The 144,179-nt window shown below is 39.9% G+C and overlaps 5 protein-coding genes across 5 annotated transcripts; 3 read left to right on the top strand and 2 right to left on the bottom strand.

Moving 5' to 3' along the window:
- Nucleotides 1-31,809: 31,809 nt before the first annotated feature.
- anapc1 (anaphase promoting complex subunit 1) lies at nucleotides 31,810-82,551 on the bottom strand. The gene is made up of 53 exons (XM_070840936.1): nucleotides 82,397-82,551; nucleotides 81,346-81,585; nucleotides 80,817-80,981; nucleotides 80,403-80,445; nucleotides 80,194-80,291; nucleotides 79,471-79,553; nucleotides 79,041-79,114; nucleotides 78,756-78,901; nucleotides 78,513-78,670; nucleotides 77,566-77,697; nucleotides 77,006-77,224; nucleotides 76,376-76,468; nucleotides 75,990-76,080; nucleotides 75,416-75,481; nucleotides 75,122-75,259; nucleotides 74,570-74,713; nucleotides 72,099-72,159; nucleotides 70,003-70,058; nucleotides 69,586-69,717; nucleotides 69,378-69,452; nucleotides 68,033-68,155; nucleotides 67,334-67,503; nucleotides 65,496-65,587; nucleotides 64,959-65,107; nucleotides 63,103-63,181; nucleotides 62,263-62,299; nucleotides 61,502-61,575; nucleotides 60,854-61,032; nucleotides 60,550-60,636; nucleotides 60,257-60,396; nucleotides 59,953-60,071; nucleotides 59,069-59,199; nucleotides 58,560-58,700; nucleotides 54,206-54,358; nucleotides 53,881-53,962; nucleotides 53,163-53,254; nucleotides 52,131-52,265; nucleotides 51,846-51,928; nucleotides 51,284-51,362; nucleotides 51,092-51,166; nucleotides 50,105-50,157; nucleotides 49,756-49,903; nucleotides 49,375-49,571; nucleotides 45,695-45,781; nucleotides 44,557-44,674; nucleotides 42,766-42,843; nucleotides 42,448-42,515; nucleotides 42,095-42,233; nucleotides 40,069-40,155; nucleotides 36,195-36,290; nucleotides 34,993-35,182; nucleotides 33,717-33,848; nucleotides 31,810-32,526 (listed from the first exon to the last, which is right to left on the bottom strand). Exons 2-53 carry the CDS (start codon nucleotides 81,559-81,561, stop codon nucleotides 32,378-32,380), a joined length of 5,952 nt encoding a protein of 1,983 aa, XP_070697037.1. The 5' UTR covers nucleotides 81,562-81,585; nucleotides 82,397-82,551; the 3' UTR covers nucleotides 31,810-32,377.
- Nucleotides 82,552-94,527: 11,976 nt separating this feature from the next.
- Nucleotides 94,528-99,323, top strand: vip (vasoactive intestinal peptide). Its single transcript, XM_070841133.1, has 6 exons — nucleotides 94,528-94,635; nucleotides 95,501-95,605; nucleotides 96,298-96,402; nucleotides 97,474-97,599; nucleotides 98,321-98,426; nucleotides 98,610-99,323. Coding segments are annotated over exons 1-6 (453 nt in total). The 5' UTR covers nucleotides 94,528-94,633; the 3' UTR covers nucleotides 98,619-99,323.
- A 12,738-nt stretch (nucleotides 99,324-112,061) lies between these two features.
- Nucleotides 112,062-116,316, bottom strand: fbxo5 (F-box protein 5). Its single transcript, XM_070841256.1, has 6 exons — nucleotides 116,275-116,316; nucleotides 114,922-115,550; nucleotides 114,272-114,442; nucleotides 113,727-113,817; nucleotides 112,917-113,135; nucleotides 112,062-112,727 (listed from the first exon to the last, which is right to left on the bottom strand). Exons 2-6 carry the CDS (start codon nucleotides 115,524-115,526, stop codon nucleotides 112,467-112,469), a joined length of 1,347 nt encoding a protein of 448 aa, XP_070697357.1. The 5' UTR covers nucleotides 115,527-115,550; nucleotides 116,275-116,316; the 3' UTR covers nucleotides 112,062-112,466.
- Nucleotides 116,317-118,690: 2,374 nt separating this feature from the next.
- On the top strand, nucleotides 118,691-124,502 carry mtrf1l (mitochondrial translational release factor 1-like). The gene is made up of 8 exons (XM_070841092.1): nucleotides 118,691-119,738; nucleotides 120,250-120,329; nucleotides 120,496-120,600; nucleotides 120,839-120,917; nucleotides 121,573-121,736; nucleotides 122,061-122,178; nucleotides 122,719-122,855; nucleotides 123,224-124,502. Exons 1-8 carry the CDS (start codon nucleotides 119,309-119,311, stop codon nucleotides 123,434-123,436), a joined length of 1,326 nt encoding a protein of 441 aa, XP_070697193.1. The 5' UTR covers nucleotides 118,691-119,308; the 3' UTR covers nucleotides 123,437-124,502.
- Nucleotides 124,503-124,853: 351 nt separating this feature from the next.
- On the top strand, nucleotides 124,854-142,932 carry desi2 (desumoylating isopeptidase 2). Its single transcript, XM_070840893.1, has 5 exons — nucleotides 124,854-125,379; nucleotides 137,187-137,259; nucleotides 137,373-137,466; nucleotides 139,184-139,325; nucleotides 142,657-142,932. Exons 1-5 carry the CDS (start codon nucleotides 125,332-125,334, stop codon nucleotides 142,930-142,932), a joined length of 633 nt encoding a protein of 210 aa, XP_070696994.1. The 5' UTR covers nucleotides 124,854-125,331.
- The last annotated feature ends 1,247 nt before the right edge of the window (nucleotides 142,933-144,179 follow it).

Below are 144,179 nucleotides of genomic sequence, written 5' to 3'. Positions count from 1 at the left end.
GGAATGTGTCATGCAAATATTCTCCACGTACAGTTTAGATAAATGTTCATCCAAGGCCGGGGCATGAATAACAGTTCAATCAGATACTGTATTTTTTTTTTCAAATGTATGGGGGTGGGAGGTTGTTTGGTGCTTCTCTACCCGGCAACAGAGTGCTGAGTCATCTCTGTCGCTGCCCTCCCACGCCTACCCACGCTGCACTGCTCTCGGTCTCTCTCAGTGGTGGAGATGCATGGCTACGGACATGATACCAAAACTAACTGCATCACTTCATCTAGGCCCACAGATCACAAAAACACACATTTACTGTAAACGGTGGGGAGCTTTGATGGAACAGGACTGGCATAAGTGGGTTGTGATTGTGTTTAGCATCTATGTGCGTGTGTGTTTGTAAAAGTGTGTGTGTGTGTGTGTGTGTGTGTGTGTGTGTGAACCCTCATTTGACAATATATGGAAACTGATACCACTTACATAACATTATGAGGAGTGTGTGGACTGAAATTAGTGAGAAAAAAAGCAAATAGCGAAAAAAGATATCACCGATACAATTAACACAATGATGACCAACTCTCCAGGCCGCAGACATTTATGACGGTCAAGGTCTAAATTTATCATGACAGTCCAGTGTCAAATGTCCAATGGTCCAATGGCCAAAAGTGTCCAATGGCTCCGCTACAAAATACTCCAGACATCTGATAACAAACAAGTCCAATATAATGTACACGAAATTTCGAATAGTTCAGTGTTTGTGGATGGACAGCACAGTAGAGACAGAGCAGGTCATAACTAGAGTTGAGACGTCAAGCATGTTTTTTGCATGTCGAATTTTCAGTTTTTAAATATATATATATACATATATAAATATAGCATACAAATTTTAGATTTCGATTGAGAAAAGCAATGTTCTTTTTCCTCATATTGAAGCTGAACCAGGAGACATATGCAAGGCATCAACGGGATCAAATATAACCGCAACCACGGCCCCCCTCCCACCCCGCTGAGTCTCCTGACCATTTGTTTCAGATTGAAAGAACAATTCCTTTGAAACTGAGCTCAAGAAATGGTGCAGAGAAGAATGACTACGTTTGTTACTTTTTCAGCTGTGCAGCTGGGAGCTTAAATTATACTGTCCACATCAGCATAGCCACGAGGATCTGAGTGGCACAAAATTCGTCATCTAGATGTCCCAGACGTTCTGGACGTGTGCAGAGCATAACATTCGCAGACCGTATGATCCAACAAAACAAGTGTGCTGACTAGACATGCCTGGAATACATCTGTGTGTGAATAAAACTCACTGTAGGAAACACAGACCTGCATATGCATCCAGTGTTTGCACGGCCATCTGTGCTGTCTGTTTAAAGGTATACTCAGGGCTCTAACTGCTTACTTTCTCTTCTTAGACTCTTGGTTAAATAACTCAATACAATCAGAAAAAATTGGTTGATGTTAACCCAAAATTGGTGTGGCTAACTGATTTTTTACCCAGTTCACAGAGATGATGATGACATGGCTCCCCACACAGTGTAACCCCTCCCACTACTGTAAGGAGACGATTCAATGCAGCAAAATCACTGTTGAAATGTTTTGAGTAATGTATGGTCAGTGGCAATTCCTACGTTTTGAGCAGCCATCAAACTAGTCCAGCGATGGTCTATTTTTGTAGACCAATCCAGTACATACTGCAGATAGAAAGCAGCTAATAGCTAAATCTGATACAAAGTATCTCCTCTCGTTGTATGAGATTAACGTGATTTGTAATTGGAACACCACAGTCAATGGAAAGACGCAGGTAAGTATGAGTGAACACGAGTTTACTTTTTTTTAAACAATTATTTTGACATTTTTTGCGCTCATTCAACAATGACAGAGAAGAGGCAGGCAGGAATCGGGAGAAAGACGGATATGGCTTGCAACAAAGGTCAAACTGATGACGGTTTCAACAACATAGCCATGCAGCATGCGCTGTAACAATTTAGCCACCAAGGCGCTCTGAAAAATGTTTAAATTTGAACAAAAATATCCACAGATCTCAGGGATTTATGAATCTACCTCTACCTAGTTAGCATTAGCAAAGTGGTCAATGTCGCAAGATGCAACTCTTCACTGTTACTGTAGCTCCTCCGGATATGTTAGCTAGTTTCATCAAGCTCTCAAGAACATTGCTGGCGTCACAGGACCGAAAAAAAAGAACTGCTGTGAAACCATGAATATATTTCTCTGGGCATCAGAAACACTCTGAAATTACGCGTTGTGTTGTCATAATTGGAGCCATCATGTCCAAAAGACTTTCAGTCCTCTGAACTCATCTGTGAAAGTGATGTATTGATGCAACTGTTTGACTTTGTTTGTCTGATCATCATGTAGCTCGTACAATCATAGAGCCATCAATACAATCTTTTTTGTAACCCATCACAGCTACATTGATCTTAATCAGGCCCGCTCTGCTGACACGGCAGAGTCGAAGAGCTGAGTGCCAATATAACTGCCAGAGGGTGCAAAATGTCCTCATGCCAAGTGATATGATCAGATATTCCAGGTTTGGCTATAGAAGTATAGAGATAAAGTGATAGGTGGTGTCTATGTAAATATGTCTTAAGTTTCTCTCACTGCAGAAACATAACTTACTGATTAACTGTTCCTCATCTTCCCAGTTATAATTTACAAAATGTACAAAAGATGAAATATGTATCGCTGCATGTCCAATGCATTATCACAAAACTACACAAGAGCAAACAGTCTGTGTAGGAGTGCTGTCATCACTTACAGCTAACCCATGCAACAGCTGAGACAAAATGTGAATCTGGAGTGCAGTGCAGAAAGTGTATTTTTGTCTCCTCATAAGTGCACTGAAATAACATACTGCTCACACATCTTGTATGATGTGCGTCAATACAGTATGTGAAACTAGCAGTAACATCACTAAAAAGGTTCCTGTGCGCAGATTGATCAAAGTGATTGAAATGCTCCTGAGTGGAGCTCTTCGATCACCCTGTTGCATCTGAAGACAGCTGTACCATCGGGACATGAACGACCACCACTTCCACTTCAGCCCTTCACAGGTGCTGTCAGTGCATCACACCATAACTACATGACTAAGCATAAAGAAGTGGGTTCTGTGCCAAGTACCAAATATAGCCGAAATTTGCTGCAACCTGGCCGTCTGCCAACAAACTGAATACATTCATTCTCACAGTGCTATTCAGCGTCCACTGTTAGATTTCACATTACATTTCTGTTTTCTTAAGCTATTGCTGCGGGTGGAGATTTTAGACTAAAAGAAAAGCCGTAACTATGATCTATTGATAAGAACAGGGCTTCGTCCTTCATTTTAAAGATTTCAGAGAAATAACATGAACTTAAAAGAAACACCAAATAGTCATTCAGCGCCTCACAGTCCAGTTCAACAAAGTTCGGAAAACACTTGCAATATTTTCCACCTACTTCCTACCTTCCTGCTCTGTAGTCCTGTTTTCTCGAGTCTTACAGCACAACACCCAAAATCTGGATTTCCATTTATTTTGGTTTGTTTTACCAAATCTCAGAAATAACACAGCAATCGTCTTTGACCAGCTGGTACATCAAAATATGAAAGAATAGAGTTTCCATGACCCGTATTCCTTCCTAGATTGATAAATGCCAGCTAATGGTGAAAGAAAATGATGAAAAAACTGATGTCCAGCTTGCTTTCACTCACCAGTTTGCCAGTCTTCATCCTCCTCTTCAAAAAGAAAGAAAAAGATCTCACTGAAAACTAAGAAGGTCAGAGAAAGAGGGAGGAGAGAGGAAAAAGAAGAGAAAAGGAATGTTTTAATCACTCTGAAGGAAGCCAGTTATCTTCCCACACAAATTGTTGAGTGTCCCACTCACACAGACACACACAACACACACAAACACGCACATACACACACACACACACACACACACAAAATGAGATGCCTCCAAAGGTCAAGGTGAATTAGGAGAGGAGAGAATGGGGGGATTGAGATTCAGAGAATGAGAGAAGGACAGAAAATAAAGAGTCAAAAAAGAAAAGAGGAATGAATAGAATGTAGAGAAAAGCGGATGAGAGAGGGAGCACAGCGCAGAGAGACTGGAGAGAGAACGAATGAAACGCATGGCTTGCCTGAGTCATCGTAACCACCACTTCCTCTTTAGCTCTCTACTAATGAGTGGCCAACTTTCTGAGGCAAACACACACACACACACACACACACACACACACACAACACAAGAATCTCCCACATAAGCTGCAATCTTTCCTTCTCTTTCAACATTAAAATGCTCCGCATTATTTTCACTTAAACATTCATGGGATCCTGTGTGTGTCTGTGGGCGTGTGCAACAGAAAGCCTGAGAACTTGACCCATGAACTGACCCTACCATGTGTGTCATGAGAAACTGCGCGGTCTGCTGCTAAATTCAGAAATAAACAGCTTTTCCCAGAATCCCCAGGAGCAGGGTTTCTTAACTTTTGTCCATCTGGGGGGCTGAATTAATTAACATCTTGCACATGTTGGTTTAACAAATAGATAGAAACATTCTGGTTTTAGGAGGAGATAAAAATGTGCTGGCACAATTTACAAGCATCAGATTATCTCCTGAGCAGCATCTCTGGCAAGTGCAGATTGTCTGATACAGCACAGGTTTCAGTTTTGGTTTTGGCTTTGGGTTGCTGAACACAGTAACTTTGCTCGGCTGTTATTAGCCAAGAAATAGCTTCACCACATATGCTACTACTCCTAAAAACACATTTTTTATGGACAACTTACACCATCATGTACAAGATGTTAATTAACCAACTTCATAGTTGTTTGTAAGTTTTTTTTTTTTTTAAACTTTGAGCCAGGCAAGCTGTTTACCACGGCTGTAAGTCTTTATCCTACTAAGTGAAGCTCCATATGCAAGATGAGGTTAATAAAGCAGACACGCATATTTCCCAAAATGCGATTCAGGGGTTTGTCTCAGATGCGTTAAGTTTAAAACATACATACTTCTTCTGAAATTCTGCAAAGCGCCAAATAAAAAGCAGAAGTTACCTTTGTAACAGCAATCTCAAAACCAAATGGGATGGAAAAAGTTCAGTCAGTAGACCACTGTGATCGAAACTAGGAATAAGGCTGATGGTGTAAGAGCAGGTTTCTAAAACCTTATGGCACAAAGTTCAAGTTTGGTGACACATGTTGACCTGAGACTCATCACACATGGCTTTATGTTTGATTTTTAGTCTGACCCTGACTAGGCTGGACCAAACTTCATCTGGCTGCATTCTGTTTTTAAAGTCTCCTATGTTCGACTGGAATTGGTTTCAGTTTATGTCAGAGCAGCTGCAACATCTGTACTCTTGACCTGACCGGGACTTTCTGTGACATTTAGGAACTTGTCATCTCACCCAAGGTTATATTCATATTGACAAAGCAGCAGTGAGACACATAAAGTGAAAACAAAATTACTCCATCATCCTGAGAATGTATCATCCCGTTGTTTGTCCTCTCCTGTGATATTCGAGGCTCTTGTGCAGTCAGATGCAACCCTACCGCCATGGACTCTGATACTCTGCAATATTTCAGGACAAGTTTTAGCGAGATGAAACCCATTTGACCATCATCCTGTTGTCTACATTCACTGTTTGAACCAACCTGCCTCTGGGGCTGATACAAATGAATACCACCCTGTCCAGCTCAGTCCATCATCCAGATAAAATCATGGAAAGTAAGAAACAACTTTGTAAATACACACATTCTCCTCTGCAGTTCCAATGTTTTTTTCACACGCACACATTTCCACATACCCGTAGATACTGAGGCATGTACAGACTTGGGCTTGGTCTCTCGTGTACATTATGCGTAGTCATACTGGCAGTGATGGGGAAGACGCACACTTGCTCATTTCACCGGATCCTTCTATAGTTCAACACAATATACAGTATATGTCTGTGCATATTAAGCAGGCTGAACAGGATATGACAGCTCTGCAGTGTTATTGGTGCACTGCAGACTGCGTGTGCCAGTTTCTAGTAGAAATCCATCCAGATCACTGTACAGCACCTTCACCTTTCATCTACAGTATCCTGTAAAATACATTATACTGCAAATAATAAATAATGGAATGATATAAAGATTGTAATAGTTATCTAGACACATGTAAACAGAGGAACACAACACTGGCTCCTTCTACAGCTTGGTCATTTGACGCCAAAACTGGAACTTTGAAATACTCAAGTGCAGCTTTGACCTAAATTCCATATTGCTCACAATGGCAGTGCTAAAAGGCAGATGCGTAATGATGCAAGTATAAAGTATCTCATGTTCGTCATCTTTGTTTAGCATGTTAGCATGCTAACGTTTGCTGATTAGTTTAAAATACAAATGCCTATGGCTGAGGCTCTTTGAAATTTCATTAGATTTGCAGTTTTGTGTTTTTGGCCTTTGGTCATACAAAAAAGTACTGGACAAACTGAAGGTGGAGCTTGATGCAAAGTCAGCATGATTCATTCTCTGAGGAATATGACTGTTTGTACATCATTTTGTGACAATTGATCCAATAGTTTTTGAAATATTTCAGTCTGGGCCAATGAGCACTGGTGGACAGGCTATCCGACATTTCCATCCATAGAGCCACACCACTAGCTTTACTAAAATATTTAAATGGCATACATGGTACGTACAGAAGTTACTGAATGTTACTTAATATGAAAAAGAAACAACACTTTCAACAACAGACACCACTGGACACGCTGTAGACCTGTTAAATACCTAAGTACAGTATCAAGTGTGTAATTGTGACCTTTTATATACAGTAAATATATTACCACTAAGTGTATCGTTATGAAACAACATATAGGGAGGTCATGAACATTCAATTTTCTTATATATTGTTTTATTACTTGTTTTCTTCACTGACTTTCAGTTGTGTATCTCAGTGTATAAAAAGAAAAAGAAAGACGTTGGGAAATGCTGGCTCAGCAGACTGCTCATTGTGGGAGGATTGTGGGAGATTGAGTCTACAGATGAGACACATAATACTGTATAAAAATGAATGGTGCAGCGGTCTATCTTTAGTTTCTGTGTGGGAATGAACACTTGCACAGTCATTGTGCCCATACCTAAGCACTGTACTACTGCACTTTGATGTTCTACATTTTTTTGACCTCAAGTGCGGCAAGACTAAAAGGTGTTGTGCTTTTTAAAACTCTTGAACTGTAGTTTATGGTAAACATGGCTGTTTTTATACCTGTTTGGGGCTGAAGATCCAAAATACATGCATATGTGTTGTATTTTTCAGACCTACGGAATAGACCACTGAATAGTCTAGGTTTCTTACAACTAAAACAGCTGCTAAACACATAAAAATGTTTCTGGCTTGTGCGAGCATTTTAAGTGTCCTATGATGGTGTTCAAAAAAGAATAAGAAGACAACTGTTCTCTGTATGGAAACGGTGAGTCTTTTAAGACACTGAGCAGGATTTTCCTCCTTAAAATGCCATAGTATTACTTTTCCTACAAAGTCATTACTTATGGTTGGTTAGTAGTCTGTCAGCATCCGTGTCTACAGAGATCCTGCCCTCTGCTTGTATAACTGCTGCTGTATCATTTTTGAATGTTCAGGACATTTTATCCACCATTGGGCAGTGGTTGACAGTGGCCTGTCAAACCAGTACCGCAGAATGTATCTTGTAAGAAAATGAGTCTTTGACACAGCAACTTTTAGTCATTCTGGTTGCTGAGTTACATTAGCAAAATATTACTGACTCATACATCCAGCAAATAAAAGCAATATAGCATTTCTCATTAGCTCTGCTGTTTCTGCTCACCAACAAATGCGAGCCAGTATTCATTTGGGGATCTTGAAGATCACGTTTTCATTGACCAACTACTGATAGAAATACTTTGGCATTTTGCTTAATGTCTGACTTTAGGTAACATATAGTTGGCTTGTGTATGTTTGTCAGCGGGACATCTTCCCACAGTTTTGTACCAACTGGCTTTGCTTTGGCTGGCGAACAATAATGAGCTGAAAGCAGCAAAAGCAAAGCTACAGAGTGGGATGTTGATTCTCAGTGGGATTGTCAGCATTTGTCATGTAATTTGATTAAATGTTAAAATCTTAAATTTGACCTCACCATCTTAATTTACATTTAATGCTAATTTCAATGTTACAATGTTGTACTTTAGCTTGTTTTATGTTTTATGTACCTTATTTCAATGAGTGTAGAAAATAAAAAATGTCATACAGTTGCAGAAATAAACTATAATACTCAAACTCTCTCCTATTGAGTGCAGGTGACGTCCTTTAGTTACTGTTGCTATGCCTGTTGAACCCTCCAATCTAGCACTGCAAGCATTCAGCTAACCATATAATGGTGGTGGACTTTTCACATTAAAATGTGGAAATTTGTAAAACAGTGGTTGCTTGAATTCAGATGGAGGTAAAGAAAAAGAGGCCTCTCATTTTTAGCTGTCTGACAGAAATGACTGCTGTTGGTAGATTAAACTAGTGTTGTGCTAATGCTAGGATACTACTCTGTATTCCTCTAGCTAGCCAAGAATCTAATATTAGCAGCTTGTGTTAAAGCAGGCAAACTGTTAAATACATTCTTTACACTTTTACTCTTGAGCTTTTGGTTTTGTTAGGTGCCTAATCACAGATACTAATTTATGACTGGACACGCGAACAGTCAGTTTGAAAACCACGTGAAATCAAATCATTTTCTCCTCCCTTGGCTCATCAGCACTGCTCTCAGGTCTCCTGCATTGGCATTGACTCATTTAAGGCATTACCACGCGTCTATGCTGAGAAACCAGACATTTTTTCCCTCCACCTCTTCACTCTGCAGGGTGTCCCAGTGACTCAGCAGGTGAGAAGGGCCCCAAATGTTTACCTCACTCCTGGGTACATGCCAATGAGAGGAGTGAACCCACCACATAAGAACTAGATTTAATCATGTTTTACTGAATTCTCTTCATGTGCATTTAAATAGCCCACAAAATAAATTATACATGAAATACAAAAAATAACAAGTTAAGTTTGCCGTCTTTACTTTGCTCCTCAGAATAAGAAGATAATGGTACTGTAGCTTTGGTGAAAAACATAATATCACATTACATAAACTCATCTTAATTCACACTTTAGCCGACTTTGCTTCTATTATTGATGTTTTATTACAGGAGGGCCTCACTAGAACATTTCAGTCTGACTCTTCTTCAGCTCTTTTCCATCTGCTCAAAACAACACTTTCACCTCTGTCCTCTAAAGTAATAACCATTACTGGTTGCTGCTGTTGCTGTGTTGACGTAAAGTGGAATCATTTGTGTGGTGATGTTTTGCCATGGAAACATGTGGGGCAGGAGGACTCAGAGCTTTCACAATTAGTGGGAATGGACCAGCACCCACACACCCATTAACTCCACCTCTCTTTTTCTGTTAATGTCACAGTATATTTATCCATCACGCACATGTATGGGGACAAGCAAATGATCAGAAACATAAATCAATACAGTACAGTCCTGCAGTAAACAGCAATGTGAGATGGCTTTTTTTTCTTTGCTAATGCAAAGTCAAATTCCATCCATATTCAAAATTCTTGCTTTCTACAATATCTGCACATGGCAACTAGAATATGGTTAAGAGATGGTTAGGGTTAGGAAACATCTGGTTAACTTTAGGGAAAGATCATGGTCATAGTCACAAATAGTCCACTCTGTCAGACACACCCATCCACTTCACTGTCCTCCTTCTTTAGGTCAGGATATGCTTCAGACAAACTACTGTGTTTGATACGTCGTCCGACCACATCTGAAGCTAAAAGTGTTTCTTGGCAGGGTGAAAAGGCTGCAGTCATACAAAGGAATTGTAAACATTAGGGAAAAAATGGGACAGTCCATCTTTGAAGGCATGCATGGTGTTAGAAGTGGTTGCATGAAGAATGTAAAAAAAAAAAAAAAAAAGTCCAAACCCTGCATACTTCACACACCTCATCACCTCATTGTCGTTGCTGGATTGTTGTTTTCCCGCTGTCAAAAAGGTGTAAGTGAAAGGGATTTCATTCTCCACCTTGCTGCAAATAGGGCACAATACTTCCTGCATTGGCATTTAATGTTGCCACTGGACGATGTGCAGAACTGACCAATAGGAGTGTAACTCTGAAGACACTGTGCCATTATACATAATGTTGCAATATTCATTACTGAGGCACCCACAGTTCAGGCAGCACCTACTGTAAATCACAGAGTTACAAAGGCACGTATATACATGAGTCATATGAGATTGAATGGGCAGCATGTGTCAGTTTTAGTAGAAATCTTAGGTCATCACTTTTAAAAGGGAATTTACAAAGAAAGACAAGTCAAACAGAGCAACCCAAATGCCAAACCGCTGCATCACAGTGAAACAGACTCAAATAATGGAGACACCATACACACTGTAGGGAAACTGCATTATCAAAGAGGACGCTAACACAATGAAATTTAACAGGATATTTACTTAGCAACACAAACCAGCTATGGCCTCCAACATGACCATCAGGACAGTCTCAACAAAAAGTTCTCACTGCCTCAGGCATATATTAGACTGTAGTGTTTATTCTATTTTGTCTGCCCCTGTAAAATTAATTCCCCGCCTCACCTCCCTCGTCTTTCCTCCCACAGCCCCTCTGCCAGACGCCCCCCACCCCTCCACCCACCCACCCCCCACCCTCTAAGCCTTCGCTTTCTTCTCCCGCTCCAGCCAGCCTGGGAGAGTCCGGTCTGGATCTAGGTCATGAGTCAGAGGGAGCAGAGGATCTGACTCACCTCCTCTTGAGTCTAAACACTATTACTTTCCAGGTGGTACACTGAGACCCTATTGTGTTTCTGATTAGCCAACTGAGACAAGTGGACAAGTGGAACTGTGGGAGCCTGTGTGGATTTAATAATATCTACATCTTATGAGTTTGTACATCAGTGTGGGAGGTATTTGTGTGTATTCCCAGATTTGTGGGTGTGTGGTCCTGTGGGCTGAGTGTGTGTGGATGTGTGACAGAAAGAGAGAAAATGTGTATGTGTTTCCACTATGATTAATGCCTGAGTGAGACCACCAGGGTTGCTGCTGCAGGTGGGATGTCTTTGTCTCCACCGAGGCTCCAGTAGTGACTCAGTCTCACTGAAGGTCTTTAACAAAAATAACGCTCTAATCTGATAAACAGTACTGGATCAATATCATTGTCCATACTCAATATAGTGATTCACCCAGACATGACTGAAACATATTAAATGCTATTTTCTTTATCGCTGCTGTTACAAAAACGAAAATAAGAGCTGCAACAATTGGTCAATTAATCGATCAGTTGATAGAAAGAAAATTAATCAGGTACTATTTTGATAAATGGTTAACCACCTAACCACTTTTCAATTTCGTGGTTCCAATTTCTCAAACGAAGACATTTCTTTGTCTTAAAATGTAGTAAAAGGTTGTTGGTCGGATTTTGTGAAGTTTCATCAGAAGTCAGACATCAGACTATAAGCCTGTACACCCTCTGTTCCATTCATATTAATGAGCCCAATAAGCCAGACGAGAGCGGAGGAGGCGACTGATTTCCACTTTCTGATTGGAAACAAGCGATAGCCTAAGTTTCCAGGTCACTCCGTGTTTGAGTTGACATATTTCTCTCTAAAATAAAACTTCCAATCCAACGGAGAGTCTGTCATTCACAGTCGAGTCAAACCAAAACTGTCGTCTGCGTTACTGGGAGTAATTATTACGTATGCATCATTTACTTCAAAATATCTCACAAATGGTAAAAGCAAGAAAACCAGTTATATGAAATAATATAGGAAATGAGCAAATATCATGTTGGAATTCAACAATATGAGAAGTTTTAAAGTAATAGGATGAATAGCAAATGTTAGCATACTAACACACTAAACTAAGATGGTGAACACTATGCCTGCTAAACATCAAATAATACTTTAAATGTAAAGCCTCACAAAGTCACTAGCATGGCTGCTAATGTTGTTTTTTTCTGTGGAAACTGGATTGCTGTTGGAATCCCCCTCTAATGACTTGAAATTGTCAACAGAGTGTTTGATATTGTAGATTTTCAGCGGCATATTCCTTTAAGGAATGAAAATGACCATCCTGAGTAGCGGCCTGCAGCTGCTCCCCCCAATGCTGGAAAACTTCAACTGCAGCTCAATAAATACTCACTAAAATGGGATACACAGAGATGGAGGGAGGGAGAGGGAGAATTAGCCTAATGCATTGCCACAGCTGTCTCTGCCGTCACTGAGCTGATCTACTGTGTGAAACAAAACCTGACTGCTTCTCACTGCTCTCCTTCCGCTGTTGTTTTAAAGTATGCCAATCAATACAGCCGGCTGACACCCGCCAACCAATCAATACCTCTCATTGCCCATGGGGCGGGTTTTCAAACGTTCACCCTCTGGAAATGACAGGTTGAAAGAATCCAATGATGGTGTGCTGGAGGGCACAAACATACTGAGCCTCAGTTCCAGCAGACAGGCACTACTCGGCTGTAGAAAACACTGCCCTCTTCTGGCAACAACCGGGACAGCAAGGTCAATGTTTGTCTTCTTTAAACTTTTTTAGTGGTCAGTGACATGATCAGAATAAAATACGGCCTCCAAATACCTTCTAAAGCTGACAACAACCAGAACTTTTTTGGATAAATGTATTGAATTAAATTTTTTCCTCATTCATTTCAGTATAAGCTTTAGCTGGATGCCCTTTATGCATTACAACTACTGCACTGCTTCTCCTTATCTAGCAGTGTTTATCTGTATGGTCCCTGTTATATAAATGAATAAAAAGATAAATGGACGCTTCACTTCTTCGTCTCACAGTCCAAAAGGCCCTCTGCGTAAAACAAGATTTACACCTTACAACAACGCATTGATTAACATTAAGATAGGTGAAGTCCAGCAATTAAAAAAAATGTAATAAGTAAAATAAAATGAGTTAAAAACAGCTGGAGAATTTTGATTCTCCAGAAAATTGTGATTCATGCTAATAAAGGCTCAACATTATTTTCTTGAGTAATCATATACTCTATAGGATGTCAGAAAATAGTGAAAAATGTCCATCACAAGTTCCATCAATATATTATTCATTAGTCGATTGACCAACAAATCATTTGGTGTGTGTGTGTGTGTGTGTGTGTGTGTGTCTGATAAAACCTCACTTTTCACTGGCTAGCAGTGAAAGGCGATATGAATGTTCATTGTTATAGATTTATTTGTATGGATTTATTTACGTGTTCCTTTTTCAGGCTTTTAGCAGCATGTTGAAAATTATCCTTTTTAAAAATCCTACTATATGAACCTAATTTAACATCATCATATTAAGAAACGTCAGAGCTGTGCTGCAGCAGCTAACGACAGTGTGCAGATATTAAGGTGTGAATCCATACACTAAATGTAATGTCTGTGCTTAACCACTAAGTGGCGCCGTAAGCCTGCATATGAAGCTGGGTGGTCACCCTGGCTATTCTTCCACTTAAAGTAAAATGTGGTGAACTAAATGATGCACAGAATCACAAATGGAGATTATATTAGGATGTTTTCTCTGCTTCTAAACTAACCTGACGGATTTACTGTCAGAGACTCTGAACATGCAGCTCAGATTCTTCGTCGGTCACTTGTGTGACATAAAAATAACGGCCTATTTCGGTTAGAAATGACTTGATGAGTGCAATACCTCAAGATGCATAAAGCAGGCATATTTGTTGTGTTCGTTGTAGTGCGCTCCACTGACCTCTGACTCCTTTCTCCATGTGTGTGCGCTCACCGGAAGTTGCTGCAGCCTCAGCTTAATGAAATAAAAAAGCAGACATGTGAGGCAAAACCCATTTTGCATGAAAAGATAAGCAACTGATGCGTGAAAACTTTTCTTTTTCTGAATAGAGTTTCAGACTCCACCACTTCCTCTGCTGTGAAGCCACTGGGTGCAGGTCTTTACTGGAAACCAGTAGCTCTGACTAAAAACCCCACAGTTGTAATGTATGGTGCACTCGTGGCAGCCGTTAGTTACTGGTAGGCTGCACAGTGTGAGACAGTTAACCCCTCAGTGGCGACTACACAAGAACTGTCACACATCCTCCATCCACCCAGCTGCACGCCTCGGTAGCATCTTACTGGAAACCAGTAGCTTCAACTGTAAACCAGCCTGGTCGCCTCAAAACCTGCCCACAAAAACCTTTGTGTCTTATGGGTGTGAGTGAGCTGTTATTGCTACAACTCTGACAAGAGCAATTCACTTTCAATTCAGGAACAGGGTTTGTTCAAGTTCAAGTGCTGATAACAGCCATGACAGCGTTGCCTATTAAGGTATGAAAACGAATGCTGCTCCAGGTCACTTCAGTTTCTCTGACTGAACTGAAAATTAAAAAGAGATCAGCTCTTTTTGGTCTCATTGTACAACTACCTACTGCACGAGGCTCTCTGCAGAGTCCAAGCACCCACAAACACAGGACAACTCTCCTGCAGTCTCATTGTGTCTCTTCTGGCGCTATTGAGCTTCTGATCATCTGGGGATGCGGGAAACTTGCACGCAAATGTGCCGCAATTCTTAATATTAAATAAATAAGAATCATCTACTGGTCGAAATCCAGAGTGGCAAAACTCACGTGCCGATTTCTTGTGCTGAGGGCGTTCTCTGCAGCTAAATCTGAAACGTTGACAGCCACCCAAGTAAACTACATGTACTACATGCACTTCATCAGCTGATAGGATTTTAGAAAGTGTGATAAGATAGGAACGCTGTTGACGTTGAGTCAGGCAGATCAGCTCGCCACCAAACCCACTGCACTTTCACTTTAGCTACAAAATAAAAGAATAAGAGGCGGCAGCTGGCCACCAGAGCATCTAGTATGCACACACAACACACCCACTCACTCATAGTGTGCACAAAATCCACAGCTTTCTCTCGTGAAAGGGTCGATGAATATAGACATATGTTCTTCTACACTCCTTTACACGCTTATGAGATATTCGCATGACCGGAGCTTTAGTTCAGTGATTATTTAGCATAAAGCAAATGTTGTGGTTTTCATGTTTTAACCTCAGTAGAAGTCGAAGCATCTAGTTTCTCACCAGCCCTCAGGCTTTCAGACAGCGCTCAAATGTCATTGGCTAATCTGAAATGTGCAACACTGTGTGTCAAGCGACAAACGAAGCTGTCTCTTATTAGTTCCTGAAAAGTTGAGATGTTGGAGATAAGAGGGGGGTTTTTTTGCCTCACATGGGTATTATGTCAAAATCAAGGCATGACAGTAAGAGAAGAGGAAGTCCTGCTGTCCCTGTGCTGTGAGTGACGCATGTGTTTGGGTTAACATGCGCTATGGTAGTGCACATACTGTACGCCTACTGTATTCTCTTTAAAGCTGATTACAAGACAGCACTGTGGCACAGCAGACTCCTCCACAGAGGATCTGAGAGCTTTTTTAGTGCTCTTGCTAGGCTAGCGGTTTCCCCCTGCTTCCAGTCTTTATGCTAAGCTAGGCTAATTGCCTCCCAGCTCAAGCTCTGCACTCAATGCACAGACATATTACACGGGCTGCTAGGAATCTTGGAATAATGTTTGATTCCAACCTCTGTTTCAATGGCCAAGTGAAAAGTGTAGCTCAATCATGTTTTAACCATCTTAAAGTTATTTCTAAAGTCAGATCATTCCGATCACCTGCTGATCTAAAAACACGTTCTTATTTATATTATCTTTTAATTGTTTTTATACTTTTATCCGTTGGTTTTATCCTCATTTTAATTGTCTTGTCTGGTTTTACTTTCTTTTGTGAAGCACTTTGTAACATTGTTAAGAAAAGTGCTATAGAAGTTATTATTATTATGAGAGTGATATCTTGTAATCCAACGTTCAGCCAGAAAGCAAATATCCCTTTTTCCCAAAATGTCAAGCTATTCCTTTTAAGACCACAAAGAGACCCAAAAACTCTCCACTGAAACTACCACTACTGCTGGAAATGAAACACAGTTGTTGCCCAGTGTTAAAAAGTGTCAAGAAAAAAACCACTTTGCATCTGTGACTTTAGCCACTGTGGTTCGGAAAAGGTTTCACAACACCATAGGTGGTGAAAGAGGAGGAACACACAGAGGAACAAGGTGCTCCTTCAGCTGAAGTGAGAGTGTGAAAATCGAGGTGCAGCTGCAAGGTTTTTGAATCACACCGATATGAACGCAGTCTTGTGAAAAATCTAATCAAAAATTTACTTTTTCAGTGCTGAGATAGTAAAAAAAAAAAAAAAGGGGCCTCACATAGACTAGCGCTATATTTCGGTCAATGAGGAGTCAGACCAAACAGACTGAATGACATCTAAGCTGTATTAGTAGAGTTAAGTCAATATCGTCCCTGCGTGGTGGCAACACTAATTCATTTCTAATGTGAGAAATGTGACAGTGAGTTGACTCAGAGCTAATTTCGGTATATGTGCGTGTGTGTGATGTAAAAGCGGCCTGCTTATTTGGCTCTGTCGCTACACAAATAGACACAAAGGTTTACTTGCATTTGAATGAGCTATCTGTGGTTTGCATCTCTCTCTCTTGCTCTCTCTCTCTGCACCATCAATAGCAAAAGTGGCCTCCAGAGACATCTGGTAACTGCATGCTCAGGAAGGCGAAGCAACCCCGCCACTGTGGTGCAGTCTGAAGAAGAACAGTTGAACCTCTTCTGCAACGGAATGGGCGGTAGCTGCGAGCGCAGTCATTTTGGTGGGAGTAACTTGGCCTTTGAAAGGTGTTTCCCAAATTTTGCTTGTGTGCTCTGACAGCCTTGGGGTGGTGGTGCTGGGTAACTTAAAACAGCTATAATCAATACCTATATTCAAAAGACTGGAACACATGTGAAAGGCTGCAGTGGTTTTCTAGCCACAATTTTACGGTTTTGTTTTATTCTCATCACTCACACAAGTTTGTACTAGCTGTTGAACATGGTGGAGCATTTAGCAGCTGAAGACCCGGTATTTCCCTTAGGTAATGAGCACAACAGAGCTAAAAGAGAGTTAATATTGGACTTTAATAAATCCAGTGGACACAAACTGTGAAATGTGATAGTATGTCATTGTGTTTTCAGCTCATTTCTGCTGAACCCAAGTGGCCAAAAAAGAAACAGTTAATGCAGCTTAAAGTTTGAGCTCTCATAACCAAAGTTCCTTATGACATCCAAAAAGTATAAAAAGGGTATTTTAAGAAATTCTTTGGTAGCCTTTCCTTAGCTTTGAGTCGCTACAAGAGAACGGCCAGCGTCAGAAAATGTACTTTTGGTTTGTTTCGACTTCCTTTTTCTGTAGAGTGATGTTGGTTTGAATTATGACACTATTTCTGCCCTTGTCTTACCTACTTCCTAGTCTACTTTCCAATTTTTGATCAACAGTGTTCTACATCCTGTGCTGTCTTCAACTCTTGAGTCTGAATTTCCTGTGTTTTGGTCAAGTTTTCAGCATATTTTCAGCTGTAGCTGATATTTCAACATGAACCAGCAATAAATTGAACTGAATCTCACTTGAAGCCGAATCTCACGCAGCTGTGTCGAATGAGGCTGAACTCAAAATGAACCCCACACGTTTATGTCTAGTCTCTATGCTCCTCTGTGCTCCCATAGCAACACCTCTTGTGTACATTTCCCCTAATTTGTATATACAGAAGCATAGAGCAGCCTATTATCAGCCAGTTCCTGCTTTGAATTAATTTCCATGCTGACTGACTCACAACACAACCGCTGAATATCTCAGCTTTACTGGAGAGGGCATTCTTTACTGTGGTCATAGTTATAACAAAGACGTGACTTCAGCATGGTAAATGAATTCTCGTTGCAGCTTAAAGCAGAGTTTAACAGTAGGGCAGCAAATAACCATTGTTTGCTATTGATTAAGTCACTATGAATTGATCATTAGTTTTGGCTCTAGGTGACACCTTCAAATGTGTTGTCCCATTAACAGTCCTACAGTCCATTAAGTTTACACTGAGGCCTGTATGAAATGGAACACAGCAGTAAACCCTACCAGCTGAGAAACTACAACCACAGAGTGATAATTAATATAGCTGCAGATACATTTTCTATTAACTGACTAATCATTAATCGATTAATTGTTTCAGCTCTATGCTCGTGAGCCAGCATGCCCAATGGCATTGACATTTAACAGGCGCACGTAAATGGAGCACAGCCATCATTAACATCATTAGTTACATCTGCGAGTTGTAATTCTGAAATTTCCGTTACGTAAGCAGCATACAAGTCACTACAAAAACTTTTTACACCCCCCAAGTCAAAATGTTCATTACATGAAGAAGTGAACCCCCTCGTCAGACTCTTGGCAACAGCGTTTCCCAAATGTCAGACCGTTGCGTTAAGGTCCCGCACGCCCACGCAGCCGATTAGCATGCTGCTCCAGTTGGGGGGACCCAATATACAGTACTGTACCAATAGTTAAAGTTTATTCTGCCAAAATAAGCTTTTTTCCCCACTGAGGGCACTTTGACATTTCACGGTATGAAAAGCACAGGTGTAAATACTAAAATAAATGATGGCTGAATCCCATTTAGCTGTTTCAGTTTCAGAGTCCTTGTACTGTGCGGGCTGGCCCACTGTCACATTGTTGTGTCTTACTGAGACACCCGAATATAACAGAGCCATCCGTGATGTTATTAGTAACACCTGTCTTTTTCCTACTATGACAAGTCAAAATGTCTGTTGTGAAAAAGCCCTGAGCTGGATTTCATTAGTATTTCGACTTCCCCTCAGCCCTTGGTATTGCGTAACAGCATGTGTCAGACAGACGTCTCTTGGATAGCAGAGGGAAAGTGGGCCATGGGGGATTTTTATGGAATGCACTTGCCCTTGTAGTTAGTCGTCACAGTGGCTCGTCGGCCAGTTATGTGTGCTGCTCTTTGTGCCCTAAACCTGACTCAGTAATATGAGTTTTCAAGTAACTGCGTGAAACAAATTCCATCGCATGACAAAAATTTGATATCGACACGATTACTCCAATTATCTGAAGATTGTTACTTATATTTGTAGATTGTTTGCTCTGACAATTCTTTCTGCGCCAATCACATTTTTTTGTTAGTATTTTATTTATTGATTTATTTGACAATGCAGTTTAAGAGTGACGTGCAGGAACTACAGGGGAGACACGTGCAGCAAAGGGCCACAGGCCGGATCCAATCCCAGGCCAATCAGCAAATCGCTGACGTCATAGCGGAGATGGCGATAAAAAGCAATGCACCTGCAGTGTTGAGTGACCATCGTTGATGACTCAGTCCTCGAAGGGGCGATCTCATACGGTTCACTTGGGTTTTCCAGAGAAATGAAATGACGCTTGTTGAATGACTAATGAAACGCAGCCCGACAGAGGGAGATGTCAAGGAAGCAGGCTGTAAACTCCCACTTACACCTGAGAAGAGGTTTATTCAGATAAACTAAGTGAGAACACCTGTGTGAGTGCCTCACTCTACGATTACTTTACCAGCTTTTTGGAATTTAAAACTCATTTTAGGATGAATATTATTTTGCAGTAACACTGCCCCCTAGTGGCATTTCACAAACTCAAGAAAAAAGGACTGGTGGGAATATCCGTATTGCGGTACAATTACAAAATACATCTTTAAAAAGACATGTTTGTGTGACGTATAGATGAAAATAATTACTTAAAGCCCTTTAACTTGCTTAGTGCTTAATGCTACAGCTGGAATGTGTACACAGAAATCACAGCCAGGTGGGTATGATGCAAATTACCAGCAAGGGTGGAACATGTCTTCCCACTTTACATGTAATCTGTCATCTTGTGTCTGTGCCAGAAATGTGTGTTATGATATCAGTTAACATCAGACAAAGTGTATGTAAGAAGTGTACGTGTGGCTTCCTCCTGCCACAAGGGCATCACATTTAGTTGCTGGGGATGCAAAATGGTGCAAGTGACAAGAGGAAGCTTGCGCTGGCAAGGTCACTAGGAAGCACAATGAGGAAATGACTGAGCTGCATGCACGCACACACGTAATTAAATACATGATCTCAAAGCCTGAAGCCTCTTTAAATAAAGGTTGTATAAATAAAACATGCAAATACACTCCCTCCTATTGTCTCCCTTTCCTCACACACACACACACACACACACACATTACTCCTTTTAGCTCTCACACGTACAGTCTCTCTTCCTCTCTCTCCCTCGAACACACTCACTCAATATTCAGCACATATCCGCTGACAGCTCTATACTTCTCAGTCTCCAGCCACATGAATGGAGGAAACAGAGCCAGGGAAACCCCATGTCACTCATTATGAAACTCTCACACACACTACACTCCATCTACATCTCTACTTTTACTGAGTCCATATAGTGGGGAAATGAGGCAGTGGCATTAAGATGGGCAAAAGAATATATGAAAAGGAAAGTAAATAGAAAGCGGAGGGAGGTTGTTGGAGCGATTTCTTTGGATCCTTGCGGTCTGCATTGGAGAAAACAGCCCTAATACATATTCTAGAGGGTAAAAACAAGATAAGAGTTGTACATTTACAGTCTCCAGGGTGGTGGTGAGTTCAAATGCTGTTGGGAATATTTAACAGCACACTCAAGTCTCAGTCAATAATGAATTACATGTCGCCTTAATTTCAGCTGTAGTTATAGTGTCCCCTTCAGGGCCAAATAATTTATGTAACTAATGAGAAATCAATCATGCACGATGTAAAAGAATACTATACTATATTTTTTTCCTGAGCCTTCAGCCATACCTCAATGTCCTCATTACTGTATGTGAAACCTGAACATCCAGAGGAAGATCATGTAATGCAACTGAAAGCACTAGAACTATCGAGTGGACCTTGAGCCCAATTAGTTTATGAGGTTTTAAGTATGAGGCGTGAGCACATGAGCGCAGGCGCAGTCGTTTCCGACAGTACCGTGAACGCAGCATCTCCCAGCGACTCCCCTGACTGCAGAAGTTTATGAAGTGACGCCCACACTGCACTCTGGAGAGACTCTTTCCAGGAGGTGACGCTCACCAACCAAACTTCACAAACTGATAAGGATCAGGCTATAAAAAGATCAGTGAAGTTCACACAAGTCACAAGGATCTTTTCTGCGGGTTGTTAATCATAACCGTCTGACGCATTCGTGGCTACAGCGCGCATACACACAGAGAGGGTGCAGCCGAGTCAGAGTAAAGTGTTTCAGGTCATGCCATTCAATAAGTTTTTTTTTTTCAAAAAAATACAAAAGGAAGAGGAAGGCCGGTTTACTATCTCTGTCTGACACCGCATACTTCCTTTTATCTTTGCGCAAACCGCCCATTACGCATGAGTGTGCTCTGCTCGGCCCCTAAACCTGTCAGAGCTTCTTAAAACAGTTGACAGCTCTGCAGTCTACTCCTTTGAGGAAAAGACTAAACTGTCGCTGTGAAAATGCACAAATTGAACCTCATTGAATGCAGAGTTGTATCAAAGCCAGAAGCTGCTTCCTTGTTTGGACTTTGAAGTGAACACGGCTGTGAAGTGGAGCACCAATCTGAGTTTTGTGCGTTTATTTCATGAAAGAAAAAAATGAATTAACAGACTTACCTCACATCACTGGCGGTCAGGCGCAAACTTTGCACGTCTTTTCTTTTTCTTTTTAAACTCAGCCAACATTTGCGAGGCGCGCATCTGCACCAGTATTTGACCTGACACATTTTCTTTCAGTTTCAAACTTTTGCACAGCGGACTAAGACAGCAAGCCATGTGCGCGCTCTCTCCTGCTCTCCCTCAGTCTGGGTCTCCCTCCTCACTAACTTTCTTTAATTGCTGCACCAGAGATGTCCTCTGCAGCTCCACCATTCATACTGAGTAGGCTGCCAGACTTGCACTGCAATACATTTTCGTATTTTTGGTCACACCCATCCCCTGTCAGTCCTTCCCTCTCTGCTGCACCAGAGGAAGCCTCATGATGAATGGAGCTCTGTTTGTCACCCGTGTTAAACTAGATCACTCACACACAGACTGTAAGACCCATAGAGGCGTTCATTAGGGCCCGAGCACCAAGCGGTGCGAGGACCCTGTTGAAATGCCAGGAGGAAAAACGTGCAAGGGAGGAAACGTGTCAGTACCCAAGAACCAAGAGGTGTATGGACCCCATAGGCCCCGAGCAGGATGGGCTCGAAAAAATACGTGAAATGCAAAAAAAAACAAACAGGCAACCAGGGGGCCGAAAACATACTTGAAATGCAAGGAATTATTATTCTTCTTCCCCGAAATGAAATGCTAATTTGGGGGCCTGAACATGCACGAAAACTCACGAAACTTTTTGCACACGCATCAGTCGTGGTGAAAAATTACGGATTTTGAAGGTTTCGCAAATGGGTGTGGCAAAATGGCTCCATAGCGCCCCCTAATTTCAAGCCCCGGAACAGCGTCTTATGTACGTGTACGAAATTCAGAGGGTTGATGTATCTCTTCAAGACGAACAAAAAAGTCTCTTGGAGTGATGACCTAAACCAAACAGGAAGTCGGCCATATTGGATTTTTCACACAGTTTTGGCGATTTACAGGGGACGTAAATGAACGAACTAGTCCGAGGGGGTTGAAGCGATCAACTTCAAACTTGGTCAGCTGGTAGAGAAGGCATCAACGATGAAAAGTTATTAAAGGTTTGATATAATCTTTAACGGTTTGGGCGTGGCGAGCTGGCAAAGTTCAGTGTCTCGCCATGACTCGCAGTCAAACAGGAAGTTGTTAATAACTTGACTGTACGTGATCCAATCAGCACCAAACTTGACATGTCTGATGAGAGTCCCGCCCTGAAGACGTCTACATGTCAATATTCACTCACAGTCATAGCGCCACCTAGTGGTGGGAGGAAGTGCATGTTTTATTCTCGGACATCTCTCTCTCTCAGCAGGTTAACCACAGACACCTCAAATTTGATCCAAACATTCCCACTACATGGATGATGCAAAGTTACGAAGCTCTTGACGTTTTGTCAGACGCTGTCACCATGGCAACGCTGTTCGCCATGAAACAGGAAATTGCTATAACTTCAGTGTACATTATCCAATCTGTTTCAAACTTGTCACACTGAATAAGAGTCCCGGCCTGAAGACATCTAGATACCAATTACTTACCACAGTCATTGCGCCACCTGGTGGCAACAGGAAGTAACACATCTATGGCAATGATCATTTGATTTGCACGACATTTTCACAGTGTAGTCAACACTTCATATACTGGAATACAGGACGTCATTAGCGGCTGTTCTCTAGCACCAGATAGGGGAAACAGGAAGTGACGTGTAACTCCTTCATGCACTGTCCAACATACATGAAAATTCTGAGCCATCCACCAATCACATAGTCCAGCAACGGGACGAAGCCGCCGCACACCCCGACATGCACGAAGGTGTGAGGGCCCTCCAACGCTGCTTGCAGCTTTAATTCATTTTACAATGGTTAAAACACACCCATCGCTGGGCTTTATGAACAATAGGGTGAACTTATAGTTCACTGCTTCTGCAAAATACACACATTAACTGGAATACTTGGATCCAGAGGCTAGGAAGTGTTAATAATACTGATGATAATAATAATATAAAATAAACTGTTGAAATGTGTTCAATAGGTAAATATTTAAGATTGAAAACTTACCTTGCTTGATGCTTTCAATCTGATGGCCTTCCTGGCATTGTTTCGACCCTTCTGGGAGTCTAAGCAGTGTAAATTAAACCTAATTATTCTCAAGAAGCCATTAATGTATTTAGTTTATTTGGCAGTTGGACATTATTTGACACACAGCTATGAAAATGTGAGCGATGATGCAAGCGTCTAATTTCCACTGTGGTATATCCAAATAGGGGTGATGTGGAGGCCTGTTCTAATACTGTCCAACATGCTTCAATGTATTCATCCAAACAAGAATTTAAAAAAAGTGACTTTAATTAGCTGTGACTAAATTTAAGTGTAGAGGCATGCTAGCGGTGTGTGCTACACAGCTAAATGCTATCACCCCCAACATGCAGTGCAACATTCAGTGTGTCAATGCTAACACGCAGATGTTTAGCAGGTATATTGTTTGCCATGTGAACCATCTTAGTTTAGCGTGTCAGCATGCTAACATTAGCTAGTTGTGTATACCAAACGTCATGGAAATCCATCCACCAATCACATAGTTGTCAAGTCAAAGCATTTCACTCAAAACCACAAATATGAACCTCATGGTGGCGCTACAGGAAAAGGCAGGGGATCACCACAGGCATTAGGATCCATCCTATGGGGAACATGACCATCTGAACTAAATTGGGTGCAAATCCATCAAGTAAGTGTTGAGATATACACTTATCACTGCATACGTGAAAAATTTGACTTGCTGGTGTCAGATGTAAGATTCATCCTCTGGGGACAATGAATGTCTCCACATAATTTCATGACCATCAATCAAATCGTTGAGCTATTTCAGTCTGAACCAAAGTGGTGGGCCGACCAACTGAACGCCATCTTTAAAGGCACGTTCCCAATGTGGATAAAAACATAATGGAAGTATTTGAAAATCAGTTTTCCACCCTATTTTTTTTTTTTGCATGAGTACTTACATGGCTGGTTGTTTCCACTACAATTGATCTTTTAAGTTCTTGTTTTTGCCCACCAGGGTGTCCAAAATTAAACTAAATTATTCTTAAGAAGCGAGTTAAGTAGCTGATTATGTGGCCAGAACATGGATGATATAGGTCTGTTGTTGTAATGACCAGCAAGTTTCAAATTTCATTTCATTCATCCAAAAATCATATAAATTACAGTTCTCTCATCCTAATCAACAAACCTTGATAACAGAACATACTGTAAGATATGAATGCCTGAAACTATAGGTTAAAACATGAGACTTTATTCCACAACAAAGCACTAAAACGAACTTAAGAACCATTCAAAAGATTCCTTAAAAACACTAGATTTGAAATTACAGTCACACTCAGTGAGACAATCCACCTCGTCTGCATGCACAGGATGTCCAATATCCTTTTTCTTTATGAAGGACATTTTGCAGATCTATTAAAAGGTATGCATGCATAAAAAGACAGGGAAATTCAGCGCATTTTCATGACTTCGCTCACAGAGGAATTAAAAGCAGAAGTGGCAGCAAAAGCCGGGGTGACTTCCCTGCAGCTTGTTTCGTTTAACTCTTAGCTTGATGCCTTGCTCAAAAGCAGACATGGGCCTCTAATGGAGGGGAAAGGTGTCATTTTCAGTGCTTGGAATTGTCAGCAAAATTGTTGTCTTCTTGTTGTCTTGTCAATGGAATTACTTCCTAATGTGGAGAAATACTTCCATTTTTTAACAATGTGGCCCAAGATGAACCTTGCTCAGTTTCTGCTAAGTGAGAAATTTCCTGTGCGGATTTACGTAATTTTTCTAACTGCAAACTGTGAGCAGTGTTGACCTGGTGAAGAGAAGCAGACGTTAGAAAAGAGGGAAGTGAAGAAGTGGTGTCATATCAGGATTAGGAACTCCTCCCAGTGTGAATGTTTTCATAACTGCTGAAATCCTACTGATTATACTGATAGTGATTTCTGTGTGTTGTGGTAAATTAAGTGAGAAAGGGTGAGATATCGGCCTGGATTACCTAGATCAGTGGGTTGGGTCCCCCACATGTACTTCCAAGATTAATCTGATGGGACAAGAGATGATTAACAGAGTAAGAAAGCAGAAAAAACATATCTTCGTTAAACAAAATTGTGTATTTTTCCTCTAATCTGGTTGACAATCTGCAAACATACGCAACCGGTGACATGAGAAGATCAATACCATTCTTGATGTGACATCAAGGTATGACGTGTTAATCCGCCATGGGGTCACAACCCAAAAAGGTTGGAAATCAGTGACCTGGATGAACATAAATTGTGAGTCTGTCCTGTCCTTATTGCCTAATCTTGTCTTAAAGCACTCGTACTTGTTCCCCAAAGATGTTGTCCTTTTCAGACAACATCTCTTTATTCTATTAATTATTCTATAATTTGAATTATGATTAAGGTTTGATGATATCTCCAATTTGGGGACACAGTACTGGTAATTCAAGTACTGGTAACTCTGTCTTATATGTAGAATTTTGGCCCAATATGAAAGTGTGCCTGTATTTTAGCTGAATAATGACCGAAATATGAACACACTGTGGTTTTCTGGGACTGATTTACAAAACACAAAAAGGAGGCATGTATGACTTCCTCCCCCTTCGATCATAAAAAGTCTAAAAAATAAAGCAAAAGTCAGCCAGGAAAGGGCATGTGGGCTTACATTATATTTCAAAACAAATAAAATCATGTTACACTGTACTTATTGCAGTACATGTTAATTGTAATTGTCAGTATCATCGATATTTAACAGGTGATTAATTTGTGTACAGCTTTGTACCGCTGATCTGTTTTCATTTCTCTTTTCTTTTATGTTCTGGTCACATTTGAAAATCAAAATCAAACTGGTATCAATCACTCAAACAGGAAGTGGAAAAACAAAATGCACTTCAATACTTTGCGCTCCTGTGAGTTAAGTCAAGATGTGAGAAAAGCCACAGCATTGGAGGGCGTGCGTACTGTGTCACGCTTAGATTGGCTTATTGTGGAAACAAACAGAACAGGATTTCTTCCTGGTGGCAGCACTCTTTTTCCCACAGGCTCGATACAGACAGACAGTCCTAACAAACACAGCACTCAGTCAAGGCTGTCGGTTTCCCAACACATGTCTCAGTGTGGTCTGGGACAAAACACAACTCCCCCATTATTACACAATGTTACATTCTGTTAGGCGTTTAAATCAAATCCAGAGTGACTTACAGTGAGTCCAACAATAGAAAGGCTTTCTCCATCACCAGTATTATTGATTTAGTGACAGACCACCCCTGGAACTGACAAAGGGACAGCTAGTATGACTAGATAGCTTTTCACCTTTTGGCAAGAGTAGAGGTTCCACTTGGTATTCTGTGTTTCTTCTTTTTTGCATCTCTGTGCTCCAACATCTGCAATATGAGCAACATTTACACATAAATAAGCGTGGTGAATGCTAAATGTTTGCTGCTGTGAAGAGATAAGATCTAATATTTGGATGGTATATATGAAAGTACGTGCCATGAGCAGCAAAAAAAAAAAGTTTACCACTTCAAAAAAAATGTTTTCAATCTCTTGAATGCTGTTTAAGTCTAACTTCCTACCTTTCTCACCAAATATAATTTGAACAATTTACTTACTTACTTACTAGAGCAAAAGGTGCCGTTGCCGTGCAATAGCTGTGTGCACAGTCGGAGACCAGTAAACACTAGTTAGTTTTATGTGGTTACTATAGTTAGTATTAAAGGTGGTTATTCAACCACCTTTGTTGGTTGACGTTAGCTAGCTCATCACACCATGTCAACATTAGTAACATTGCTAACAATTATGAAAGGCAATTGACTATTAATTTGAAGTAACCTATGTTTTAACTTTAAGTTAGGTAGTTGTGTCAAAAGGACTCTAACATCATAAGATGATGCTTTACAAGCTATGCCACTGATATGTACTGGTTAACACTTCCATAGTAAGGATGGTCGCCTCCTTGTGAAAGTCATGAGGTCTGAGGAAAGCAGACATGGATGTGCTGCACATGAATAATCTATTGTTGAACAGTAACTAACAATGACCTGTACAGAGTGATACTAATTATATCATTTTATTAGTATTCAGATTTTTGTTCAGTATATCTATTTAATGGTAGATTGACATACACTAGAAACTTTGTCCTATTCATTCACAATAGTCCTCCAATAAATTGAAACTATAATATGGATGCAGCTCTCAAACGCAAACTGCAGTCCTTTTTGTTTACTTCTCCCTAATATTTCAGAACCATTCACCCAGAAAGTCGTTATTATTTCTTTATATCTATCACTGATGTTGTTGAAAACATCATATTGAGGTGCCAGGTGTGGACAGCCTGACAAGCAAAGCAACAGTCACCAGATGGGATGGGATTTAGCAAAGGGTAAATTATTCTATCAGTTTGGCTGATAAAATATAAACAATAACTCTACCTAGCAGGCCAGCTGCCATGGCCCCCCATTGTCCAAGGTCAACTCTATTCAGAACAGTCTTATCTCGACAAGCCCTTTGGTACAGAGACTTTGCCACATTTGATACAAAATTATAATACTGACAAATGAAAATGAGCAGAGGAAGATCAGTGTGTAGCTGTCAGCAATAGCAAATTGAGCGTACTGCATCCTTTCATTCTTTTGAGGTCGGACATCAAAGTTCAACTTGCCACTTGATGTAGTCTGTATTGAGAAAGATGAAACAGGCTGTAAAAACACCAACTTAGCGAGTGGGACTTAGCGAGACTAGTGCAAATTTTGACTTGCTAGTCAGAGAACCATAAAGGTTACCAAGTTTCAAGAACCATGAATGTCACTTGAGGATGTTGCAAAACATCAGGGCAAACCAAGCAATAGTGGAAGAGAAAGACCGCCATTGTCAGTGGGCGGTTGTCATCATCCCTTCAGCTTTGCAGCCAAGTTTTTTTGTTTGTTTTTTATTTAGAAAGCAACAGCAATGAAATGAAGACCAGATCAAGTCAGCTTTGTTTGTCCATCTTTGACACCCATCTAATCTCCATCCCTAGTTTCATCAAGGTGTCACACCTGGCAGATGCCACTTGTGTCTGTTTGACTGCAGATATAGAGAGATAAGACTTGAACAGATTTCATAAACAAGCACATGTACCAACAAACAACCTGCAGCATATAATGAGCTGCAGTTCATGATTAACCATCTCCTTGTCAGCACAAGACAACCTTTGATTCCTTTTTTCTGTCGTTGCCTGTATTCAGCCATTTACCTAGAAACCAACTGTGGCCCTGCAGCATTACACAAGCAGGGATACAAGTAGCTTATACAAGTTCAGGAAAGAAGATGAATCCTTTAAATTGCCTTCAGTGGAGACTCCAGGACTAATAAAACCACCAGACTTTGATCTTAAAGACACAGGCTGTCCCAGTTCCTGTCAGCTCAAGTTCATGTGACAACTCCCTGGAATGTTTGGTAAGACATGTTGTCTGAAACGTCACGCGTTTCCAGGAAACCACACACATTATCAGCAAGCTAAACACACAGCACGACACAAACGGCCTGTTTGTCTTACGTATTACACTGTGTGAGACTGGATATCCAACTAAACATGATACTGACGGAGTCCTGATAAGTAAATAATCTAATACTTCCACAAGTTTACTGCAGACACGGTGCATCAGGGCTTGAAACAAGGAAAATTTCTGTGCCTGAAATGTGTTCAGGGATTAGGAAAAAGGAGGGAATGGGGTGTTCAAAAAATGTAGAAATTAAAGCATTGAATATGATTGGATACCTCTGCTACTCTTGTATGCTGTGCTTTTTCAAAGTAGCACAGTGGTCGCACATTAGAGACAGACAAGCATTCACGCACACTCACACCTACGGGCAACTTAGAGTCACCAATTAACCTGCATGTCTGAACTGTGGGAGGAAGCTGGAGTACCCGGAGCAAACCCACACAAGCACGGGGAGAACATGTAAAACTTCACACAGAAACCTTGCTGTGAGGCAACGGCACTAACCAGGGGCAGGCAAATAAGCAAAAAAACAAATTAGCTAAATTAGCTAAAATTACCTTAAAAAGCTGTGAATCAAACATTTGCCTGTTAAGGCATCCAGCAGACACGGGGCAACATTATCACTCGTTTCGAGGTCAATTTTCCTTCTCCTAAAAGGAATACCTGGCTTGGTGCACAAGTGACATCACCTTTTTCCAACTGAGCCCCGCCCACCTCAAACCGGTGAGAAGAGCTCTGACAAAAACACAAATAACAAAAATGTCTCAAGTGACATTATCAAAACTTTGACAGAAAATGATGCTCATGTAGGAAACAGTCAGTCCCGTAAGAAGCCGATCAAGAGAACAGACCCCAGGAGCTTCACATTCCTCAGTCAGCACTCGTTTTGGTGGAAATGAGGAATGTTCTTAAATCGTCTCAAGCAGGAGGGATACACATGTCAGCTTTCTCATACAACCAATACAGAACTATATAGAACAAAAAGGTGAGAAAATGAAGCACTGCTGTTTAGATGGAAACAATAAGGATGTCAAATACCCACAACTCTGACTGCTGTAGAGGCATTGTTGGTCTAAAAGTTTTGTTTTAAAACCTAAAAATGAGTGCTGTCTGGTTGCTATTTTGGGGCCTTTTCGAGGTTAATATGCTGGGAAAATCTTCAGAGAAGCTTTGTTTAATACTTTGTTCAGCAGGAAGCCCTACGCTCTTTAGATGTGGGTGGATCAGCAAATTCAGATCTTAACAGATGCTTAAAATCCTGCGTTATGTTCGCCCTAACCCAGGGGAATTAGCATTGGTATGAGGAAGCGTAGATTTACAACAAGTAGAGAACAGATTGTTGCTCTGACAACTGACAAATGTATTGCCATTTGCAGGCAGTAAATGATCCTGAGGTAGTTGACATGTTTACTATAGCTGATAGATACTTAACCCTTTGACAACCCCATTGAACAATATAAACAGAAGCACAACACAACAGTAGAACACATTTTACCATCTAAAGACTTTGATCTGAGTGTGAGGAGCTGCTCTGTGTGTTGCAGCTCTGCACGGAGGGTGTGGACCGCTTGTTTGTTCGGATGTTTTCCATTTGCTATGGAATGTTCTTGGAGCTGTTGGTTAGAAATTATCTCAGACACTGAGCTGCACACACACACTGCAGTGCACATCCTCCCACACACACACACAACCTTAGGGTTTCCATTTTGGACATCCAAAATCCATAATGTTGATAAGTGGGCCAAACTATTCAACTTCCTGTTGGTTTTTGACTACCAGCATGCACCTGTCCCATTCACGTCACTTCAAGTTTGACTCTGATGTGACAGCCAAAGAAATGGTGGATTCAGATAGTTGTCAGATAGTTTTAGGTGTTTATGCTGCGTTCATGCACTGATAGGAAAGTCCCACAGTCATGCGTGCAAAACTTGTTGGCTAAACACAACTGTATGAGAAAATCCAACAGTCTGTCTTCCACCACAAAAGCATTGGCACACTGTGGTGATTTGGTGTAAATATAAATAAATATAAACATAAAATTATGAAGAAAGAAATTGACAAATACATAGATTCTGTTTCCAATTCAGTTCTTGCCTACTACGCTGACATTTTTTGCCATTTAATTTCTTTTGTTTGGTAAAATATAGTTGCAAACAACTTGTGTTTTTTAGGTGCATTTCTTCCAGTGAAATGCATAATTGCATTTCACACTTCCACAGTTGTCATAGAGATTCACAAAGCAATTTAAAAGGCATCATTTGGTTTATTTGACTAATTAGGTGGAAGAGACAAAAACACAAACACAAAAGGCTGAAAGCCAAGTTTTTCCCACTAAGTGCAAAAGTTGAGGAAATTCAGTCTTATCTGTGGAGGATGTTACTTTTTTACAGAAGCACCACTGGAAGGGGACTTCTTACATGTGGGGAACCAAACAAAATAAAAAACCACAGCCTGTTTTGGTCCTGAACTCAATTTGATCTTGACCAAAATGAATCATTGAAATTAAAACTGGCACCACAACAAGATCTGTGTTAGATAAACAACAATGATGGACAATGCTGTAAGAAGGCTGACCAGGTTCAGCAAATGAAAGAGCGCAGAAAAAAACCCCAAAATTGAGTGCAGTCAGAAAGATAAAACACAGCAGAATTGCATGTGCTGTCTGAAACATTTTTTTCAACTTGGTGGACATACTAAGAGTAAAAAAATAAAACAAAATGTATCGGGACACAATAAACCACAGTATTCAAGAAGCGGACAGGTACTTTTCCGTTTTATTGTCTTGCCTTCATCTTCTCATTCTCACAACTCAGGCACGCAGCATGGACACTGGTACGACTACAGCCCAATCCTTTCCTTTTGTACTGATCAGTCCTTTCTGTCATTGAAGAAAAGTTGTCTGCCACAGGACTTTTGGGCAAGTGATATCCATCGAATAAGTCCCCTTTTAGGATTTGTTGGACCATAAAAATGGCACATGTTCTGCATCACTTTTGCAGCTTTAAGTTTCTTTATGCTGTAAAAAAAAACTACATAGAAATATTATATTACAAAACTTAGTTATACCAGTTTCTAGTGGCTGAGAAGGAAACACAGTCTGTATTTTCAGTTCTTCTCAGAGGCAGGGCAGCAATGCCGCAGAGATGCAGTAAGACACAAGACTTCTTATGGTCACATTTTGTCCCCCGTGCTGCGCACACCCGCAGGTGTTACAGGTAGAAGTTAGTTATCTATCCTACCTGCACTCTCAGTGGGAACGAAAGGCTATGCTGCATCTCTGAGAGGTTACTAGCAAGATGACTAGTGCTGAGCATCAGGATGAGAATGCTTGAAGAGGGAAGCCCTGCAGCGGGTGGTGTCCAGATGCAGGGCCCAGTAGGACGGGTACCAGCCTCAGCAGGTCTCTCAGAGGGATGCCCAGCTGGCTGCTACGAGACAATAAATCCCCAAGTGAGCTGCAGCCTGCAGGGAGAGAGAACAGAGCTTCAGACGAGTTCATCATCACAGTCCTGTGGGACATTTTCTTCAATCTAAGGAGTTTAAATGCTGGTGGAAGAGGTACTCATATCTTTTACCTAGGTAGAAGTACTAGTACAACAAATGTATTCCATTACAAGTAAAAGTCCTGCATTCAAATCCTTAAGTAAAACTACATTAGTATTATCAGCAAAATGTACTAATAGTATCAAACTCAAACGTGCTCACAGTAAAATGTCCCCTGTGACTTATATATTATATTATTATATATGACATTATTGGATTGTTAATGCTAATGCATCAATAGGCCTTTTTCACAGAGGACATTTTGTCTTGTCACAGTAGGACTGGATTACATTTAGCTGCTTTAGTTTCTGGGTGCTGGCATAGTGCATGCTGGTTTATTGTCACAACTTACTGGGACAGAGCCATTGTTAATGTTTGTAGTAACACCTGTGCTTTTCCTACTACGACAAATCAAAATGTCTGCTGTGAAAAAGGCCTATGGGTGAGCAGCATTTTAATGTTTTATCTACTTTGAATACAGTTCTAGTTGTTTAGCTCAGCGATTCTCAACCTCATGGTTTATCACAACATAAACCTGAGTGGTCACGGGATAATTAATTTATAGGAAAAGCAAAAAAAAAAAAAAATGCAAAGGGAATAATATCTCTTTGATTCTCAAGCAGTTATTCACATGAAAGCATCTGATAAGTTTAGAGAGCAAATGTCTCTTTGATGGAACTGTGAAAACATCTAAGCCCCTACTAGATGCTGCTTTTTTTGTCAGAGGTCACAAATAAGAAGAAAAAGAATAGGAACAACTGGTTTAATCTTCAGTGATATACTAGATATTACAAGCTTAACATGTGTTTAATTCAAATCTTTATCTGAAGAATAACTAGCAATTATGGCTGTCTGGCTAATACAGTGCAGCAAAAAGTACATTATTACCCTCTGAAATGGCTATTTACAAGTTTGAGGACCTTAAAATTGCACTTAATTAATGTACTTAGTTACTTTCCACCAGTAACTAATTCTACAGCAGTGAGTTTTTAAAGCTGCAAGGGAGTTATATTCCTGTTGCTGTGTATGTGAACAGTATACTGTGTTTACATGCAAATGCAAGTGTACACAGGCGAAGCTCTCCAGTGTAGATCATGTGTTTGTCTTACCCTCCAGCTGTGTGTGTGTGTTCCTGAGGCACGGGATGGAGCGGTACACCAGGAAGCAGGCCAACATGACGGACTGGGCGTTCTTAGGGAGGGCCTCGCCCCTCATGTAGGACCTCAACACTGAGCTGCTGTCTGAGAGACAAAACGCATACAAGATACACAAGCATTTAAAACATTTTTTACAAGTATATTAAACTACGGCGTCATTAAAATAAATTTACAAATGAATACATATAGAATATAAATATCCTCGGGTATATTTCAGTGTCCTTTATGCAGAAAGTCATTGCAGCACTGACTTGTGAGAAAGGAGTGCCACTGAGATTAGAACAGAAACGAGAATCATAAAAAATAACAGTTGGAGATCCAGACAGATTTTATTCATGGGTGAGTTCCAAAGAAAAGCAACATTCCTAAAGTTTGAGGTCAAGTTAGTTTAGTTTCCCTTTGAAACATCTGCCAGAGCCAAGAAGATTCATGAAACATGAAAGTGAAGGCATGTTTCAACTGCTTACATGATCTCAGTCTCGCCCAACCACTCCACCCGTTTCCCACCTGTTTCCCACGCCTCTCAGTTTATCACTGTAGAGTGTGTGTGTGTGTGTGTGTGTACATGCAAGCAAGTGGTGGAATGTGTGTTTGTTTGAGTGTACAGACAGTCTGCAGTGACACTGTTGTTCAACAGAGCCCAAATGATCTTTTTGTCTCATGCATTCAAGGTGTCTTTGCATTAAGTTTGGAATCAATCATTAAATGAGTAGCTACGCTGGAATAATTCAGGTGCCGACATTTGGTTTGTTTTTCAGTTTATATACTTTATAGATGCCAGGCATTGAAGTGTCAGTACACAGAAAATATGACATTGTCTATCTTTACATATTACAAATGGCAGCTCTTGATTCAGTTACATCCTTTTTTTAATTCAATCTATGGCTGTAAGAATTATTTTCATGGTCAATTAATCTGCCAATCATTTTCTTGATTAATAATTTGGTCAATAAAATTATGGACAGTAGTGAAAAACTCCCATCATAATTTCCTAAAAGAAGAAAGTAAGAAAATATTATTTAGCGTTTGTGCAGCTGCATTCTCAGAATATTTTATGTTTTATTTGGAATCAAACTACTCCTAGATTATTAAAATCAAAGTACATTAAACTTAAGTTCACCTGTTCTTAAAGCACAGCGGTCCAAACTGATCTGACCTTCCTATTCACCAACACACACCCATCCATCCATCCATCCATCCATCCATCATCCCTCTCGCCTCTTCTCACCTTTGAGCCACGTGTCGAGCGTTACATCCACCATGTTCTTCATGACGGGCAGAAACTCGGAGGTGAGCAGGGCGTCGTGACGATGAGCGGGACCCTGCAGCACCCTGCTGTCCCACAGCTCCACCACCAGACGCATCTGCCACAGGGGGAAGGTCTGCAGCAGGTCACCTCGACGCAGGGCCCCCACCGCCTAAGAGATACCACCAACGTCGCAGGTTGACATAACTTCACATTTTTCCACTAACTGTAGGTTTTCATCTGTTAGTGTATCTGTCATCAGATATTTCGAAACGTTATGAACAGATTTCCGTTACATTTGATTGTCAGCTTGGCCGTTGACAAAGGAAAATGTATTCGATTTTGTGGTGTTTCAGGTCTGGGACGTCTGCCACTGGTATTTTCAAATGATCTTATTACCTTCATTTTTGTGGTTTGTTATTTTTACAGTGTGTAAGGAAAAGGTAGAAGAAATCAGGAGATGGAAGTCAACTCACCCTTAGACGCCAGACAATTGTGAAAGAATTTGCATTTATCAACATAAAATGGACTGAGCAGTGACAACAAAAATATTAAGGGCCCTGAGGAAGAAGTTAATTTCCTGTGCTCTGTTATTAGATCACTTGTGGGAGTTCTTCGATGAAAAGCAACTACGCCCAGCATAACTCGCATTGGGAGATTTGGAAGGTATGTGGGGTCGGCTGTGCGGAGGATCACAAAAACATTCACATGCATCTCCATAGAAGCCTAATTCCAGCTTCAGTCATGTAATACCTCTATTTTGTTCTTAGTTAAAAAGAGAATAAGCAGTTCTTGGATGCTGATTGCCAAGTAGAGAAACAAAATGTTCATAGACAGGAGTAAATCTGGTGGTCTACATTTCAGTATTCTTTATCTGACTTTACCCCTATCGCTCTCTAAAGCACAAATGCTTAAGATATTTCCCAACTCACAGGCAGCTGTTTCAGCTCATTTCATTTAAGAATGAAAAATCAGTTTGGATACTTAAGTCTGGTTGCTCACCTACAGGAAAATAGTCTGAACGCTTCCTTAATAAAAAAATTGCAAAAAATAAAATTATCATTGTTTAGTTATGTCACTATTACAGCATTTGTAGTGCAGTTACAAGAGCCAGGACAACCAGTTCACAGCATCAGCACACAACTCTGTGTGTGTGTGTGTGTGTGTGTGTATGTGTGTGTTACCTGTTCAATAGCAATGTACGTAGGCAGCATCTCCGGACATTCCTGCGTCACACATTCATACAGCATGGCCGAGAACAACACTAGAGTATCCTCTCTCTGCAAATATAACAGTCAGTGAGTGAGTAATAATATGTAGCTGGGTCCAGGACAGCAAAAACAGAGATCAAATGACGAGGCTCATTTAGGTCTCATTAGCAGCTACAGTTTTTAGTTATTTTAGTGATTTGATCAACAATTATCAAATCTTTTCTGCAGCTCGTTTTAGTGTGTTACAGCTTGATTACGTTAAACTTTCCCTTTTCAGATTCATAGCTCTTTGCATTCCAATGTTGACATTTGAAGACATTTTGCACTTCTCCCATTGAGCACATACCATCGTGACAGTCAGATGCAGACATCATATTAAATTTCCATACAAGCATCCTGGTTTTTTTCCCCCAGTTGTGCATGAGAGTTCCTATTTTATGTAGTTTTGGCACTAAACGTAAACCCTCTTCGTATACCAGTAAGTGCATTTAAGTGTGCTTTTTAAACAGGGTTCCTATGCACAAATGAATGACTTTCACGTGACCTGAAATGTCCTGTGAATGAAATTGAGGGACTTAAAAGTACTAGTGTAATGCAGTGTTAAACTGCATTACAAATTTTCTACCGTTTCACTGTGCAAGGTAAAACCAGTGACCTCTGTGTAATGCAACTAATTATCTCTGGGCTGTCATGAGGCAGCCTCTTTACTCAGAAAATAGGAGTCAAGTGATTGCTAAGCAGATTGAGTATTGGTCATGATTAACTGTACAATCTATCAAATTATCCCATGTATGACATGTGCTTTACATATAAAGTTACCTTATTTCTAAAGCTAATCAAAGCTGTGTGCCTGCTCTCAGTGTGCTACAGTTAAAGGCCCTTCATCAATCAGCTTCCTCCTATGAGCGATGGGATCCTGGCATGGACTCAAACCTTTCTGCCAAAGTTAGAAAAGTTTTGGATATTTTCAATGAAACATTTCTGTATTTGTGTTTATCTCTTAGCTTTCTGGCTGATTTGAAGTTGGCAGGGCACAGTTGGAAAAAGGTGATGTCATATACTTATGTGCACCAATCAGGATGTAACTACATTTTTCTAAAAGCCTGAAGACAGTAGTTGTTTGTTCATGTTGCCAGGCCACTGATCAAACCACATCCACATAGTCCTAATGGAACAGATTAGTTGCCTGTTAGTCTCCTTGTAAATAATAATACCTGGATGTTTTTTTTTTTTTGCATAACTTTGATTGGTGCCTATTTATTTTGGGAATATTTTTTCAAAAAACACATTACACGGCTGTTTTCACAGGCTGAGTAGCATTGTCCACATTATAAAGGTAAACTGAACTTTGAATGTTAAATCAGGAGTGCCCCTTTAATTTCCATCGAGAAACTTTTTTACAAATCATTTCTCAGAGGGATTTAAGGCAGCTGCACATCAGAGAACATTTTCTGTAATCTGTATTTGGCCTTTTGAGTCAAAGTCATGGATGACTGTCTTTCTCACAAGATTTCTATCAAGACCACAGACATTGTTGAACCTTGGAAACTTGTTATGTAATCAAGACGCATGTTTTAAGGTGTCAGTTCATTTAACATAATTATTACATAAACATAAAAACAAATACAGAAATTCTGAAACATTTAATTTTAATTCATCTTAAAGATAATGTGGTTGCAGAAACATTTTGCTCTGCATAAAGTGGTCTTAATCATGGTGTGCATTGATTTTCTTTATTTTTTCTGTTTGTTTCTGTTTATTATAACAGAAACATTGAGTGCGTTTGCATGCATATTGATATTTTAATGTGATTCAGAAAAGCTAAAGATATGTATTAAGAGTTGAGACAGCCTTGACAATTATCAAAATGGAAAGAGGTATTTTTCTTGACTATAAGATGCTTGAATATTAATCTCGTGGTATATGATGATTTTAGCCAGGACAGATGAGGCAAAGCGGCTCCTTTTCCTCTTGTTGTCTGTGCTGGCAGTTTCCTAACTTTAGACTACGTTCAATTGTCAAAACCATCCTTCACATATTACTATACACATGACTATAGATATGCGGATGCTTATAAACACACTATCCTGAAGAAGATCTGATTCAGGATAAACCATATTAGTAGGGATGCAGGGTGCATAAAATACATTTATTTTGTTTTTGACAAAAACAACAAACATGTCTGGGTGTTTTTCCCGTGCTTAATCAGCTAGCTGGAGGGAAAGTGTTTGGAGCCGAGTGTCAGCAGACCAGAGTGTCTGCAGTCACAATCACATCAACCACAACGTGTCAGTTTCCATTGTGCCTCTGATGAAACATTTAATGACCTTTTCGTGACTTTCCATTATTAAAGTCAGAGTACGTAGAGAATCAAAAAACCTGGCTCCTTCCTGGTTTGTTAATATCATTCTGAAGGGGAGAAAAGTTTTGTTTCCACTACAGTAGGAAAACATGTCAAATACGTGATATCTACAGAGTAAAAAGTCCCTGATTCTCTCAGACTTACTGTGAAAACTTACCCAAGTGTTTTCTTGTCCTGTCACATGTGCTTATACAACAAACAACAACTGAATTCAAAAAGGATTGACAGTTGTGTTCAATAAATTGATTGTCTTCGTAACATTGTTACATCAGAGTACAGCTTGTGATGCTACAGTGACTTGTTGTTTACTTAAATAGCTGCTTTTGATTGGACGGCGCTACATGTGTTACCCAATCCTTAAGACAGTAAGTAACGTGGTGTAATGGTGAAAATGATTTTGTAAATAATTGTTTTGAAACCTGCCAGCAGTTTTGTTTTAACTTAGGGATGGATTTACACAATGTGCATCGCAATACAAGAGTGTGTAAACTAACGTATATTAGGGTTTTATGCGTTCATTTTTTCAAATTAATTACAAAATGAACGCAGGTAACGCATCTGCATTTTGTTTCTGTGTCACTGGTAGTGATTGTCTCAAGCTCTCCTGCTCTCAATCCAAACTCTATGGTTTATTTTCTGATCCCATTTTTTTTCCGGCTTCATATTTTCCGGTGTTTTCCCTTCCCCTTGTGTTTCCTGTGCATCCCTGTTTGTGTGTGTGATTGAAGTGGGCATGAAGTGAGCTTCCCCACTGCTGTTCAGCCTACACATGAAACATGTAGGACTGCAACCCTACAGATCTTGCAGTGGTTTGTCTCGTTCTGTCTTTGCTAATTAGTTAGATGGCATGTGCTATGGAGATGTTGTGTTTTTAGAACCTTTGTCAAATTATTACCTTCTAAGATAATATCTGCTTTTAATGGCTTTGGTGGTTTTGAAATTCAACTGGTGCTTTAACATATAGCCTGGGTTTTGTTATTATTTCTGTTAGTCTGCATATAAGAAATATGCCTTCAAGCTGACAGTGTTTCGAAAGCCTTGATGGTTTTATTGGAAATGTGTAGCTCAAAGGAGAGAATCTGTGCTCAAAGTTTAAAAAAAACTCCTATTAAACAATGGTATTTGCATTTAATAGTACTTTGTGTTGACATGTCTACATGAATTCTGTGATTTTACATTTACATATCTATTATTTCAAGCTTCAGTCTTTAGAGAAAAAAAGAGATGAACTACAATTAATTACAGCAAATTGTGAAATTAGTTTTTTTTGTGACATCTCTAATATTTTTTGAAAATAGTAACACTTATGCTTCAAAATTCAATTCATTTTTTGAGCTAGGAGGAAGAACAAAAATGCATTAATTCATTGTTTTAGATGAGTAAAACCAGCCACAGGCTCTCAGGACAGTAAAATGGTTGCATGTAATTAAGGAGCACAACTGGCTTCAGAGGGCACTTACAGCTATTTCTGTGTGTTAAACTCACGTGTTTCATTCCTTCAGATGTTTTACAGAAGAACTCAGCGAAGGAGATCAAGGCAGGCTCTGAAGTGAATGTAGAGATGGCTTCGGGCTGCAGAAACAGACGAGGAAGTTGTAAAATTAATTACTTGAACTAGCACATAAAGGAGGTTCACAGAAACACGGATGGATACCAAAGACAGTCAAGGAAGAGTAAGAGGAAAGTAAGAAGAGAAAAACCAATGTTGGAAGAATGTATAGAAGAAAAGGCTACAAGGAGATGCAGTGAAGAGAAGGAAGAAAGGAAGGAGAGATGAACACATAAGAAAGGGAGGAAGGACAGCGAGTGGAATAAATTATGTGTTTTATCTATTTTTATTCCCTTCAGACTTGCAGGTGTATTGACAGCGTACACTGAGGCCATCAGGGAACCAGTAATAGTCTGTCAGCCACACAGCTGACAGTCGGCTGAACCTGTCGTGACAACCTGCCAAGACTGGACAGAACCTGCCACTGGGGAGGAGGTCAATTCAATTTCACTCACTTCTAATTATAGTCAGTTATTGGCACAGATTTTTTGTTAAAATGTGTTGGTCAGTTGTTACTGGAAATACCAAAATCCAAACCCAAGTATCACTAAATAAGTGATACAGATTGCAATTTTAATCCATGTCTTAACATGTTGGCAGAAAATGTTTCAGTGATTTAAAGCATCCTCAGTAAATGTCAAGATTTGTGTGTTTAACCATCATACAGCCAGAAATCCATTGTAGAAAAAATCTCTACACCGACAGTCGAACAAAAGAGACCAGTGTGTGAATAATGCTGCCCCATCTAAGGCTCAATTATTGATATTTCCTCACTTTGACTGAGGAAACACATTGTACCTCTACGTTAATTAAATTCTGAATGATGTAGGAAACCACTGACCGAAATACTTTAAGCAGGTTCTGGGAAGCTGGGTTTACAAAAAGCTGAGCAACTCCTTGCATTAGTTGGACATTACAAATTATAATTATATATAAAACCTGCTGCATCAGTGAGGCTACAAACCCTGATAAGCTACTGCACTCAGAGGCATGGACATATTTCCACAGGCCTCTTCAAACTAAACACTAAGAAAATTTTAGAGGCATCTTATTTGCAAACTGACTCTAATTGACAAGAGTTCATTCATTTCCATCTATCTGCTGCAAAATGAGGTGAAGATGCGTCTAGCCGACTTGACCAATAGCATGACCCTGTGCAGCACGACTTCATAAGTAAAGACAAAAACAGAGAAAATCAGAAGGAAAATAGGAGAAGCTGTTCTGGTAAGTTTTATATGATTGAGACCAAGCTGTTTCACCTGTTTAAGTAGAGCTGCAACGATTAGGCAACTAAACGATTAATCCACAGAATATGAATAAAAAACTATTTTGATAATCAATACATTTCTTTAGTTAATTTAGATAAAACACCTTCTGGTTCAAATGTGGGGATTTGCTACTTTTGTCTACTTTATAGGATTGTAAATCAAATATTTTTACATTATGGAGAAAAAAAATATTTTCACATGTTGACTGGACAAACGAAGACATTTGATGACGTCACCAAGGACTCTAAAAAAAAGTGATGGGCATTTTTTTAATTCTGGCATTTTATAAGCCAAACAATTAATCAGTAAGGAAATTAATCATTAGTTGCAGCAATACATAACTTAAAAACTATGATCATGACTTGCAGTAAGTTAATCTCCCTATTAAATGTGACATTATGTACCTTATGAATAATCCAGCAAACATAACTTCTAGTTTATCAAATTTTGAAAACCACAATGAGCTCACATTGTTGGGTCTAACATCCAGCAGCTGTGTTCAAACATGTGAAATAGCAGATAATAGAGGATACCTCAACACCTCTGTAATTATTAGACACCATTTGTCATTTTCACTAATCAAGTCTATTGTACCTCCTTTTTTCACTGATCTGTCAGCTATACAGATACTAAACTGAGTCCTAACGATGGATGTAGGCGTTACTGAGAATGTGTGGCATTTCAATGTGTTTACCTTGAAGGCTCTGACTCCAGAGTTGCGGTGGTTGACGGTGGAGGCCAGCAGGCTCTTCCAGCCTTGAGGGTCATCTTTGTATGGCAGCTGGCCGGCCCGTAGCTTAACATACAACACCCCATCTCTGGACAGGATGGACCTAAGGGAAATAAAAAGAGAGATTGTCCTTTAAATCAATTGACCAAATCAATACGTGAGATCAGAGCTTCCTCTTGGATCCATCTGTAGACAAAAGGTAGTCTCCTAATCATTTTCACACACTGTGTATTTAGTGGTTTCATTTGTGCAGTTGCCTAAAAAAAAAAAAAAAAAAAAAAAAAACTTTGTTCACTGTAATTTCCCTCTATACCTACTTTAGGTGCTGTGTTTCTTTGCTGAGGTCTACAGAGAGCTCCCAGTATCGCGGCCCCTTCACCTTTACCTGCAATAAATAAATAAACACCAATTAGACAATAAAAGAATTAAGATATGAGCATGTGCTTAATTTATCTACAAATAGTTTGGGTGGTAAAAGGAATCAGTACTGTTAATATTTTGTGCATTTATCAATACTCCACACCCACATTACTTGGCTATATCCTCAACAGAGAGAGAGCTTCACTGAACAGTGTTTTCCACTGAATTTCCACTGAACTAGAGAGTCCAGAAGCCATGTTGTTCTCAGGCCTTACCCGTTTGAGAAGGTGCAGCTCAGGAAGCATGGTGGGAGCCATCAGTTCTACTGTCGTCTCATCATACCACTTGGTCTCCTGAAACAACAGGAAATGCCGTCATCAAAACATATGCAAAAGACAGACTCACCCTTCTCGTCATCTGTTTACACTGCTGCCCACTGGAAGACGCTACAGGGCCCTGAAATGCCACACGTCCAGGCAGGAAAATTACCCCACAGCCATTCCTGAACTGAACCCTCACATATCATCTGTAAACACTCTAAAGCTGCCTCAAGGTGTTCTGGTATTCAGCATTGCTACATACTAAATTACTATGTGAGCAATGCTCAGGCTTTAACTCATGAAACCCATAATGTTACTAAGATGTAGCAATGCAGAATAGCACAGAGCACAACCCACTGAATAAGTCAGTGGCGACTATCCCTGAGTGTCAGTCAGTTTTCTCAAATATTTTAATTGAAAAAAAAAAAAAGAATTTGAGACATATTGACTGATGGTGGTCGCAGTGTGAAGCTGAGCTTTCTGCTGTGTATTAAATTAAAGCCAAAGGTGGTCCTCCCTGTAGACGAAAACCTCCATGTTTAACCTTCTTCCATCCTTTATATGTGGAAATACTAAGATATTAGGAGCTTAAATCCACTGAGATTGGGTGGCCAGCAACATCCCCGCCCTGGTTCAAAACTAACCGTGGACCTTTTCTGCCTCAGTGCTTTTGAAAAACTGGAGAACGAAGCAAGATGTCTAAACTAGCCACATCTAAACAGAGCAGCACCAAAACCTCACAGAGATTATAAATTACTGCTCCTGTAATTCAGGATCTACTGACTGCATCTGCAAAGACACAACTACAGCATTAGAACAGTGGCTGTTGAATGTACATGTCTGAAAGCGCTGGGGCACTTCACATCGACTGGAGGAAAATAATAGCCAAGTAAATATGGAATGCTAGATAAACATCTACAGTGATTTTCATATAAGCCAATATATGGTTGGATTTTTTTTTAAAAGTTACTGTGTTTTAAAAAAAAAAAAGGAAGTGGCCCAACAGGACCAGCTGTGCATGTCTGCTTTTTACTTCACATGAGCTCACATGATCCAAAGGACATATCTCAAAATGAATGGACACACTGTAGTCTTGTGCAATGCCATTCAACACCGGATGTCTGAGCCACAGGGGACAACACCACTGCGTGCACCAAAACCTCGATCTGACATCTGACATACAATTAAGTGGGTAAAACCAACTTTTTCGACCTTAAGTGAACTGAATGGAGGCAGTATGCTTTCCTTTGATGGGTTTGGTCACTACTAGGGGTGTCACGCAAAAGCTACCAAAAAGTGAAAAAATTAATAAAAGACATAGAACAGATGTTTCTAACAGAGGAAAAATAGAAGTCAGAGTTGCACTGGGCCAAACTGTATAATTTTCTTTCAAAACTGGATGTTGCATACATAATGTCCAGATGACTGTAAATTTGACAAAGATTTGGAAATCTCCAGTGGCCACTCTGTATACACTTGTTAGATATTCCAGAATAATGTATTTGTATTTGTTTACTCACTACTCTGAGGCCATATTTCACTTACATTGAGAAAATGCATTCCAAATTATCATTTAGTGACACCATTTTAAGGGATAAACTAAAAAAAAAACAGCCTCTACTCTAAAGCAGTGCTGGGACAAATGCCTCGTTCAAAGGAAGGGCAGCTTATGAGCATTGGGAGCTTCTCATTTATTTGCATGTTTGTGGCTTTCCGCTTGAGCCTAACCAACACTGATGCACCGACCTTGTAGGTGACCTCTAAGAGGGCGTAGCAGGGCTTCAGGGAGTCCACGTCCACAGGGACCAGCAGGCGTGGCTCTGCAGCCAGCACGGCCAGGTGTCGCAGGGCCTGCAGGTGGTAGCTGCAGCAGCAACAGCAACATCAACACACAGCTTTTGATAACAGTAGATAATAAAGTAAAGACAGACAAGCTGTAACGCTGTATGAGTGCTATTTTACCATGTAATTCAAGATTTCCCAAACCATTAAATAGGTCATGTGCGTCATCCTGCACTTAAGAACCCATGATCTAGTTTCCATGAATGGTGTGAAATGTTTAAAGGGTTTTCCTACCCTGACAGGAATTCAGTTTTGGTAGAAACATGATATACTTTGTAGTTTTTTGGCATGTAAAATGTAATAGTTTTAGCACAAAATACTTGCTATCGTTGATTTCAATAAAAAAAATAAATCAGATAATAAATAAGGTACCACTGTTAGATGGAAGGTTTTGTGTTGCGACAATCTTCAGTATGTGCCTGTGTGTAGGGTTTGATCGCATTTTAGCGATCCGGTATTAAATCCACTTATCAAATCTCATTAAGTTTGTGTTCCATTCATTTATAAGAAATTAAAGTTAAAACTAAAAGAGTGATATTACAGAGTGGTGCCTCTTTTCACTCATCAACAATCTTGGAGAGAGCACATTAACCAACAGGCAAAGGTTTCAGTGTAGCTGTTACAGAATTAACATGAATTAGTTACAGCTGATATTATCCATCACCACTGACGTTCGTCATTTTAACTGTGGAAAGCGACGGTTTGTGTCGGCTACAAATAAGGAGCTCGCTAACGTTATCTGCATGTTTTCAAAATGGGTCTTTGCTAATAAAAAAATAACATGGACATAATAGGTTTGATAAGAAATTTGCTAGCGTTGAAGCATAACAAATCTGGGTATTTTGCTGACCAGGAATTGGATCCAAATTGGAATCCAACCCTGTACATTTCTGAGCAGCAATAATTACAAATAATTTAGATGACGCCAGATTCAGTAGGTTATCCATCACTATTCAACGGTTTACAGTGCAAAAAGTAAGGTTATAAAGCAGTTATACACTATTATATATTATAGTATAGCGTGCATGTGTGTTGGTCTCACCGGTTGTCAGTGCTGTGAGCTGGGAAATGTGGGTACAGGGCGCACAGCAGAGCAGCGATGGCTGAATTGGAGGTGCTCAGGGTGTACCTAACATAAGACAGCATAAAAAATAAAAAATAAAAAATACTTCTCTATCTCTCTCTCACCCCCACTTGTTGTAACTAAAGTAATATTTCAAAAAATAACAATCGGCACTCACACGTACACACAGTAATGGGTATGTGAGGTATACTTAAACAGGAGAATGAAAATAACAAAATTACAGTGTTCATCATCACAACGAATGCATGAACGTCTTTCTCAACCTGCACTTACAACAAACACAAAGCAAAGTCAATAATGCATAAGACTTAAAAGACACATTACTCCAAATTAAAGACTTTTTTATAAGCCCTCTCTCCTTTGTTAGTGAAAATAGGTGTTTTGTAATCTAGTTAACGTCACCGCAGGCCACAACAGAACCTCTTAAGCATAATAGTTGGCATTAAGTGTGGACTTGGACTAATGGAGTCATTATAATAAAGTAGGATCAGACAAAAGAGGCTGTGTGTACATGGAAGGTTACATGTGAGAGTACTTAATAACAGCCAACTGAGGTGAAGGATGCTCTTCAATTAAATGGCAGCTTGGGGCATGTTTAGTGTCTTTTAGAGCCTTTGCCGCCCTGAACATTACATTCTTTTCCCACAAGTTTACAATTCAAACAAACCTACAGACTCAGTGTGTTAAGGTGAAGATAAAAAGGCATATTTTAGAGCAAGCGTGGTCCAAATTCACCAGCGCTTGGGAATGAATGATAATCACTTCCTGTTACAGAGACTGGAACAGTTCATTGGTATAAAAGGAACTGCATTAAGCTGGTTTAAGTCCTATTTATTAGATCGATTTCAGTTTGTACACGTTAACAATGAATCCTCTGTCCACACTAAGGTTAGACATGGAGTTCCACAAGGTTCAGTGGTTGGACCAATACTCTTTATCTTATATATGCTTCCTCTGGGTAATACTATCAGGAAGCACTCCATTAATTTCCACTGTTATGCAGATGATACACAATTATATTTTTGCTCATGTGCTAAAATAGTGTGTTTCACTTAAAGTTTTTATTCTTCCCTCCATAGAGCTAAAACAGTCTAGCCACAGAAAATGAATCATGAGCTCTTCTGATAATCGATCAATCGTCTTTCAAACATAACTGACTAAACCTTACCTGGTTCTAGCTTCTCGATTCTGGGAATAGCTTTTCGTTGTCCCATGTGATAACAAACGGGTTATCTTTGGACTTTGGATAATTAGTATGACAGAACAAGCACTCTGTCACACTGAAGACATCACCTCTGGCTCTTGGAACCAGTGATGGGCAATTTCCTGACATTTTATAGACCAAATAATTAATTGAGAAAATCGTCTGCAATTGATCAATGCAAGAAAATAATTGTTAGTTGCAGCCCCTCAACAAGATGATTTAAGAGTATAAAAAAGAAAACTATGCATGTCTCTTATTAAAATTAGGTGCATTTTTCTGAATTTTCCCAATTTGTTGTTTCTGTGGTTGAAGTCTTCACAAAATACTGCTCAATAAATGCTTTTTACTGCTTCACTAAAGCACCTTGGTCACACTGTGAGGCCTTGCATTTTCAACAAACATCACAGATTTTCTTTGACCATTAACTGAAATCTGCAAATTCACAACTTTCAAACTAACTAACAGCAACATAAGAAACAGAAACTTCCCACTTTGAGGGTTATTTAGGTCCACAGCTGCTAGAATAACAGGACGAAGGAGCCGTTAGAGGGAGGATTGCTCTCAAACAACCAGTCACTTTACTTTTATGCTAGGCTCAGCATTTTCAACTTCTGATGCTTTTGCTACATATATAGATGTGTGAAGTTATACTTTATTAGTCCATTTGGTGGAGTTTGTCCTCTATATCGGACTTACAGCAACACTTTTAGGAGCAGTGGGCAGCATCCAGGGACAAACCCTAGTTCTGAGGCCAGTGTTTTGGTCAAGGGCAACAGCAAAGGTATTCATAATACCTCACATGCTAATGTGGAGAAAACTGGAGCACTTCCAGCAAACCCAATGCGAATGCAAGAAGAACCTGCTATGCCCTGTCAGCCTTTGGTATAAGCAGGTCTAGACCTACAGTATGCTGTAGCTATCATTAGTTTGAAAGCCATGTGTGCCTTAGGGTTAAAAAAACTTAACTTTCACTTCAGTTTCCTGCTAAAAAAACTGACTGAATGGGAAGAGAAACTAACTGAACAAACAGAAAGACAGAGGGAGGGAAGGAAGAAGGGTGAGAGAAAGGAAAAAAAAGCAGAAAAAGTCAGAATGACGATGATGCAATGATAATGGTCAAATGCATGGAAAGCAATCGAAAAATTGAATTGAAAAGTTCAGTGGACACGAATGAGAGGCTGAATGGAAGACAAACAGAGGGAAATGAAGAATGAATGAGAATGAACAAAATGCAACAATGTCATGACATTGCTCTCCAGCATCAACTTTAACCTCTGCAGACCCACAGTTACACACTCACGATAATGCACACTACATTACATAGCATTCAAACTGAGTCCCTGCTACTGCGTGGGCTTTCAGCTGGCAGGTCTAAAATAAAACATGATCCGAATAAATCAAAAGGTTCATCTGATTACGGCTGTAGGTGGAGAAACATTTACAACATGTAATGACACAGTGGGAGCCATTGTTTCTCTTAAAAATACGCCGGCCCAAGGTCGGTGGTTGGAGGAACCAGGTTTGGGTGGGTGTGTGTGTAAATGTCATTCATTATGCACAAGACAGACTGTGTTTCTGTGGCTAACCCATACAGCATATGTGTATGTGACGTACCTGGTCCTTCCCAGAAACAAGTGGGATGATGTGTTTGTGTGTGCAATTTGAGTCTTGTTGACACACAGCATTTCAACTGCCATGTGACAGAGTACACATAAAATAACCTAAATTAACCTCTGAGTCCTCATCAAAGAATCATGAGCATAAATCCAAAGTCTATGTGTGTAACTATTTCCTTTCATATTAATTCCTCCAATGTTACAACATACATGCTCCAGTGCCTTTCCAAAGGGCTCCAGAGGTACATTTTATGTGGTAAAGATTTTGAAACTATGATCATGATATGATTATATAAACTCTGAAAGATCTTATTCCTCTGTGCAGTAGACCTTCATTGTTGTCCAAAAACAATAACAAAACCCTAAAAATAGTCCCCAGCAAACGCTCTATTTACTCCATTATACTTCACTATAACATTCATTAGTAAGCCTTTAAAAAAAATGAAAGTAAATATTTGTGACACATTTTTAATAATTTATCTCCTCAGGAGGAACCCATGGGCCCAGACAGTGTTTTAAGACAGACTAACACAATGTTAGTTTGGGTATTTTCACAAGATTTGTTCATAACAAGAAAAATGTAGAATAGCAGTAGCCCTTTCCTTAAAAGTGTCTCTTTTCATTTAACATAAAATAGTACTGGACATTAACTTGTTGAGGGATCAGAGTGAGAGGCTCAAAAGCTAGATGGCACTACCTGATTTTTGCCCTGACATTTCATTTAAAACATGTAGAAATAATTACATGGATAAGTCTAGTTCAAAATGTGGAGTGTAATCAACAGTGTTTTCGAACACATTTGTGTGGCAACATCTCACCTTCCCCCTCCCAGAAAGAGCAGGCCCAGTGCCATGTGATGAGCCATGTGGAAGCCGTAGTTCATCTCGCCACCGGTTCTCTTGTGGAAGAAGCGACAGAGCTGCAGGACTTTCAGGTTCCCAGTGCCGGACATCACCATGGACATAGCCAGCAGAATCATTGACAGGCCGGTCTGCAGGTTGTAATAACCCGTCTGCTAGAGGAACCAGAACACATGTTGGCAGACAGAGAAAGGGAGAGAGAAGGGGAAATGTAAGAAATCATTATCTGAGGTACAAAGAGGTGAGGCAACACAGAGCTTTTAATGTCAGTGACAATCATGCAAGGCCATCCTTAAAACAAATTTAAACATACACGTCAAAACTTATACAAACACTTACAACAGCAGCTGTGCCAGCGAAGGACATGATCTTCATGAAAGTCCTGGCAAACTCATAGAGGCAGTCAAAGGCATCGGAGTTGGCAGAGCCGGCGAAACGTAAGCCCAGTGCCATACAGGCCCCAGCAGTAATGTAGTCTTGAGCTTGGCTGAGATAAACAAATAACACAACATGATCAATCATAGTGGAGGAACTCTACGGAGAGCATCATTACCACAACTACAGAAGCTGGCGACGTAAAGTAATCATTGATTACACTAAATGCCCCCTGAAGAGGTACAACATGTAAGGTTTAACCCAAAATGTATAGGATAAAATTTATATGCCAGTTTTGGGCTTAAATACTCACGCCATTGTCTCCATGTTAATGTCTTCAGAAGGGTCAAATGTCCCCCTCATGATCTGAAAACAAATGTAGAAAACTCAGTGTGCTCTTTGATACTTTTCAAAGACAGTATTATGTAGCTGGCTGTAGCTTTTCAATCATGGGCAAAAAATCTCAACTCAATAAAATTCATTCATAAAATTCAATTCTCAACTCGTAAAAATAATGAAATTGTTGTTTACTGGAAAGATATCAGGAGTACAAGACACTGTTTATAAAAGGCAAGTCCCAGAGTTTTGCAGCAGGAAACATCTAATAACCTAGAATAAAATGATTTTACATGTGCTGGTGATGATGAGCTGAAACAGACCTTTGTAGAAATATGCTGAATAAATTAATATACTCTTTTTGGATTATGGAGCAATTTGTATCTGCATGCAATAACAAAATGTTCTGAATGTGCTATGGCTCTGGTTACAAATATTTATTGCCATTCAACATACTAAGCAGACAAATAAAATTTAATTTATAAAGAAGTTGACACATTTATTTGGGCCAAGCAATATAATCCTATGATATCATGGATTTCTCTAGGACACTCCCATGTTTACAGAGGGGTAAAATATGTGCAGCATTACCATCTTCACACACTTTGTTACCTTGTCAAGAGACAGACATTTTTATATTTAACCACCACCCTTTCTTGGCAGCAAACCAATGAAACACAATGATCTTCATTGTGTTGCAACAATCACAGACCAAGCACCTTTTCACATAACTTAACAAAACTTTAGTCAGATTTGACTAAAAAACTGAATTAAAAAATGTAAACCTGCACCCCTCCACAGAACCTCTCAGTCATAGTAACATCTTAGCCCATCTGCAGCATCACAGCTCCTAAAAGGTCAGCTAAATTATGCTGTGTGTGTGTGTGTGTGTGTGTGTGTGTGTGTGTGTGTGTGTGTGTGTGTGTGTGTGTGTGTGTGTGTGTGTGTGTGTGTATTTTCTCACCTGGGGTATGTTACTCTTGACCCACTCAGTATTAGGGAGGATTTCATCCCACATGATAATACATCGAGCAAGCGTCTGAGAGGGTAGAGAGGCAAGACAGGGAGAGACAGGTACACCAGATTATGGAAGGGTGGGACAATTATCTCACACACACACACACACACACTCACATACAGCTAGTGCAACACTAACCCTCAGCAGCAGAAATTCTGGCTTGATAAAATCCAGCAGGAACCAAGTGTCTGGAGGTTTCAGCCAATCAGCAATCGACCTAGTGGACAGAACCAGGAAGAGACAAGGAGGTGTTAATATGCACCGTTAACACCCTCTCAACCAATGGACAGACAGCATCAGATGAGCCTTGAAGAAGACGGGAACGTTTTGACCAATAGCAGACAGCTAGAACATGGAAGAGTCTTGTTCTTCCGCAGCGCACTGTGACAACTGGAGTCACAGAGGGATGAGATTTTTCAGCGAGCAGGTTAGGATGTTCTGCTTGATGAAAAGTAGGAAGCAAACTCTGCATCATAGCTCAGTAATGATGGATGATTGACCTGTCACACAGTTTGCTAATCAGACATGTACAATTTTTATTTCAATTTTTTTTTTTTTTTTTTTTTTACTTTTTTACCTGACAAAATGAAATGTGGATCAGTTGGATATCTCCTTTTGATTCACTACAGCACATCAGTCAAATCAGTTTCTTTGTTCTGTTCTGCTTGAGAAGATCTATCAGTTGTTTGTCTTTTCTCACCTGTTGTTGGTCTTGAGGTAGATCATGGCGAGGGCCAGCGTGGCCCCTGGGCATGTCACGTCTACGTTTATAGTGTCACCCTCCTGGAATGAGCATTGGTAATGTTTGGAGAGAGCAAAATACCTGGTTAGCTAGCTAACCACAGAAACTACATTTTACATTACAACATTCGGTGTTATGATAGTACAGTGAAATAACACTACAATAACAACGTTATTGTATTTGAGATAATATTGGCATTGCAGTTCTTTTTGTGATAGAAATACAAAGGATTTGAACATCTACCTTGATTTGGTAGCTCGGGGACTTATGTCTCTCCCTGTTGGCCCCAGCCTGAGCCCTGCGGTGGCCCCCCACCATGTACTGATATAACTGCTCGGGGACATTCAGGTCTGTCATCCCAATCAGGTTACTGCCATGCTGCAAGACGACAGAAGGGAGGCAAAATGGCAACAGGAGGGAGACAGGATGATGACGAAAAAGACGAGATGGAGAGATGGAGAGGAAGGAAGCATTTGGAAATGAGGCGAGTTAGGAGCAATAGCACAGAGAAAAGTTAAATAATTTAAGTGAAGAGAAAATCAGGACATAATGATGGATAATGGAAGAAGCAAAAGACAAAGAAAACCAGAGAGAGACAGAGACAAAAATAAAGGGCTAATTGTACACTTGTGTGAGAACTTATGCTCTCTCTCTTTCTCAGTGGACATGAACACAAAGAAACACGGAGTGTGTGAGAATAAACAACACATTTACAAGAGATTTCTTTCACGGGAGCCACCAGTTAACTTTAGTTTCTTGTCCCTCAGATTTTCTGTCTTCCCATTCATCCTTCACCACCCAGGAAAATTCAATCTAACCAACTGCAGGTCGTTCCAGTGGAAATAAATGCTACATCAAGCCTCTGGTTACTGTGGATGTCTGATCAAATGCAAAAATCAAGCTAAAAAAGAACAACTACAATTAACTTAAATGACAGGAAAAAAATGTGTTAGATATCAATGAAAAACATCAGGTTTGACGAGAAAGCCCTTGCTTCTCTCTGGAGTTGTCATTTAGCACCAACAGAACGCAAACGCGAGAAATCAAGAGGAAAACAGTTCTACCAAAATAATAATATAATCATAATGCAAAAAACAAACATTTACAGTTAAACTCCATGTGACTTTCTGTGACCCACAGTTTCCCCAAAACCCATCTGATTCATTCTGATACTACAAACCCGGCCCACCTGCAACTTCCAGCAGGTTAAACCAACATTAAGATTTTTCTGCAAATATTTACTCATCCAGCGGAGTGTTTGTGTGTGTGACTTACCCCCAGACAGACCATGCCCAGGGCTAGTCCAGCAGCTAGTGAATAGGACTCTCTGTCTGTACAGTATTCCATCTCTGGACCTGGAGGCCGACCTAAAAGACACACAGGAGCACACAAACAGATTATACCATCAAATGACAAAAAAATATATATGTAGTCTGGAAATTTCTTCTGACTCAGTAGTGTTTCCGATGAACTTTCATTATCTAAAAGTCATGTATAGGCCCAGTGGACAACGTTCAATTTGGTTGCTAAGATTTGCATGTTGTGCAATTTGAGTAATTAGTATAATGAGTTAATTAATTACAAAAATTTGGAAATGGCTATAATTTTGCTTCTAGCTAACACAGATGGGTGATCTCAGAGCCTAAGTCCATGAATGTGATGTCTAAAAATTCATCTATTACCATGGTACAATCTTTCCTTATTAGCATAAATTGGGTAACAATTTTGTCAAAATCAGGGTATGGCTGCGTTTTCGCTTTTGGTCAACTTAGAAAGGTAATCTTAGAGTCTAAATTTGTGTTCTGATGTCCAAGAATAAATTTTTTGCCATAACTAAGAGACGGAGCCTTAGCAATATGAACCTAAAATGTTTAAAACTCTTGTTTTAAACCTGTAGTTATTCCAGGTCTTGTTTAAAAATGGGTCATTATCTGTTTTTGTCATCTGCAGCTCAGATACACTTCGACACACACACACACACACACACACACACCTATCTCAGACAGCAAGACTTCAGCATTGTGTCTATGACCTGTTCCCTGGTACACCAGCCCAATGCCAATTACAGCAGCAACCTGCAGAACAGACAGAAAGAGAAATCAATTCTTATTGTTTAATTTGTGTGTGTGGATATGTTAATAATTGCACAATGTGACAATTTGCAGGTCTAAATAAAAATAATCCATGCAGACACAGTAATGGCTATGAAATCACTCATGTATAATCACTTAAAGTAATTTCCCATTGCACAAATATTTTTCCTCATCGCACTGATAAACAGATCTTTTCCAGCCGTATGTAAGTATACACAGTCTTACCTGAACATTGTGTGGCACGTCCAGCTCAGTGGAGGTCGGTGGGAGGAGGGCAGGGATGTGTATGCTAAGCAGGCGGGTTATTGACATGTCCATCGTGCCCAGTTTGGCTGAAGACACGCCCAGGAGGAGCCCTATACTGGTCATCTCATGGCCCTGACAGAGCGACAGGGATAGAAAGTTGGTAAATTTCACAGCAGAAACATCAAGAAGTGAAGGCTGATATCTGAGAGGTTGTTAGATACCTTCTGTAACAGAAGAAAGCAATTCCACTGTAATTAGCCCTCAGTGAGACTCTGGGATATGACAATATTCAGCTTCCACATCAACTCACCATGGACGGCTGTTTTCATTAGACCCCATGTGCGTGTGTTTAATATTCACAAATAATAACACACGTTATAATACCAATATTCTGAAACAGTTTATTTATATATTTTTTATTCCCTTTCTTTGTATGTGTGAACTGTATCCTGTATGTGTGAATCAGAACTGCTGATGACTTGAAATTTCCCCATTGTGGGATAAATAAAGGAATATCTATCTATTTATATAGGTTAAGTTTTGGGTGTGAAGTAAATAGTTTCTTTTTTGGATTCCTGTGATTACATTTAGTGGCTGATTAGCTGTGAGTATTTAATGATCATTGTCTTAATCAATCAGTACACTTTAAAACAGATTTACTTTCTATAAACATGACAGTTCATTAAGAAATGCAGAAAAATATTCAAGACCTAACAACTAAAATGTGAAACATTTGGACTAGTTTCATTTCTGTAGTAGATTCACTGAAAACGAGAAAATACAGATGAAGTGTAACCTTTTTTTCAGCTGAGACTATACATTTAAAAAAAATTTTTTTTTTTTTTTTTTTTTTTTTCAAATGAGCAGCGACACTCAGACAATTCTATAGCCACAATTAACAAAAAAGTGAAAAAGTGCTTGAAACATGAGGGCTAGACACAAACCTCCACATTCTCTCTAAAACCACAACCATACACAATTCTAATGAACCAATCCAAGTATGTTGCCGTCATTTCTCTTTTACTGCGAGAATAGAAACCAGGAGAAAACCACCAGCTACAAACAGGCCCCACTGTCAGCCACGTTCATAGTTCCCATTCAGACTAAAGTCTGTCAGTTACACATACAGACTGTAAAATGTACTGCGCAGCTCTGCAGTGTTTCCTGCGGTTTTATCTGGACCAGAAATCAGAGTGTGTTCCTTTGAGCTGACACAAGTACATTTCTGTATATTAATTATAATGGATGATTTTGATACATCATTATAATATACAATTTAAACTAAATAAAAAATGTTGATTGGTTGAATTTGTAATGTACAAGGTAAAATTATAAATAAAAACACATGAGTGAAAGGAGGATTTATGATCCAAATTGTTATTTGAGCTGGCAGGTCTCTCAATGGATCTGGATTGGGGCATTACTATTTTTAATTCAACAATGTTAGGAAGTGGACTTTCTCCATTTTTTAAGAGCTTCAGAATCTGTATGAGAACATTCTTACATCTCATTCATAGAGAAATGACTTATAAGGAAAGCTCTTTGATCTTCATAAAGTGCAGTTTCAATTCACATCCTGATTCGAACTGGCAACTGAAAATGAATCAACTTCAAGCCTAGTGTGGATATGTTCTGTGTGACTCTGTGGACTCAGTGTAAAGATGTGGTGAAAGATAAAGAGTACCATTGCACACAGACTTTTTCATTACGCAAAAATAAGATTTGGCTTGCAGCATCCTGTTGTTTTTCTCACCCGAAAGTGGGAAGGACACGTCTCGTTTCAAAGTTCTCAGAGGGCAGAGTTTCACTTTGACTGGTTGCCTGGCTGTGATGCGAGTTTACATCTCACGTTTACAGTCATTTAGTGAAAAATGTGTGCAGGTGTGTGTGTGTATGAGTGTGTGTCTGCAAGGTAATGAGTGCAGATGGGTGTAACTTTGTATAAACTGTGTTAAGTTAATATTTGTTTTCCTTTCTTGCAGTTCTTTGTGAGCTGGTGTGTGTTTGTACTAGAGATAGGTCATGCTTTTCAAATTTGAATAATTGTTAAATTATAAAAAAACAAACAAATAGTTTATATGACTATCGTTTTATTTTAGAAGTACAGTGGGGCAAAAAAGTATTTGGTCAGCCACCAATTGTGCAAGTTCTCCCACTTAAAAAGATGAGAGAGGCCTGTAATTTTCATCATAGGTATACCTCAACTATGAGACAAAATGAGAAAAAAAAAATCCAGAAAATCACATTGTCTGATTTTTAAAGAATTTATTTGCAAATTATGGTGGAAAATAAGTATTTGGTCAATAACAAAAGTTCATCTCAATACTTTGTTATATACCCTTTGTTGGCAATGACACAGGTCAAACGTTTTCTGTAAGTCTTCACAAGGTTTTCACACACTGTTGCTGGTATTTTGGCCCATTCCTCCATGTAGATCTCCTCTAGAGCAGTGATGTTTTGGGGCTGTCGCTGGGCAACACGGACTTTCAACTCCCTCCAAAGATTTTCTATGGGGTTGAGATCTGGAGACTGGCTAGGCCACTCCAGGACCTTGAAATGCTTCTTACGAAGCCACTCCTTCGTTGCCCGGGCGGTGTGTTTGGGATCATTGTCATGCTGAAAGACCCAGCCACGTTTCATCTTCAATGCCCTTGCTGATGGAAGGAGGTTTTCACTCAAAATCTCACGATACATGGCCCCATTCATTCTTTCCTTTACACGGATCAGTCATCCTGGTCCCTTTGCAGAAAAACAGCCCCAAAGCACGATGTTTCCACCCCTATGCTTCACAGTAGGTATGGTGTTCTTTGGATGCAACTCAGCATTCTTTCTCCTCCAAACACGACAAGTTGAGTTTTTACCAAAAAGTTCTATTTTGGTTTCATCTGACCATATGACATTCTCCCAATCCTCTTCTGGATCATCCAAATGCTCTCTAGCAAACTTCAGACGGGCCTGGACATGTACTGGCTTAAGCAGGGGGACACGTCTGGCACTGCAAGATTTGAGTCCCTGGCGGCGTAGTGTGTTACTGATGGTAGCCTTTGTTACTTTGGTCCCAGCTCTCTGCAGGTCATTCACTAGGTCCCCCCATGTGGTTCTGGGATTTTTGCTCACCGTTCTTGTGATCATTTTGACCCCACGGGGTGAGATCTTGCGTGGAGCCCCAGATCGAGGGAGATTATCAGTGGTCTTGTATGTCTTCCATTTTCTAATAATTGCTGCCACAGTTGATTTCTTCACACCAAGCTGCTTACCTATTGCAGATTCAGTCTTCCCAGCCTGGTGCAGGTCTACAATTTTGTTTCTGGTGTCCTTTGACAGCTCTTTGGTCTTGGCCATAGTGGAGTTTGGAGTGTGACTGTTTGAGGTTGTGGACAGGTGTCTTTTATACTGATAACGAGTTCAAACAGGTGCCATTAATACAGGTAACGAGTGGAGGACAGGAGCCTCTTAAAGAAGAAGTTACAGGTCTGTGAGAGCCAGAAATCTTGCTTGTTTGTAGGTGACCAAATACTTATTTTACCGAGGAATTTAATTAATTCATTAAAAATCCTACGATGTGATTTCCTGGATTCTTTCCCCCCATTTTGTCTCTCATAGTTGAAGTGTACCTATGATGAAAATTACAGGCCTCTCTCGTCTTTTTAAGTGGGAGAACTTGCACAATTGGTGGCTGACTAAATACTTTTTTGCCCCACTGTATATTTTTCTTCGTTTTTACTTGTGCCTAGTAGTACACCCATTGGGAGAAGTAGATTGATATGAGGTGCTGAGATGAATGTAGATGAGGGCACAAACAGTCTCTGATTTTTCGTTGCCTAGGCAGCCTGAGTTCAATTTCATTCAGCCGATCTGACATTAGCTAAAAGCAGCCTAAGGTACTGCCTGGGTTAGCTTAGCTCTGATCCCGGCACCTCTCTCCTCCTGAGGAGATCGCCCATCCCGTTGCGGCGCTTGGTCCGGGTGGACAGAGGATGTCGTGGGCACAGATCGACTTAATCTGCTTTAATCCAAACGCTTATGTCCAACGTGCAATTCTGCCACAGGTAGTACGTCTTTGAGCAATAAAAGCGAAAAACTGTGTGGGAGGATGGGGGATTAACTATTCTAATGATCTTAAAATAATATCGAATAATATTTGAATAGTTCATTGTGACTATCGAATAGTATTTTAGTATTTTGAAGGTAGAAAAGTACTCATTAAATGGAAAATATGTCTGCCTCTCTGCATTTGTAGGGTTATAAATAAAAATTCTACATTTGAAATTCAAGGTGTCACACAAATACTGAGATGGTTTTTGCACGTTTGCCTTTGTGTGCATGCATGTACCTTAGTGAGGTAGTCGTGTATGTTGAGCGTGGCCAGCTTGGTGAGGTGTCCATTGAGGCCCAGGGCCATAAGGAAGCCTGCATACTCATTAGCCAGCTCAGGGCTCTTTGGCTTGTTGTAGGCGATCCAGGCTGAGTCCACCTTAAACAAAAAGAAAGTCACATTCATTTATACAAGAATAAGGAAGGCTTGTTTATTGCAGAAGAGTGAGAAAGTTTACACTGCAAATGGGAACAACTGCAAGTTTTTCCAAACTTAAAATATTTTAAAATCCTTTATAAAGGATCATGCATGTCCTTAATACATGTCATGTCAATTAATTTTTCTTGCACACTTGATGGAGGAAATATTACAGTGTCACCAAAAAAAATCAGGGTTTATTAAGAGGACTATAAGTGTTCACAGCAATCTTAACAGAAATCCAGCAGGGCAGACTGTAGAAACAAGTAAGTAATCACTTTCAGGTATGTAAAACAGTTTCAGTTTTAAAGCTGTGGTTTCGGACTGACCTGTGAAGCAGGGGCTATTTTGAGTCCTGCTGCTACTCCATTATGGAAGCTCGGCCAGCTGGTCATGTTGGGAGGAACATCAATGTTCCCGCTGTTCAGATCTACCATTGTGTTCCTAGGAGGGGCACGGCCTGGGGTAGAAACATACAAATACACAGTAGCAATATCAGTGGAGTTGGACAATCATTTACCCTGCAATGTTTCGTGCACATTATTTAGCCCATATCGTCCCTTGTTTTTATACTATGAGTGAGAAATGTGCGGGGTAACACATGATGTAAAACTTCAGTTGATGGCAGCAATAACATGAACGAGACTGACTCTGAAATACTGATTAGCAAATTAGATTAGAAATACTGAAAGATTAACGATTAAAGCTTGACAGAAGCATTGGAAAAAGGGTTAAAGTTATGGAGAAAGTAAAGCCACAGAAACAGAAGTCTTTCAAGGTTCGCTAACTAGCTAGCATCTTTACGCCATCCTGACAGACGCTACGGCAGTCACCGGGGACAAAATTCATGAGGACAAATAGCAAAAAACATCAAAGATATAACAGGATAACATAGGCATGTGAAGTCAACTCTTTTCCCCAAGGATTAAATGTACAGACATGTTGGGTTTGAAGGAGTACATTTTAGAACATGCTTACATACGTTCAGACCTTCCTTAACAGAAGTTTAGACTATTTAATACTTTGTATGGCCTTTTATTAGTACATCTGAATTTAAGACATTTTAAGACTTTAAGGATCAGCAGTCACCATTAATATATTGTTCTCTATCTCTCCATATGGAACACACTTCTTAAAAATTTACAATATTCTATGTATTCAGATGTCAGCCAATGCATAGACATGTATGAAAATGTGCACATTTCACCATTACCTGTCAGGTTGAGTTTTGGGACAGGTAAAGGCTCAGTCGGTACAGGGTGATAGGAGAAGAGAGTGAAGAGGCCTCGGCCAACTGGAAGAGCCATGGTTCTCTGACACAACTGCAGGAGTCTGGAGAAGATACAAAGACGTGGATAAACATTACATGTTCCAAGTCAGAAAAATCTATATAATTTAAAGACATGTAGGCCACCCATGATTACAAGCAGGCATCCCAATGATTCACCAACATAAAACCCTAAGACAGAGACAACCCACCAGGACACAGACATACTGCACACATACATTATACTTACTTGTTCTCTTTCTCCTCTATGTACTCGTGGTCAGAAACCTCTGGTAACTGGACAACACTGACGCGGACTGGCCTGGAGCTCTGCAGAAGCCTCCTGACCTCCTGGACCCTCAGATCCTGACTCCAAATCAGTCCTGTGACCTGGCGGGGAGAAGGTATCAAGTTTTCACTCATTCACGGGAACTCCTGTATTTGTAACACCTTGGTATCAACAACAAACCTTCTTTAGATAATTAATAAAGGTTAGAAAAGATCTTTGGAGTGGAGAGATGTAAAGTTTACTGCTTCTGTTACCTCTTGAATAATGTCCGACATCCCATCTTCCTCTTCATCTGCCTCTGTGGTTGCAGGAGGCTCCAAGGACAGGCCTGAACCTACAGACTGGACACACACACACACACACACACACACACACAAATGATTAACATATTCACATACAGCCACAATGAGAGTTTAGATGATCTTCAGTGACTGATGTTTTATCTCATTAACTTTACTGCTTTTATGACTTACTCCAACTCCCTGAAGATGATTTCATGCAAAAAATGGAAAAGTCTGCAAGTAATTTGGAAAAGCATGGGTCTTATTTTGCACTCACAGCTTTGCTCTTGGCCAGGGTCATCTTATGCGCTTGTTTGGTCAGATCCTGTCGCCCTATCAGCAGACAGACCTCCTCTGACCAATCAGAACACGGTTGCTCCCGGCAGCGGTAGATGGCCTCTCTGATGGGCAAAGCCACGCCAAAGGGGACTGACTCCAGGTCTTTCAGGGTGAAACCTGAAGGGTGAAACAGTGAATGGAGAGGAATGAGTGTTCTTTATCAAGTCTAACAATAAGCTAAGTCTTAATCTAGAAGCTGCTTCCTTTGAAATTAAAAACAAATGCGTCATAACAGGTAGAAAAACAAAAAGTCACATTTTAAAAACTCCACTTGCAATAAATTAATGTAAAATTTGTTTTTTGTTGGTGGGTTGAATGCCACTTATTGTTGTATTGTTGTATGTGTTGCTAATCAGTACACGTAAACCTTTTATACTAAAAGATTTTTAAAAATCTCTAACACTACTAGCACTCCAGACATCTGCTCTGGCTATGGGAGAGCCACTTCAAAGACTGGCAGAGTGTCACTTGAAAAGGTGTGAATGTGTAAATTTGAAGTGCAGTGCTTTAACCAGTGCAGACCAGAAGATATGGCTTCAGCACACGTTCCTCTGTATAATAAAAACGGAAATACTGTTTGTCTTACCTTCTGAGGTGAGCCAGACCACCAGCTGCTCAGCTAGACTCTCTCTGGAAAACATCATCTTCACACTGCTCTGTCTAGAATAAATCCACATAAATATTAGTTGTAATAAGTATTACTGACTATGCAAATCTAATGAAAAGCTGAATGACTGATGAGCAGTTTAAAACAAAAACCTTACGTTTCCATTTCAAAATTAAATTGCTTAAAAATAGTGGCTCTACAAATATTTTTTAAACAGTTTAAAGGTTGCCTGTGGAGTGTGACCTCTAGTAGCCTTATGGAGCAGCTTTTGTTAGTCCTGTGCATGAAGATGAGGATGCACTTGCACAACAAGATACACATTCCTGCCAATATTTTCACCAAGAAATTTAGTAATGTAGTAGAAGATTGATAGCTAAGGAACAAAAATGTAAACAACACACCATGCAGGTTTCAAAACATTAAAGAAAAGGGCGTTGCAAATGTTTGAAGAGGAAGACAAAACATTTCTGTTAGACCTCAAGGATAAACACAATGTGTTTTGGTGAGTAACACTGAATGTAAACATATCTGTTTTTCTATTTCCACAGAACACCTTTATATTTGAGTTATTTAATGTTTGCATGCTTCCCTAAACTGTAATGGTGTGTTTTGTAAAACATTCAATGGCAACTCAAGGCCCTTGATTTTTAAAAAACATGTTTTATCTTACATAAATTCATTAGGTATAATAATGTATGATTAAGAAAAAAAAAAGATTCTAATTGTGTGGGCTAAATTACCTTCTTGATTGCGGCTCACTGCCACAAGACTTCTGGCCTAAGAAAGTGGAGGATGAGATAGACAGAGGTCAGTGGGTTGAACAATTTGTTCCCCTATTTGTGAGCTGTCAAATCATGCTCATCGCATTTTCACAACTCCTGAAGGAGAAAACACTCAACTGTATTAAAGCTGTTTCAATCAATACACCAACTGGTTGCTCATATGTCACTAAAAAGAATGGGCACTTAAATTACGGGTTAAATGGAGGTGACATTTTGTTCCTGACAAATGGAGGAGTGAATTTATGTGGGATGGCATCTGTTGTTTTTTGGCTTTGTTTTGTCACTGAAAACTGCCAGCATAGTGTGGAGCTGAAAAAAACAGTCACTCTGTATTCTCTCACACCACCCACAAAGTCAATGACCAATTCTGTCAGTGGAAAAGGGGGGCTGATGAGATTCCTGCAGCGACTGCTGTCACCTCGGCACAGTATTGTGTTTTTGTTTCAACAAAAAAGCAATAGAGGAAATCAGGTGACACTCAAACCTGTGTCAACACAAGCTACCTTTCTTTCTGTGTTACTGGGCCCTGAAGCAGGGAATGATGGGACTGCCAAGTAATACGGGCTGACTGTCAATAAATGTTCACATGCACATGTATACAAACAGTGAGCGTGTTCAGTCAGACACACACTAAAAGTAAAATGACCCCTCAGGGTAGTCACACACACACACACACACACACACACACACACACACACACACACACACACACACACACACACACACACACACACACACACACACACACACACACACACACACACACACACACACACACACACACACACACACACACACCTGCAGAGAGCTTGGCCAGGTACTTTGATACATCTATCGATGTAGCATTTTCATCTCCAGTGATGTAGAGAGCATAACTCTGAGGAGAGAGAGACAGAAGCACAGAGGAGAAGAAACAAAGATAAATACTTGGAAGCAAAAAAAATGTCAAAACCTTGACATCATTTTGGGAACTACATTCAAATATCAAGTGTTTGTTGTTTACATTTCTTTAAGATATATGACAAAAAAAAAATAGAATTATATGTCACCACTGTTGAGGCCTGAATTGTGTACTGACAGTTAAATGCGTGTTCAGTCTGCCAAGTGACAAAGAGTTCCTGATCGAAAGCGTAATGTATTTGTTCCTTTCCGTTTTCATAATTTCATCAAGCATATCAAAGCAATACGTTTACGCCACCTCACTTGGAGATTTTGAAATGCTGAAGAGTGGAATGAGAAAAATCTAAATGTCTGGCAGACTGAATCACCGATAAGAAAAATTATTTAACTCAGGAGGCATTTAGAATTATAGAGAGGTGAACCAGAGGTCTAGGTCATTAGCCATTTCTGCTATAATAGAATTACTCTTTCTGCTGCAGATCCTGCCAGACGTTACATCCGTCACACCATAAACTAGCATTGTGTTAGCAGAAAGTGTAGGAGCATCAAAACAAAAACTGCTTTTGCAGAGAGGGAAGGGATCACAAAAACGTTTGTGAAATCTTTTCTGAATCACCGCCCACATTTCTGATATGATCAGCAATCTAAAGCAACATTATGCAAATTTTTTTACTTGCAAAATCATTTTGATGGTAGACTGACTTGTAATAAGGAGAATGGTGCTCCAAACACTTGTTTTGTAATTTGGGTTTGAGTAGGTGAAATCTCTTTTTTGCTCTCATTAGAAGAATGTGCTGCCTTTCGTCACTCAGATACCAACACATTTAAATGTGCCAGCATCCTGTAATTACAATTTGTGGCAGCAGAGGCCACTGTTGCTGCTACTCGTTAAAAGTTACTTAGTCTTGCTTCAAACAGAGTGAAATGAAATTAAATGACAATTAAATTACATTATCACAATATGTTAGACAACAACTGCTGAAAAGATTTGTCACTGTAGAAATTTCCTGTCCTATAATATATTTAACTGTTCAAGAACTTTTGATGATAGGATAATATGACACACAAGTTTCCTTTTCACATTGTTATCTGTACGGTCTATCTATACGTAAATATATGGCTATTTATATATCTGTATCTGTTTCGCTGATCTTTCTGTCTCACAGTCATCGTCACTGCTGTCTTGTTTTCAAGTGCCCTTTCTTCCTTTTTAAGTCACTATTGAACCCAGGAACCCATCAACACTACACACACGTACACATCTCTAGCCATACCATGACATAATTGCTCTTTATGTTCAGAAAAAGACGTGCTGCAGAAATAGATTACAGACTGCTTCTCAATCAAAGCTGAACTCTTTACCCTCACTGCCTCTCTCACACACACAGACTTCAAGGCCTGCAGGAACTCATTTAAAAAGGCTGTCAGACTCTTTCTAAAGTAAAGAACAAAACACATTGTTAAACTTAACCAGGACCCTCTAAATATTGTACAATATTTGACAATTCAAATTTGCTCTTATGAAAGTCAAATTGAAGTACCATGAAAAATAAAAATAAAATAATATAATATTATGTGAGGTCCCAGTTTAGGGATCTTCATGTGATTTTGGACTTTAATGTAATCACCTACCTGTAGGCCGGCCATCTAAGAGGTGTACCATTTATGGCCTTTGTGTACCCACTCGTTTGTACAAGGGTTCTCGGTCTGCCTCTACCCTTAACTATAAAGACAAATAAAAGCTTTGGTCATACCAGCACCAGCAGCCTGGTCCTCTGACAGATGCTGGGCAGGTAGGGGAAAGGTGAGATCTCCTCCCCTCTCAGACAGCTACTGAGCCAGCTGAGTACACATGGAGGCTCTTCCCTCAGGAAGGACGGACGCTGCATCTGACCAAACACAGCTGAGGAGAGGAGAGGAGAGGAGAGGAGAGGAGAGGAGAGGAGAGGAGAGGAGAGGAGAGGAGAGGAGAGGAGAGGAGAGGAGAGGAGGCCGGTGACACGAGTTGAAAACTAACTATAGACAGAGGTGGACAAAATAACAGAAACACTGTACATTCCAACAGTGATGCAAGTTCCTGTGCAGTGAAGCACTTTTGTTTCATAATTTTTTTGAGAGGTGTCCTAAAAACTACGTTTGACAAAGATAACCAGTGTTTACAAGTGGAACTTCACCAGTGCCGACTGAAAGGCACGTAGCCAAAGCCCTTAACAGGAAGTATTTTGTTGTCTCTATTTCACTACAACATGTCTTGTCTGTTTCCTGACTTTATACCATTAAATGGGTCTTACCCTGGTCTATGAGGCAGCTCTCATTGAAGCCGCTAATTAATGAAGGATAGTCTCTCCAGTACAGATCCACATACTCTTCCAATTGGAGGTCCCTGCAAGCAAATATAAAACAATTACATATCAGCATTCCTGTCAGGCAATGATATATGCAACACCTCACATACTGAAGATATCTACAGCATGAGCGGTCAGAGGTTGGATTTTTTTTTCATTTAAACTCCAACCTAGTTAAGAAAAGGAATTTCTCCGTTCACAGTTTCTAATCTTTTATTACTGGGTTAAGTCTGGCTTGTACCAGGTCTTTTGTTGTGTCTATCTCTGCTCAGCTGGATGCAGTTTTGGTGCAGGACATCGTATCAAATCTAAAAATGGCTCCACATTCTCAAAGAGCCTCTGTGACCTTTAACCTATTTGGTAGCAGTAATTAAACACATACTCTGATTCAGTAACAGCCATGAGTCATTACCATTCTGTTTAAGATAATCGATAGTTTTTAATCTCAGTACTGAGTCCCATCTCTTGCATAATTTTCAGCTGTGTGTGTATGTGTGCTATACACTGGGAAATAGTTAATGAGCATATCAAACTTTGTAAAACTTAAGTACAAACTCATGTGTATGCCTGTAAATCTAAATGTTTATTATTTGTTAATCTACATCCTTTGTCGGTGTCGGTTGATCTGGGTGGCGAGCTGCTACATATAATTGCCACCGATTACACAGACAAATAAGGTTGTTTCTAACAGAAAATAAAAAAAATTTGAGCCATTTCTTAAACTTTTCCAGCCCAAAAAATTTTAATATTGTATTTAATTTTTATTCTGGACTCACCTGGTGCAGTAATTTACCTCTGTGTAATAATTTGTAATAATATTTTTAATACATCTTTTTTTTTTTTATTCATAGTTTTAGATATTTATATTTATATCTAAATCTGGTATTAAGGGTACAGCAATTATACAAATGGAATTGTAATATCTAAAATCTACACTGTGCAGTGTTAAGTCAGCACCTTGTGGGAACATAAATGTGACCTAAATCCATGTATCTGATAAGGGTGTAGGTAGCAAGGTCATCCAATTACTGTTGTGGAATCCAGTCCTGTCTGGATGGAGCACTGTTAGCTGCAATGTGGGAGATACTTCTGGCTTTTGTCCGCAAGTTTTGACGCCTTACATGAGATTTATGTTAAAAATACCTTTCGTAAAATGCTGCGGTTAAGATGGGTAAAACAGGATGTGTGAAGCGGATTAAAACCAATTCCTTCCTAAAATTATTGAGATAAATGTTTAAAAAAATATTCCCACTTCCAAATGATGGTCAATAAAAACAACCGAGATCATGATTTAAGCCTTAACTAGTTAGCCTGATGAAGCAGAAAGAGTGTAAATATTTCACAACAGCCCACATGCTAACCGACACTGGCCAATTACTTTGAAGAGCACTTCACTCGGCCACTCCACCTATTCTATTATTGTCATTGCCACCAATCACAGCGGTCACTTGACAACCTGTTGAAGTTTATTCCTGAGCACACATCACTGAAGAGCCTTGATTGCACACAAGCTTTCAATGAAAACAATTAAGTGTGATTGTCTTTGTGTGAAAAGTAGACCAGAGTTTGTTTACTGTGATAAATGCCACAAGTCTCCTCTCAGTTTTGTAACCTTTATGTATTAAAGCAACAGTTCTTGCCGTCTCTGGTGTTTCATATTCATTCAGTTCTATGTCACCATTACTTTAACCTTCCTATCAAATTCAAAATTGTAGCAGCTGATAGATATAAAAACAACACACACACACACACACACACACACACACACACACACACACACTTACCTGGCTAGCTGTTGCAGCAGGCAGACCAGTGATGAGGCTCTGGCTCTCTGCAGCTCGTCCAGTTGCAGCTCCTGATAGAGCAGATGGAGAACGTAGAAAAGAGCAGGAATGTGAGGGAAGAGCAGAGCTGAACTGTCCAACTTCAGCGATGGACTGGAGGGAGAGGACATCTGAAACAAAAGAAAAAGGTGAGGAAAAAGAAAGGAGAAAATAAGTTAAAACAGTAAAGGAAAGAACTGTGTTCAGACAGTATGAGATAACAGGGGAGATACTGTCATTGCACAATGTAGGAGTAGATAACTAAACTGATCGTGTGCGTAAAAAACAAAATCAACTACAAGAAATACCAACTATTTTGATGTATAGGTTTGGTCTATATTTTACAGTAGTACAGTCAAGTAGTCAAGTTTGCATTTAAACGATTTTACCATTTGGAGTGGCAGAACTTAAATATTCAATCATTTATCCATTATTTTTCCACTACTGGAGCATACATTTGCAAGTTTATCAACTACATCTAAGATAAAACTAATGCAGTCTAATACGTCAGGGTTATAATGTTTACATGGTTATAATGTTTGCAGGCATTATCAAATAACGTGGATCATACCCATCATGGTCTGACAAGAAATATGCAAAACAAACAAACTGAATCAAACAACATGCAATATATCAATCCGCCCAGAGTGAGTAACGTACAGAAGAGAGGCCCTCAGTTTCTGTGTTGAGAGTACTGTTGGAGCCACTGGAGTCCACTGGACCGCAGACAGGCTGGGAATTCATCTGATGGTGGTAATGAGACCCCAGCAAGTAGTCCCAGTCCTTCAGAGAGAGGAGACAGAAGTCAGTAAAAAGGTAAGTTCTCTGTAACCAGTCAGTGTTTTGGAGGGAGGGCAAATACCCACATGTGAATAGAAAATATCAAGACATATCATTGCATTCAGAATGCTGTTTATGGATTAGAAATATATACACATATTAAATATATGCATTACAATGCACAGTATGTCTATTTTGTGTATTAATCGAGGCAGCAAAACCATCACTACATCTGGAGAGCATGAGGTTGAATGGTTAACCATCTGGAAGACACAAGGCTGAGGCCACAGGCTGACAACAGCATGCTTCAGTTTAATCTGGCTCATGCAGTTCCTCGGGTCTCACTCACTCACAGACACACACACACAGTCCCAGCCTCTAGCTGATTGACATTTGACAGTCTTGTTTTGCTCTGATGAGGACCCACACAAACACAGATTTTCTGTGTATTTTCTAACTGTGTGTGTCTGTGTGTGTGTTTAGGACTGTGGGACAGACTACAGGTTATTTTCTCCATTAGGTTGCATGCTTATTTTAGACACACATTGACACTGTCCCCTGGGTTAAATAGGGAAAGCCCAACACGGCAGACAAAACCTGTGTCCAAAAATGTTAGGGTGACAAATTTCTTTTCCACCCCCGCAGGAAATTACAAAAGCTAAATGACCTTTCTGACTGGCTTTCCATGCCACAAGGAAAGCCCTGCCATGTTCAGTGTCTATACAGATTTTATATGTTTAATTGCATAGTCATATTAAATGTTTCAGGTTCTCTTTCTAACTTAGGGAACTGCTAGAACCACAAAATGTATTGCTGGCATTAATATTTCTTCAAACCCTAGCAACATATACTAGCAGCAATAAAGTAGCTAAGCGATAAAGCTTCACAGATAAAGTACATTTCAATCACTATTAACTTTACCTTCATGCTGTAAGAAAACTATTATATTACATATGAATTATAATCATCTAGATATATTTTAGTTCAGATAATGTAGAAATAAGGGTCTGGAAATCAGTGCTATAATCTAAATAGTCCAAAAGCTTTACCTTTCAATGTGGTGTTGTCAATTTAGAGTATTTATCTTGCTTTGATACTCTCTAGCAATAAAGCATTCCCTGGATATTGTGTTTGATTCAAGCAAGTTATCTGAATTAGACATCAAAGACAGCAATGTGCTCTTTGTGCTGCAGACATCACAACGGCTCATAAATTGGTCACACACCTCATCAGAGCCTCCGTCAGAGGGACGAGCCTTCTTGGCTGCAATCACTGGAGAGAGAGGCACTTCAAAATGTAGCTGGGTAAAGAGAGGGGGAGGGCAGAGAGCAAGGTCAAGACATGTGAATAAGCCATCACAGTTATAAAATTAAAAAAAAAGAAAAAAAGGTTTTACAGGTGCAGAATAGAAAACACTTCTACAGTGGGCTCACATTTCTCATCCAGATCAGGCGCTCGGTGTTGTAGCCCATCAGTGTCATGAAACAGGTGACAAACAGGTTCCACTCTGCATGTGCACTGGGACCACCGGGGGCATTGTAGATGTTGTACCACTTCACCAAAACCTGCATAAAAATAAGTGAACATTAACAATAGGTTAATGGTTAAATGTAAACTGAGTTTCTCCATCATCACAAAACTATCTTATTCCAGCAAAGAACTCTTTGCACACGGTTACATGTTCCATATATGGACATTGCCTAGAAAATAACTACTTTTGCAAGGTGTGATGGACCAATAAGTCATGGCATGCCAGCACAGGTTTGTCCAAAGGTGTCAACGGAAATATCCACGTAGACTGTTCGTGTTTGTTGTTGTGTTTTCCAGATTTAATCATCAATTCCACAAACCTTCATGGCAGCTTCTTTGGGCAGAATGAAACGAATTGCCTGAAGACATTTCCTCACTGAAATAAATTAGAGGAGAAAAGACACAGAAAAGGTGACAATGGAGAAATACGAGATGTAAATTTAAGAGGTATGACAGTGAGAAAGGATGTGGACATTTCATTTTCAAGAGTTAATAAGTGGAAAAAAAAATCTATAAAAAACATTTTGTTAAATAAAGTCTCAAGTTACTCATTCTTATTTAAAAGGGATTAACTTGGAGCTGTAATTTATAATCTTAGAATCACAGGAAAACATTGCAGCTTCAGCCAGTTTCAAACTGATGGCCCTGATCAACATAAATGTACTTTAAAAAAAGTAACACATTGGGATTCCATTTAAAAATCAGCTATGACTGTGATATCCATTACAGAGTTAAGCTTCAAAGATTTCTTGAGGCCACACACATAACATTAAAAATCACAATTAATTCATTTTAACAACCTCTCCTCCTAAACATCAGAAAACAAAAAAAGGAAATTAAAAAAGAACCACCACTACAACAGTAATTAATGTCTCCTAACAACTCTGACTAATCACATTCCTAATCAACGTCACTGGGCCATCTTAATTGGACATCCAGAGTGGGAAAGGTCAGGGAAGAGGTGGATAAATGCCATTTCATTAGAGGGAGAAAGTCTTGTCTGTACGATCGATTATGAAATAATAGGGAGCAACGCATGGCGGAGACATAAAGGTAGACACACACAAGGTGGACAAAGTCTCACGCACACTCTTTAGTGATGCTGAAGGCTTTTAAGAACAAAGCGAAAGGGCGAGCTTTAACAAGAGCAGGAGGAGATTAAGAAACTTATTGGTTCATGGTCAGAGTAGATGTTGAGATGCGAACAGACCCAGGGAGCCATTAGTTGTAAACAACACAAAAGAATAGAAACACCATTAGAGCTCTGCTTTAATAAATAAAAATAAAATATATTGTCAGTGTAATACATGTTTATTATTCCTAAGAACTTGGTCAACAGCTACTTTTTGCCAAGGACACATAAAAAATAGAGTTGTCTGGCCTGGCTCTGCATTAATAAGTCATTTACAACAATTTCAACTATCAAGCTGTGTCCTAACACAGGAAACTGCATAAGCAAGCATGGGAAACAAAAAAATGCAGGGCAGTGAGCCTCCAGGAGCAGGTTTGGGAAACACTGATCTAGAGGAAACATAATGTTAAAAGAGAGATAGTGGAGAGATATAGATTTTGTTTTATCGGGATTGACAAATACATTTTGTTAAAAGTGATGGTTGATAGTGGTGGATAGAATATGGTTTGCTCTAGTTTAATGGCTTGGCAGCAAAATAGACCTTTAAAATGTGAGTGAACACACTGAATTGACTCGAAGACCAACTTTAACATCAACCTTATGGACCCTCTGCATAAAAGAGATACATGTATGAGGCTACCACCGATTGGCTGAGATGGATCTTTGTGGTCTACTTGCAGACCTAAAATAGAAAATCTTTCAACACATAAGCCTTCCACTCTTGTGCCTCCAGCGGTTATTCACAGTTAATTATTCGCATGTGCTAAAGAGTACAGCAAATTCCCACAGGGAGATGATAAAGAGTTGATTTAAGGCATGTTTCTTTAGAGGCCAATTATAACACGCATGTTTGCCACAGATAATTAAGATGAAAAATCGATTGAAAGGTTGAAAAAAAAGGTGTGGAAACAAGAAAATATTTATTCCTGTGCATCTGATTTTTCTGTCTGCTTTAATCATTATCAGTGGGATGATGAGTGTGTGTGAGTGAGTGTGAATGGTGTAATGGCATCCTCTATAAATCAAGACTATACATCACTGTGTAACAACGTAGGGCAGCTCTCAAACCTAATTTCCAGGACCTAACTGCTCTGACTCAGCTGTGTGTGTGTGTGTGTGTGTGTGTGTGTGGTTTCATTTAAAATGTACACATTTCAATAATAGAGAGCTTTACTGACCAACAACAACCTAGTCTTAGATGTATCATAGTCTTAGTCTTATATGTGTGTGTGTGCTACAAACAGACTGCACAACAATCAAACAAAGAGTGTATGTGTGTCTCACCGAGCTCTGAGGTAGCAATCTCTGGGATAGAAATCCTCAGCATCACGCCACTGTTTAGTTCCTACAGAGACAGAGAGAGATTGTGCACAAATTCAATTTATACACTTTCAGTTCAATTTCATTTCTGTGAAATACAACTGCACTTGTTTGTTACAACAAGGAGGAGGTGAGCACTATGACAATTAACTATCTACAGTAAATCCTATACTACACTGACTATAAATCTGTTTTTACAGAGAAAACACCGGACTTGTTAAAGTAGGAAAAGCACGAGTGACTAATAACATTAATCATGGCTCTGCTCTGTTCAAGTGTCCTAGCCTAAGCCGTAACAATGAGACAGCATGCACAATTACCAAGACCCTGAAACTGAAGCAGCTACATGGAATTCAGCCATTATTTATCTCATTATTTACACCTGTGCTTTTCCTTCTGTGACACGTCAAGATGTCTGCGATAAGAAAAAGGCCTATTGTCTACCACAAGGCGAGGAAATACCCTGATAGAGATGCAAAAATCCATCTTAATAGAAAAATTAATTGGTGTATGCAATGATTCATTATCTCCAAGTACACCAGACAGCAACACTGGCAATGAATCACACAAAGCCGAAAACCGCTGCTGCTACTGTCTGTTCCCTAATTAAAATTCAATCACTCCCAATTAATGATATCACAGAAGGTGTTTATAGACTGGGTTCTCACCGTGAGTACGACATGCATGAATCTTTCAGTCCACGTAGACACAGTCTATATACTGATTGCATGGTGAACTGATACACAACCACTCGTTATGGAAGTTATGTTCCTGTATTTATGTGGTTTACCGAAAAGCTTTTTCATCTTTCTTTGTATTTAGTGTCCTTTCGTTATGACATTTGAAGTATCCAGGTTTTAAGAATAAAATTAATGTAAGATGGCAACTAGAAAACCATAAATTTTTAACACGGCCATTTGCATACATTATCAAAGTAGATTATTTCAATTATTTTGAATAGTTGTGCTAGAAAAAAATTGAACGTAACATCTTGTTACTTTAATGTCACATTTTCTCAAGCAGGTTTGGTCCACTGCTGAACTGAAAATAAACTGTCAACGCAATGAATTCAATCTTTTTATAACAAATCTACATTTCACATAAATCCCTCTTTACCTAAAGCCCTTTCACAAAACTATGATTAACAAAAGGTATCAAAACTTTAGCAAATCTGTTTAAAGATGGAACAGGAAGTAGGAGAGTTTACATCTTATACTTCCGTATCATAGGATAGAAAGTGTTAGAGTGAAATGCAAATAGAAGGAAGACCTTGAGTGTAATCCTGAAGAAGTAGAATGGGAAGCACTGTGTATTGGTAGTCAGTATTACTCAATAAAATCATATTCATGGGATTTTTGGTAGGGAGGGATGGGCAAGCTGACTTGGCATCTATGTGGTTCCATTTTTCTACATTCTTGCATTATTCTGCCAAAAAATAATGTTGAAAAAAAGAAAACGCCGACCTGACAACATCAAGAGAGCAGCTGTTGCTTTGAACATCCACAGAGCTGCATTAGCAAACAATTAGTCTTGAGTTTGTCACATCACAGAGCCAAAGGGAAGATCAATGAAGTAAGGCAATGTGTCAGGAAAGCAGCAGCCTGCAGACACTGTTTTGCACTTTTATACGGGGTGGTTTCTGTTAACGTGTGCGAGAGAAAAAAACAGTGACATTCCTTGTGTGTGTGTGTGTGTGTGTGTGTGTGTGTGTGTGTGTGTGTGTGTGTGTGTGTGTGTGCGTGTGTGTCAGTCCCACGGCTGAAGAGACCACTTCTGACAGGACTGACCCAGGAGGCAGAAACACACACAGAAATACTCGCTGCTTTGTGGCTCCCATTCACAAATATTAATGGATCTGAATCACACACATCACTGACTGAAAACAGCACAGAGTTGTTTTCTGTGGTCATTACTGCAGCTTCAGTCAGTCTGAATTTGCCTTAAATGTACCTCTACTCTCCCTACCCTACCCACTGCATAGACGGACAAACACAAGTTACCATTCAGCCGCATTCCACCAGAACAGAAGCTTCTCAAAGTCAAACTTGGTTCAAGTTTGGAAAACATCCCTGATGACTTTACAATTCTGTGAAGTCCTAAGACATGATGACGTCACTTGAAAACTCCCAAACTTCCAATACTGAAACAAGCCATACATTTTGCCTCAAAGTTATTCTGGATATTATTTTGGAGTGTGACAAATCTGACAATGTTTCTAGAAAAGCCGTCCTGATCTTCCAGTAGTGTCGTAAAGAAATCACATGAAACAACTAATCTCAGCCCAGTGAGGAGTCACTTTGTCTTGGTAAATGCACTTGATCTTGATATGTTGAAAAAACAGTCAGAGTTGGTGTAATATAAACCAGCTACACATCAGACCACTCCTTATGACCTCTATTTGTTGCCTTTTTGAAAGCACACACACACACACATACCAGAGTGACCCGGTTGCAGACAGGGTCCCGCAAGGCGTGAATGTATGGCGTGGCTTGTTGGAAAGTGTAATCTTCCAAAAATGAACCTTCATGGTGTTTAATGTTTGGACCCCTCGACTCTGACACCGGTGAAGGCATGATGGCCTGGAGGAGAGACAGAAAATTAGAGAGAGGTGAAGCAAAGGTAGAGAGAGAAGGGGAAAAACAGAAGACAAGATGAGGTGACAGAATGTAAAAGGTCATAAATAATAAAAAAAAAAAACATATGGGTGTAATGTTTTTGAGAGATAATTTTCTGATTATTTGAAGCAGCAAACTGAAATAATTATTAAACAGGAAAACTAATCAGCCTCCAGGTTTACTGTGACAGATTATCTTGCTCTGCAGAAATTGTCTCTCAATGGTACGAGATTGAAAGGAAGCAAGGCGGAAAGCTGATATTAAATGAGGCAAGGAAGAATGCATGAAGGTAAATTAAAGTAAGACACAAAAGTCAAACTATTTAAACTATCAATGCATAAATAGCAATATGTTTTCAACATGTGGCAGTACCTCGTCCAGTCTTTGGAGGTGCCTACTGCCAGCATTAGCCGGTGTGCTAACGTTGTCCGCTGGTGTGCTGATATGAGAGAGGTGGTTGGTCAGGCTGAAGGTGGGCGACAGGAGGCCGGGGACAAACACCTTACTGACCTAAAGGAACACCAAAACAGGAGTTTCATGTCTTTATCACACAGGGTTCACTTCAATAACCAGAAATGTCTGTTAATTGTTCTCTACAGTATGCTGTGTATCACACTACTGTGATGAACTAATCAGACAAGTCTTGATGATTTGAATTGTCCTTACTCTGGTGATTCCTGTGTAGAGAACCAGACTGCCGCAGGCCTCAAGAACCAGCATGGCATCTATATTCTGAGGACGAGAAAGTTTTACTGTCAGAAGCATGTTAAATCTTTAAAACAATCATTTTCTCTATTCCTATATTGTTTTATAATTTATTTGGTCTATAAAACGTCAGAAAATTGAGGAAAAATTCCCATTATGTTACATATGATGGGCTTTTTTTTGAATGAATGCATAATTAGTCATTTATCAAAATAAATGCAGATTAATTTAATTAATTAGAGGAACAGCAGTTTATAATATATATGGTTTGCGTATGTTTGATATCTGTGATTAGTCTGAAGGTGCTTTAGTCAGAAATGTGCTCAGCAGTCAAGGTTAAAAACAGTCTGGACTAAATCTTCTTGAAAATGTTACATATATTAACTGAGAAATGCAAAAATAATACTATCTTGTATTCCTGTTTTTTTCTTTACAGTTCATGTACTGATGATATTGTTTTTTTCTGATCTGATAATGATCAAAACAATGTACTTGCTATTCATCAAGCAGTCTGTAAAGAGATATTAAAATCTACCTGCAGAGGCTCTGCATCTTTGGCAGGGATAGTCGTGACAGAGGCAAAGATGAGCTGAGACGTATCGTTGCTCTCAATGAACTTCACACATCTGTGGAAACAATGAAGAAATATGTTAATTTGTTTATAGAGATCACAAAACCAGGTGAAGATAATGATGATGAAGAGACAGAAAAAGTAACAGAGAGATAGAGACATTTAAACTACTGAATCGGCTGGTGTCGATGTCTCCATACGAACTGTTTGGTAACTGTCATATTGCTCTGTAAGGCCTCGAGTTAGATCATTTGAGACATTTGAGCATGCAAATACTTTATATTATGTATATTGAGTATGTGCATGCTTGTGTAGTCTGTATCAAATATTTATTGTGTACATTTGTTGACCTGAGCTGTTGGTGAGACTCCACCAGGAAACAGAGGTAGCGGTTCTCACAGAGGTCAGAGGTCAAGAATACTTTGGACGCCTGGCTGCTCTCCCTGTGAACAAAAAATGGTGAAGATTCATGAGATACGACAGCAGATACCAAACAAGAACAGCAACAAAAAATAGACAACACAATAAAAATGTACCTTCAAAAATGCCACATTTACCATCACTGTGAGAAGCCTCAAGTTTATATGTGATTTAGAAATTTGCTTAGATCAATTATTTAGCAAGAGGATTCTTTCTTTACGATTCTTCTTGGTACGATGCTCTCTTTTTGATGACACTGACAGATCAACATAAATCATACAACAATGGGACAATAGCCAATACATTTCCTTGTATTTACTAGTAAATCTGACAAGCTGTGTGTCCTAAAGTTCAGGTGCTAAAATAAAATAGAAAGCTAATTAGCCTTACGATACTGAATTCGCCACTATAAAAGGACATCAATTAGAAGAAGCTCCAATCAAATCAAAATAAAGCTATCAATTGTCCGTTCTCAATAATTGTCAGTCATTAATGTAAATGAATCATGTGGCTTTACAGACTCTGCATCTGTTTTCAGTAGGGCTCAGTCGTGTAATCACCTGTGACAGCCAGCTGTAACCGTCTCACTCCACAGCTGCTCCATGCAGAGGTCGGGTACGATGGGCTCCATCTCCAGCAGCAGCATCGTCTCGTTGACCGTGCTGTTGAGGGAGGGTAACAAGCCATGGTGGCCCCTGGGGGACGGGCTGTGGAGAGACGTGTTGAAACGAGCCGCACCTGAAAAGGATGGAGCCGCCATGCCTGGAGAGTGGGCGCGGCTGGAATAAAAACCAGAGGAAAAGAAATCAAAACTAAGTTTGTGACTACTAATCGTACTGTGGAGAAGTGTTTTGATGAACTGGTTTCCGATTGGATTGTATCCTGTGCTCTACCACACAACGAAGCACATGCATGACCACAAGGAAGGAAGCTTTTCTTGCCAGTTCAGAGGATGCAAATTCAAATGTGCTCAGACTGGACACTTTCCTTATAAAAATAACTCTGACTTTAGTTAAAATCTTGTCTTGTAAACTCAGTGGGCAATAGCTAAAGTGTAGGCGACAAGCTAATCTTGTCTCCATGCTTTTTTTTTAGAAAAACATCTAGTGCCTCTACTCACCTGAGGGCGGCCATGTTGGATATACTTGGTGAATGAACACGGGAGTGTAATCCTGGTGAGGACGTCATGAGCCTGCTCTGGTGGGTGTGTAGAGCGCTGTAGTGAAGAGGAGAGCTGGTACCAACAGCACAGCTGGGAGAAGAAAACAATAGAGGGGTTAGACAATAGAGACTTTGGACCAGAGAGGCTTTCAAGGATCAACTGATGTCATAGGAAACATTTCTGCTCATTCTTCTTTCTTTTCTGCGGTTGATTTAGTCAGTTTTACTGTTTATTTGTCTGTATTTTTATTTATTATAATATTTGATTTATTTATCTATATATATCTATGTTATTTGTTTATGTCAGTGATAAATCTGTGACAGGATTGACTATGTAATTCTTTATTTTGTGTCTCTTTCGTCTTCATGTATGTTTTGCTTTTGATTTTTCCCAGACATAAAATGTCAACACGTGATTGATTGAGCCCCTTCCGTGGGACCAAAGCCAATGACTTTAAATTTTCTTACCTATAAACAAACATACAAATATGCAACTAGGAATTACTTTTATTATTGATAATTACATTAATTTCACTGTGCATTATACTGTGTATAACTGTGTATGTGACAAATAAAGGTCTTATCTTATCTAGTGGTCTACATCAGAAAAAAGTGAAAAATACAGATTATAATTTTTTTGCAGCCGAAGGTCATTTCATCAAATTATTTGCTCTATTCATCCAACAGTCAAATAACCCAAAGATAATACGTTTATTATTCTATGACAGAATATATGATGAGAGCAGAAAGTTTAGAGAAGCTGAAAATAGAGAATGTTTTAAAATAACTAAAACAATTAATCAATTGTCAGAATAGTTGCTGACTCATTTTCTGTCAATCAGCTAATTGATCAACTCACTGTTGCCGCTCTATGTGCAAACAACCCTTTAAGTTCACTTCTGTTACCTTGTTCCAGTTCCAGGACCGAGCCCTGTTGTCCCACTGCCACCAGGGGAGTCCAGACGGGAGATATTACGGAGGTGAGAGGTCAGGAAGCCCGATGCCATCAGACCCACCGGAGTGCCAACTGGATCTGCTGTACATCGCAGGACAGTAGAACGCTCCTGATGGAGGTAAGCAGCTCGAAGTTAGGGACAGGTTGACGGTGTGTGCTTGTGTGCTTTTGTGTATGTCTGTTCGATCACTCACATCATGTGTGACCTTGCGCAGGGCCCAGACGGAGTGTATTCCCTGTATGGTGTCATAGGAGACAACTACAGAGGGCTGACAGCAGCTGAACACTATCTTCGTGGTGGCATCAGACGCATACTGCACACGTGAGCCTTCAAACAGACCTAGAAACACACAGACAGACAAAGAATTAGGTAAAAAAAAAAAAGGCTCGTTCAGAGAGAGAGAGAAAGACAGAGAGATAGGAAAAGAGTGTGTTATATTGTGTGTGTGTGTGTGTGTGTGTGTGTGTGTGTGTCGTACCTGCAGGTTTACACACTATTGGCGCGATCTCGTCTAGAGGATGCAACATGCTGAACACTGTTGGCAGAGGTTCCCTGTAGAGATAAAGAACTCATTTACATGCCAAATGATAATGATTTGTGTGTGTGTGTATATGTATGTGTGTGTGTGTGTGTGTGTGTGTGTGTGTGTGTGTGTGTGTGTGTGTGTGTGTGTGTGTGTGTGTGTGTGTGTGTGTGTGTGTGTGTTTGCGTGTGTTTGCGTGTACGTGAGCGTTTTTAATATAGACACATTTGTTCAGGTTTTAATCTTTGATGTCCATGAGCACATCACTCTATGCTTTTTCCATGGATTTTTAAGTGTACCAGGCTGTTGCTCTTTGCCATGAACTTGTGTGTGTATGTGTGTGAGCGTGTAGTATTAGTATCAGTGTCAGTGTCAGAGTATGTACCCGGGGGGGCTGAGTTGAGCGTCAGTCGCTGTGTTTTTTCGTTCTAACAAAAGTCCAAACTTGGTCGCCCAGACATTTGAGACCTAGAGGAGACATGATGAGATAGACAGGGGAGACACTTTCAACATATTACGACACATGTTGTGTAACAATGACAAGAGTATTCACCTTTAATGAGGAAATAAGTTGTGAAGACAATACTGACATAAAGTCACCTATTTGTCAATATATTGTGTCGTGTTTCTGGCCACCTGGCAAATGTAAGCCAATATTCACTCTCTTTTAGTTCTATTTTTGCTCTCTACCTACTTCTGAAGGAAATATCTGCTCTTTAGCTGCTAAATGCTCCTCTACATTCACCAGCTTGTCACTACCTGTGTCTGGCTGCTGCTTAGTTCTGGGCAGGCGGCCCACAATGGAAACCAGCTGCATTATGCAGCCAAAAACGACACTGTGAAAGAGGTGAGGGAGAATCAAAACAGTAAAGTGGTAAACTCACAATAAAGCCTATATTATTGGTTGCCAAACAACGGTTCAGCGCTGGGGAAATATCACCACTCTGACTATCGCTTGCAGCTCACATTCAAGTACATTAACATAAGGAGCATCCAGAATTTATATACAAACATCTTGGGACTTTTTAGTGGAATGTAAAAGTCAGTGTGCATGAGTGTTTGAACACTAGCACTGATGTTTCCATATCAGTGTCTCTCTCCCCCTCACCTGGAAGGGTAGTGGTGAGATGAAATCCTTCCCAGTCACAGTGTGAACGTTGACACAGCTACTCTGGACAATACACACTGTCTGCTCCACTTCCTCCTCTGCAAAACAGCATTAAAGATAGTGAATCTTCTTTATGAACTACTACAGTGCAAATGAAAAGATAATTTGAAGCAAGACCTTTCAACAAAAGGGTTTTAATGATACAGTACCATCTTTCTTGTTCTGAGGAACAGCAAAGTTGCACCATAAGGCCTGAAGACAAAAAAAGATGGTGTCAACTCCTAGAAATGTTTTGCTTGAAAGACAAAAATTATAAATCCTGACAATCACCATGAATTTCCACTGTGCTTAGAAAAGTGTTTTAAAAACATTTGTGCATCCATACAAAAAGCCATATCAGGACAAAAAACAATCCCTAACTTGTACTTTTAATTTTTTCTAAGCCAATAAGATGAATGAAACATAAGTGACTACTTAATTACCATATACATTTTTCAACCCCCCACAACAAATACTTACAGTAAAGCAAGCAGAGCACCAATATGGTCTCTCACATCTGCCCTCAGGCAGAAAAATAGCACCACAGTAGCTAACAGCCTAAAAACAGCATTCAGTAAACCGACCTGCTGCACTGGGCTGTCGACAGTGAAGGCCTTGTACACATTGGAGGCTTGTGTCCGGCTGCCCTGGCTCCAAACAACCACCGTTCCTGCTGTGTAGAGCTCCTCTTCAAACTCCACATCCTCCTCTCTGACCCCCATGCAGCCCTTCCTCAGCTGCCAGCATTCCTGCCCAACAAAACATATTCATTAGTCAATACAACAAGGACTGACTCAAAAATGCAAACTGTACTGAGTGACAAGTCATGTACAAGTATCACTTTCATGGGTAACAAAGTGGTGCAACACTACTCTTACAAACGTGTTAGTACTATCTGTTGCAGTGAGCATGTTAAATACTAGTTACTAGTGGACACAAAGATAAAAGCAATAACACACCTGATATCCTTACTTTCTTTTCTTGTATTTCCCATTTTCTCCTTATGCACTACCGTTGCTTTTATCTTCTTTGATGTTTGATAAACTGAAGTGCTTGTATAGTTGAAATATTACTACCACTGTGTAAAAAGCATGTAATGCCACGTAATCTCACCCTGCTTCTCTCCTGCAGACTGACTTCTTGCAGGGACCCCACCAGTCCGGCGGCGCCGTCTGATGACCAGAGCTCGGAGGCGGGCTGGAGCTCTCTGAGCTGCAGGTTGAAGGCATTTGGATGGTTCCTGCAGTGCTCGCGGCCAAACGGGACAAACGACTGCAATTCCCCTGCTGCGATCATCGTGGCTGTCTCTTCATACACGACTTCCGACATGAGTTCCAGATATCAGCATTATTTCTGAGAACAACATGGGATGAGGATGAAAGAAAATTGTTTTGATCACAAAACATACTGTTTCACTGGGAGGACTTTCTATAAAAGAAATCTAGAGCCTTATATATACTAAGTGTCATAAAAATGTTCAAAGCAATAAACTACTTTTACTGCGTGGAATGTGGGAATCCAAGACAAGACTGAATAACGAACTCATGAGAGCCACGTTTCTATTTTTACCAAAATCATAGCAAAATATTAAATTGCATTGTAAACCTGTGGCTAAAAATTCAGAGGACTTGTTAAGACAACGTTTGTCAAATTTGGTAAGATGGCCCCCTTCAAAATAAACATTAATTTAGTTCTTATTTATTTCAACATGTAGCTATTAGTGCTGTGTGAATAATTTTATATTTATATTTCGTCATTCCCATATCACCAAGTTAGCTGGCTAGGACTGAACAGTCCTTATGTTAATTTCAACCCTAATATCTTCTCACAATATTGTTTGAAACCACGTTACAGTACAAACAAATCAGCAAATGACACATTTCAATATACTTGTTACTGTTTTGAGAGGTGACAGACGATACATGATAGCAGCTAGCTCGAAGTTTTCAACTCAAACATTACCCTAAAACAAAATTCACTACCTGACAGCTAATATGACGCTGAAAGTGATTTATGTAAACACGTTGAGTTAGCTGTTTTTTAAATGCCGGCTACAAAGCACAACACCAGTAGAGTATCTTTGCTTTCACTGGCTCGATTAGCATGCAAGCTAATGCTAGCTTCAGCTAGCTTAGAGTTTCCAGTGTGACGTTTAGCCGCTAACCTGGTAATAAGGAATAGTCTGGCTCTTGTCGCGGAGTCCTCGTCTTTCCTTTGTGTGAGTCTTGCTTGGACACAACGTCGCCACCAGTACAGACATTAAAACCACTCGGGTCCGGTGCCAAACTGTGTATTTGGCAACAGCAGGTTTTCAAATGAGCGCGGACATCTTTGCTGTCCCGACAATCCTCTTCCTCCTGGAGTCAGCCAATCAGCAGCGAGGACGACGGTAGGACGGAGCTGATTGGTCGCCTCCATCAGCGCAGCTTCATCCGGAAGCTCCTGAATCACTCCATCTTTACTTCTTCATCCTCATCATCAGCCAGGTGGTGAGGAAGAGGATTGGACTACAAGGGATGTGTCAGGAAAGCTGCACTCACATTTTATTTCTTGACCAACCAAATACTTTAAAAAGAAATGATAAGCTTTCTTTCTTCTTTTTTTATTCTATTTCTAAAATGTTGGCCTTTAAAAAATCATGGATTCTGCTTCTTATAATGTGACAAAAACAAATCAACGACTTAAAAGAAAAGAAAAGAAACATAATGGACAGACATACAAACAAAAGCTAAAGCAGTTGCAGTATGTATGACACGATAGAGATTAGATATTAAATTAGGTCGGGTTAGATGAGGGTATTTGTGGGTAAAGTGTGTGTGCATTCGTGGGTGTTTGTATGAGAGGCAGTGAAATCCATGTTTATATTCTGGCTATGGCTCCTTTGAGACCACTTTATATGAAAAAGATGATCTATAGATTTGCATTCTTGCTACTATATACTGAAACTGCTGCACAACAATTCCTTCAGGATAAATATAATTCTATCTCATCTTATACTTGTTATATTGTGTATCCTGTTTATTTATGAGTTGAAAAGACTTCCTAGAAAGATTTCACTTTTGCAATCCACCACAAAGATTCACATGTCATCTTGCCTTCCTCCAGAGAGGGCAAAGGTCAGAGGTCAGGATCAGCATCAGGTACAGCAGCTTGTCTATTAGTTGATGTAGTACCTCGAGCCTAAAGAAGTAAAGGTACCTGTGGCATTAATAAATGTGCTGTTAACCTACTGATCTGGTAAATATATACATTTTTTCCAAACATTAGATTTTGTGTGGACTACTACTGAGTAAGTATGTAAAATTAGTCTAATTTAGAATTATTGCATTGTATGATATTATATATGTGTACTATATGTGATATTACTATATTATAGTTAATTATACTGAGAAATGAAATCAAACTATCAAATGATGTGCCCCCTGACATGAGGTCTGAGTACAAAGACAACACATGTTTCAAATAGTGAAGTTCACTTGACTTTCAGGCCTTATAACATGGTTAAATGTGGAGGATATTAATACATGTTGCAGAGAGGATCACTGTCACCCCTATTAAGAATAAATAGGCTGATATTTAAATGAGGAAGTGGTGGGTAATTACCAGCATCTGTTTAAAGTCACACCAAGATTCACAGTCTTACTTGACTATTACTTGACTATTTTACATTCTATTTTTATAATAGATAATGTTTTTTTATTTTGTTTTACTTCTTTTTTACTTGCATGAAATTCTTCATTTGCATATCAAAAAATAGTGTGCTATCTAGGTCATTGCTGTAATTTGTATGTAAAACAGTTGATCGGAAATACATTTACATGTCCTCTAATTACTTAATATGTATATTTAGTCTATGCAAAAAAGGGTTCTCCAAAATATTGTTGTTGTTCAACAGGAACATCTGGTAAATAATCTGTGTTGACCGACATGGAGCAGTGTCAACACACTTGTTTGCTTTGAACACATGCTGATGTCCTTATTGTTTGCTGTATACTGGGACTTTCTAATTTTCTCATGTTTTTGTTGTTGTATATCTAGTACAATCAGAGTGCTCTTGGAAAAGAGAGCGTGCTCTCAATGGCCTTCCCTGTTTAAATAAAGGTGAAATAAATAAAAATAAATATTGTTCATGTTGTTGATAGACAAATTTGCAGACTGCATGCTGTCCTGTATCATGTAACTCCTTCTGCATCTAAGAAATCAAATTCAGCAAAAGGTGGTCATGAAAAATTATACCTGAGTGGAAAATGAGGAGTCTGGGCAACTCGGGGGCTGATGGATGTGATGGATGTCGCACAACAACGTGGTATGATCTGACCAAATTAACTCTCCAGGACAATATCAGAGGAGCTCCCTGGGTAGTGTGTTTGTGTGTGTCAGAGAGAAAGAGGTAGATAAAGAGAAATGAGAGTGCTTTATCTATTCAATCTGAAAGGAAATGTTCAAGAAAAAACAGAAAACTTGAAAGGGGAAAGTGTGTCTTCACAGGTCTGACTCAAATTGATAAAACAAACCATCATTCTTATTTTTCCCCAATATTGGATTCACTATTCCTTCTCTGACTCACAATTCTGAGATTTTCTGTCTACTTTCTGTTTTGTGTCTCAGTATTTCAAAATGAATTGGCTGACTGAAGGTGGTAGCAGTTTCTGGCACTACAGCTGAACAGGGTAAAAACCTTAACTAACACATATCACCATGAAACTTCCCTCCAGTTTATCACTTGCATTAAGACGATAAACTTTTGCATTACTAGTTTTCTGAAATGTTATGTGTAAATATGCAAATCCTGCATTTTATAATTGAATATTGAAATTTCTTTTTATTATCACTCCAGAAATCAGAAAAAAACAACATGATATTTGGGATGAAATGTTATATAAATCAGGCTATGAATGATATATGAATAAACCCCTTGGTAAAAACCCAGATTATAGATAGGAATAGATAAGAGAAAAAGCTTATTTTGAAAGAATGACCTTTCAAAAGAAAGATGAGATAGATATGAGTTTAGAAGAAATCTACAGACACAACTAGACAAAGTGTTGTAAAATTTTCACCTACATTTCTATTTTGGGTGTTTTCTTTCCACTAGTCTGAAGACAATTGAAGGAAAATAGCCAAGATATAACCTTTGAAACATATCATTTCTATTAATAAGAGGCAGGTAAAAGCACCAGCGTAATAGTGTTTCATCATGTTTTGATTGTGTATTTTCCCTGTGATTCAGATTAGTCCAAATCACACTAATGAATTATCTGTTGTGGTGAGATCATAAAAATAGTTTTCCTATTATTTCTGGGAATTGTGGCAGAAACCACTGTTAACTGTCATGCCAGTGGTGTAATGGATAAAGCATCAGCATCCAAAGCTGGGGACCGTGGGTTCAAGTGCCGCTTGAAACTGTTGAACCTCACTTGTCATGTTTGGCCTGGAAAATCAACATGTACAAACCACCGTTTTAAATTCAGCAGTGGGTTAGATAAATTATACTGCAATGCAAGCTTCTGAAATATTGCACAGTATAAAAACAATAACAGGAGATATGGAAATACAATCTCTTAACATCAGACTTTGTGAATATCAGAAAACAGCAAAACCACGAGTATATGTTCTAAAAAATTGTTGGACAAATTGTTTTTGTGTCGTGGAAAATTGACCCTTTTCATGCTGCCTTTCCGTGAGAACAAGGAAATAAACTTTACAGTGCTGTAACTGAACTAAATTATGTCCATACAGCCATGACAGACACCTCATTATACTCATTTGGCTGCAGCAGGTTGGTTGTTTGAGGTGAGGTCATCCTGCCATAACAGGCACTCAGATTTCATTACTGCAGGGCTGCCAAAGCACCCATGAACAACAAGCCTCTGTGGTGACGCACTGCAGCCGACTGGGGAGGGACGATGATAGTTGCACTCTGGTGGTAGCGTTCACACTGAGACAAATGGCTTAAATTCCTCAAGTGAACAGCGAATGAAGAATCCACACAGAGATCATGCTCCCTTGGTGACTTTAAGTGTTTGCAATGTTTTGGTCCACCACATATCTCGCCAAGTGAAAAATGCTGTTTATGAATGCATCAGATATACCTGTACGATCTAATGCGGTTCAACACATAATTATCACAACACATCATAATCATAATTTTTTTTTTTTTGCATCAAGGAGGAGTTGGTTAAACTCTATGGTTACTTATGAGCCTGTAATTAGTGGTTGTTTTATATTGGAGTGCGTTGTATTGAAAGCTGCGTCTAATATTTTATGTATAATTTGAAAGTTCAAAGTTCAGATTTAGTGTTATTACATAGACCAATTGCTGTAAATAAACGAGTTTTAATACAATAAAACCCAATACAACACATCCACAATCACAGCCACAAAAATTACCACAAAGTTGAATCAAACAAACAAAACAAAAAACCAGCTTCACCAACAAAATCAGCTTCAAATAGTTGGTATTAGACAAGTCATCGGCCATTGGTTCAAAAAGACATTTATTTCTTGTGACCAGCTTTGTACACAAAATCTTTCTACTGTGATTTTTGGAACTGAAAATCTGGGGATTACATGCAGTCCATAGTTTATGACCATGCATCCTCATGTCATAGCAGAAAGGCACAACTGCAGCTAGTGACAGTAATGATGGCTCTGTTACATTCAGGTGCACCACCTGCTGCACCACCTAAATGGAATGCAGCCATTATTATGCTATTATTGCCACATGTTAAGTTAGTCTCTGCTGTGAAAAAGTCTTGTGTTTGAATTAAGATTTTACTCTGGTTAGTTGACATTACAGCTTAGAAAGAGCTTTGAGGTGACACACACACACACGCTCAGTTAGATAGATAGATGGATAGATAGATAGATAGATAGATAGATAGATAGATAGATAGATAGATAGATAGATAGATATCATCAGATGTCATGATTGATGATTACGTTGTTTTCCCAAACGAGAAGAGCAAAGTAATCTGATTGGTCCCCATCAGAGCCAGACCCGAGTGCATCATGGGTATTGCTGGTTAATGACAGCTAATGATGGAAATGTGACTCTGTGTGTGTGTGTGTGTGTGTGTGTGTGTGTGTGTGTGTGTGTGTGTGTGTGTGTGTGTTGCGCTAATTAAAGTCTCAGGATGACATCGTTGTACGTAATGTCTGCCATGGGGCTGAATCCAGGCCAAATGTATTTATGTATTTAGTTAATTTAGGATGCAATGAAAAGCTCTGGTGGTCTAATTGATCTGTACAGGAGGCTGCACACCAAAAACAAGGCCTCCATTAAAGGAATCTCCAGGGACCTGGGCTTCGATGAGTACATGGAGAGTGTGTCTACGTGTGTGCTAGGAAGTAAAAGAGATGGGACTCTATTTGTATGTGCTGTTGTGTTTGTGTGAAATGAAAGCACAGCTAACCAGTGTTAACAGGAATCTCACATATCTGCTCCAAAGCGCTGACAGGATGGTGTTTAAGGAAGTTATGTACATACAATTTGCGTTGTAAGCATGTAATTTGTATTACAGCATTAATGCTGCTCATTTCCCAAATTTCATCTGGCTGTGTTGACCTATTGTCTCCATTTTCAGCTGAGTGCAGTCCTGTCTCCGGCTGCAGTAAACCAGATTTGGCCATCAGGGGAGTTTAACTGTAATTTATCAGACTAATCTCCTCTGGTTGTGGATGGCAATCCATCACCGAACCAAACCGGGTCCTCACTGTGCCAGCAGTAGAAGAATCTTCCCACGTGGGAGATGAAAACCTGCTTGGCACCGGCACCTATGACGGCATTTCGGATAAGTGTAAAGGCCTGTCATTTGTCTATGGAGGGATGTCATGATACCGTCATCTTTGCACACGCTGTTAGTACGATGGTCACCTCCTCCCACCGGTTGGAAAAGAAGTTACTCATGCTGTAACACACAGTGATGAATACTCCATATTTGTCTCTTAGTTTAGCTCCATCACTCGCACACAAACCCATAAGATTTTCAGAAGCACTGGTGGTTACCACTGTTCACTCTAAATGCATGCACATTTCATGTCAACGTTGCATTTAAGATTCAGGATGAAAAATATCATTTTGTGATAATAGGTTTTTGTATTTCTCATGTTATTACTTATCTCACTTATTACTCAATCCTGCTTTTAGAGGATGTCTTAACATTGTAAATTGAACATTTTCACATTTTTTCTTATCTATATCAATGACAGCAACATTTTATGTGAATAAAACAATAAATCTAGCGGGTCATGTAGTTCTTGTAGTGTGCCTTTTAGTTTTAGTTTTTCTTTTAGTTTTCAGCTTTGGTTTCAACTATAATACTATTGTAATGGTTTTCCGTGCATTTTTAAACATATAAAACAATGATCATTGTCTGTCTCAGCTCAATTTCTGTGTATATTGGATTGGTAGCAAGCCAGCCCAGCAAGAGCAAAACTGTTAAACTTTGACATTTGGAGAACAAGAGGAGCTGCTTCTATTTCAAACAGACACACAGCAGCTGAAGTAAGTGTTAAATTATTATTCAAAACTTCTTCAAACCTTTTTCTTACTTTCTGATGGCTGGCAGCCATCCCATGTTGTTAAACCGTCCCACTACAAAACAAATGAATAAAACATCAATGCCATGTGTTATTTTACAGATTTGTCCGCTCTGTGCATGTATTACTGGATGTTTGACGACTGTAGCCTTTTGCGAGCAGGACCTAAAAAAAGATTACCTTTAATTTCAATAACTTGTTTGTATTTTCCTTATAATTTCATTTTGATCCCACAGATCCTGTTTTCACTCTCTTGTCCAGTTTAGTCTCTGCCTTGGTTTCTGTCTCGTTTAATCCCACCAGCAACAATAGTTGCCAGTCTCCATTCCGCGCTCTTTCCATTATCCTCTGTCTTATCTCAGTATCTTCATTTCATCTCTACCTGCCACATACAGTACACACACTCATACACACACACATACATAATATATACACATGAAGAGAGAGGGTGACAGCGAGAGACCCCCTGTGAGTCCCATCAGACTGCCAGCTGTAATCTGCCATCAGAGTCGTCACTCTGTGCTTTGGTAATTGGATAATGTGGTGCAGAGGCGGCACTCAGCATGCCAGGGGATTCCCCTTATCACACTGGCTGGTGGGAAAGTCCACAAAGTCGTGATGCAAAACTGTTTCATTAGGAAGACATTCGCGATTTTGAATTAAAAGTCAGTTCCACTAATGATCATCAACACATAGTATTTGTCTTTGTCTTTAGTCTGCCTGTCCAGTAATAGTAGTAGGTGTAACAGTAATAGTAATAGTTGTGGTAGTGATCAGTTATGTGGTGGTACACATAATAGTGGAGGTTTTTTGAATTATTGCATTAATAGTGTAAAAGTGTTAGTAGCCCAACAATGTGGGGCCTTTATAGACTTTATACAACTTTTTTCACATACGCAGTAGTGCTCTCCAAGACCTTTTATCTTTTATCAAATTACCTCAGACTATTTTGACTCTTGGCAAGCAGATAGCCAGGTATTATTCCAGCGTAAGAGTACTGTTTAAAATCAGGCCTCTAGGCGAAAAAATAATGAAGCTGCAGTAGTATTATCAGTGACAGTAGCTGGAGCAGTAGAAGTGGATGAGATAATAGAACGAACAATACCAGTAGTAGCAGCAACAGTTGTTGCAGTAGTGGTGGTACAAATAGAAGTATGACTGAAGGGGCAGAAGAAGTAGCAATAAGAAAAAAAGAACACATTACATTCCTGTTGTCCTCAGTCCCCTGTGCGTGCAGAGGTGAGGCAGCCTGTTACTTGTCTATAGGAACGTTTTCTCCTGTACATTCCATCAACATAATAACGCTGATGTTTCCTCCATCAGCTTCCTCTTCCTGCAGGGATCTGTCTCCAATCACTGCTGTCAATTAGACCAGCTCCTTCTCCCATGGACTTCTGCGTAATCTACTTTCTCTCTGGACTGATCACATTAAGATTCAGATGGTGCCATCATGGTTAAGAGGAGGGAGGAGGAGGGAGGGGGGTGGTCATCTGCTGACTGGGAGGGGATATAAAAGACCCGGGAAGGCCAGAGACGTAGTTGTCCTGATTCTGATGGCAAATAAAATTTGTGATCATCATCAGGTACGCAACTACAAATGCAAGATAAATGAGTCATGTTTTGTCAGAGAATGCATCCTACCATTTTTAAAAAGTTGATGTATCTCAAACACAAAATGTATTCACCTCCACTGTATTCACAAAACTAGAAGTCTGTGTGCTATATTTTTTGTGATATGATATTTTTGTGAAAATGTACAACTCATTAAACCATTACATTATCATTAAAACTGACATAGGCTCAATGGGTTCGATAGGTAGTTACTGATATGGCTGACAAATGTTAAACTTCAGTTTATTATATAACTTTTTTATATTATTATATCACTATAACTATAGTGACACTGCTTTTTCTTTCAAATTATCATTCCGTCATCACTGTTATAAAAGTATGCAAATGCTTAGATCTTCTATTTTGTTTAGATCTTCTATTCATTTGTAATGTTACAATCAACATGTAACATGTTAACATAGTGTAGGGTGTGGATATGGGTTTGCCTAATTTCATGTAGTAAAATGTAAAATGCAAGTCCAGTGACACATCTTAGGACTTGAAACTCCTATATAAAGAAATTGTGCTTCTTTTTGGGGGATTGTGTGGGTTTGAGGCACAGACTGGTCTACTGGTGTCAGTCAGATCTGGGAACACGCAGTATGAGGTAAGTGGTTCGTTGCCAGGAGCCATCCAGTCCCTTTATAAACAAAGTGAGAGAGCTGTGTCTGCATTCTCAGCACAAAGTCAAGCATGTTCTCAGTGGGTGTTGGACCTTCGACGAGGCTGTCCCATTCCACCGATTCTGTGATACTCATGAACAGGAGCTCAAGGCACAGCTGAGGTGAGGAGAGCCTCAGAATTGCGTCTCTGCTTTTTGCAGATGATGTAATCCTGTTGGCTTCCTCAGACTGTGACCTCCAGCATTTACTGGCACAGTTTGCAGCTCAGCATGAAGCGGTCGCGATGAGAGTCAGGATCTCCATGTCGGAGGCCATGGTTCTCTGCCGGAAAGTGGTGGATTGACCTCTTTGGTTTGGGAGTGAGTTGCTGCCCCAAGCAAATTGGTTCAAGTATTTTGCGACAGATGACGTTGTGTCACCAGACATTCCACTGTAATGCAGGTGTTGCAAAGCTCTTGATTTACCAGTCGATCTTCCAACCCTCACCTATGGTCATGAGCTTGGGGTGATGACTGGAAGAACAAGATCTCTGATACAAGTGGCCGAAATTAGTTTCCATTGCAGGATGTCTGAGCTCAGCCTTAGAGACACGGTGAGTAGCTCAGACATTAAGAGGGATAGTTTATCACATACTTGGTAGAAGCACATCTTGAGTGCCCTACTTGACCTCCTCCCAGTGCAACGCGACCGTGGCAGAAAATAGATGAATGGATGGATGGACTACATTACAAATAGTCGATTGATCTGATCTTAATAGAGCAGCTATAACAAATATAATCAACAATATGAGCGGATCCACAAACTGCTGAAAAAGATTTATTTTGCCCAGCTGAATAGAGAAAATATGAAACTGAATGCAGATAATCTACATTTGGTTGTACTTCACACTGTTAATCAGCTGTCAGACACCATCTTGTCATGTTACCCACTGCTGATATCGAGGTTATGATGAAATTTAACTTTGTGAACAATGTTTTTCATTTAATCATTCAGTGAACTAAGACCTTTAAAGGGGAGAGAACAGCAACCAAAGAGGGATTCCTCTTCCAGGATCACAATTGACCAATAGATTTGTCAAAGATCAATATCCCAGCAGCCTTTTGTGGATTCCTCTTCTGGGATGGAGAGACATGCAATAGACATTTCATACTGTACAAGCAGAATGGACAGAAAAAGCTGTTGTTAATTATAACAACAATATTAACATTAATTACAGCACATTATATGAAGTAGATATTTACTATGATAAGTTCAAGACTTTCATACAAACATTTTTTTTTGAATGAAGAATATGAGTGAAGAGCAACTTCCTGGTGTTGCTAAAAGCTGATACCACAAAAATATTTTGACCTGGAAAGAGAAGAGTTCTTAAATAAATCACCAAGAGTCAGTTGAAGTATAATATGATTAATATAATGTAAATAACATTTACCTGAGGGTACAAGAAAGAATGCCTGTTTGCTTACAAGCTGCCTACTTCAACATAATGTGATATAAAGTTCATTTATCTGTTTAATTTAACATCTCCATCACATTTCTTTTTTTTCATCTCTCTGCTCCGTCACCTGCAGATGTTCTGCAGTCTCTCTTTTGATCTCTGATTTTCTCTGTAAGTCATGTCTGAGAGATTTTCTCTCCATTGATACTGACTAAATGGTTCACAAACATTTGGATGAATGGATGGATGGATGGATGGATGGATGGATGGATGGATGGATGGATGGATGGATGGATGGATGGATGACTCTGCGGCTAGCGTCACGTCTGATTCACTGTGCCATTCCAGGAGAGCAACCCGCACTCATCAGGGACATTGTGGGTGTACTGAGAAAAACTTGAGTCCTGTGAGTAGTTCTTTTGTAAAAGCCCTGCTCACACTGAAATGGCAATGACAGTGTCAGTGTCTTGCAAACATCCTTTCAAATGTTACTGTATTTGTCTATAGTGGTAATCTGCAAGATCTCTGTGTTTTGCTCAGAGCTTACTTCTATAGATATAAACAAATGGATATAAATAGTTGCAGCAGGATTTTGACAACATTGTTGTGGAATTAAGTATGTGTGCATGACAGCACAATGGATGAGATGGATAGAAGAGGAAATGTTTGCAGTTCAGAATTAAGCTTGGAAACGCATCTTATTCAGTCCTATATATTGCACATAAAAATTTGGGGCAATCATGAATCAGGGCCATTTACAGTGGGGTCCAAAAGTTGAAGCAGTCCCGTGATAACCTTTGTTCTGCCTCAAAACTGGAGGAAACAATTGGCACATGGCAAGATTTTTTTATATATTTTTAACAGATAATAATTTCTAATATGTTTGTCTGATAATTTGAGGCCAATGAAATGTGTATAAAACACACAAACCCAAGGTTTTCACAGCCATGCCTGAAGACAGATTTGACAGTCTTGGCTCTTCATTCGGTGATTTTATGATTTCTACTATGTGACAGTTGACCTATATTTAGTGTTTCAAATGTAACGTAAACTGTAGTTTATTTCTAACTGAGTACGCTACATTTTACATTCTTAAGAACTAATGTTTCAGTGACAAATGATACATTTCACGACTGTAGGTAACTCTGTGGGAAAAAGTCAAAGCGAATCATTTAAGTTCATAGTTTCATAGTTTGACTTTATAGATTTGTCTAGAGCCCAGTCATCAGTATGTGTAACTCTGACAGCATAAACATCAACATTATAACCAACTATATATCTTTGGGGCTTTTACCAGTTGGGTTTATCTTATTTTACCAGCTTTGGACACAATATCGACTCTCTGAGTGCCCCTTTCAGATGTCAGATCAGAATTTCAGGATGAAAACAAAAGTTTTCTATACACTGAAAGTATAACATATCGTACTCTTAACATCTGAAGCTGACTTATCTCAAAGCTTCAAAACGTATTCACTAACTTGTCTGCTTCTCTTTGTCTTGATCTCTGGCCTTGTGATCAATATATATAAAGAAATTATGAAGAGTAAATGCTTTTACAGGGTTAATCACTCCACCTCCTGCTAACAGTGCTCCAAGGGGCTTTAAAATATTGTATGAACAAGGAGAAACCCTGGTATGGATATTTATTTCATGCAAGTGGAGAGTTTGTGGAGGGTTCTGTACCCTCTTCTTCTCCTTTTATCTTGGAATTCTTCTAGCTCTTGTTGTTGTTGTTCTTCTTCTATCTTAATAGATCTGCAGAAAACTCTTGGTTTCAAGTTAACTTGCATGTGATGGAAGAACAGCCCTGGGAAAATGATCGGATGAGTCAACAGCATCAGCCTGGGCATGTATGTTAGTCATTCCTACGATTAGTTAGATAAAGAGAAGAAAAAACTCTAAAACACTAATTTCACCATAGGCCTGTGTGGTTCCGACCGTGAACCAGACCGATGACGGAAGCAGCGACCTACTGACGTCTCAGGCCCCTGATCGAATCTGATGCCCCCTCCTGCTCCATGAGAAACATCCAGGTGTATAAAACGGGAACAGACCTGAAGGCGAGAAAGATACAAAGACAAAGAGAGTCAGGAAACATCTTGTCAACAGAGTGGAGATACAGCAGCGGCTCGAGATCAGGACAGCGGAGCGGGAAAGAGCAAGAAGCAGGCAACTTTCTCTAGAGCACATGTAAGGTTTTAGATTCATTCAATCATTTTAGTTTCTCTGAAATGTTTCGTTCTCGATTTGGTTAACTTGTGTTTTCGTTCTTTTTGTGCGCTCAAGTCAGGTTTTGGATACGTCTTTCCAAATCAATCCAAATCACCTTGTTTGACGTCGAATAAATTGTTGTAATGTCAGCAGCACCAAGACAAGTTAATTTTGTGGTCAACGGAATCGCAGCGTTCCGGCGGTGTAAGGAGATGTTTCGGATTGGCGATGTGCGTAATTATGCATCAGATTCTGCTGAGTTCCTAATTCTTTACTCAGTCGTAAGTGTATATGATCTTTGACAAATCTCTTGGTCAATTGTGATCAAGAGATTTGTCAAGTAGTCTTTTGTGGCTCTTGTGGCTTCTTTCTTGTTCATTTTCGATTGTCAAGAGGTGACTTGAGTCAGAGAACTGAATTAGTAAAAATGTAAATGTAAAACAGTACATGCTCTCCAATGTGCATGGACTGAAAGATCCACAGAGGAGAATTTTACGATTTTGATAGTTACATTTAGTCTGATTTTCTTTCTTTTTTTTGGGGGGGGGGGGTGAAAATGGAGAACATATTGTGAGTGAAGTTATTTGAAGAAAAGGACGTTTCTCTCACTCAAAACTTGACTTGTGGTGCAGCGTCCCCGGGGTGTAAAGAGAGGTTTTCTCTTTGCCAGTGCTGCGTAATTACGCATTATATTCCGCTGCTTCCTTTTTTTCCTCTGACAAAATTCACAATCGCTTAAGTGGTTCATAAAATCTTTTTTTTTCGTCAGTAGACTGATGGGATGGGATGTGCTCTCTGTGTTCAGGTTGGAGTGATAATAACCCAATGCCGTTTCTACTCTCAGGTGTAAAGCGATGTTACAACGAACCGGCCCCCAGCTGCTTTTCCTAATAGCCCTGTGCAGTGTGTTGTACTCCCGGACTCTGGGTCTGCCATACACATCCATGAGGTAAGAGAACGCTTGTTCTTTTCAGCTAAAACTGTGTGATTAGACCTATGGATGAATCTAAGCAGGTTTGTCTCCGGACTCCCGCTCAGGTTAATTGATTTTACCACCTAACGAGAATTCCTGACTTTTCATGCATGTTTTCATCACTCATGTCAGAAATCATCTCAAGTCTTGCCACTGTGTTCTGGTTTAGCTGCTGCCAACGGTAGTAGATAACACGAATGTGCCTCAGAAAGAGGAGCCTATTGTTTCAAGGTGAACAGTGAACTAATCCCTTACGTTGAAACAACGAAAACAAGGTGAAACAATTGAAGACAATCGCTTTAATAATCATATAATCTACTTATAATAATTTATAGCGAGCCCATTACTGTATTTTCATCTCTGGCATCGCTATAAACATCTTCTGTAAGGGCTTACACATGCTGTTTATTGCTTATCATAGCACCATTTCATAAAAGGTACTTTTAAGGAGGGAAATAATTTGTATGGCCCATAGGCTGTATTCTTTTTACAGCAACATTAAAATCCTCGCACTGCCCGCTTTCTAACGCTGTTAGTAGCCTACAATCATAACCAACGCACTTTCAGGACTGGAGCTGATGCGCGTCATTTTGGCGTTTGCCCTCGTCTTGCTTGTCTTATTTACCGGATCAAAAGTAACCAGATTTTTATATAACTGTGCTGTGCAGAGCGACGAGACACGCAGACGGTCTGTTCACCAGCGGATACAGCAAACTCCTCGGACAGCTATCAGCGCGGAGATACTTGGAGTCTCTGATCGGAAAGCGGGTCAGGTAGGTGACCTCCTTGTTCCCAGAGACCGGAGAGCTGGCAGGCAGGGGGCTGGTTAAGGTTTTAGTTGTTTAGTAATTGGCTGTTCTTTCATAATCACACATTGAAATTGTTGGATGGGATTTCATACAGCCCAGTTTTAACAGTCACCTTACCAGGCTGTAGACCTCTTCATACACTGCTGTGTAGAGCTGTCTAACCAAAGTGTTTTCAAACCTGGTTACAAATGATTACAAATCATTAAAATCATTAAAAAGAAAAAAAAAAAATGGATATAGACAGGGTAATCTGAAGCCAACAATAGTCTCCTCCTTTAAAAAGGGTGAACTCAAACCCATCAGAGAATAGATGGAGTTAATATGGCTGTAGCATAACTCGTGTCATTAAGTATAAATGGGTGTAGAAGTTCAGCATGTTACACTAAAATAGTGGGAGAAATGTCGCCTCAGAGTGTAGAAAACTCTCCATTTGAATGTTGTTTTAAGGAGAAAATATCAGGGATTTTCTGACATATATGCCCTTATACAGAAGTTAAGATATCAAAGCATTTTTTAAACATGTGGTTTACTTGCAAAGGAAAAAAAACCTGATTATGCATCCCCTTTTTTCATTCAAGATCTTTGACTGTAATTTTATTAAAGATTCAGTGCCTTCTGCAAATTCCTTCAGTCACAGAATCAAGCGAAATACAAAAAAACTGCATGAAAGTGTTAAGTATGTCTCGTCAAAACCACATTTATTACATCAAGTGAAAATACATCATGTTTCTCTATTTCACGTAGAGGTTTTTCTGTAACGTTGTGGTTAGCACCAGGTGACCCGCTGACATTTGCATTGAAAAGACCCGATCTGCTTGATGATGCATTTTATAATCGACTAAGCATTTTTAAAGGTTAATTTATGCCATTATCGCTTCATTACGTGTTTGTTACACAGCCAGGAGGGCTTCACACACACAAACACACAAAGAGAAGACAGATACCGTGACCCACAGATCCCACAGCTGCAATGACTTTGTATTGAAACCTTGTGTCCTCTGAACTGTGGCCTTTATCCTTCTCCTTTTCGTCTAGTGACGAGTTGATGGAAGAACCAGTAAAGCGCCATTCAGACGCCATCTTCACAGACAACTACAGTCGCTTCCGCAAACAGATGGCTGTCAAGAAGTACTTGAACTCAGTCTTAACAGGAAAGCGAAGGTATGTGTTAGTCTCCCATGCTCTCACTTTATTTTGTAAATTGTCTCATTGAAAGATATTAGGATTTTTAATGGAATTCTATACAGTTGGCAATTTCTTTTGAACCAGTGAGTGCAGTAGCAGCCATCAGGATGCCAGCTGCTGAGAAAGGAATGTCCTCCATTGAAATGCAGACTAACCCACAAGTTATGCGCGATCGATTTAAATGATAACATGACATATACATATACATAACACTAAGTGAAGCAGAATCAGCTGGTAGGAATGTAAACCTGTCACTGTTTGCTTTATAAGGTTAATTTCATGGTTGAGGAAGAAGTTCAGGTGAATTTCATAGTGTTTCCTTCTCTTGATAACTGAAGAATCTATTTATAAAAGAGTATTTTTTCACTGTATTTGCCAAAAACACAAAAAAACAATAATAGTACCAACATTTAAGTCTGCAATCTCCACAACAGACCACAATCATGTGCAATGAAAAAAAACATTTAAGGTAAAATCTCAGATCCAAAACAACACAAAATCTAATCAACTGATTATTGGACCAAACAGCCTCATCTGCAACAACAAAAAATACTCCACCACTTAATATACCACTTAAAACCCTACCAACTTCTCATGTATTTAAACTTATAGCATTGCTTCATACACAAATATAGAATAAAAGTATTCATATGTATTAACTTTTTTGACCCTCTACTTCCACATCAAACAAACACAGCCTAGAAGATCCTGGAGCCAGCGAGGAGTCCAGGGACGAACCCGACACCTTCCAGGAGAGCTACAATGACATTAACGTAGATCACCTCCTAAACAACTTTCAACTGGTAAGAACACACACAAATGATTGGACTGTATACATGTGACCCTATTTGACATCCACACCCTATATACATATATTACTAGATCAATACTATAGCCTATAGGATTGTCAGTTTCCAGTTGTTTTAGATCAATAACCCTCTATCCCCCCCCCCCCCCCCCCCCCCCCCCCCCCTTCTGTTTTGCAGCCACTTTGAGGAGGGGCCCTTGCTCGAGTGAATACCTCAAGTCATCCTCATGAAACCACCCATTCCAAAAACAACATAGTATTAATCCAAAGGACATTTGAAAGTCAAATCAACAATTGATGATGTGTTCTCCAATGTGGTTATCTATCTATTCATACACACAGTACATGTTTACACTGTATATATACTGTATATATATATACAATATTAATCACTAAAGATTCTGGCTCAAAGACTCTTCCGGCCGCACTGAGCAACATGCAAGTCAACATTTTGTTTGGTCAGTCAGTGTTTGAAACTAGCAACTGGCAACAGTAAATAGAACCACATTTACTTTCTCTCGAATATCACTATTGTTCCACTAGGAGAGAAAAGGATCAATGGAACTCTTTCTTTCCTAATAACTTTTTAAGGAACCTCTGTCTTATTAAATTTCAGTGAAATTAGTCCCATCAACCTTCAGTAACACATTTGGTCCATTGAATGTCAATAGAACAGCATTTACTTTCAGTGTGTGTCTTTGGTTTTCAGTGGATCAACCATAACTAAAACTTGACCAACAAAGTGACCAACAGCAATCAATCAATCTTTATTTACGTAGCATCAACTCATAACAAACGTAATCCCAAGCCATTAAAGAGCAGGTCTAGGCCAAACTCTTTAACTAAGAGGCACCAAATGATTCAAGAATTCAAAATGAAGGATTTAAGAATCCCCACATGAGCAGCGTCAGATGACAATGTTGAGGGAAAAACTCCCCTTTAACAGGAAGAAACCTCAGACAAGTTCCATTCACTTTCAGCAGAGATTGTGTCCAACAAATCATCAGTGGAGCAGTAACACCATTGCCTTTCAGTGGAATCACTGCTTTATAAAAAATTCTGTTGACCCTTTTACCTTTAGTAGAACAATAGTTGTACAGAATTATTCAATACATTGAGACTAGTTTCAACATAAGTACTGCTGTGTAAAATTCAAATTAACAGTTGTCACATTCAGTGACGCAGTCGTTATATACTGACTGAATTGTCATTTGACGATCAAAGGGAAATACAGGAACAACAGGAAGAGGAACACATTTTGAATTGATACAATGCATATAATCACTTTATACTATTTAACATGTAGAGCAAAGATGTTATAACTGAGCATAGACCTGCCTTTAGCACATATAGTGATGTACACCACTCACCAAATAAAAGATATTGGTTTATTTTTCAAAGCTGAGTCTTTTGTCTGGCTGATTGTTTGGCTGTTGGAGTTTTAAGACATGAGTCTGTTCAGTTTTTTTTTTTTTTGAAAGATAATAAATGTAGAATTTAAACTGCTGGTGGTTGATATTTTGTGCCTTTGACAGTTTTTCATCTTGAAAGCTACAGCTACAGGATTGACTGGTTTCCCCACAATGTAATTCTTTTTTGGGTAAAAAAAAACCACACCATTTAAACTACGATTAAACATTAACCTTTCCACTGAAACACTGGTTAATTTTTGGAGTGGATGTTAAACAAACCCCTCAACTCCAATGTATATTTTCTTTTTTTAATTCCCCAATGTTTCATTGTTTAAAACAATTATTGCTGTTGCCGGGCCAGCTAGTTTCTAAATGAAAAAGCTGGATGCGATCATATAGAAGGATGTGACATGTTGACAGTATATGAGTACAAAGCAACAAGCGACCTTCACTTCTTCCCCGTGGGTGTCGGCTGATTGACATGAAGCTCAACAGGGACATGAAAACACTGGGTGCAAACTGAGTGCATTTCTTCTCCTCTCTCCTTCTTTCCTTGTCGGCCTAGAAGCAAATTCAAGTGACGCCATCTTGCCTGCTGTCTCAGTGATAGCAGAAGCAGGTTTGAGATCTCCTGGGAAGCTTTGTCTGTATCCTATCAGAAAGTATTTTCATATCACACCCATAAATATGTAGACTACATGAGCAGCCATGACAAAATAGTTTCTATCTTTTTCAGAGTACCCTGTTATACAAACAAATGCTTTGTCAACTTGTTCCCAACTCAGAAAACAATTGACTTGAGTAAATTCTTTGTTATTGGTTGTTATTAGTGAAGGAGAGGACGAAATGAGCAGTAATGCATGCAACAAAGGGATCATGTGAACTTCAGCACCACGGACAGCGACACTTTGCCAGCAGTTTGATGTCAGCTGAGTTTCTACACAGTTTTGTACCTTTTCTCTTTTTCATATATTCTCTTGTTTTAAGTCAGTTGTTATGAGGTTAATTCCTTTAGAGTCTGCTTCTGTTACAAGTCTCTATATCAGGACTATATCAGGAAACATTTCCAGAAACCGGACCAATGAAAAATGACACAGCTACTGTCAAACCTGCTGGCTTTGAAGGGAAGCTTAAATCACCTACTGGTTGAGTGAAGAGGAAGGAGGTCGTAGCAAGTTTGCGATAGTACGTGTTGCCTCCTCAGAATAATGCTGGCATATAGAGGCTGTTCACAACCTTAGAACAAAGACAAACAGGTTTGGAAGCAGACTTGTTTCTCCCGCCCTACATCTCTTACCATCTCTCTGTGTGTTTCTTCTTCTGTGTTATTTCTACTGATGAGGAACCACGTCCAGACAGACCTTCTTTCTGCATGCTAGTACTGAAAAAGGCATCCACTATGGCTCACGTTTGATTTGGTCATAGTTAGGATTAGGCAACTAAACAAAACTGCTCAAAGTTATGATCAACTCTAAGTTAGAGTGGGAGAAAACTTCGGAAATGTAAAACATTATTGTTACTGTTCTGAGTCGGAAACAGAATCTGTGCTGTTCCATTTAAAAGATAAGTTTGGTTCATTAATGCATAAAATGTGAATCATTCCACAAATGAAAACAGCCCCCAACAAATGCACTAGTTTGTCATGGTTTTAGTAATGTTTAATAAAAGCAGCAGTGCTCAGTGTTTCAGGAAATGATGTAGCTATTTATAAAAATGAAAGAATATCTTTCTGCGCTGTTTTTAAAGCTCCATGCCTTCATTAGGAATCGGCTTGAAAAGCACCAGTCAGTATTACAATTAGTGGAAAAAACCCAGGCTTTAGTACAATACTGGCAGAACAATTACGATACAATAATACAACATTACAATAAGTCAATACAATCAGTACATCCAGAAAACACAAAACAGTGCTTAAGGTAAATTGTTATCAGGAAGCTGTGACGAAGCCCAGTTTTTGATTCCATCACGTTGTCCGTACTAACAGCCTCATTATTCCTGCCTTCACACAGCAACCACAAACTACCAAGTAGCCAATGAAAATCCTTCTCTCTAGTACAGCAGCTGTCTTCAGAAACATGGATCACGGCATGTACATTTTATTGATATAATCACAATATTGCCTTCACGATCAATTTATTATTACACCTTTAATTTCTATTTAGCCGTCCTTCACAGTTTTAGTGGAAAATGGTCACACTAGACACTGCTAATGGACTGTTGTGTGATGTCTAAAGGTCTGAAAGTAGCCTTGCTTTCAGTCATGTTGTCATGTTTCACACCTTCAGGAGACTTCTCGGTTATCTAACTGTGAGTTTCCACAGCTCTGCTCTGAAAATGGCTCCTGCTGTAGAAGGAAATGTTCACTGGAGAAAGATGATGAAAGAAGTTGAAGTGCAAATGGACTGTTCATTTATCCTCTGTTCTTCACAACTCTGTGACATTAAAATGGGTTTCTTAGTTTTTGTCTTTAATAGCTTTCTGGCACTGCAACAAAGCCGGTGTGTCATCTCAGGATGATTTAACCTTGCTGGACCTACAAATGCCTAAATATTCTGCCGCATTAAGGTTTAACACTCTAACACTCAGTGTTTTTTCCTCCCGCTGTGCTTTGCAGATACCTTTTTTTTTAGATGTGACGCAGCTTATGGCTTATGTCACAAATTCGTTTATTGTTGTTTGCTGTTGTTGCTGCCTTTCCACAAGATGGAGCTCATCGGTCGTTGAAGCTCATCTCCACACATGCCAACCTGCGCCACCTTTAGGAAGGAACATGTGAAAGTCGCCATCTACTGGCAAAGAAAGTAATGGCTGGGCAATTTTAACATAAACACCACCTGCAGGCAATGAGAGTCACTGCTGCAGTATTTTCTTTTTTTATAGCTATTGTTTCAAAGATGTTGTGAATTCTTTTGTCAATTCTTTATCTTTTTAAAAATCTGTAAATCAAGCTTAAAGCCTAACATGAAGCTTTGTCATTGTCCAGTTGATAAGGAGCTTATTGTAAATTTTCTCATAGAAATTAAATGTGTTTTAGCACTGGTAGTGTCCATACATATTAGGATAACCACAGATGTGACACATTTTTGTAATTTCTATCTAGCTATCTAACTAGGGAGCAGCCATTTTGGGGTGACATCATAGCCTACATAACAGGGTTGGTTGGTTGGTTAGTTGGTTATACTGGTGTAGTTAACAGACGCTTATTTAGACAAGGAGGAAGATGAACTTCAACAAGCTGTTGAGCCTGTGATAAGTCCGATTGCCTCTGTAGCCGAGGGCTTTTGTGCTTCCGCATGTTATAAAATACGAACATGGAACCAAACTTCCTCTGAACTGATCTTCCACACAAGCAGACAGCAGAGTAACTCACACACACTTCTTCTGGTTTTTTCCTTCAAAATAACACTACACTACATGTTGCCAGTGTGGCTGTTTTTTCGTGTTGGAGGTGGAAATGCTCCGAAACACCGGCACGTTCAGTCAATACCACGTAATTTAAGCTAGCAGTCTAGCTAACATTAGCTGAAACCACCAGCAACCAATAACGTTAACCCATTGAAATAAATAAAACAAATACATGTGACATGGTGTTGGACAGAGACGGGAATATGATGACATGAAGTACGAACAATGTTTCCAGGTGCATTTTTCTTTACGTAGTTGTCTGACCAACACATTTTTGTTTGTGGTTCCCCCGTACTAATTATTAGCTAAACCCTAGTGTTAGCTAGCTGTTAGTTGACGCTAACAGCGGTTAGCTTATTGATGGTACCTAACGTTGTTTGTTGGTTCGTGTTGCCAACCCCATGATGTCACAGGTTATATTACCACAAGATGGCAGCGCCCTTGCCAGGAAACATAAAACAGGGCTTCCTTTTTTTCATGTCCACTTTAAATGACACTCATTTAGCATCAAAGATCCAGCTCAGCTAATTTTGCAAATATTCTTTGGTTTTATGTTTTGCCCTCTTTTCCACATTTATGAATTTATTTGTAGGTGTCATTTTAATTTTCTTCCATTCTTTTATTACTACCTCTCATTTGAGTAATGCTCTGTTTTATTGGCAGTAAAGGTATATTTGCAGCAAAGTCACAAAATTAAACAAATTCCATACAATTCATCAGATTTCATGTGACCAGGATTTCCTCCAAATAGTTAATTTTGGTGTTAAGATAAAACGTAATTGTTCATGGTCTCTGCTGTGACACAGTTTGTTCTCAAGTGTCAAAATAGCAGCTGATATTTGACTCATAAATCAGATGATCGTATAATTAGAAGCCAAGGTCTCACTCTGTGTGGACGACAGGCTTAAAAGACTTATTTTGGACATATATAGTACAGGCCAAAAGTTTGGACACTAACAGTTGTCCAATAGGGCTGTCGGCTGTGTATCAACCTGACTTCTGCACAACACAACTGATGGTCCCAACCCCATTAATAAGGCAAGAAATTCCACTAAGTAACCCTGACAAGGCACACCTGTGAAGTGAAAACCATTTCAGGTGACTACCTCTTGAAGCTCATCAAGAGAATGCCAAGAGTGTGCAAAGCAGTAATCAGAGCAAAGGGTGGCTACTTTGAAGAAACTAGAATATAAGACATGTTTTCAGTTATTTCACACTTTTTTGTTAAGAACATAATTCCACATGTGTTCATTCATATTTTTGATGCCTTCAGTGAGAATCTACAATGTAAATAGTCATGAAAATAAAGAAAACACATTGACTGAGAAGGTGTGTCCAAACTTTTGGTCTGTACTGTAGAATTGAACAAAGTAGTATTTTGATCTGATGGTGATGCTGAATGAAAAAGTTCAGCGATCACCACAGTTATTACAGGTCATCCTGAGAAGCGTGTGAATGTGTGAACAAAACTTTAGGGGAATCCATCCAATAGCTGAAACATTTCACTAACAACCACAAATGTCAACCTCATGGTGGTGCTGTTATCTTGCTCCAAGTGGGTGTAGATAGTGAATGATTGGATGGAAACTTTTGATTGATTTGAGTCCAACACCTCACATAACACGGAGGAGGACATAAACACTTTATATAATTTGGAAAGATTTGTAATGAAATATTCAATGTTCGCATTTAATACCTAAAAATAGCACAACAACAGAATGTAAACATACCACAACTCCTTATCTTGTAGGTTGCTAATTTTCCAAAGAATTCATTAAATTTTTGCGGAAACAACAATGTAATTTGGTGTTAATCATGTTTAGTCATAATCATGTTTAGTCAGCACACAAAAGTAATAAAGTACACCGACGCATTGTTACAATAACGTTACAGTATTTGGTGTAAAAAAAAAAAAAAAATGTTGTGCAGAAATGTTGACACAGTCAGTCATCCTAATGGAGTTGATATATTTGTTTTAACCTTTGCTCCAATTCATACAAATCAACACATATTAATAGTGTGTGGTTATGTTCTGTATTTCTGTTACTGTGCATGTCCGTGTGTGTGTGTGTGTGTGTGTGTGTGTGTGCGCGTGTGTGTGTTCTTTAATCGATTGGCAGGCAGGTTTGTCATCATAACAAAAAAACTTCAGTCAATACGTGTGTTTTCATGTAAGCACTGTGGTTGTGTGTACATACTGTATCTTTGTGTGTGTGTGTGTGTGTGTGTGTGTGTGTGTGTGTTTGTGTGTGTGTGTGTGTGTATGTGTGTGTGTGTGTGTCCACTCTCCAGAACATTTGTGATTACTGCCTGCTTTGTGGAGAGGCTTCACTCATTAACTCTCATCACTGCTGATCTTAATGGACCAAACAGAGTAAAAATAGACAGAGAGAGAGGGCTGCAGCCTGTTAACATCAAGCACTGGTCATGTTGTATGTGTGTGTGTGTGTGTGTATGTGTGTATGGATTATACCCTTCCTTCTACACTGAAAGACTTAAGACACCCATACATCTACAGATACAACTCGTACATGAAGGGCTTTGTGAATCCTGTCAGGTCATCTGACCTTGTTCTTATATTTGTTGGCATGACTGAGTGTCGATTCTGACCATTCAGTCTGTTGAACAACTCAAGAACAACAAAGCCTCTGTCACTGAACTGTGCACAAAGGAATAAACAGCATTAAATCATGGTATGGATTATGGACAAAAGTATTTTTGAAGGACAAACATTTTCATTCTTTTTTCCCCACTGCTTTCCATTTGGACCAGCCAAAATCTTATATTGTCTCTCATTCATTACAACCGGGGCTTTGTCCATAGTTTGCACTGGAAATGGTAACGTTTTATTCACCAAAGTTTCGGCAATCTGGGGAAATCATCAAATAATATCAAATAATTTAAAGACAATCACATGACTTTCCCCAAACAATTTAGAAAGAAACCCACTTCAGTGGTTAAATCTGAGAGGTAGCACACAGTAAATGTTTTTAATAATCCATCATTGCACAGGAAAGCTGTGTGCAGTAGGCAAGGCAGGATTATCAACTATGCAAAGTGAGCAATTGCCCCAGGGCCCCTGGTCCTCAGAGGCTGAAAAGTCTCCAGTTTCACTGTGAAGCAATTAGTTTGTGGCAATAATTTCAAATTTGTTTGTTAATATGCACCGCTAATGCACAATATGAACTGGACTGGCAGGGGCCTTTGGTGGCTCCTGCAGTTTCACCTAATGTAAAGCAGTCCTATGTCAAAATATAATTATTAAACCATTAATATTTCAGTTGCCAAGGTTACAGCATACATATTTCCAAATAAATTTGAGTGTAGACAAATGATCACATCCATTGCTCATTTCTGCGCCACCCAATACGTGGATACATGGATATTCACAATGGACAGTTTGGGTAGGCTTCATTTTTTTCTTCCAAATAAGGTTGTCAACATGGGACAATTGTTTAAAAACTGTTTGATCATCTGACTGCAAAAACCAATAAAAATAAGACCAAAGCTGTGATACAGTGAAACGATCCTGTTACAAAACTTACTGCAGCTGAAGAATGCATGAATGGCAATCCATCATCATGATGGATTCAACAATCCATCTTAAATGTACGATCATGAGGCTGGAGGTTGATGAAAAGGAGGGTGTAAAGTTTCCTGGATTAATAAAGGGTAGAAAACACTTGACCTGCCATCTTATTTCCAACCAGCCAATAAACTGCAACCCTGCTTGCACCAAAGCAGTGCACTCGGTATATTTGTTCTGATTTTTTTAAGTTAAAAACATAAAGTCACCCTCCTCAGCCTCAATCTGAGGTCTTGATTCACTTCCTGTGTCGTTCTCGTTTCCCTGCAGGCGCTCGAGTGTCAGCTTAATTTCAGGGCTTTTACAGTTCAGCTTTGGTGACATGCAGCTGATTGACATGTGGAAGTCACTGCACATCAAGATCATCAACCTGAAAAACACACACACACATACACACACACTCACATGGTCCAGATGTTCCCTTGTCATACACCAACCCCTCTCCTCTATCCTGGGGCTGAAATTCGCTATTTGTGCACAAAAAAAGCTGGAAAAGAGTGAACTTCAAAGGATGAGCAGATAAAACACTAAGAAAAGTGACAGAAAAGAAGAACGAATTCAGGATGATGGGAAAAAGAATGACATGGCTTTGCATTGCTGTCAGGAAAACACATTTCCTTACCTTTCATTTACAATATTTGACTAGATAAGAGGATATTCTGATTTTTTTTTTTAGATAATTTCTAATGGTGCACCAGTCCTGCCTGTTAAACACCTGTTTATTAACACACATACATTCACACAAATACACAGATGTGGCAGCCAGCTCTAATGACTTTTACAATTAGCAGCGGGTCTGATTGTGTTGGGGATGTGTCTCAGTGCAGCAGCCGATCAATAAATCTGCCAGATAAATGACCATGAGTCGCTAAGGGAGTGAAAGGCCACAGCACAGACTAATCAGCAGCCGCAGCAGAGACATCAGCAGCTCTGACGTTTTACAAAATAGTCCATTTAGTTCCACCATCATGGCATTTTCTTACATGTTAGATGTACAGCTGCTGCGCTTTCAACTCATCCGTGTCCCCTTTCAGGGCAACACAGTTGTGTTACTTCTAAATGAATGAAACATAAACATGCTCTTTGAATAGTTTTACATCTGTGTTTTCGAGCACATTACTGGATTTTTGTCGCTGATATTGACATTGATATCTAAAGCAGGAATAGGCACTGGGCAAATTCTATACAAAAAAAAAAAAACTTTCAGAAAAATCTAGCTTTTTTAGACAACCTAGCCTGTGATGGAAGATTTTGGCCAATCACAGGTCCTCTTTGAGAAAGTACATTCCCATTGGCTGTTTTACGAACAAAAAGATGCACATGCACGTCTCTTCAGATGCCAGTGAAAGCCTGATTCAATCACGGAAAGAGAGTTTACAAGAGATGCAATAAAACATGAGCCAATGATCTGCGAAGCGTCAGAGAGATGGAGAGAGTTAAAGCGAATGTTGCTGATAGCTTAGCCCTTTGCAAACTGTAGGCAAAGTCTGCACCTGATTCCATTTTATTTATGCAGCTCACAGTAGAGCCTTGTATCACAGTACATCATCTCAAAGGTCTTCACAGGTCCCCACGTTTGCAGAGCAGGAGAGTAATTCTCATGGAGTTGCAGCTATACAGTATAACAGCACTGGTATCACAAAGATGGGAGAAAAGTCAGTTCAACTGCATTTTCCAGCACGTATGAAGCGCGTGTGAACATTTGTGCTCCTCTGGTGGGAGGGTTAAGGACAGAGAGGGGAGAGCTGTATCTTTTAGATAAACCCATCATGTAATTGCCAATATTCAATGTTTCATAAAGACCAGTTATATTTGCTAAGATTTGTGCCCACAATATGTACTGAGGTCCATTTAACAGATGGAATTTAAACTCTAGTGGACAAACTTTGGGTTTTGTGGGTATTAAACTGAGGTATTGACCCTCTCATCTAACTCTGTGCAAGAAAGGCTACCTGCTCCCAGTCTTTATGCTAAGCTGGCTAGATATTTAGCGAATAAACATGAGAGCGGTATTGATATGAGAACAAGCAGGGTTTCCACGTCACAGGACATCCAGCTGAATAAAAATAATTTCCATGCAAAAGCTGAAACATGAATTAAAGTTGATGTTTATATGCGTCATCACAACAAAACACAGACAGACAGACACACACACACACACACACACACACACACACACAGACAGCAGCTCAGCTATGAGAGAGAGAGTGAAGAGTTTGAGAGATGGGTCATCCTGCAAATGTCAGAGGTAACTATCTAATGTCAGTCATGCGATTCACAAATCTCCTAAACAAGTGATGACTGATTCGAGCAAACTGTTACAACGGAAAACTGGCAGAAGCTATTTTTATCCTGGTGAGTGTGTGTTTTGAATGAGTGTTTACATCTCAGAGTCTTACTGATGAAAAATGGTTTTATTATGCCAAAAGGTGCTTTTTTTTCCCCCTCTCTCTCTCTCTTATGGAAAATCAATGCAAAGTGATAACTGGCTAATAAGCGCTTTTGCTTGCTGTGGTATGAAAAATCACAAATCAGTACATAGGACTTTCAGTGCCCCTCCTAAGGCATTATGAATCATTATAAATTACAACAAAAGCACGCTGTGAATGCATGACAATTATTAAAAGAGAGTGATGCATTAAACTTAATATGAAACGCGTTTAGGGCCGAATACCTCATCAGGGACTGACATAATGCTGAATTTTATTGAATACTTGGATATATGTGCCATGATTTAGTGGAGAAAATGTTTCTCTTAGTTCTCTTAGTTTCTGAGAAGGTAAATTTAAGACTTTTTGAGAACTTTTTAATACATTGTAGAATGCGATGCAATAAGACTGGAAGTATGATGGAAAATGAGCAGGAACAATATAGCCTTGACTTATTTATTATCTTAACATATTTCATTATATTATCAATAATTAACATCACCTGGAGTCAGACAAATGGCCAAAAATGATGGATGGACTATGCAATTAAAAACATATTAAAAATGCATAATTTATTTCATTTAACTGAAATTTTTGCTCAGACTGACGCTTGCTCGGGAGCTTCCTTGCTGCTGTAGATAGCAGCAGTGACTGTCTTTGCTGCAGGTCTGATGATGATGACTGAAACTCAGTAGTGTCCAGATGGAGACACTTGTTTTTTCTACCAAAAAATAACCTCCAAAGCCACAGAGGATATTATACAACTGTTTTTACAGACTGTGTGCAAGTTTTGTGATGCCTCCAGTCATTTGATACTATATAGTCATTGGTGGGAATTTGAATAATGTTCCACCTGTGTCAAGCCGAGACGCTACAGGCAAAAACATTGCTTTTCATGCAGTGGTCAATTTTGAGATTTTGGGCTATTTTATCTTCTATAGAACGTCTTCTTTCAGACTAGTGGAAAGAAAACGTCCCGAATTCACATTAAAGTGTTTATTCTGGTACACTTTGTCAATTTGCATCTGTACATTTCTCCTAAATTCATATCTTTAAAGGCTTCTTCCTCAAAATTTATTTTTTCTCACACTCTGAGCCAGAAATCTCCACCTCAGCAGCATTTACATCCAACTGTCCTACTGTATTGTCTATTTTCATCTAAATGGCACCATAATTTACTAAATGAACATCATGCTGTGTTGAAGAAGACTGCAAACTAGCGACGGAGATCATAAACCCATTAGGAAAATGTTTACTGAGGTAGTAAATCAAGTGAGAAGTAGGCTCGTTTTCTCATAGACTTCCATTCATTTGGACAAATTTTTGCAACCAGCAGAGTCACCCCCTGTCGGACATTAGAGACAATGCAGGTTTATGGCATCCAGGTGTCCATTTCTCTTATACAGTCTATCCATAACACACGCAGAAATTTCAAACTGTGATGACATTTATGTCCGTCCTCGTCACTGAAGGAGAAGGAGACTCCCAGAGAGTCATGACGGCGAAATCAGGTGTGAGAAAATGAACCTGTCAATCATTTTTGAGTTCTCCATGATTATGTGATCTTGAGAAAGGTCATTTTCTTGTGATAATTAGAATAAAACTTAATTTGGACGGTTTAAATGAGAAAACAAGCACAATTAGCGCTTAATCTAAAGATACCAGTATCAAAAGAATAATTGTGAGCATGACTGTTTTTTGGCTTCCATACAATAGAGAGAAAACAACAAAAATCTGTTAAATCAAAGTTTTTATGAGATCTGTTTATTCATCATTTAATGCATGTATTTGACTTTTGAAAGTAAACTAATATTTGTGTCTCTGGTTTGAGCTCTTATATTGGTTGTTGTATTCTGCGGCTGTAGCGTGAAGACTGTTTATTATACTACAATATGCAGCAGTTCAAACCTTACTTTTAGACTTTAACCCTACCTTTTGCATTACTTTTAATTAATTTCATTAATACGCAAGGTTGTGAGATTCAAAACCACAGCAGTGAGACTCTGGTCACCAATGAGTATAGTTCGTGCAGAAGTTGAGAACAATGCTGTCCTCTAGTGGAGTAAATGAAGACATTACTTGGGACAAAATGCCACAACTCATCAAGGACTGCATCCTTGTTTTTCCTCATGGTATAAATTCAGTGTCAGAAACAAAAGCCAAGTTTCAAGAAAGAGTGAAACAAGCGCCAAAAAGTGTGCTTCCATTTCCGAAAACTGCAACAGGCCGTCCTCTTGAAACAACAGTCAAAACCAAACAAGACAACTACATTTTCGGTTTGTGTGAAGAGGAAATAACTTTGGGGAGTTTCGATCTCTGCACTTTCAGTCTTAGAACACATGCATCAAATCAAGTAGGTAAAAAAATTGGATGTTATTTAACTTTTTAAACTCTTATGTATTGAAAATACAAATGAAAAACTGCTCAATTTTACTAGGAACAAATTGCCTCTTTTTAAATAAAGTGGCTCTTTCATGTCTGGGAGAGAGCAAATCTTTATATAGCATTTAAGTGTGATATTAAATGCATTTTTAAAAATATGAATATTTAACATTTACACACCTTTGGGGTGGTTGTAAAGAAAAAGGGGTAGCGTAAAAAGTGTTCATGACGTTATCTAAACTGCATCAAATTTAATTGCTGACCATCCTTTGTTGTATAATGTGTTTGAAATAAAACTAGGAACCGGAAAAATAACTTGTCCACAAGAACCGCAAGGACACAAGATTAGTTTTATGAAACGTATATTTACAGGACATACAAATACAGCCAATAGGAATAGTAAAGCCCTCCTGAGGATCAACATTTATTAAAAACATACAAAACTATTTAAAATTTACAATATAATATATTTACATCCATTTCATTTTAAAACATAAAACTGTACAACTTAAAGCGTATTAGTCTGGATGTCTTTCTTTTTTTGGCATCAGATGTGTTTGTCACTCACAGACGACAACAGTTTTAGCCAGATGACACTTTCTGGTTGATTGTCCCAGTAGCATTGGAACAAGTGCTTCAGTAACATGACTCAGTCAGATAGAGCAAGAGCTCGGCATGTAACCTGGTAACAAAGCCAGTCCAAAGCAGAGCTCGTGTCGCTGTCTGAGCTTTGGAGGGAGCTGAGGGAAACGCTGCCAGTCCGATGAAAGATGACCCGCCCAGTTAAAACAGTCAGTGAATAAAACCTCAGTAACGCTCCGTCACAGGCGCCTGACGTTCCTCTTGCTGCGAGCGCTGCCTGGTATGATGGGGGGCGTCTTCGAGGAGGGGAGATGGGCTCTGGGCTGCACCACTCTGCAGGGGGTCGAGCCGTGGAAGGTCTCCTGGCAGTGGGTGCAGAAGTCGAACAGACAGCTGTTGCGAGTGCACGTTGCCCTCTGGACCTCGGGGGAATGTGTCGCTGGTGAACCGCATTGCTTGCAGCGACGTAGAGACTCATGCTGCTTCAGATTGCTGGCGGCCTGAACAGAAGAACAAAACACATGGACATTTTGTTAAAGCTAGAGTACAAATGTATTTAAATCCATTTTCCAGAGTGTAAATGTCAGAGTTCTTGTCTGACATTATAGAAAATCGAATATCGATTTAGCACATTAAATCGATAATGAAAATGATGTTTAGCTGCAGCTAATCTATATACACACACTCACCTGCATGTATTCGTCGAAGCGTGTACATTGGGAGTTGGACATGCTTCCCTTCTGAGAGGGAGCGGTCCGTCTGTTGACCCTGCAGCTTGGAGTGGATGCTGAAGAGGAGGATGGAGTGCTCGAGGAGGCCAGGGTCTGCATGCAGGACAGCACCACCCTGGACAGAGCCACATCTCTTGTCAGACCAAAGCCACTTTGCCTCAGAGAGCTCCTCGACTCCTGGAAAGAATAAAAAAAAAGGTCACACAGATGAGACATGGATGAAATTGGTTTTAGGCACATTTAGTATTTCACAGCTTTTAACCAAGTGTGCCTGCACATCCTGTATATATGTTGCAACATCAGTGTCGTCCTCCTGTTCTTTGGCTTAATAATTACTGCACACATACAGTATGTGAAAGGTTAGTTTTTCATAGTGTGCATTTTCCTCATTTAGATATTAGTTTAACATGCAAGCTTCATATTGGTGTTTTCTTATGCCAAAATGTTTGTAAATGATTTCTGCAATTTAATCATTTATGTAGCATCGTCTGTTGCGAGGCATTAATTTTGCTGCTCCAATAGCCCAATGCCCCACAGGATTAGCCAGCTTTATAGTTTAATGTTTACTGAAGCTCAAAGGCATTGAGTATCTGTATGTGACATCAGACAAGGTCGGTAAAGATCAGACACAGTATACTTCCTCTGTATGTATGTAGGGTGCGATGCTATTAAGATGTAAAGTGTTTAATGCTTAACAAGAATCCCACCCACGGCCAATTCTTGTGAAAGTACGTGTGTTTGTGTGTGAAAGTACGTGTGTTTCCTCACCCTGAGTGCCTGCTCAGCTCTTTGACACCTGTTCAGAGCTACTGTATCCTCATAGATGATCCTCCTCCAGGTCCTGCTCACTTTCTTACAGCTGCAGGGTGAAAAAAAGTAAACACATGATGAATATAGACAGAAACTACAGCAAAAAGAAACAAACTAGAATCCATAACAATTATCTTCTGTGCCTATATTCTCTCTAAACTTCTCCTTTCATACACATTTTCAAATTTTTAAAACAGTCCATGAGAATTTATAAGAGTTAAAAGGAGTTTCCTTACTCTGAGCTCACGCATAAGGCAGTTAGATATCAAGGTTGGGCAAAAATAGCAGTTAATAGCACTTATGTCTGACATATCCCAAATTTCATACTTATTTTCTTCTAAATACAAATCATTTACATGGATTACAGCATTTAACTGTTGCATTTGGTTTTAAAAACACAACTCGCCACCTTAAATCCCACTGAAAAAGAACCATAAATGCACTTTGATCACCCCTTGTGAGTACGAACACTCTCTCTACATAGTGAGGCATTTGTGGGTTACCTAATGAGGTCCATGTCTCCCAGCAGGGCCAGGATGTTGGTCAGGATGCTCCTCATATTCCTGGACAGCAAAGATGAAAACATGTCGACATACTCTCGGCCCATCTGGCGTCCGGTCACCCGATCCAAAAGATGATCTTCTGCTACCTTTGTGACGATGCTCCAGTCATACCTGAGACACAGGGAAACAGTTATAATTCACTTGTTTGCTGAGCACATTCAGCATAACTGAAAAAAAAAGACTTAAACTTGAGCTTAGTTAGGGTGGAGATGCACTACCTGAGGGTAACTCTCAGGCAGTGATACAAGACCCCAAAATTTCTCTCAGGTTTGCCTCCCAATGTGGTTTTTGCAAAGGTGGATAGTGAATATGGGTGGTTATGCTTGATGTCCTAGCCTAATTGGATTTCCCTGAATGTAGGACAACGAAGGCAAACATGCCAAAAGACAAAGTCCCACTTCCTCTTACAATTCTGATATTGTTCACGTCAAGATAACCCACAGGTAGAAAGACATTATGCCATTGTGCATCTAAAGAGACTGATCAAGAACTGGTGCCTTCCAGGGAGCACTACTATTGTGTGTGTACGAGCAACCATTTTAAAACACGAGAAAGAAAAAGCCATTGCTGTCAGCTAAATGTAATCCTACCTTTTATTCTTCCGATAGCTCTTAGCAAGCTCTTCACACACGGTCTGCTGGAACTTCAGTATAGGCAGGTTGGGGTCACTGTGGTGGTCAGATGGGGTGGATGACAGCGAGTACGCTGTCCTCCTGTGACGATCCACTGGAGTAGAAGCTGCCACCAAAGACGCTGGATGGTTTGTCCTCCCTTGACATTTGGAGGGAGAATTCTTTGGTGATATTGTCTTTTCTTGGTGTGTAGCAGCACAGGGCTGCAGGGTTGCTGTGGGTTTTCCCTGGATGTGTTCATCCTCTTCATCCCCATGGTGATCATCAATCTGACTGTTGTGCAGAGACAGATAGCCGCTGTCCTCAAACACTTCATCCAGAGTCCCACCCTGCTCCCTGCTGGTGCTGTTTTCTTTGTTGTGGACCGGTCTGGTGTTGTTGTTGTGAGAGAACAACACTGTAGTCACTCCTGCAGGTGGACACTGAGGTTTGATGGGAGTCTTGGGCTCTTTCACAGGGGAGGCTTTAAGGTGAAGCACCTTGGACTCTGCAGCAGCCATGTTGTTGGCCCTGGTGGCCTCGTAGCGAGGGCATTTCATGGCGACTTTCTTACAGTGAAACATACACACCGTTCAGTATGTAGATTTCTAGATAAAGGAGACAAATCAGGAGATTGTGTTAGGTTTTATTTATTTAATGTGACTGTCTAGTCTGCCGAGCAGCATGGCTTCGCTAATGCAAGACAACGTTGCTATCTCTTATCAAAGATAACCAGTAAGCTGCATTACATTAAAGAAAGAAATAACATACATGGCTATTAAATCGTTAGCATAAACTTTGAATCCGTTTAGAAACTCTTCCGTCAAATACATTGTAAAATTTAAACTGATTTTGGCGCGATGTAGATTTGGCGGAAATGTAGCAGTGACGTGAGGATACCCAGACAGGAGAGACGGGTTTGTCTTTAAATCAATTGCCGTTATGTTGAATCAGTGCCTTCAGGATTAAAGTAACATTTGCGTATTATTTTTCTTTTTTGCACATGAACATGTGAATGAGTCCATGTAAAATAATCTCAGTTAACGTTAACGACACTGATCTGCATTTACGCGCGTACAGCAAAGTGCAGACTTAGACCCCCAGCTCTTATACAAAAAGCCACACACAGGACCCAAGATACTAATAATGAATAAACTCAGAAAGCCAACAGTTTCAGGATGTATTATTAGTTGATATTCAATTCACCATGCTAGTTGACCAAGTTAACTACCCCAACCAGTACCTCGGCTAGCTAAAGCTACCGACTAAACATCCTATTAACATTACCATTAGCAGTTTGGACACTGGAATATATTAAGTGAAGCCTTTTACCTTATACTTGTTGATATCGTTATCCTCTACAGGTTCTTTTTTCCCTCCTTTTAGCCGCTGAGCTAATTTTCGGCTGACACCGCCTCTACCCAAATTAAATGCTCCACAACTGAAAATCCGCCGCTCGCTCCTTCTCATTTGAAACCCGTGCCCAAAAGGCGCAAACCAATCACAGCGAAGGGGATGTTTGTCCCTTTAAACCATCAACCAATGGGAGCTGAGATTCCGAAACGTCTGTGTAGTGACGTCAATACGCACTCGTCGTGGTCCCACTAGTATTCCCACCCGACGAGAAACACAAATGATAATGGCGTTGTGGTCTTCTAAAGCAAGATTACACCTACAGCACTGAAGTATCCATCAGTAAACCTTAGCCGAATTGACTATCAGGCTACGCTGTAATATCAGCAGGAAAATTGTAGGGGCAGTGCCCTTTAAACATTCAAAAATCATAATAACATTGTACATCTTAATATTGATCAGGAGGTTCATGGTAAACCTACATAATTGTTTTCACAACCTTTAGGTAACTAGTGTATATTCATGATATACTTTCAAATAGTGCACACTATTCAAGTATGTTCCTTAAAGTGGCTATAATCGAGTCAATATCAAATATAATTTGACAATGTGAAAGAGAAGGCTGGTCTTCATGAAACTATAGATAATTGTCATTTGAATCTGTAGCTTCCCTGGGCTTTATAACCAGTTTCAGTTCGTTGTTAAGCTGTTAAGTGTGTAACTTAAAGGTTTAACATTGCTACAAATCTTGTATTATGAAAGGTGAAGTTAAAATATTGCCACATGTTCTCTCAGCCTCATCTTTAAGTTCCTCAAAAGACTGAAACATACAAAACTATGTTACTTTTATGTAGTTGATAAATAATTTGTAAGTATGGTATAACAACCTAAATAGTAGCCTACAGTGAATTGCACAGATGTGTTGACATGATAAAATCATGTCAACAGAGGGATATTTTGTTGTAATATTCAATTCTAATGTAACAGATGCAAGAAATAATACATTTCCCCCCACAGAGCCCTGTTTCAGGTTGCATCACACAGTTATGCAGAAATTATAATTCAAGTAAAGGTTATTCAGCCTTACTGGTGTAATAGTGACTGAGGTAATTTTGTATAGCAAACACAGAAGATAGGGCCACAAGAGAGTTAAAATCTCTTTTTCAATTCTGTCAGGAATCCCACTCTTTGAAAAAAAAAAAAAAGAAGAGCTAAACAACTGGTCACTTGCAGGACAGTTGAGTTCACACCCCAGCCTGGAATGTGTGAAGAGAGCCTTTAATTGAAACCAGACTGGGGGGAAGTTGTGGGACATGGTAGTTTAGATGCAGGACCTCATTTGTTTCACTTTAAACTTTTCACTGGGCTTTCTTGTTCATTCCAGGCAAAGATGGCAAAAACAACAAAGGGGTACAAATCCCCTCCCCAGTCATGACAAAAATTCATCAAGTATTTTCGGTATGTTGGTCCTCAGTTCAGGCCACAACACAGTGAGAAAGGGAGATAAAAAAGAACAACTAAAAGTGGAAATGAGAAAACCATTCGTGGCTCATGACAGAGACACAGTGTGACGTTGTGTGGTGAAGAGGGACTGATTTCTGAGCCCTGACACGTTACGTCTTTGCATAACAGAGTGCATAATGCTAATTAAATGATTGTCCCACTGTCAATCCTATTTTCAATTCAATGTTCAATTTACAAGTCCACACAGTCATTTCAATTACAACCATAGCACAGGCAAAGCAGCCAACTTCCCCCCAAAACCTCAGGTTTTTTGTTCAGAATTCATTTTACACATGAATATGCACCAGTAAAACAAAATATCAAATGAAATGCTATGGGCCTTACGTCCTGCATCATTCCTATATCTGTCTTGTGGGTCTGAGTCCAAACCTAATTGTAAGAGCTTTATTCCTTGTTGACATTATGCTTACATGGTGTGTATTCTTAAATTATGTCTTGATTTTGACTGACCAAAAATCTGATAGACACACAACAGAGTTAGTACAGGTCATAGGCCTAGATTAAATATAATGTAATTTTCACTTAGTCTAGATGTCTGAAGGTGACGGATTTATATGCAGCACATATAGACATGGAATAGGAGGCACCTCTGTAAATTAATTTAATAAAGAATTAAAATATAAATGAATGCCTTATTCTTTTCTATATGTATCCTTTTTAGTTATCTTTCAATACCATATTCACGTATGTTTCACTCACAGTTTGTGGTTTCATTATCAGAGTCTGAGTGGGCTTTTTATTTTGCTGTAAAGTGGAATAATCTTGGGTGAGAACCGTGGGAACAATCGTTAGCCTGCTGTAATTTTCTCCGTAGAAGAAGATGTCTTAACCATCGCGCATGCGTGTTACGTCCAATATGTCTGCGTCCTACAGCAAGGTGGTGAAGGAACTATATTTTTATAACAAGCTTCAACAACCAGTTTCTACGCAGATTTTATACAATTTGTGACTGAAACCTGTTTCGTCGGAGCCACACCGATGTTTGCGGTAACAGGAAAACCTAATGATACATTTGAACGTTTGTCATTCGATCTCAACATTAGATGTAGTGAGTTATTAACTTTCTCTTATTTTGTTTAATAAGGAAAACAGTCCCAAATCACAACATCACAGGCTAGCAGTTATTCAGTCGGCATTTTAAATTCAGAATTTTGAAAAAATACGGTTCTGTAGAAATACGGTAAAGTTATACCACAGATTGTGGTTGTTGCGACGTGAACCCATCACAAAATTTCAAAGTTAATCAAAATAAAGCACTGCTTGTGTATTCCAAGCTTAACGAATACAAGAATACCCTCGTTGGATACAAAATATCTCTTAGTATAGAAATGTTAGAGTATGTATTTCTTATTAGACATTATAAATATTAACATCATACAATTTTTGAATGAAGTTTGGCCGAATTTTCCTTCCGGACTAGAAAGGAGCATGTGCCAGGAGCTGTTTGTTCTGCCGCACACTGAATCTCCCAAACAACGCTGCCTTTGAAATGGCCTACAGGAGAACCACGAATCTTCTAATGAGAGGAAAGGAGTGTGTCTTTAGTGAGTGGATACCTCGTTTTCAAAAATCACCAAATGTCATCAGCCAAACTGCTAGATTTCATGAACACGCCAGCAATCACTGTGGCAGAACTAAGAGAGATCTTCACACCGGTACACCGTTGATGGTGGCCAAGTTGCTGTCGGTGGATGAGCTTTTTGCCACGAGGTCTCTGCAGGAATACCTGAAGAAGATGGAAACAGAATACAGTGAATGTTTGAGTGCTGTCAACAGCGGTGTGATGGAGGAGCAGTGTGGCAAGGATGAAGTGAACGCCAAAAGGTCCAAACTGTCCCTGCTGGCTCCTCTTATTCAGACCATCAAAGAGCTGGACACCAAACAAAAAGAGATCGCTGAGACAGAGACGCTCCTGAAAGGTGAGACTGCTCTCCTGCTGCCACACACACAGACAAGAAATTGATTTGGTGAAATGTGTCTTAATTGCATGTATTTCGTGACAGTAGACAGTTTTCATCAATCTGTAGGAGGAATACTCTTGTTCAAGGGAATTGAAAAATAAACTATACACCAATTTACACACCAATTATGGATAAAATCCTCTAACACTGTATATGTATTTCTATACTGGAGCATACTGTATTTATAGTGAAATGGTCAACCTTTCTGGAAAATCTATTGTTTAAGGACCAAAATATATGGAGAAGAATAACTGCTTTTGACGAATCAGGTGATAAATACCTGATCAATGAAGGAACTTCACCATAATGCAAAAACTTACTGACATAAAGTAGTCTGTACAATGATCGATAACATGGTATAAACACTTTAGCAAAATGTCTGATGAAAGACTACTTTTTAATGTCTCAGTACATAAGGCAGCATGTTGCACAACTGTAGTTCACTGTATGTTTTTGTTTTTCCTCTAAGATGAAGACCCAGCCATGCGACAACTGGCAGAGGTGGAAAGAGAGGCCTGTTTGCAAGACATCCAAGATTTTAGACAAAAGGTAGAAGTGTGATATTTCATTTTCACGACAGGCTGCTGCAGCTCAAAGTATCAGACCGGAATAGAGAGCAAATTTTCAGCAGGACTAATGTTCAGATATTCAGCTCTTCACACGTCACATCTATCTTGTTAACCCGTCTGTCAAATCAATCTGCTTCATCAATCAGATCCTGGATCTGTTGATCCCCGAGAAGGAGACAGATCTGAGCGACCTCGTCCTGGAGGTAACAGCCGGTGTCGGCGGTCAGGAGGCCATGCTGTTCACTGCTGAGGTCTGCAAGTTCTTCCTCATATTATATATTATTTCAAAATGTTCTCATTGAGATAATAGACTTTTTAGAATAATACCTGGATAATATAATAACAGGAAAGTAGTGGTACACTTTAGATACATTGCCCAATAAGTAAGACACCCATGTAAATTGTCAATTGCATTAAGCTAGACACCTTTTAAGTCTGTGTATTCTGTGTATTCACATGCTGACTTGTACCACCGCCTCTCCTCTGAAGGTGTTTGACATGTACCAGGGCTACGCTCAGCACCACGGCTGGTCCTTCGACATCCTGGAGCACACGGCCAGTGAAATAGGTCAGTGGACACAGAGACTGGTGATTATAGCCAGATTAAAGGATCATTTTACCAAAAGCAGAACAAACAAATTAATTTTCCTATTTTTAAGTAAATTGTTTTTGGGTGATGGCAGCATCATGACTGATTTCTTAAAATCCTAATAAATAAAACTGAGTCTGGTTCAATCTGTGGCTTATTTACTTCAGGCAAATTGACCTTTTAAAGGAAATATTGTTTATGCAGTTGTTATCACACACCTTAACTGGGTTACAGTTTCATTAAGGACAACATTGGGCTCAGGATGACTGATAAGAGAGCTGGATTTCTTATTAGCTTTCTAAATTACCTTTTCATTTATACATCTGGATTTCTGCTTATAAGACTGCTACAGGAGACAAAGTCACATTTTTATGTTTCAGCCAGTGACTGAAAGTAGGATGGAAGGATAATTAGAGAGAATATGTATTTCAAGACACAAAAGCAAAACCCCCGTTGTTTTTTTATACTTCCACCACTGTTGCAATAACTGCCTGCAAACACAAGGGGGGGCCCTTCTTACAGATAGTGAAAGCTGCCAGGAAAAGAGACAGCATAATGAACATTTGAAATAACTACATGCCAAATCATTGACTAATATTCAAGCTTGTTGCACTTGTTGCTCATACTCGACCAGGTGGGCTACGTCACGCCTCGGCCAGCATCAGCGGCCCTCAGAGCTACAAGAGGATGAAGTTCGAGGCTGGAGTCCATCGGGTTCAGAGGGTTCCCAAGACTGAAAAACAGAGCAGAATTCACACCAGCACCATGACTGTGGCTGTGCTGCCCCAACCCACTGAGGTACAGCTGTACATGATGAATGGATGGACAAAACCAAGGCAAACAGCGCGTTCATCTCTGTTTTCCTACAGGAATTATTACAGATGGCATCTTGTTCCCTTAATATGATGCATTTCCCGTTCAAATGGGATGCTACATGGAAATTATTTTGATATTGGTCCTAACGGGATATCACATAGGCAGGTTTCATTGGTTGTTTTCAACCTGCTAATGCAAAATTTAAACGTCAAAATAGAAAACTGTTTTGACTTATGGGAGTGGGTTTGCTCTTCTGCTGTTCATTTAAATGTAAGTAAATTATGAGCGTCTGTGTGTTCCTGTCAGATCTCGTTCACAATAAACCCGAAGGACCTGAGGATAGACACTAAGAGAGCGAGTGGAGCTGGAGGTCAACATGTCAACACCACAGACAGCGCAGTCAGAATTGTCCATCTGCCTACAGGTAAATACAGCTTGATGAAGAAACTGACAGACTGTACATATGGTGCCTAATCTATCCACTGATACTAGGCACCACAGAGCTGTTAGTAAATTAACCTGATAGAGTAAATAACTGTCATTTGTAAGTGAGATTTCTAAGTTCAAACATTGAAAATGCCTTTTCCTCTTTCTGCCATGACATTTCCTGAATGTTTAGGTTTAAATAAAAGCAATTTTGCATTTATAAACTTAGGAAATAGATACAGAGGTTTTTCATATTTACATAAAACAACTCCATGCCGCCAGTCAATAGTCAGAAGTCATATCTGAACTGGACTCCTTGCATGTCACCTATAGATGTTTTCCTAGTTATAAGGTTATGAGTTATAAATCTATTCTGTTGCTTTAAGTAGGTTTTATAACAATCAAAATTAGTTTCAGCAGGGTTGTAGTGCCGTCTGTCTAGTGTCTACATGAAACTGCTTGTCTCTTACGAAATGAGTACCAATTAGTGGGATGCCCACGTAAAAATAGTACCTTAACACTTGTGTGTGTTTGTTAGGCGTGGTTGCAGAGTGCCAGCAGGAACGGTCCCAGCTGAAGAACAGGGAGAAAGCCATGAAGGCTCTGAGAGCAAAACTGTACAGCATGAAGCTAGAGGAGGTGACCAGCAAACGCTACAACCAGCGTAAAATACAGGTGAGATAAATACAGTGTACAGTATAATCCAATCTACCTGTGGAGAGAATCAAGTATGATACAAAATACAGTGTGACAATATTTCAAAAGCTTGATAACGTTTATTTTTCCAAAGCTCTAGAATGTCATTACTTACTGTCAAAATTAAATATATTAAATGCAGCCAAACAAGTAAATTAATACATTATAAAAAGATCCACACATTTAAATATTCAAGTAATATCGTGTATTGTTGTGTTAGTGCTTAGAAGACAGAATACGCAATTCAAAATAAAGGCAGTAAGACCAAAATGACATATGCAAAAAAGAAGATAAAGCATACAGTACAATATTTAGTCTTCTTCCCCCTCTTCTTTCCACTTCTTCAGATTGGCACCAAAGGCAGATCAGAGAAGATTCGAACCTACAACTTCGCCCAGGACCGCATAACAGACCACCGGATCAGCATGACGGTGCACGACATCAAGGGCTTCCTGCTGGGAGAGGATCTGCTGGACGAGATGAACTCCTCACTGGAGGAGTTCTCCAACCAGGAGACGCTCATAGAGCTGCTGGGAGAAAACAACCAGGAGGGCTCATGAGTTAGGCCCTGAAACGTGGACTCTGATGGAACTTCCTGCAAAGCACTAACATTATGATACTGGTCAGCCCTTCTCTGCGTCTAATTCTCTGAGAAAAACTAAGGAAAAGGACCATAATGGACTATAAGGGTGACCAAGAGCTTCTGCTTATCCAAAGCAATGTCCTGGACTGCAAAGCAGTGTCAGCACAAACATAAAAGTGGCTAATAAAACTCAATCCTTTCCAAATATTTAGTCAGTAACAGTATGTTTTGTTAATTCATTGTAGAATATCCAAAAGCAGTGGTGTGTATGTTGCTCTACCCTGACAGCTGCAAACTCTACAGCTAAAATAATGTCTGACATCCAAATGTAACACTCATATGTGATTGTTAAACATCTCATTCCAAATCAGTCTGCTGTGATAACTGAGGAGGGCTGCCTGCATGGTTTAGGAACCTGGCTGCAGGGATTCGGTCCCATTCACTGGTGAACTTGGACACTGATGTTGGGCAATTAGGCCTGGATTGCAGTCGGGGTCCCAGTTTTTCCCGAAGGTGATGGATGGGGCTGAGTTCAAGGCTCTATGCTGGCCAGTCTAGTGCTTCCACACCAAACTGGGAAAACCATCAATGTGTGAAGCTGGTTTTGTGCATAGGAGCTTTCTGATGACCTGTGTAACCGGGCCTTTCTGAGTAACCTGGTTACTGAAGTGCATGTGAACACACAAATTATCCAGTTGAAACAGGAAAGGGCAAACCACACTAATGTCTACTTGATCATATATGGCTGAAACTAATGATCATGTCATGTCATGATCATATGACTGAGTTATGTGTAGATTATGAATAACTGATTACTTGTTTGGTCTTTTAAAGTATTAGAAAATTAAAGAAAATGTCTCCTAAAGCCCAAGCTGTTTTATGCAAATTGTTTGTTGACCAAAAAGAAACAGCCCACAATCCAAAGGCCCCCAGTTCACTGTTGTAGAAGACCTGTAAATATCCACAGGTGAAGCTGGAACCAGAGATTTGCTTTGGCATTTTTGCTTTGAAAAAAAATGACTGAAATGATTATTAAAAGTGACACTGATTACATTTCTGTAGCCTGTAAACTAGTAATGGACTAATCATGTCAGCTCTGATATCAAAAGCTCTTCGTACACTACAGTACATCCAGATATGTTTAGCCACGTGGCGTAATTTGGCCTTACTGGTTTAGTTTCAGCTGCAAGTAGTTTGTGTGGCCCGTTTTTTTAATTGTAGACTACATTACCCATAATACTCAGCGCGTTGAGGTTGATTAATCGAGTGAGGATTCATCGGTCCGCTCTGCTCGCCCACTCTCACTGTCCGATCTTCTCCCAACACTCGCATCCTGCCTGCCAGCGCCAGCGCTACCGTTAGCTAGCTAATGAGGGAGTAGCAACTCATTTTTTTAATGAGGAAATACATCTTTTGATATCCCAGCATTATGTCATTTTGCTGAGTAATTCGTTTGGGAAAATGAATTTGCGATTTTCCCGCGCCAACACGCCTCCTAGACGACAAAAATCCCTCCGTAAAGTCCGCTTTTTCACTTAGACCTCGGTAACGTTAGCTGAACGGGTTTAGCAAGTCGGTCCGTTTTGACAACCGAGGGGCTCATCTGCTCATCAGCTGCTCCGTGACGAGGGGGGAGACATTTGGACAAAGCCAGCCAGATGTTGGACGGTAAAAAATATCCCCGGGACTTAAACGTTTGTACACAAGGTTGTGAAATTGAATCATCAAGCTGATCATCCGTCGTGAAAGTGCCAAGAAGGAGGAGAGGAGTGAGGTCTATTTTTGGAGGGCGAGAGTTTTGGATCCCGCACCGAGGAAAGGAGCTGGGGGGTGTGCGGAAGACAAGAAGGGACTTAGGGGGAGAAAATCCTGATGCCAGTGATGGCAAACGAGCCGATCATCCTTAATGTCTATGATATGGTAAGTAGAGATGTAGATGTTGGTTGTGAGAGGCAGAAAGGTGGATGTCTTCATGACTTTTATGCTACTTCAGCTACTTGATTTTGCCATGTCAACAATTTCAGAACGCAACACCAAACTCCATTACAAAAATAAGCGATGTAATGCTGCGTTAGCTATCCGTGGGTATGCAAATATTAAATTCAAAGAATGAAGATCTTTTTCAAATCATTATGAACCACTCTTCAATTCGGCATGGGTCCACAACACCAACCTGCTCTAATTTGAATACAGTTAAATCTTTGAGGAATCGGTTTTGTTGTTTTTCCTCAGTTGTTTTCCAGCTTTTACTTTTCAAATGGGACCAGGTAATGCTCAGCATCTCAAAAAGTTTTAACTTTAAGTCTGTATATGACACAAAAGCACACATTGACAGTGCTGGATTTCCATATCAAGAGTGGAATAAAATGGTCCTCATTGGAATTTCTAAGCTGCTGTTGTCAAAACAGAAGAGTGACACACGTGAAACTTGAATTGTAAACCTGTCTGTAAAGGCCCAAGGAGTCGCTATTTCTTTAAGCGTTTCCTTTTCTATTCGCTCAGCCTGCTGTCAGTGTCTGTAGAGTAGACAAACCATTGTCTTGCTTTTTCAGGATTTCAGCTCACTCACAACGAGAACAGGAAAACACGGAACACCAAAAACCAAACTGCTCGTAAACCACAAGTGGATGTGAAAGTACACTGAAGGTCACCCAAACTGCATTTCCACTTTGGGGAATGTCTCTTTGTTAAAAGGTGGTTGAATTTGAGTCACTCTGCTGTCACCATGCAGAAGTGAGTCAGTGGGGAGGGGGGCTGGAAATTGACTGATCACTTGTGGGTGAATCATTGATATGGATTCCCTGTAGTGGAAAGATTCCACTTTAGATGGGACTTGTGTGGCTGGGGGTTATGAAACAGGCCGAGGCAGCATTTAGGAAAATCTACACAGACTCAAATTCAGTTCCTCATTATACATCCACTTGTTTCTTTTCTCAGTCCCCCATTCCTTTTCTCTTTCTAGACATGATTCTCTTTCTCCTGCTCCTGTTTTACTTCTATTTTTAATCTGATTTATTGCTGTTGTGTTCCCTTTTAGCTGATGGTCAATAGATTATCACAGGCCTGAGGTCAGAAGGTCGGAGGCAGCTGTATGTGGATTAACATGGAGAGCTACAGAATCTCTACAAAGTCGTTTTCTTGTAGAATAAAGTAGTGCAGTGCACAATATCTACAGCAGCACAACACACTGTGAAATCAGGAGGTAGCTTTGGTAAATACCGTTCCTGCTCACATTTACTGTATTTGTTCACTCCTTTCTTCCTCCCTTCCCCATTCATTGATTCCTGTCCTTCCTCTCTTCTCCTCCCTCCTTCCCTTCTATGATTCTGTCATTCCCTTATCTCCTCTCTTCTCATCTCTTACCTACCCCCATCCCCTCACTGTCTCATTTTCTCCTCCTTCTTCCTCTCACTTCCTCTTTCTTTTTCACTTGACTTGCGCTCCGCGTTAGTGTCTCCTCTGTAAAGACTGAAGAGCTTTTATCTCTCACGTTCATTCATCTGAATGGCTGCAGGGGCCTTGGCACACTTTCACATGCGAAGGCATACAAAAGCCACTCATACGTATCCAACACACACACACAGGCGTAACTTGCTTTTACAGTTACATGCGGTCTTTGGCTTTCTGTTCATTGGTTTGTTCTAGTAATTTTGTTTGTGCATGCAGATTGACTCACACCCATGCACATTTCTGGGGTTCGTGATTTCCTGTGCGCCTCTGTGGGAACAAGATTTTGGCTCGTTTGCAGTGGCATTCTGGCACTCATTGAAAACAATGAGACGATGGCTGCGGTCCATTCATTCATTCCTCCACTTCAAACAATTCCCCTCTCTAAAAAACAGTGTAGTGGCCACTACACCATTCCTATTGGTGGAATAACACTATAAAAGGGCCACGTTGTTCCATGTGTGATTTTCTGATAAAGGAATTATTCCGAATCCCATCAGAGTCTGATTTTAGGTCTCGCTTGACAAGGACACTAAAGGCATTTTAATCTTTCGTAAAGAGGAGTGCCTTCATTTTTTCTTGCATTATTCTTCTTGCAGTTCTAGAGCACCTCAGATTTACTTAACTGACTCCAGGAAATACTCCTACCCATGTACGCCTGGTTATAGTTAAAAGTGGGGGTGCATGATAAGTGACTGGCAATTTTAATCAACACCTGAAAATGCCATTTCATACAGTAGAGCCTTCAATCATGATCGGTAAAGCTCACAGTTCATATTGCACTGCAAAGCATTTGTTTTTCATTGTGTTCTATACTAGTTTCAGCAGTGAGCGACCAATTGAATGTTGTCTCAAAGTGTACGTAATGAATATCTTTTATTAGTTTGCCTAGACAAATTGCAAAGCTATTATTCTGGACATATCTTGACTCAAAACCAAGCATTTGTTGTTTGTGACCTCAACATCATGTGCATTTAGTTTCTTATCCACAATAATCTTGAAAAGTAACCTTAAACTCTAAAAAGTAAACTCTAAAGAATACTAGCCAAATCTTAACCCCTCATTTACATTGTATGTGTAAAAATAAGTGATTTAAAATTAACCACACAGATATTCGGGGTGCAGTAACATAGCTAGTTATCGTATCTTGCGTATTTCTCTGGTGTTTTGTTTGAACCACAGTGGTGTAGGTGTTTGTTCTGACTGAACCTGAACGCTCCGCTGCGAAGCTAGCGCTCATGGGAGAAAGGGCCTCCTGTGTTTTCTCGTACAATATACCACATATGATACAGCCAGATAGAACAAATTTTGATCCGAACTGGTTCACTTGTTTAGAAATTGCAAAGTTGCCTGATCAAAAAGTAGGACTGCGAAAGCACACGATTGCTCCCCCAGGTTTAAAAGTAGGGGTTCTCCATTGCTCAGGCGCCTGTGCTCCTACACACTAACATTTTTTAACTTCCTCAGTCAATTGATTCGGCTGTTCTGACTGAGTACTGTAGGAGAAATGGAGAACCCACTGCTGGGAATCTGGGCACTGAGGGACTGGCTGTATGCTCACTGACTGTCTGTCTGTCTGACTGGTAGCCCTAAATGTTCATCAAATTTGATGTATAGTTCAGTCCAAGTGAGTGATGGTTGATTTCCTTACTGACTTGTTGAGTCGCTCTGTGGCTGACTAACGGTTTGCGGACTGAGTTTGCAGGCCGACAAACTGAATGGTCCTCTCAGATTCTGACTGATTAGAGTTTAACAGTTGTACAATGTGGGAAATATACATATTCGCCTTCTTTTTGTGTTTGTGTATTCTGATGACAGCCTGAACGGTGTCCTATTTATTAGCTTAATGAACAGTCGAGTGGCTGATTAGGTGACTTGCTGTTCATCCAAGAGGAATTCAGCCAATTGTAAAGATGAGAAAATTGCAGAGGTCAAGACAGTAGTGGCAAACACCGCAGGGTCGCCAACGCCATCTCGTATGTTTACGCCGCGTACTGAACAGTGGCAGCGAGAGCCAAGGGAAGTGCAGCCTGGTTGGAGGCAGCGGGGCGGGATGGTGGTGAGAGCATCTGTCGTTCTGGGAAACGTGTGAATCTCTGTGTCCTGTCACACGCTGAACATGTACTCAAAAAGACAAACTCTTCTTTCCATTTGAGGATCAATGCAGTCACGTGAATTTCAGGAATATCTGTGGAGACATTCCCACCACACCCCCACCCTCTCCTCCTCCACGCTTCCCATCCTGCCAGGTCCTCCCCGCCGTCCTGCTCCCATCTACGCTAAGTGGATTTCCTGGCCAGCTCTGAGTGCTTTAGTACACTGCTCTAATGAGACAGCATTATCTGCACACCACCTGTCTGCCTGCCCGCCAGCACTGTGGTCTGCTGCATCTGTGAGTGAGTGTGTGTGTGTGTGTGAGAGAACATGTTAGGGTATTAGGTTTAACGGTGTCACGTAGCCTCAGCACAGCAGGTTGTGTTCTTCTGGTTTTGCTGTGGATGCTGCTCTGAGTCAATGAGTGTCTTGCAGCAGCCATGACTCCAGTTCTTCTTTTATGACTTCTAGTTTATAAGGCAATATGTGCCAAAATAAGGTAAATGAGTGAGGAGTGTGTAGCACTGTTATTTGTGGAACACCACAGCATCCAGCACCAGTGTAGTTAAACGTAGTAAAATGGTTGCAGCCATTGCATGTCCAACCCCAAACACAGACTAGAATCTCAGACAGCACTAGGTCAGGGTTTGGTAATAACACTGTAAAGAGATTATGGAAATTTGTCAACTTCACAGACAGACTTTCTGTGCTGTTAATATTCATTTTGCCATCTCTTTTATATAGCTGGTTGTATTAGTCTAATGTGGTCAGATTTCACCTTGGTTAAGGAAAGTTTTCGGGGCCGTGATGCAGACCAACACGGATGCAGACCAAGAGTTGAGCTTCACTTTGGTTGAGTTTGTTCTTCAGCTGAGTTTGATTGTAGTGGAGAAGTTGCCACACACATAAACCCAAAATGCATTCTTCTTCTTCTTGCATCACTCTTTTGCCCCCTTAAAATCACCACCAGGCTGAAGCTGAAGTTGTTGTTTTTTTCTGTAATTATTGTTTATATAATTGTTTCTTTTGTGTATATAGGTTTTTCCTCTGTATATATTATATTATTGCTATTTAATTTTCTATTTCTTTAACTGTGTGCTTTTGTCTGTCCCCTTGAGCTGCTGTAACAGCAAACTTTCCCCACTGAGGGATCAATAAACAATATAGAATAGAAAGCATTTATTGTCATTGTACTGGGTACAATGAGATTAAAAAAGGGCAGCTAAGTCCACAAAAAAGTATAACACAGTATAAAAAACACTAATAAATAATTAAATAAGTGGCATCAGTGCTGGAATGCAGTAAAGCAATAATGAGGTGACATCAGTGCAGAAACGTCAGTGCAGATCAGAGTTCAAAAAGGTGACAGCTTCGGGGAAGAAGCTGTCTGAGTCTATTCGTTTTTGAGCGAATGGACCTGTAGCGCCTGCCAGAGGGCAACAGGTGGAAGAGGTGGGAGCCGGGGTGAGTGGTGTCCTTAACAATGTTCCTGGCCCTGCTGAGACAGCGGGAGTTGTGAATGTCAGTCAGGGAGGTCAGAGGGCAGCCGATGATCTTCTGCGCCGTGTTTACCACCCTCTGCAGTCTCTTCTTGTCGGTCTCAGTGCAGCTGGAGTACCACACTGAGACAGCGTAGGTCAGCAGGCTCTCAACTGAGGAACGATAGAAGGTCACCAGCAGCTGTGTGTTCAGATGTTGCTTCCTGAGCACCCTCAGGAAGTGTAACCGCTGCTGGGCCTTCTTGACCAATGCTGTGGTGTGTGCTGTCCAGGAGAGGTCTGCGGAGATGTGGAACGCCGAGGAACTTGAAGTACTGGACTCTCTCTATGCGTTCGCCGTTGATGTACAAGGGGGCGGGGTCGACGCTGTTTCGTCTGAAGTCCAGGATGATTTCCTTGGTTTTTGTGATGTGCAGTGCAAGGTTGTTCACCTTGCACTGAAGGTTCATCTCTGTAAGCCGCCTCATTTCCCCCTGAAATCAGCCCCACTACCGTCGTGTCGTCTGCAAATTTGACGATGGTGTTCTCCGGGTGGGTGGGACTGCAGTCGAAGGTGTAGAGAGAGTATCTAATCTAATCTAAGCATAGGGTTGAAACATCAACAACGCATACATTCATTATCAGAAACACTAACAGTATATAGGTGCTTGTATAAAATATGCCCTTTCCTGTGCATATAGCTACAAATTGCTGTCTGATTGCTTGACCCTGCACACTTTGCCACGGTCGTCAGTTCCATAACATTTCCATAAGTCTTAGTTTTGCAAATCATTTACTAGAGTAAATTTGGCTCTCAAGGCATTTAAACTTGATCAAGGCAGGAGTAACTTGATGAAACATGGAACTTGATGAACAGGTCAAGCTAAGATTAGTGGGAAAACATGTATTTCCTAGAGCAGAGCAGACTTTAGACCACACTACGAGTGACGACACGGCAAAAATTTACCAGCATTTCCTTCCCCTTTGGTTTCAGTCAGCATGTGTCTACTACATAGTTTCAAAGCAGTAACACTACACACTAAAACTAAATACATTTTATATTTCTTTGCTAATTATTCTGTATACCACTATCAAAGAATATAATCCTTAACCGAGAAAATTACAGCACTGGACTGAAGCATGAAGTGGGATGATTAAGTATACAGGCGTTAGCTGCAGCACTCGCTTTCTCTTTGTTCATTCATCTCTCTGCTAGAGTACTAAACTAGCAGATTAGCTTACTTAAAATACCCCCCGCCACACACACACACACACACACACACACGCACACACACACACACACACACAGATTTGTCCAGTGGCTGGTTTTGCAATTATGTGTTTGTGCATCTAACTGACACTCTACTCAGAGGGATTTGGAGTTAGAGCAACAGCAGATTAAGCTTATATTCATGTTTAAGGTGTTCCCTTTGTACAAAGTTATTTGTGGCTTTTGGGGACTCTGTCGGTTTCTTTTGCTATTTAAATGCTGTTGCGAATTCTTATAGCCTTCAGTTTTCTGGAGATGTTCCACCCAAAGCCCTGGCTTCTTAGGAAAAGCCCTGGATAGAGAATTGAAGCAGTGAGGAAAAGCTGATACACTTCTCTGAACTTTAGACTGTTTTAAGCCAGGAGACAATAGCAGCAAGGGTTTCTCCTCAGTGTTTGAAAACCAGCAGCTGTAAACACAGATGGCTGTTACTCCTGGGCTCAGAGAAACGGCTACAAAACAAACACAAACAGGATTTCAGCAATGCTATTCTTTCTCAGTTTTTTCCAATAGTATATAAAACTATAGTCATTTTTGGACCAAACGTTGATCCTCCTGGAATCGTCAACCAAGTGATTTCCCTAAATGTGATGGGGTGGTCTGTTGATAAATCTTGTGACTAATACTCAACCCTCCTTAGTGCATAATGCAAGCTAGGTTTTTGTAAAACTGCACCCCATCTGACATGACAAGCAGTAGCTGATATGGAGTCGATTTTGGACATTGGATAACTGGGGGAAAGGATTTTTGAAGTCAATTAAGTGAGTCTGAAAGGGGATTTTCCCCATCTCAAAGTAAAGTCTTTCACTGACTTTTGCAGTAGCTCTTTTTTTTTTTTTGTTGCAACATTTCAACCTTATGTAGGTCAGGAAAGCGACATATTCTGCAGCGTGAGACACTGGGCTGTGAAATGTTGTGCAAGAAAAGTGTCTTGGCTCAGCAGTCTTATTTTGTCTCAGATGTCTTAGAAGAAACTGCATTTCCGTGTCAAAATCACATAAAAATGTTTCCTTCTTCACTGCAGTAAGGAAAAGGAAAGCATAGCATTCAACAGTAGGTAATACTGTCGAAACCATGGTTGTTTGTTTAGAAACTAATGTCAAATTAAGTTTGCAGGCAAGTGCCAGATGGCTGAATTGACAGAAGTCAGTTTTTCAAAAAAACATCTTGAAACATTGAAACTAATGTCAAATTAAGTTCTGCAAACTTGTAGAAATATCCAGTGTAGAGTAATGCTCCTGCTGCTCTTAACACTCATTATGGATCTTCCATTTATTGAGACGCATGAACACTAATTGCTTGCTAGTACTGACATGGTACAAATGTTTGGAGCTGCCTGGGAAAATATTGTCATTTAAGACGCACCGTATTTAGGGTCACCAGGTCTGTATGTGTGACACAACCAGTGCAAATCCACCCCATTGGCCAATCAAAACCAATAGCAGAACTCAAAATATGCCCCTGCAAAACCATATACACCGTTTTTAAGTCCAACGCATTGCTATGATCGATGATGATTGATGATGTCCATAGGTGTGAGTGTAAATTGTTGTCTGTCTATATGTGTCAGCTCTGCTATTGACTGGCGACCAGTTCAGGGTGTACCCTGCCTCTCGTTCCAGCCCCCCCGCGACCCTTAAGGATAAGCGGTATAGACAATGGATTGATGGATACTATATTATATTATTATAAATAAAATACAGCTCTGTGAACGTAGACCAATTCATTGATGCACAAACTAACCTGATGCTTTTGCTTGCTGTTGCTTCTTAACAATAAGTAGCTTGCTAGATAGCTGTTAACTTGTTTGCATTACTTACTAACAGAGTTGGGATCAGAGAGGTGGACGTGTGTGTATGTGTGTTTATATATGTTGGCCTGCCTCATGTGTAAGTGTGTGAGGGCTGAATGATCTGGAATCAGTTTGGTATAATTAAATTAAAATGTAGACTTTTTTATAAGTTTACCAGCCAGCAGACAAACCATCCACAGAATCCACCCAAAGGTGGACCTGGCAACCCTGACTGTATTGATCCCATGCTGGAATATTGTCACAGCTCACCTATGTTAGATTTATGTTTGCCCTCTCCGCCCTCTGTATTAATTAATATACAGTGTGAAAATAAACTTTCAGAGGCTCAATACTTAACCATTTAATCCATCGTCTGTCAATGTTTAGCCATTCAGTAAACTCACTTTACTGCCTAACCTGGTTATTCTACCCTTCACAATTTGCATCTCGTTTCAGACAGCTCACACTTCTCTTCCACATTACTTAGTCAGTACGACAGCATAAACTTCACATGGGTGCCCTAACCTACAGAACAATGGTGGGAAAACTCACTCATCACACCTGCTCTGTCTGAAACATACGGCAAACAGCCACAGGCCGATACAGTGTCCTCATTACTTTTGTGATCCCAGTTTGTGTTTAAACTGTTGCAGACCGTTAGCAGTCGGAATAATTTGCAATCCAGATGTGTGGCGACAACCACCAGCTCCTCTGCCGCCAGGTGTGTGCAGCTACATACTGTATTTGCGTTACAATTTACAGGAAGTACATTTGAATAGCTCGCTTAGGTTATCACCAGGCTGTTATCAGGCTGTTACAAATGTTTTCAGTTCGTTGTCAGTACAGTTTTGCAAAAAAGAAAGATTGATGAGATTAATGTGAAATTAAGTTCTGCACGCTTGGAGAAATATCCAGGGTAGAGTTATTGTTTTCCAGCTCTTAGCACTCATGATAGATCTTCCATTTATTGAGACACATGACCACTGATTGCTTCCTAATGCTGACATGGTACAAATGTTTGGAGCTGCTTGTGTTTCAAAGTAGCTCGCTGGGGTTATCATCAGGCTGTTACCAGGCTGCTACAAATGTTTTGCTTTGCAAGTGGTTTCTGAATCTCAATGGTGTTGTAATAAAAAGACCAAACATGTAATCTGTGATTAATTTGGTGTTAAATAGTCTCAATTGGGATCATATTCTGGGATCTCTCGGTGGAGTGTAATTGTTAAACAAGGGAAGAAAAAGCTGTGATAAATGGATTCACCTGTCACTGTCTATCATCTGACACTTCAGTCATCAACTGAATCCTGCTGAAACAATTCAAGTCAATTAATCGATCAGTTGCTCAACAGAAAATTGATTGCAAAAAATAATATATTTTCATAATCGAGAAATATTTTAATAGTAACCAATAATAACAATTGGCTGGTAGGGCTGCAACGATTTTTTTATTTTCATTATCAATTAATCCACTGATTATTGTCAGGATTTATCGACGAGTCGTGTAGTCTCCACACAGACATGATAGATTAATTTTTGTGATTCACTGTGACTTACACTTTCCATTTTCTCTGAAAAGCTTGCATACATCAATCTAGAATCAACAGAGAAAACACTCCCCATTAATCCAGAACTTGCCTGAAAATTATGATGTTTCTAAGTTTTCTTCAGTGTCAAAGTCACCCAGTGATAGTTGTCTGTACATCGATGGATTCATCGCAAACAATAACAATAACTAAACAGTAACTAATTCGGCATACTTCAATGGTGCAGATTTAAGCTTGATTTTGTCTGAAGTAGGGCCCAATGTGTCAGACACTGAAACCCCCTGACATATCAAAACAGTTGCTAATAATTTTTTCTATTGTGTTGACTGATCAGTGAATTGCTTCAGATGTATATGCTGGTTCCAGCCTCTCAGAAGAGAGAATTTGCTCCTTTTGCCTGTTTTATATAATTGTAAATATGATATGTTTAGGTTTTAGGTGGTGGATCAGGCAAAACAAGCAATTTGAGGACATCATCTTAAGATCTGGGAAATTGTGATGGGCAATTATCACTAATTTCTATTTTTTTTTTTTTAGATAAAATGAAAAATTGTTTAACATTTTTGAAAGATTTATCATTGATGAATTATATTATGATTATATATCATTATAAGCTGCTGCTCTACTCCCCTGCCATCCTGTTGTTTCTTCCAGTATGGACACATGTTGAGCAGTTGCCCAACATGGAGCACCACACGAATTACCTCCAATAGTTTACCCTCAAATTCAATTTGTCAAACATTCGACGAGGGTCTGGTACCTTTTGCTTGTATGCAGCTTGTGTAGAAATATAGAATATTAATATGCGCAATGTTGTTGTTAATATATAAAGCTAATTAAAGCAGAGTTATTATTCACCACCCTTAGATGTCAAATCAAGCTCCCTACTACAGTCCCTTTCTCCATCCTCTGTGATAAAAGATCTTTTGCACATAAGCGAAATCTGCCTAGCAACAGCCCAGCCAATCATCTTGCAGCCTCAGTATGTTACACAGAGACAGGAGTGAAAGGATGGACGGTAACATCAGAGATCTCTGCCGCAGCCGTTGTGTGTGAGACAGTCCTGAGAGAGTATTGTTTAAACACCAGAGGCTCACAGATCAGCTGGGATCGTTGGATGGCCAAATGTGTTGTGTTGACATCTTTCTCTGCTTTATGTCTATTTTTGTGATTATCATCATGCATCATGAATGGATTCAGCAGTTTGTGATGGTGTTCTGCTGAGAGATGTAATGACTCAGTACAGTTGGAGAATAAAAATAGGAAAGCACAGTCTGACAGCGTCTCACCACCGTTGCCAGGAATAAAGTTTGCATCACAGCTCTCGCTGCCAGTTTTTGCCACAACAGGCTGTGACGTGATTTTCATTGTGATTCACTGATGCATATTACCTCTTCAGCTACTCTCTTGTTTCCATGTAAACGCTACATGTCAGATGTTTGACATGTTAACAGGAAAATAATTTGGATTTTATTCATGCTGTGATCTGTTAATTCAATTATGAAATAATGGTTTAATGAATTTATTGAGAGAAAATTCAAATTATTTGCTGGTTCAAGCTTCTCAAATGTAAGGATTTTCTGCTCTTTTGTTTTTTCACATCATAATGTGTTTTAGCAATTTCTGGGAATATGTGAGTTATCTCATTTCTGTCATCTTATAGATTTAAGGATGAATTGGGGGGAAAAAAAACATGACTAAAATAAATCGACAATGAATTGTATCATTAGTTGCAGCCATAATCTGTTAAATGACAGTGAAATGTGTCAGCTGACACTTATCAGATCATGGCGGTTGAAGGCTCCTGGTGATCATCGCTTGTTCCCTACTTTTCTTATTTTGTTGAATACAAGCTCATGATTAATAGTATTATAATTAGATAATAGCAGATAAGACTCCAAATTAGTAGACATCCATTTCATAGACCTGCTGTACATTTTGTGTACACTGCATACTTGATTAAACATGTAGTTGTAAGGTATGGTAACTTTGTATGTATAACAAAATACAGCTACTGTGTCCATTCAGGCAGGCACAGTTGAAGACGCACTGCTGATTGTATACAAAGACGTGATTTATTCTGTGTCTCTTTCTGCCTGCAGTACTGGATCAATGAGTTTACCAGCACTCTGGGCATCGGAGTCTTTCACTCAGGGATTGAGATCTATGGAAGAGGTAAGATTACACAGAAATATGACACCACGTATATCAGTTGACTTCCTGTGGATGGCGTTTCAGAAAGGAAATAATACGTCCCTGCTGTGTGTGTTTTCACGCCGTGTGCTTAGAGTTTGCCTATGGCGGACACCCGTACCCATTCTCAGGGATCTTTGAGATCACACCAGGGGATGCAACCGAACTGGGCGAGACCTTTAAGTTCAAGTAAGTACGGGATATTTGATGTTTTAATATGTGCAGAATCACATGTAAATGTGCGCTCTTGGTTTCTTTGAGTGTGTTTTATATGTGGTCAGGCAGCTAGCTGGACGTTTTGACAAACAAAAAACAACTAGTTGAAAGTCAAACAGTCATTGTCCAAACAGTCTTTTCACGGCCCATAAGGTAGTCAGTCAAGTTCGTCAGCCATTACGTTGACATGCAAGACATGCCAAGAACTATAAACCTACATTAGTGGTTTGGCCATTAGTTACACACTGAACTAAAAGGGACCAGTCAGTCAGATAATCATCGTCCAACATTTACTGTGTTAGCGAATCATTGATTTGTTCACCGTGCAAGCCAGATATTCCAGACCTATTCTGTGCATCCGGTCGACCAGTCAAGTCAGTGAGCTGGTACCTTCCGGTAATGAGGGCTACTAGTTACTGTTGCCACAGGACAGAGAGATAAAAATATACTTTGGCGGAGAGAGTGCAGCATGTGACAGACATTTTATGATTTCACACTCTTTTACTCATGGTTCGTGGCAGCTCACTTGTCTTGGATTTAGGAAAAAAAAAGAGGAATTTCATGTGATACTGCATGTGGTGAATTTGAAATGGAAAAATAGGGCAACTGAGAGAAAATGGATTGCATTTGTACATGCTATTCAATCCAGTGCAGCATTCCTGCAGTTAACCAAGCTTTTAAATGCTCTGTTTACGTTGTCAGAGAAGTTTTAGTTCAGCTCTGTAGTCATTTTAAAGGCTGTGGTTTGTGGTGAGTATTTTATACGATGTGTCAAATATTGTTTGATCCTGAAGTAAGTAAATGAGGCAGAGAAATACAAGCTGCATGATCTTCAGGTATGTGAAACCTGACTGTAAGGAATTGGCTTAAAATAAGTTGATTTAGTTAAACTGCAGAAATTAAAGGGCTTGTAAAATGATTTTTGCTGCAGTTGAATTATTTTGTTGTGGAGGTGAGACAGTAGAGCACTCAGTCAGTTCAATACGTTTTTGGATTCCCGGAATTAGCCAAGGCTTTGTGTGTGTGTGTGTGTGTGTGTGTGTGTGTGTGTGTGTGTGTGTGTGTTTCTACCCAGAGCTGCTGTGTATTACTTCTGCTCTAGTTGATTTGCCCCGTGGCTTTAGACAGACTCTGCTTGGCACACACACACTTGCACAGACACACTTGCTGTCTCCATGCAGGCCACTAGACCATACGCTGGGATCATCTGGTGCAAATGCAAGCAAAGAAGCAAGCAAAACTTGATTTAAACAGCACATTTCATTTAAGGTAAAAGCATAATGTGTTGCTACTACAGAAAAAAATTGTGGATAGCGTCGAGATAAAACATTAGACATAATTAAATCCAACTAAAAGAGGCACAGATTATATATGTGAGTTAAAAGCATTTAGAAAGTAGGAATAGATGTTAAATGCCTTCATATCAGCCATTGGGAGTGAATCAAATGCTCTCCTAGTGCAAAATATTTGGGCTGCTGAGTTTTGCTAACTATGAGAGAATTATGTAAATCACTTGTAACATGCCACTTAAGAACAAATGTGTTTGTATGAATCTTTGTCGTTGCATGACGCCCATTGATCATGCAAAAGAGCTTTAAATGAAATGCATCAAAGCGGTTCTTGACGTTTCATCAGTGAGTAATGATGTCTAGTAACAGCTGCCTCTGCTTTTCCCTGTGTGTCTCTGCAGAGAAGCCATAGTCCTGGGCAGCACAGACTTCACAGAGGAGGATGTGGAGCGGATCGTGGAGGAGATGGGGAAGGAGTACAAAGGCAACGCCTACCACCTCATGCACAAGAACTGCAACCACTTCTCCTCAGCACTGTCAGAGGTAACTGCACACGCACGCACGCGCACACACACACACACACACACACACACACACACACACACACACACACACTGCACAGCACTGCACCATTTTGGCTGTTAAACTGAGTTTACCCCCCCTGGGGTGCAGGAAAAAACAACACCCTCAGTTAAGTAAAGTAAGTCAAAACATTAATTTGACTTTTGTGCTCTGAGTGAATGCACTCAAAATAGCTGTGTGTGTGTGTGTGTGTGTGGAAGTCAATGCGATGTCATAAGGAGAGCAGCCTCAACCTGTGTGTGTATTTGTGTGTGTGTTTACCAGCTGGCTCTGCATGTCTGGGCTTGTATCAGTGTGTCTTAATCCCCACCTCAGTGCTAGATGCTAACTGTAAGGCTCCCTGCTCATTAGTCACACCCGGATAAGCCGATTGAAAATACACACACATACACACGTCCTCGTACACACACACACACACACACACACACACACACGTGCGTGCGCCATACATTGATAATACACATACACAGATGTATACACCATATGTAATGATGCTCTCAAAGAGTAATCCAGTTTAAGACATTCACTCCACACATACAGAAATACAAAATGTCAGCACATCAATATAATACACATAAATTCAAACGAACACATAAAGAACACAAGAATGTAGAGAAAGAGACACAGAGCTGATACCTTCGTCTTGCCCTTAGGTTTGCTGTAACCTCTTTTAATGTGGGAGGTTGGCTTAAAGAGAGAGTGGGGAGAAAGGAATTAGACACATGTATAGTTGCAGCAGCTCCGAATGATCAAGAATAACAATTAATTCCCCAGAGAGAAGATTTGATGTGTGTGACTCTGCTGTCAGTCCTGTTCTTATGAAGAAAAGCAACACACTGCTCCACGTTAACACTCTGGCTGCGTCTCATTAAGCATGTAGATTATCTGTACACTCCTGATGTTTATCTGAGAGGCAGGCAGAACCAGCAGGGCGACCGTGGCTTTCAGTGTGTGTGTGTGTGTGTGTGAATGAAGAAATCGTAAAGCGCTTTAGACAAAGGCAAGAGTTCGCCACTTGTAGAAAAATGGAGGACATTTGTCCTAAAAAGTCAGAAGAAAAACAACCTTTCAGTGCACCTGTTGCAATAGATTCTCAGAGAATCATCTTTGTCCCGTTGTTGTGTCTGTTGAGTATTGTGTATGGAAGAAGTTACACCACCATTCTGCCTCATGTGAGTGAATCGCAACAATCCGACAAACTAACATCACAAAAAGATCTCGGCCCACTAAAAGCGGTTGTTAAAGCAAGTGCCAGTGGTGAAGAACTGAAGTACTGAACTCCAAGAGGGAGTTTTTGCTTTGTTTTGTGGTTTTCAAATAGCTTAATACGGCAGGCAGGGGAAATGAACGTGTAGCTGGTGAACGTTGTGGAGCATTTAGCAGCTGAAGAGACAGATATTTATCTCAGGAGATGATGGTGAGCAAAGATAGATAAGATGTGCAAATGAGCCACTGATTGCTTTAGATGTACATGTGTTTACAGCTTGTTGCACTGCCCCCAAGTGGCAAAAAATAATCACTGAATGTAAACTAAAGGAGGCCTGCAAGATTGTGTTTCCCTTCCTTGCCTCCTCTCTTTATTTTGTCTTGCCTTACTTTTATCAGGAATCATACTCTGTGAAAAAAGCTATTAAAAGCTGGCTGATCTGCCAGGAACAGCTCAGTGTTAAGTGATTTAGAAGCTTGTTTTGAGAGTGTTAATGGCGTATTTCTGAAAACACTACACCCAGATTTTGATGGATTAGCAGTTTCCCCTCTAGTGGATGTAAGCCTTCATCCTTCATCTGCTAGATCATCTGCGTAGCTGCGATAGAGGGCAAGCCAGAGTGATGTGCATTTCTGTCTTCCTGTCAGACATGAAACAAAACAAACGATCTAGTATCATCTGGTAGCTGGATTTGACACAACATGCTAAATCGAGTGCTTTGTGAGACATTGTTGTGGCTAAAAGCGAGTCCACTGTCCCCGTCTCCTCCTGCACCTTAGCAAGCAGCCTATCAGCAGTTTTGGTGAATGTTTTGATAATAGCACTATTGAGCTCTTCGACTGGGAATCACTTGGAGTTTCTTGGAAGCCTCTCATCCTGTAAAGCAATAATAGCACTGAAGTGATGATGATAAGGCCTTCACACTGACAGTGTTGCTGCCTGTGCCAGCATGCTGGTCTGTTAAGGGGAGGAGGCGAAAGAGAAATCCACTCAAAGTCTTCAACCACACCTAGTCTTGTAAGAGCAGCTGGTTACTTACAGCAGATAGATACAATAGATTGATGTCATAGAGGCACATTGTACTCTGTCTGGGTCATGGAGTTTCTGGAACGCCTTTGGGTTTTTGTGTTTGTTAAAGTCAGGAAATGTGCAGTTTCCTGGAAGTTTCAGAGATGTATCACTTGGGTCACCTCACAAAAGAATGGCAGGATATATTTTCCACTTACGCATTGATTGGTGCAGATTTTTTTTTTTCTTCCACACTATAATAAATATATGTACAGACTGGGGTCAAATTAAAGGAAAGAAATGAATAAAAGGGTGGAGACACCTATCAAATGCAGATGCTTCGACGCACCAGCGCTCACTAATGGTTTTGTGAGTTTAAAGATACGAATAAAATACTTGGACCTTCACATTCACCACATCTCAACCCAGCTGAACATGGTTGCATTTGTGACCAACGTGTAGGGAAATGCGCTCCACCACCATCACTGTAAGACCAAATGATATGATATAAACTTCAGTCTTCAGATCTTTTAAGTGATGTCTATGACTGTCTCTGATGCTGTATAACTCAGGTCTCTCTTGTAAAACAGATCTTGATCTCGATTAAATTATCTAATTAAATGAAGTTGTATTTGTAAATAAGGGAATATTTTGTGGAGGATCGGTGCTCATCCCTCCAGTGGAGCTGCACAGGCTTGTCACAGAGCACTGAAGCCAGTCTGTCATATTGCTTTTTCTCTTCCTAGTCCTCAGATGGCTTCTGATCTAGAAAACATTAATAAGAACGTTTATGTCATGGAAGCATTTTAATGTCTTGTTTCTAACAGAAATACTGATGTGCCACCTAGCAGAATAAGTCTGGTTAAACACGGTACATCAGTCCCTGTTATGTTTTTTGGCTTGTCTCTGATAAATCCTCTAGTTTCACACAACTACAGAACGTGTTTTAGAGTCCGTGTCGCTGCTTTATATCTATAAGTGCTTTAGATTAGAATATAATGTATAGCTTGGCTGTGATGGCTGAATTATAACAACCTTTTTTTCTCTCTCCCCCCTCGCCCTTCCTCCTCTACTCAGACGCTGTGTGGCAGGGAGATCCCTCGCTGGGTCAACCGCCTGGCCTACTTCAGCTCCTGCGTGCCATTTCTCCAGAGCTGCCTGCCCAAAGAGTGGCTGACCCCGGCTGCCTTACAGTCCAGCGTCAGCCAGGAGCTCCACGGAGGAGGGGAGCTGGAGGAGGCAGAGGATGCCGCTGCCACGGCCTCCCTGGCATCCATGTCGTCGTGCTCGCCCTCATCTTCCTCCACCCCTTCCACCTTGCCTCGGCATTCCCGCCCCCAGCCCCGCCGGTAAAAGCCGTAAGGTCCGCTGGGAAACTTTGGGCTGTGCTTGTGGTTACAGAGACTGTGAGGTAACAGCACACCCGCAGCAGCTGATGAGTCCAGCTACAGCCAAAGTCCCGTCAGACTGTCCTCGGGCAGGGCACCGAACCAAAACCTGCTCTTGGTAGGAACGTCAGCTGAATCCCTGCAGTGATCCAGAGCGGTGGAAGGGTTTTTCCTCGCAAAGGGGCAAAAAAAAAAAAAAAAAAAGCTCACCGCTGACAAAGGCAGGATCACATCTCGGTGCACGCGGCTGATGGATACCACCATCCCATCCAAAATCCAAACTATTTCCCCTCAAGCGTCTTTTGTTATTTTATCAGCCAACTCTCAGTGCAGAACAGAAGCAAGGCCAGTTGTTTACCCATCAATGTGTTTCATAATTCAGGAAAATTTACCAGCCACACCCAGATTTCACCAGCAGTTAGCTGCTGGATGGTGCTGATTCCCATTTTGTTATAGTGGAAACCAGTGAGAGGGGATCCAAAAGGAAGCGTGGGTTGGGGTCAGAGTATAACAACGGGCCCCAAACAAGTGACCTTTTTTAAGAACTTGTTTCGGCAGAAGTGATTGCGAGTAATCCTCCAAAATTTTGTAGAACCCTGGCACATTTAGGAGTCACCAGATGATTAAAGGAAGGAAATATTGCTGTATTTTTTCGAGTGAAATACAGGATAATTTCACCTTTTCAGGCCTCTGAAGATCATTCAAGTGAAAAAACCTGAGAGGGAAAAGTCCCTGTTTGGATGCAGTTCACTGCAACTCACAACTCTAAGGCCATGACCAGTGGTGACTGTTCTTCTGCTGTAATGTGAATATGCCTAAAGAGGTCTTTTCATATTAAAAATCCATACTTTTTTGGACAGTATACTTGAGGTTAAAATCCTGAACATCTGAAATCTGATGCCATCTGAAGAGAGACGGAGGAGACTCTTCCACACTGGAACTTTTGTTCATTCTTTTAATTTTAAATTGCCACTAGCCAACTGCTGGTGTACTTTGATCTGTGCCTGGTAAATATGTAGTTAAGTTGTCCTAAATATTTGGCTGGTAAAACTTCGAAAGCAGCGGGTGTAGAGTTTGAATCTACGCACTCTGCCTCAAAATGCAGTTTGTACATCAGGGCCTCAGCCTTTTCTCTCACTGCAGGCTGGATAGACTTAAGCCAGAACTACAATCAGCCTCACTTTCCTCAAACACCACAGACACAAAATAAAG

This window comes from Pempheris klunzingeri, chromosome 12 (assembly GCF_042242105.1).
Source record: "Pempheris klunzingeri isolate RE-2024b chromosome 12, fPemKlu1.hap1, whole genome shotgun sequence".
Lineage (NCBI taxonomy): Eukaryota > Metazoa > Chordata > Actinopteri > Acropomatiformes > Pempheridae > Pempheris > Pempheris klunzingeri.
The sequence above is the reverse complement of the archived record's forward strand: the minus strand, read 5'-3'. Positions and strand labels throughout refer to the sequence as shown.

Bases quoted from the DNA above. Each gene is read 5' to 3' on its own strand.
- anapc1 (XM_070840936.1), bottom strand. From the start codon at position 81,561: ATGTCGGAAGTCGTGTATGAAGAGACAGCCACGATGATCGCAGCAGGG. The intron at 75,260-75,415 runs GTAAGGACAATT...GTGTTCCTTTAG, and splicing joins TCTACACAGGAATCACCAGA to GTCAGTAAGGTGTTTGTCCC. The intron at 35,183-36,194 runs GTAACACACACA...GGTATCTCTTAG, and splicing joins CGTACATTGCTATTGAACAG to GCGGTGGGGGCCCTGCGTCG.
- vip (XM_070841133.1), top strand. The intron at 95,606-96,297 runs GTAAGAGAACGC...TGTGCTGTGCAG, and splicing joins CTGCCATACACATCCATGAG to AGCGACGAGACACGCAGACG. The intron at 96,403-97,473 runs GTAGGTGACCTC...CTTTTCGTCTAG, and splicing joins CTGATCGGAAAGCGGGTCAG to TGACGAGTTGATGGAAGAAC.
- fbxo5 (XM_070841256.1), bottom strand. From the start codon at position 115,526: ATGTTTCACTGTAAGAAAGTCGCCATGAAATGCCCTCGCTACGAGGCC. The intron at 114,443-114,921 runs GTAGGATTACAT...CCTGTGTCTCAG, and splicing joins AGCTATCGGAAGAATAAAAG to GTATGACTGGAGCATCGTCA. The intron at 113,818-114,271 runs GTAACCCACAAA...TTCACCCTGCAG, and splicing joins GGAGACATGGACCTCATTAG to CTGTAAGAAAGTGAGCAGGA.
- mtrf1l (XM_070841092.1), top strand. From the start codon at position 119,309: ATGGCCTACAGGAGAACCACGAATCTTCTAATGAGAGGAAAGGAGTGT. The intron at 119,739-120,249 runs GTGAGACTGCTC...TTTTCCTCTAAG, and splicing joins GACAGAGACGCTCCTGAAAG to ATGAAGACCCAGCCATGCGA. The intron at 120,330-120,495 runs GTAGAAGTGTGA...TTCATCAATCAG, and splicing joins TCCAAGATTTTAGACAAAAG to ATCCTGGATCTGTTGATCCC.
- desi2 (XM_070840893.1), top strand. From the start codon at position 125,332: ATGCCAGTGATGGCAAACGAGCCGATCATCCTTAATGTCTATGATATG. The intron at 125,380-137,186 runs GTAAGTAGAGAT...TTCTGCCTGCAG, and splicing joins TCCTTAATGTCTATGATATG to TACTGGATCAATGAGTTTAC. The intron at 137,260-137,372 runs GTAAGATTACAC...CCGTGTGCTTAG, and splicing joins GATTGAGATCTATGGAAGAG to AGTTTGCCTATGGCGGACAC.